General features: G+C 43.9%; 1 protein-coding gene across 1 annotated transcript; it reads left to right on the forward strand.

Moving 5' to 3' along the window:
• Positions 1–60,147: 60,147 nt before the first annotated feature.
• Positions 60,148–110,639, forward strand: LOC140186658 (E3 ubiquitin-protein ligase Hakai-like). Its single transcript, XM_072241076.1, has 6 exons — positions 60,148–60,185; positions 60,777–60,944; positions 71,804–71,904; positions 72,012–72,095; positions 89,271–89,344; positions 108,967–110,639. Exons 1-6 carry the CDS (start codon positions 60,173–60,175, stop codon positions 110,003–110,005), a joined length of 1,479 nt encoding a protein of 492 aa, XP_072097177.1. The 5' UTR covers positions 60,148–60,172; the 3' UTR covers positions 110,006–110,639.
• The last annotated feature ends 11,257 nt before the right edge of the window (positions 110,640–121,896 follow it).

The following is a 121,896-nucleotide window of genomic DNA, read 5'->3' on the forward strand; positions in this document are numbered from 1 at the left end:
GTGAGCTGCACTAGCAAAACTGTACACCGTGATGTGTTATCTTAAAGCAGTCATTCCAACAGGGGTGATTATGCGATAGGGAAATAGAAGTTGTCAGGGGGCAGTGAAGATTCTTCGGGGGGGGGCAGAAAGTGGCACCCTAACTTTAGGCACGAGACTTGACTGATGGTGAATAGAGCTGGCACTTCCAAAAAAAAGATGAGGTATTGGAACACAGGAAGAACTATAACTCTGCAGGCGGAGAGCACTCGTGTCCCGAAACTTGGCAATCTAATCTGACTTTACCAACCAAACAGACATTATTGGGGATGCATATGTTAGCAGCCAGGGCGCCCAACAGTTCCTCTTAACTTGCACCATGGAAAGTGTTCATGCAATTTAACAGTTGGTAAGTCAAGTACATCCTCTCAACTTCCCTACAGATCTGCGGAAAACAAGTCACACAATGATAGAGTGCAACCGAACAGTGAAATAGAGCCAATCAGTGAACCTGCCAAACATGAGGTGTTCAAAGCAATCTCGGCTTCATATGCACGGTCAGGTACCATCTTTGGGGATTATGACACATTACAGTGATTGGTCAATTGCGCAAACTACAATAGTATAAAGGCAGCTTGCTGAACACTACCTCGGTACTGACGAACATTCAGATTCCAATCTGAATGCTTGTCAACGTAATTTTCACTGTTGTGACAGTCTTCATCTTCGTCTTGCCGTTCCTTTGCGTGCCGCTACCGTTGTTCCATCTGTATCAACTCGCTGCCGTTATCAACATCCGATAGGCATTCCCAGTTTGTGTTAATTTTTTTATTTTATAGCCCCGTTACTGATGGATAAATGCATATCTGTATGACCCTGAAGGTGGTGCGGCCTTGAATTCTAATCCTGCTGTGTCTCGTCTGTAATACTGTACTGTCCAATGAAGCCATAAAACCATCAAGTGTACAGGAACACGTCTGTAAAAGACACTCTGAAAAGCTACTCAGTTCCAGAAGATGAAGGAACCATTTGAAAAGCATTGCATACTTGAGTCGTTTGCCAAGAAAGCTGAAAATGACCTTGATAGTGGTCTCATTGCCTCTTGTAACATTTCCAAAATGATAGCAAAGTGTGGAAAATCTCATACAATTGGTGAAAGTTTAATAATGCCTGCTTTATCAGAAGTGCTCACCCCAGTTCTCAAAGTGGATACTAGTATTTTAACTCAATGGAGGATCAATCTACGATGAAAATGTATATTGAGGATAAGAGTACAGTATTCTGATAAGACAGGTTGCCATGCTGGTTTAATGGCACTTATGAAAAAAAGACATTCCAAGTTTGTTTGCAATCCATCATGTAATTAATCATCAACATCTCGACTTAAATGAATCCGAAAAAACTGAACATAAATGAGGTATAAGCAGTGAGGAAAAGGTATTGTAAAATTCTCCAGAAAATCCATCTGAACCCGGAGCTTTCCTCAAACGTAATGACCACATAACCTCAGCAATTTCCTCAAAAGAAATAGATTGTTCCAACAACTTTCTGTTGTCGGCAGAAATTGTAGAAATGCTTTGTTGATTTTAAAAATTGTTCATTACAGTGTTATCCTTAGAAGATCTAGAACTATGGAGTTTAGGGTAAAATTCTCTAAAAACATCATTTATTTCTAAATAATCAGTTGTCCTATCATCATTAGCTTTGCATATTTCTTTAATCTGCTGTTTAGCTATGAAAGTTTTAATTTGATCAGCCAATAATTTATCTGTTTTATCTCCATGAATAGAAAATTGACTTTTATCTTTTAGGAGTTGGGTTTCAATTGGATAAGTTAAAAGGAGATCATACTTAGTCTAGTTTCAACAAGTCTTTTATATAAGGCAGGTTCTGGAGCCAAGGCATTCTCTTGGTCTAACTGTTTCAGCTGATTAGCTAAATCACTTTTCTCTTTATTAGCTTTTTCTTAATACTTGCAATATAAGAAATAATTTGTCCTCTATTATATGCCTTAAAGGCATCCCATCTGATAAGATAGAAGTTTCCTCTAATGTATTCTCTTCAAAAAAAAAAGTAATTTGTCTCTCCATAAACTTTAAAAAATCTTTATCATATAACAAAGTTAGATTAAATCGCCAAAATATATTTGTTTGAGGAAGACCAGGGAGATTTAAAGATAGTAACACAGGAGTGTGATCTGAAACAGCAATCTCTTTATATTCACAGGGTCGAACTGATGGAATCATTTGGCTATCAATAAAAAAAATCAATCCTGGAATATGTATGCAACACACATCAAAGTTGCTGGTGAACACAGCAGGCCAGACAGCATCTCTAGGAAGAGGTACAGTCGACGTTTCAGGCCGAGACCCTTCGTCAGAACTGAAGGAAGAGTTAGTAAGAGATTTGAAAGTGGGAGGGGTAGGGGGAGATCCAAATTGATAGGAGAAGACAGGAGGGAGAGGGGTGGAGCCAAAAGCTGGACAGTTGATTGGCAAAAGGGATATGAGAGGATCATGGGACAGGAGGCCCAGGGAGAAAGAAAAGGAGGAGGAGGAAAAACCCAGAGGATGGGCAAGGGGTATAGTGAGATGGACAGAGGAAGAAAAAGGAGAGAGGAAAAAGAATATGTACATATAAATAAATAATGGATGGGACACGAGGGGGAGGTGGGGCATTAGCGGAAGTTTGAGAAGTCAGTGTTCATGCCATCAGGTTGGAGTTTAAGATTAGAGTTTTCCTTCTCCTAAGTGTGCTGCTAAACACAGCTGATGAGCCCCATCTGCCTGAAGCAACTGGTTTTAAGGCACCAGTAGCCTGCCTTTGCCTCTTCCTTTTCCTGTCAGTAGAAACAATTCTGCCACACGTGAAGGCCAGAGGTTGGATTTGGTTGTCAGAGGGTATTTGAATCATGCACCATTGGGAGCATTTAATAGGTAGTGGGAGCTTGCCCCATTACCATAACTTAGCTAATGGTAATGTTGCAACTCTATAAACATCTGGTTCGATCACACTTGGAATATTGTGTTCAGTTCTGGTCTCCTCATTATAGAAAGAATGTGGAAGCATTAGGGAGAGTGCAGAGGAGATTTACCAGGATGTTGCCTGGATTAGAGAAGATGTCTTAAACAGCTTTTGAATGACTGTATATGGTTGCATTTATGTTACTTGAATATTGAACAAATCATTTATAAAAATTTCAAAGCGTATCAGCCTCAGAACAGATTGCTGTGGAACTTTTACATTAGTCCTTGACTTCCAGGCAGAGTATACTCCTACTATTATCATCTTCAAGCAAATTCTGAATCCCTGCAGCCAAGATTCCCTGGATCCCATACCTCCCAACATTCTCAATGACCCTACCATGGGGAATCTTGTCAAAGCCCTTTCTAAAATCCATATACATCACATCCACTGCTCCTTCTTCATCAATTTGTTTTGTTATTTCCTCAAAAAACTTAATTAGGCTTATTCGGCAAAATTTGCACCTAAAAATGCCATGCTGACTGTCCCTAATCAGACTATGCTTCTCCAAATGCTCATCAATCCTATCTCTAACAATATTTTCCATTAGATACAGACATCCACAGCATAATAAATTTTAAATTATCCCATTCAGACCTGAAGATTTGCTCTCTGTGCAGGATTTCTTACTATTCTCAATACATCAGCTGTGTGTGAGGCTGTAGTGGAGGCTATTGGGAACACCTCTGACCACTTTGTAGCTGCATCGACTGAGACCCAAAAAAATGGTGAATGATGCGGCAAGATCTCTGAATCCTCTGCCAGGGCAACGCAGGCCATTCCCAGGGATGGAGACATGCTGCTCTTGGCATCGTCTGGCTATGTTGGCATGGCACCTGCTCAATCTGCCAATCTATCGAAGCCCACCAGACAAAGCTTTGAGACAACACTCCCATTTTGACCACGCCTAGATGACCACAATATAGGTCCTCCAACGACTTAGCACTCAGTTTGGATGGTACAGCTTTAGATCCCTACATAAGGTAACACCCGTCAAGGGCAAGTTCGTCCCAGTGCTGGTACAATAGGAAAACTGGAAGTTCTGCTGCACATTCCAGCCACTTTAAATTGCCATTTGACCTGATACAGTGTGGGGTATGTTCTGGTTTCCTTTTGGATCATCTCTGCCATAATAGGGAGACTTTATATTTGCATTCAGAAGGATACATTAAAGGAGTGGTTCTTTTGTCAATTTTTCAGGTATTTTCTTTTCCAAATCCATCAGCATTTCCATGATATGTCAACATTGATCTTGTAGTTGTGTCCTCGAAGAAACAGAGCCTGTCTCTGCATTCATGCTGCTGCTGTTACTGGAACACCCTTCAGTGGATTGAAAATGAACATCGGTAGTTGATGATCAGTAATGAGGGTAAACTCTCTCTAACACAAGTACTGGTTGAAATGTTTTAAGCCTCAAAACAGATTCAAGGCCTCTCTGTCAATCAGAGCATATTTCTTTCTCAGTAGCAGCAAAAGAACATAATGCAAAGGCTATGGGGCATTCGCTTCCATCTCTCATAACATCAGACATGACTGCACCTATATCATAAGGCAAACTTCACTGGATGATGTGGATCAAAATGTGTGAGTACAGTGTCTGACATCACCATTCCCTTTGCCTTTTTGAAAGCCACCTCATACTGCTTTTGTCCATTGCCATTTCTTCCCAGTCTGTGGTAATGAGTTCAAAGGCTGGAGCACAGTAGCCAGTTTCAACAACAACCTGTTATAGTAATTGACAATCCTAAGAAGGACTGTATCCTTTAGCCTTGGGCCATCCACCACTGCTTGAATTTTCTCAGCATGAGTGTGTAAATCTTGTATGTCAATGGTGTGACACAGCAGGTGAGGCTCAGTTTGAAGAATTCACATTTGTGCCTTACTCTGATCCCATAATGTTCTAATCGTTTTAACACTGTCTTGAGATTTTGGAGATGCTCCTTGTCATCCTCATTGATAACAATGATGTCATCCAGGTAACAATGAGTGCCTGGACAGCCTTGCAGCACTTAGTCCATAGCTTTCTCTAAGAGTGCAAGTGCTACTTCAAAAATAAGCCTATTATAGAGATAATGCCATTTGTGAGTTTTTATGGTGAGAAACACTTTCTTCTTCCATCTCTATGTGTAGGTAGACATCAGCCAAGTCCACTTTACTGAAATGTTTTCCTCCAGAAATGTTTGCAAAGATATCCTCTATCCTGGGCAGAGGGTATTGATGTACGTTCATTACTGGGCTGATGCTGACCTCAAAATCACTATAGATCCTGACAGAGCCATGCTTCTTGCCCACTGGAACCACTGGCATTGCCCATGGGTTCCATTCAACCTTGAAAAGAATTCCTTCAGTCTCTCTATGATTTAGCTCACTGGCTAAGTTATCACAGGGGGTATAAAGAACTAAACGAACTCTGTAACACTCGGGTATGGCATTTTCATTTAACAACATTTTACCCTTGATATGTTTGAGTGTTTCAACACCATCCTTGAACGCTGCTGCAGCATCATTCACTACCTTTTTAAATTCACTTTTAGTTGACCCTATTACAGAGGATTTGCTTTGCTACCGCTGCTACTGTGTGGTAACCGTAATCTCCAGAGCTGAAGGCCCCAAAATCCTTGGCTTTGCGTTTTTCAGCGACCAGCGAGAGGTCGAAGTCGCTCAGCAGAGGATGGCACTTGGGAGGCTGAATCGGAGAGGCTGCTCAGAAGCTCGGAGTTTTCGAACGGATGGACTCAGGGTCAGCTGGGGTCGGCAATTTGATGGTGCCTGGAGGTTTATGGCAGGATGTTTCTCCCTTTTGCCGCCTGCTATCGGGGACTCGGGAGTCGTTCGACTCGGGACTTTGAGAGCTTTTTTTTACTGTGCCTATGGTCTGTTCTTTATCAAATTATGGTATTGCTTTGCATTGCTGTAACTATATGTTATAATTATGTGGTTTTATCAATGTTAGTCTTTGATCTGTCTTGTTTTCTGTGATATCACTCCAGAGAAACATTGTATCATTTCTTAATGCATGTATGCATTTCTAAATGACAATAAAAGAGGACTGAGTGTTCTCATAATCTAATCTGAGTGTTCTCATAATCTAAAATTGTGAACGGATCTCCAATCAAGTTGTAGTTGTCTCAGCCAATCATGGCAACACAATGCTGGCCCTCCTGTTTTTACCATATACAATACAATATAGCTTGTTGGTTGTTGTATTTCACTGTTATCAAAAGATCATAAGATATAGGAGCAGAATTAGGCCATTTGGCCCATTGAGACTGCTCCAAATTTACTCTCACCCCCAATCTTCTGCCTTCTCCCTTCATGCCCTGTCCAATCAAGAATCTATCAACCTCTGCCTTAAATATAGGAACATAGAAAATAGGTGCAGGGGTAGGCCATTTGGCCCTTCGAGCCTGCACCGCCATTCAGTATGATCATGGCTGATCATCCAACTCAGAACCCTGTACCAGCCTTCCCTCCATACCCTCTGATCCCTTTAGCCACAAGGGCCATATCTAACTCCCTCTTAAATATAGCCAATGAACTGGCCTCAACTGTTTCCTGTGGCAGAGAATTCCACAGATTCACCACTCTCTGCGTGAAGAAGTTTTTCCTAATCTCGGTCCTAAAAGACTTCCCCTTTATCCTCAAACTGTGACCCCTCGTTCTGGACTTCCCCAACATCGGGAACAATCTTCCTGCATCTAGCCTGTCCAATCCCTTTAGGATTTTATACGTTTCAATAAGATCCCCCCTCAATCTTCTAAATTCCAACGACTATGAGCCTAGTTCATCCAGTCTTTCATCCTATGAAAGTCCTGCCATCCCAGGAATCAATCTGGTGAACCTTCTTTGTACTCCCTCTATGGCAAGGATGTCTTTCCTCAGATTAGGGGACCAAAACTGCACACAATACTCTAGGTGTGGTCTCACCAAGGCCTTGTACAACTGCAGTAGTACCTCCCTGCTCCTGTACTCGAATTCTCTTGCTATAAATGCCAGCATACCATTCAACCTTTTCCACAGCCTGCTGTACCTGCATGTCCACTTTCAATGACTATGTGTATAATGACACCCAGGTCTCGTTGCGCCTCCCCTTTTCCTAATCGGCCACCATTCAGATAATAATCTGTCTTCCTGTTTTTGCCACCAAAGTGGATAACCTCACATTTATCCACATTAAATTGCATCTGCCATAAATTTGCCCACTCACCTGACCTATCCAAGTCACCCTGCATCCTCTTAGCATCCTCCTCACAGCTAACACTGCCGCCCAGCTTCGTGTTATCCGCAAACTTGGAGATGCTGCATTTAATTCCCTCATCCAAGTCATTAATATATATTGTAAACAACTGGGGTCCCAGCACTGAGCCTTGCGGTACCCCACTAGTCACTGCCTGCCATTCTGAAAAGGTCCCGTTTATTCCCACTCTTTGCTTCCTGTCTGCCAACCAATTCTCTGTCCACCTTACTGCCAATACCGTGTGTTTTAAGTTTGCACACTAATCTCCTGTGTGGGACCTTGTCAAAAGCCTTTTGAAAATTCAAATATACCACATCCACTGGTTCTCCCCTATCCACTCTACTAGTTACATCCTCAAAAAATTCTATGAGATTCGTCAGACATGATTTTCCTTTCACAAATCCATGCTGACTTTGTCCGATGATTTCACCGCTTTCCAAATGTGCTGTTATCACATCTTTGATAACTGACTCTAGCAGTTTCCCCACCACCGATGGCTAAGTCTTTATATACATAAAGACTTAGCCTCCACAGCTGCCTGTAGCAAAGAATTCCACAGATTCATCACTCTCTGGCTAAAGAAATTCTTCCTCATCTCTGTTCTAGAAAGACACCCCTCTATTCTAACATCAATTCCATTATCCAAATCATTGATATATAACGTAAAAAGAATTGGTCCCAACCCAGAACCCTGTGGAACACCACTAGTCACTGGCAGCCAACCAGAAAATGCTCCCTTTATTCCCACTCTTTATTTCCTGCCAATTAGCAACTGTTTTATTCACACTAGAATCTTTGCTGTAATACCATGTAGCTTGTTAAACAGCCTCGTGTGTGTCACCTTGTCAAAGGCCTTCTGAAAATCCAAATACATAACATCAACCAATTCTCCTTTCTCTATCCTGTGTGGTATTTCTTCAAAGAATTCCAACAGACAAGTCAGGCAAGACTTTCTCCTGATGAAACCATGCTGACTATGACCCATTTTATCATGTGCCTCCAAGTACCCCAAAACCACACCATTAATAATCATCTCCAACATCTTCCCAAACTGAGGTCAGACTAACTGGTCTAACATTTTTCTTCTTCTGCCTTTCTCCCTTCTTGAAAAATGGAGTGACGTTTTCAATTTTCCAGTCTTCCAGAACTATTCCAGAATCTAGTGATTCTTGAAAGATCATTACTGATGCCTGCACAATCTCTTCAGCCTCCTCTTTCGAAATCCTGGAGAGTACACCATCTGATCCAGGTTAGTTATCTACCTTCAGGCCTTCAGTTTACAAGGAACCTTCTCTCTAATAATGATAACTTTACACACTTCATGACCCCTGTCACCTGGAACTTCCACCATACTGCTTGTGTCTTCCACAATGAAGACTGATGACAAATATTTCTTCAGTTCATCCCTTATTTCCTTGTCTCCATTACTACCTCTCTAGCATCACTTTTGAGTCGTCTAGTATCCACTCTTGCCTCTCTTTTACACTTTATATCTCTGAAGAATCTTTTGTATCCTTTTCAGTATTATTGGCTAGCTTACTTTCGGCCACCTCTGCACCAGGTGCGTTGAGCTTGAGCTGCTTTCAGGATCCTGTTAGGGAACTGGAGATGCAGCTCGATGACCTTCGTCTGGTCAGGGAAAGTGAGGAGGTGATAGAGAGGAGCTATAGGTAAGTAGTCACACCAGGGCCTCAGGAGACAGATAAATGTGTAACAGTCAGGAGAGGGAAGGGCAAGAGTCAGATACTAGAGAGCACCCCTGTGGCTGTCCCTATTAAGTACTCCTGCTTGAGTACCATTGGGGCGGGGGGGACGGCCTACCTGCAGGAAGCAACAGTGGCCATGCTGCAGGCACAGAGTCTGGCCTGGCAGCTCAGAAGCATAGGGAAAGGAAGAGGATGGCAGCAGTGATAGGGGGCTCTATAGTTAGGGTCAGACCAGCAATTCTGTGGACGTAGGAGAGAAACATGGATGGTAGTTTGCCTCCCAGGACCTAGGGTCCAAGATTAGGGAACTGGAGCAGGAGCTGGATGACCTGTGGATCATTCAGGAGAATGGGGAGATTATAGATCGTAGCTGCAGGGAGGTAGTTAGGCTAAAGGAGCAGAGGACAGGAAGTTGGGTCACTGTCAGGCGAAGGAAGAGGAAAGGGCAGGCAGAGCAGGGTTCCCCTGTGGCCATTCCCCTCAACAACAAGTATACAGCATTGGATACTGTTGGGGGAGATGACTTACCTGGGACAAGCTGCAGTAGCCGGATCTCTGGAACTGAGTCTGGCTCTGCAGTGCAGAAGGGAGGATGGAAAAAGAGGAGAGCGGTAGTGATAGGGGACTCGATAGTTAGAGGTACAGATAGGAGGTTCTGTGGTCATGACAGAGAATCCAGGATGGTTTGTTGCCTCCCGGGTGCCAGGGTCAAGGATGTCTCTGATCGATTGCATGACATTCTGAAGTGGGAGGGTGATCAGCCAGATGTCGTGGTGCATATCGGTACCAATGACATAGCAAGGAAGAGTGAGGAGGTCCTGGAGAGTGAGTATAGAGAGCTTGGTAGGAAGTTGAAAAGCAGGACCTCGAGGGTGGTAATCTCAGGATTGCTACCTGTGCTGCATGCTAGTGAAGGTAAGAATAGGATGCTCTGGAGGATGAACAAATGGCTGAGGAACTGGTGTAGGGGTCAGGGTTTCAGATTTCAGGATAATTGGGACCTCTTCTGGGGCAGGTGGGACCTGTACAAGAGAGACAGGTTACACTTGAACTACAGGGGGACCAATATCCTTTCAGGGAGGTTTGTTAGTGCTATTGGGGAGGCTTTAAACTAGATTTACAGGGGGATGGGAACCAGAGTGCCAGAGCTGACAATGTGGCTGGGGTGAAAATAAATGATGTTAAAAGTTCAAGCAAATCCGCTAATAGAAAGGTTGTGAGCGGTGGTAAAAATCTTCTGAGGTGTATATATTCCAATACTAGGAGTATTGAGGGGAAGGCGGATGAATTGAGGGCGTGGATTGACACGTGGAATTATGACGTTATAGCAATTAGTGAAACTTGGCTACAGGAGGGGCAGGACTGGCAGCTTAATATTCCAGGGTTCCGATGTTTCAGATGTGATCGAGGCAGAGGAATGAAAGGTGGGGGAGTAGCATCGCTTGTTAGGGAAAATATTACAGCAGTGCTCAGGCAGGACAGATTAGAGGGCTTGTCTACTGAGTCCTTATGGGTGGAACTGAGAAACAGGAAAAGTATGGCCACATTAGTGGGATTGTATTACAGACCACCCAATAGTCAACGAGAACTGGAAGAGCAAATCTGCAGAGAGATAGCAGGCAACTGCAGGAAACATAAAGTTGTGGTGGTAGGGGATTTTAATTTTCCATATATTGATTGGGACTCCCATACTGTTAGGGGTCTAGATGGTTTAGAGTTTGTAAAATGTGTTCAGCAAAGTTTTCTAAATCAATATATAGAGGGACCAACTAGAGGGGATGCAATATTGGATCTCCTGTTAGGAAACGAGTTAGGACAAGTGACAGAAGTCTGTGTAGGGGAGCACTTCGGCTCCAGTGATCATAACACCATTAGTTTCAACTTCATCATGGACAAGGATAGATCTGGTCCTAGGGTTGAGGTTCTTAACTGGAAGAAGGCCAAATTTGAAGAAATGAGACAGGATCTAAAAAGCGTGGATTGGGACAGGTTGTTCTCTGGCAAGGATGTGATCGGTAGGTGGGAAGCCTTCAAAGGAGAAATTTTGAGAGTGCAGAATTTGTATGTTCCCGTCAGGATTAAAGGCAAAGTGAATAGGAATAAGGAACCTTGGTTCTCAAGGGATATTGCAACTCTGATAAAGAAGAAGAGGGAGTGTATGACATGTATAGGAAGCAGGGAGTAAATAAGGTGCTTGAGGAGTATAAGAAGTGCAAGAAAATACTTAAGAAAGAAATCAGGAGGGCTAAAAGAAGACATGAGGTTGCCTTGGCAGTCAAAGTGAAGGATAATCCAAAGAGCTTTTACAAGTATATTAAGAGCAAAAGGATTGTAAGGGATAAAATTGGTCCTCTTGAAGATCAGAGTGGTCGGCTATGTGCGGAACCAAAGGAAATGGGGGAGATAGGTTTTTTGCGTCTGTATTTACTAAGGAAACTGGCATGAAGTCTATGGAATTAAGGGAAACAAGTAGTGAGATCATAGAAACTGTACAGATCGAAAAGGAGGAGGTCCTTGCTGTCTTGAGGAAAATTAAAGTGGATAAATCCCCGGGACCTGACAGGGTGTTCTCTCAGACCTTGAAGGAGACTAGTGTTGAAATTGCAGGGGCCCTGGCAGAAATATTTTAAATGTCGCTGTCTATAGGTGAGGTGCCGAAGGATTGGAGAGTGGCTCATGTTGTTCCGTTGTTTAAAAAAGGATCGAAAAGTAATCCGGGAAATTATAGGCCAGTAAATTTAACGTCGGTAGTAGGTATGTTATTGGAGGGAGTACTAAGAGACAGAATCTACAAGCATTTGGATAGACAGGGACTTATTAGGGAGAGTCAACATGGCTTTGTGCGTGGTAGGTCATGTTTGATCAATCTATTGGAGTTTTTCGAGGAGGTTACCAGGAAAGTGGATGAAGGGAAGGCAGTGGATATTGTCTACATGGACTTCAGTAAGGTCTTTGACAAGGTCCCGCATGGGAGGTTAGTTAGGAAAATTCAGTTGCTAGGTATACATGGAGAGATGGTAAATTGGATTAGATATTGGCTCAATGGAAGAAGCCAAAGAGTGGTAGTAGAGAATTGCTTCTCTGAGTGGAGGCCTGTGACTAGTGGTGTGCCACAGGGATCAGTGCTGGGTCCATTGTTATTTGTCATCTATATCAATGATCTGGATGATAATCTGGTAAATTGGATCAGCAAATTTGCTGATGATACAAAGATTGGAGGTGTAGTAGACAGTGAGGAAGGTTTTCAGAGCCTGCAGAGGGACTTGGACCAGCTGGAAAAAGGGGAGATGGAGTTTAATACAGACAAGTGTGAGGTATTGCACGTTGGAAGGACAAACCAAGGTAGAACATACAGGGTTAATGGTAAGGCACTGAGGAATGCAGTGGAACGGAGGGATCTGGAAATACAGATACTGAATTCCCTAAAAGTAGCGTCACAGGTAGATAAGGTCGTAAAGAGAGCTTTTGGTACACTGGCCTTTATTAATCAAAGTATTGAGTATAAGAGCTGGAATGTTATGATGAGGTTGTATAAGGCATTGGTGAGGCCGAATCTGGAGTGTTGTGTTCAGTATTGGTCACCAAATTACAGGAAGGATATAAATAAGGTTGAAAGAGTGCAGAGAAGGTTTACAAGGATGTTGCTGGGACTTGAGAAACTCAGTTACAGAGAAAGGTTGAATAGGTTAAGACCTTTTTCCCTGGAGCGTAGAAGAATGAGGGGAGATTTAGTAGAGGTATATAAAATTATGATGGGTATAGATAGAGTGAATGCAAGCAGGCTTTTTCCACTGAGGCAAGGGGAGAAAAAAACCAGAGGGCATGGGTTAAGGGTGAGGGGGGAAAAGTTTAAAGGGAACATTGGGGGGGGCTTCTTCACACAGAGAGTGGTGGGAGTACGGAATGAGCTGCCAGATGAGGTGACAAATGCGGGTTCTTTTTTAACATTTAAGAATAAATTGGACAGATACATGGATGGCAGGTGTATGGAGGGATATGGTCCGTGTGCAGGTCAGTGGGACTAGGCAGAAAATGGTTTGGCACAGCCAAGAAGGGCCATAAGGCCTGTTTCTGTGCTATAGTCTCTATGGTTTCTACGGTTTCTATGTTTCTGATCACGTCCACAATATCCTGAAGTGGAAAGGTGAACAGCCAGAGGTTGTGGTACATATTGGTACCAACGACATAGGTAGGAAAAGGGAGGAGATCTTGAAAACAGACTACAGGGAGTTAGGATGGAAGTTGAGAAGGAGGACCTCAAAGGTAGTAATCTTGGGATTGCTGCCTGTGCCACGCAACAGTGAGTATAGGGATAGAATGAGGTGGAGGATAAATGTGTGGCTGAGGGATTGGAGCAGGGGGCAGGGATTCAGATTTCTCGATCATACACATAATACTGGTTGCAAACGACTACATCATACATGTATACATGGAGCACAGATCGTAGCCCATAGAGTACAGACCACAGAGCAAAGAGCATGGACCACAGAGCAGAGTCCTTAGAACCTAGACTACAAACATACAGCATGAACAACACACGATAATGCAGAGAGTAGAGAGCATAGACAGTAGACCACAGAGCATATAGCATGGAGCAGAGAACATAGACCACACAGTAACAGAAAATATAGCTAAGGACTGTTGCCGAGACAACAGAAAATACAGCATTGACTATAGAATAGAGAGCAGAGCAGAGGAAAGACCACAGAGCATTCACCATAGAGCATAGACAAAGAACGAAGAGCACAGAGCATATGCCAGACCGCACAGACAATTGACACAGGGCATAAACCATAGAACATAGAGCAGAAGGCATAGACAATAGAGCATGGAACATAGACCATAGAACAGTCTGTAGAGCATAGTCCATATATCTTAGGTCGGAGACCACAGATGACCATAGAGCACAGACCGTAGAGCTTAGGCCCGTGACCATAGACAACAGACCATAGAGCTTCTACGAGAGACCATAGACCACAGTTCGAAGAGATGTGCCAGACCTCAGAGACCACAAACCGTAAAAGACAGGTCGAAGAGCTTCGGCAAGAGACGATAGACCACAGGCTGTAGAGCTAAGGCCAGAGAACAGACTATAAAGCATAGGCGAGAGACTATGGACCAGATTCTGAATAGCACAGATAGGAAAGCAGAGGCCAGAGACCACAGACCACAGACTGTCGAGTATAGTCCATAGAACTTTGGTCAGAGACCATAGATCATAGAGCACAGACTGTAGAGCGTAGGCTAGGCACAATAGACCACAGAACAAAGACCTCAAAAAGTAGAACAGAGACCCAAGTGCATAGTCCAGAGATTCTGGACTACAGACCGTACAGCTTAGGCCAGAGGCCATAGACAATGGGCCTAAGAGCATGGAGCGTAGAGCTCATGCCAGCGATCGAAGACCACAGATGGTGAAGCATAGGTCAGAGCCAATAGACCATCGACCGTAGAGAAGAGTCCATAGAGCTTTTGTCAGAGAACAAAGACACCATACTTTAGAGCACAGACCCTGGAACTTGGGCCAGAGACCAAAGACCACAGACCATAAAGCACAGACTGCAGAGCTTCGACTACAGACCATAGACTGAGAGCACAGACCGTAGAGTTTAGGCTAGAGAATATAGACCATAGACTATCGAGTTCATACTGGAGATCAAATGTCAGTGACCATAGACCACAGAGAGTAGACTTAGTGCTAGAGACTGGAGACCACACATCGTAGAGCACAGACTGTGGAGCTTAGGCCAGGGAGCATAGACCACAACCTGTACTGCTTTGGCCAAAGACTATTATTCACAGACCATGGAGTTTCAGCTAGAGACCATACAGCTGAGACTGTAGATATTAAGCCAGAATCCATATTCCACAGACAGTAGAGCTTAGGACAAAGGTCATACACCACAGACTGCAGAACACAGTTCATAGAGTTTGGGCCAGAGACCATAGACCATAAACAGTAGAGCACAGACTGGAGATCTTAAGCCAGAGACTATAGAACAAAGATCATAGATATTAGGCAAGAGACCATAGACCACAGTCCGTAGAGCACAGGTCTTAGAGCTTAGGCCAGAGACCACAGACCACAGTCAGAAGAGCATAGTCCATAGAGCTGGGGTGTGACCATAGAGGAAAGATTGTATAGCATAGACCATAGAGTGACCATTGACCACAAACCAGAGAGCTTCTACGAGGGACCATAGAATACAGGCAGTAGAGCTAGGACGAGAGACTATAGACCACAGATTGCAGAACACAGTTCAAAGAGTTCGGGCCTGAGACCATAGACCACAATCAGTAGACTACAAAATGAAGAGCAGAGGCTGGAGACCATAGACCACAGAAAGTAGACAACAGACTGTAGAACACAGACTGAAGAACTTTGTCCAGAGACCATAGAATACAAACCATACAGCTTTGGCCAGAGGCCATAGACCACAAACCATAAAAATCAGAGCTTCAGCCAGAGAACGTAGACCACAGACTGTAGAACACTGTTCAAATAGTTTAGGCCAGCAACCATAGACTACAGACAGTAGAGCACAGACCGAAGAGCAAATGACAGAGACCATAGACCACAGTCTGTATAGCACAGATCGCAGAGCTTAGGCCGGCGGCCACAGACAACAGGCTATACAGCATAGTTCATACAGCTTATATCAGGGACTATAGATGACAGGTCATATAGCACAGAACATAGAGGTTAGACCAGTTTCCAGAGACCACAGACCACAGAGATTCGATTAGAGACCATAGACTACTGACCACAGAGAACAGGCAGTAGAGCTTAGGTAAGAAAGCATATACAACAGACTGCAGAACACAGTTCGAAGGATTTAGGCCAGAGGATATAGACCACAAAGCATAGAGCTTAGGCCAGCGACCATAGACCACAGACTGCAGAGCTTAGGTGAGCGATTATACACTACAGATAGTAGGTAATTCGGAGAAGGAAGTCTGAGAATTGGAGCGGGAGTGCGGAGGAAGCCATTTTTGAATTTTTCAGCTTTTTTTTCATCGGCATTCAGAGAGGCGGGACTGCACAAGCATGTGACGTCGGGCAGTAAAGTGCGGAAGATTTAAAAGTAACAGAGCCTTATACAGCGGGCAGCGTAGTTTGCAGGCTGCGAAGTGAGCTGGGAGCAGAGTGAAGGCTTAAGGGCTCAACAGGCTTAGGTGGAAACGGGCGAGGCGAAGAGGGTTTGGTATTCATTTTTTGTTATTTGAGGAGAGGGGAAGTGTGAGTGTGAGAGCAGCTTGTTGTTCCCGGTGCCGGATGTGGGAGGTCCTGGAGTCTTCAGGCCTCCCGGACGTCCACATCTGCGCTGGGTGCGCCGAGATGCAGCTCCTGAGAGACCGTGTTAGGGAACTGTAGCAGCAGCTCGATGACCTTCGTCTGGTCAGGGAGAGTGAGATAGAGGGCAGTTACAGGCAGGTGGTCACACCAGGGCCACGGGAGGCAGACAAGTGGGTCACAGCTAGGAGGGGGAAGAGGAAGAGTCAGGTAATAGAGAGTACCCCGGTGGCTGTGCCCCTTGACAATAGGTACTCCTGTTTGAGTACTGTTGGGGGGGACAGCTTACCTGGGGGAAGCAACAGTGGCCGTGCCTCCGGCCCAGAGTCTGACCCTGTAGCTCAGAAGGGTAGGGAAAGGAAGAAGAGGGCAGTAGTAATAGGGGGCTCAATAGTAAGGGAGTCAGATAGGTGATTCTGTGGACGCAGTCCAGAGACCCGTATGGTAGTTTGCCTCCCTGGTGCCAGGGTCCAGGATATTTCTGATTGTGTCCAAGATATCCTGAAGTGGGGGAGAAAGGAGCCAGAGGTTGTGATACATATAGGTACCAATGACATAGGTAGGAAAAGGGGAGAGGTCCTGAAATGAGAATATAGGGAGTTAGGAAGGGAGTTGAGAAAAAGGACCGCAAAGGTAGTAATCTTGGGATTACTGCCTGTGCTACGCGACAGTGAGAGTAGGAATGCAATGAGGTGGAGGATAAATGCGTGGCTGAGGGATTGGAGCAGGGGGCAGGGATTCAAGGTTTTGGACCATTGGGACTCTTTTGCCGCAGGTGTGATCTGTACAAAAGGATGGGTTACACGTGAATCCCAGGGGGACCAATATCCTGGCGGGGAGATTTGCGAGGGCTACTGAGGTGACTTTAAACTAGAATGGTTGGGGGTGGGAATCAAATTAAAGAGACAAGGAGAGAGGAGGTTAGTTCTCAAATAGAGAAAGCTAGTAGACAGTGTGTGAGGGAGGATAGGTAGGGGACAGAGATCAGGAGCACTCAGACCAAAGATGTAGGGGACAAGGAAGGAAAAGATACCAAAGTTGTTTGCTCCATTAAGGATAAAAAGAGAGTAAGAGGTGGAGAGTTTCTTAAATGCATCTATTTTAATGCTAGGAGCATTGTAAGAAAGGTGGATGAGCTTAGAGCATGGATTGATAACTAGAAATGTGATGTTGTAGCTATTAGTGAAACGTGGTTGCAGGAGGGGTGTGATTGGCAACTAAATATTCCAGGATTTCGTTGCTTCAGGTGTGATAGAATAGGAGGGGCAAGAGGGGGAGGTGTTGCATTGCTTGTCAGAGAAAATATAACAGCGGTGCTCTGGCGGGATAGATTAGTGGACTCGTCCAGGGAGACTATTAGAGTGGAAGTGAGGAATAGGAAAGGTGTAGTGACGTTTATAGGGGTATATTATAGTATAGTACATATAGTATAGTATAGTCATACTTTATTGATCCTGGGAGAAATTGTTTTTTGTTACAGTTGCACCATAAATAATAAATAGTAATAGAACTATAAATAGTTAAATAGTAATATGTAAATTATGCCAATAAATTATGAAATAAGCGCAGGACCAGCCTATTGGCTCAGGGTGTCTGACCCTCCAAGGGAGGAGTTGTAAAGTTTGATGGCCACAGGCAGGAATGACTTTCTATGACGCTCTGTGCTGCATCTCGGTGGAATGAGTCTCTGGCTGAATGTACTCCTGTGCCCACCCAGTACATTATGTAGTGGATGGGAGACATTGACCAAGATGGCATGCAACTTAGACAGCATCCTCTTTTCAGACACCACCGTCAGAGAGTCCAGTTCCATCCCCACAACATCACTGGCGTTACGGATGAGTTTGTTAATTCTGTTGGTGTCTGCTACCCTTAGCCTGCTGCCCCAGCACACAACAGCAAACATGATAGCACTAGCCACCACAGACTCGTAGAACATCCTCAGCATCATCCAGCAGATGTTAAAGGACCTCAGTCTCCTCAGGAAATCGAGACGGCTCTGACCCTTCTTGTAGACAGCCTCAGTGTTCTTTGACCAGTTCAGTTTATTGTCAATTCGTATCCCCGGGTATTTGTAATCCTCCACCATGTCCACACTGACTCCCTGGATGGAAACAGGGGTCACCGGTAACTTAGCTTTCCTCAGGTCTACCACCAGCTCCTTAGTCTTTTTCACATTAAGCTGCAGATAATTCTGCTCACACCATGTGACAAAGTTTCCTACCGTAACCATGTGACAAAGTTTCCTACTCAGCCCTGTACTCAGCCTTATCTCTTGCTGATGCATCCAACTATGGCAGAGTCATCGGAAAACTTCTGAAGATGACAAGACTCCGTGCAGTAGTTGAAGTCCGAGGTGTAAATGGTGTAGAGAAAGGGAGACAAGACAGCCCCCTGTGGAGCCCCAGTGCTGCTGATCACTCTATCGGACACACAGTGTTGCAAGCACACGTACTGTGGTCTGCCAGTCAGCTAATCAAGAATCCATGATACCAGGGAAGCATCCACCTGCATCGTTGTCAGCTTCTCCCCCAGCAGAGCAGGGCGGATGGTGTTGAACGCACTGGAGAAGTCAAAAAACATGATCCTCACAGTGCTCGCTGGCTTGTCCAGGTGGCCGTAGACACGGTTCAGCAGGTAGACAATGGCATCCTCAACTCCTAGTCAGGGCTGGTAGACAAACTGGAGGGGATCTAAGTGTGGCCTGACCATAGGCCGGAGCAGCTCCAGAACAGCTCCAGAACAAGTCTCTCCAGCGTCTTCATGATGTGGGAGGTCAATGCCACCGATCTGTAGTCATTGAGGCCGCTGGGGCACGGCGCCTTTGGCACAGGGACGAGGCAGGACGTTTTCCACAGTACAGGAACCCTCCGGAGCCTCAGGCTCAGGTCGAATACATGGTGAAGTACTCCACATAGCTGAGGGGCACAGGCTTTGAGCACCTTGGTACTGACACCATCCGGTCCTGCAGCCTTGCTTGGGTTGAGACGTTTCAGCTGTCTTCTCACCTGTTCAGTTGTGAAGGCCACCGTGGTGGTTTCATGTGAGGAAGGGGTATAGTCATGAGAGCAGAGTGGGGGACTGTGAGGAGGGGTAGGAGGGGAGAGTGGACTATGTGCTGGTTGGGGGCCGACAACAGATGGCTCATGTGTGGGATGGGCAGAGGCCACAATGTCAATCTGTTAAAGAACAGGTTAAGTTCATTGGCCCTGTCCACACTGCCTTCCACTCCTCTGTTGCAAGATTGCCGGAACCCAGTGATGGTCCTTATTCCCCTCCAGACCTTTCTCATGTTGTTCTGCTGGAGTTTCCACTCAAGCTTCCTCCTGTACCTGTCTTTAGCCTCCCTGATCCTGGCTTTCAGATCCTGGCTTATAGCCCACCTAATGGGGACCAAGAACTGGAGGAGCAAATTTGTAAGGAGATAGCAGATACTTGTAGTAAGCACAAGGTTGTGATTGTGGGAGATTTTAATTTTCCACACATGGACTGGGAAGCCCATTCTGTAAAAGGGCTGGATGGTTTGGAGTTTGTAAAATGTGTGCAAGATAGTTTTTTGCAGCAATACATAGAGGTACCAACTAGAAAAGGGGCAGTGTTGGATCTCCAGTTAGGGAATGAGATAGGGCAGGTGACGGATGTATGTGTTGGGGAGCACTACGGGTTCAGTGATCACAATACCATTAGTTTCAATATAATTATGGAGAAGGATAGGACTGGACCCAGGGATTTTTGATGGATATTTTTGATTGGAGAAAGGCTAACTTTGAGGAGATGCGAAAGGATTTAGAAGGAGTGGATTGGGACAATTTGTTTAATGGGAAGGATGTAATAGGAAAATGGAGGTCATTTACAGGTGAAATATTGAGGGTACAGGATCTTTATGTTCCTGTTAGGTTGAAAGGAAAGGTTAAAAGTTTGAGAGAGCCATGGTTTTCAAGGGATATAGGAAACTTGGTTCGGAAAAAGAGAGGGATTTACAATAAATATAGGCAGCTTAGAGTTAATGAAGTGCTGGAGGAATATAAAGAAAGTAAAAAGAATCTTAAGAAAGTAATTAGAAAAGCTAAAAGAAGATATGAGGCAGCTTTAGCAAGTAAGGTGAAAATAAATCCAAAGGGTTTCTACAGTTATATAAATAGCAAAAGGATAGTGAGGGATAAAATTGGTCCCTGAGAGAATCAGGGTGGACGGCTATGTGCGGAGCCAAAAGAGATGGGGGAGATTTTGAACAATTTCTTTTCTTCGGTGTTCACTAAGGAGAAGGATGTTGAATTGTGTAAGGTAAAGGAAACAAGGGTAGAAACAAGAAGAAGTATGACGATTGAGGAAGAGGAAGTACTGGTGCTTTTAAGGAATATAAAAGTGGATAAGTCTCCGGGTCTGGACAAGATATTCCCTAGGACCTTGAGGGAAGTTAGTGTGGAAATAGCAGGGGCTCTGACAGAAGTATTTCAAATGTCATTAGAAATGGGGATGGTGCTGGAGGATTGGCGTATTGCTCATGTGGTTCCATTGTTTAAAAAGGGTTCTAAGAGTAAACCTAGCAATTATCGGCCTGTGAGTTTGACGTCAGTGGTGGGTAAATTGATGGAAAGTATTCTTAGAGATGGTATATATAATTATCTGGATAGACAGGGTCTGATTAGGAACAGTCAACATGGATTTGTGCGTGGAAGGTCATGTTTGTCAAATCTTACTGAATTTTTTGATGAGGTTACTGGGAAAGTCGACGAGGGTAGAGTAAAGCGGTGGATGTTGTCTATGTGGACTTCAAGTAAGGCCTTTGACAAGGTTCCACACAGAAGGTTAGTTAGGAAGGTTCAATCGTTAGGCATTAATATCGAAGTACTAAAATGGATTCAGCAGTGGCTGGATGGGAGACGCCAGAGAGCAGTGGTGGATAACTGTGTGTCAGATTGGAGGATGGTGTGTAGCGGTGTGCCTCAGGGATTTGTACTGGGTCCAATGTGGTTTGTCATATATATTAATGATCTGGATGATGGGGTGGTAAATTGGTTTAGTAAGTATGCAGATGATTCTAACATAGGTGGCGTTGTGGATAATGAAGTTGGTTTTCAAAGCTTGCAGAGAGATTTAGGCCAGTTAGAAGAGTGGGCTGAAAGATGGCAGATGGAGTTTAATGCTGAAAAATGTGAGGTGCTACATTTTGGTAGGACTAATCAAAATAGGACATACATGGTAAATGGTAGGGCACTGAAGAATGCTGTAGGACAGAGGGATCTAGGGATAATGGTGCATAGTTCCTTGAAGGTGGAATCTCATGTGGATAGGGTGCTGAAGAAAGCTTTTGGTATGCTGGCCTTTATAAATCAGAGCATTGAGTATAGGAGTTGGGATGTAATGTTGAAATTGTATAAGGCATTGGTAAGGCCAAATTTGGAGTATTCTGTACAGTTCTGGTCACGAATTATAGGAAAGATGTCAATAAAATTGAGAGAGTTCAGAGGAGGTTTACTAAAATGTTTCATCTGAAAGGTTTCATCTCCTAAGTTACAGAGAAAGGTTGAACAAGTTATTCTTTGGAGCATGGAAGGTTGAGAGGAGACTTGATAGAGGTGTTTAAAATTATGAGGGGGATTGATAGAGTTGACGTGGATAGGATTTTTCCATTGAGAGTGGGGGAGATTCAAACAAGAGGACATGAGTTGAGAGTTAAAGGGCAAAAGTTTAGTGGTAACATGAAGGGGAACTTCTTCACTCAGAGAGTGGTGGCTGTGTGGAACGAGCTTCCAGCAAAAGTAGTTGAGGTAGGTTTGATGTTGTCGTTTAAAGTTAATTTGGATAGATATATGGACAGGAAGGGAATGGAGGGTTATGGGCTGAGTGCAGGTCGGTGGAACTAGGTGAGAGTAGGAGATTGGCACGGACTAGAAGGGCCAAGATGGCCTGTTTCTGTGCTGTAATTGTTATATGGTTATATAGTAGAGCTCAGGTTTGAGATCATAGACCACAGACTGCAGAACAAAGTTCAAAGAGTCTAGGCCAGAGACCATGGACCACAAACAGTAGAGTACAGAACAAAGAGCAGAGGCTGGAGACTACAGACCACAGAAAATAGACAACAGACAGTAGGCCACAGACCGAAGAACTTAGTCCAGAGACTACAGACTACAGACTGTACAGCTATGGCCAGAGGCCATAGACCACAGACCACAGAGATTAGGCCAGGGAGTGCAGAACACAGTCCATACAGCAGAGGTCGCAGAGCCTAGGCCAGAGACCACAGACCACAGGCTGTAGAGCATAGTCCATAGAGCTTATGTCAGGCACCATAGACAACAGATCATACAGTACAGACCGTAGAGCTTTCGCCAATTACCAGAGACCACAAGCCACAGAGCTTCTATTAGAGACCATAGACTACTGACCTCAGAGCACAGGCAGTAGAGGTTAGACTAGAGACTACAGACAACAGATTACAAAACACACTTTGAGGAGTTTAAGCCAGAGACAGTACAGCTTAGTTCAGAGACCATAGATGAGAGATCATAGACCACAGACCATAGAGCTTAGGCCAGAGACTGTAAACCATAGACCACAGAGCTTCTACAAGAGACCATAGACAATAGATTTTAGGGCACAGGTGGTAGTGTTTTGGCTAGAGACCACAGAGACCGTAGAATGTTGTCGAGAGACAATAGACTACAGGCAGTAGAGCTTACGCTAGGGACCATAGATCACACACTTGCAGAGACAGTTTGAAGAGCTAAGGCCAGAGACGATAGGACACAAACCGTAGAACACAGACTGACGAGCTTATGCCGGAGTCCATGGAATGCAGACTGTAGAGCTAGTGCCAGAGACCAGAGACCACAGTCCGTACAGCACAGATTGTAGAGTTTAGGCCAGGGACTATAGACGACTGAGTGTTGGGCATAGTCCATAGAGCTTGGATGGGAGAGAATGGAGGACAGATCATTGATCACTTATCATAGAGTACAGACCAGTGATCACAGACCAGAAACTGTCAGGCATAGAACGACGAGCTTCAGCAAGAACAAGTAGACCACAAACTCTAGAGTTCAGGCTAGAGACCATAGACCACAGACTGTATAGCACAGATCGTAGAGCATACCCCAGAGACCACAGACCACAGAGTGTAGGGCAGAGTCCATTGAGTTTAGATGAGAGACCATAGATGACAGATCATTGATCACCAACCGATGAACTTCGGCTAGAGAGCAAAGACCATGGACCGTAGAACTTAGGCCAGAGACCATAGGCCACAGACAATAGAGCTTTGACCAGAGACCATAGACCACAGACTATAGTACTTCGTCCAGTGTCCAAATAGCACAGATCGTAGACCTTGGGCCAGAGACCACAGACCACAGAGTGTAGGGCATAGTCCATAGAGCTTTGATTAGAGACCATTGACAACAGATCATAGTGCACAGACTGTAGAGAATAGGCCGGTGACCATAGACAAGAGACCACAGAGACTCTACGACAGGGGTCCCCAACCTTTTTTGCACTGCGGACCGGTTTCATATTGACAATATTCTTGCTGACCGGCCGACCCAGGGTGGGAGTTAGGGTTGCCAACGGACAAGAGTAGTAGTCAAATACGTTGTTTACCCCGAGAGACTACAATGACCATGAAGCCTTGCGCAGGCACCAGTGCGCATGCATGATTTGCGTATGCGTTTTTGGCGATTCTGTCGGGGGTAGGGGCGTGTTAATCACGACCGGAATATAGATGATAAGTGGCTAATACACTCAATTTTGTTTCTAAAAGGGTTTATCTAAAGAATTTAATATTAAACACACAGCGCATACTTTCCTCGCATCTATATAGCGATAAGTCAGTTATCAGGGGAGGACAGGGGAGCTTGAAGTAAGTGTTGAACGAACTTCCAGTAGAAGTGGTAGAGGCAGGTTCAATATTATCATTTAAAGAAAAATTAGATTGGTATATGGACAGGAAGGGAACAGAGGGTTATGGGCTGAGTGCAGGTAGCTGGGACTTGGTGAGAGTAGCATTTGGCACGGACTAGAAGGGCAGAGATGGCCTGTTTCCATGCTGTGATTGTTATATGCTTATATAAGTAAGTCAATAGCATCATAACATTTTAAGTAACGTTTGGATATTAAACACACAGCACATATTTTCCCCGTATGAACATATAAAATCATTCAAACACACCAATATCGCTGAATCAGTGGGAGCCCTGGACTTGTTTCCCTGCAACAACACGGTCCTATTGAGGGGTGATGGGAGACAGCGATACTCGAAGGGGGTTCCTTATGTCCAGTCTATTACGCAATTTGGTTTTCGTTGCATTCATTGCAGAGATATGTTGGAAATGGAAGCAACGTTTCAGTGCTTTCATGGCTATCTCAGGATATTTAGCCTTGACTTTGATCCAGAATGCCGGCAGAGAGGTTATGTCAAACATACTTTTCAGCCCGCCATCATTTGCAAGCTCGAGGAGTTGATCTTCTTCCCGCGCTGACATGGATGATGTGCGGGTAATGACTTTGCATGCGTAATTGCTCAACAGTGAGCATGACAAGGAATGAGGAAAGGTGCAGCTGACTCCTATCGCCAAATCATATAGTTTCCTTGCGGCCCGGTAGCGCATGCTTTGCGGCCAGGTACCGGTCCGCGGCCCGGTGGTTGGGGACCACTGCTCTATGAGACCGTAGACTACAGATGTAGAGCACAAGCAGTAGAGCTTCAGCTAGAGACCACAGTGTCATGGTCCAGTCCATGAGTCCGCATTCTGGTTCACGATCTGGTCTGTGGACTCTTCCTGCTGTCCCATCTTTGGGCTTGCAATATAAGTAGCCTTGGGATTGAGTGTGGGCTGCTGGTTTGTCTTGTCGATCCCCCTTGGAACAACCTGCTGATGGAAGACTAGTGAAACCATTTGTGATCTCCAGGCCTGCTTCATGGAGCCTTGTTGCCACTTGTTGGAGTAGTCTTTGTGGTTTGGATTCAGCTGTTTCCTGGGCCAGCTGAGGTTGCTGGCTGAACTGAGACTTGGAGCTACCCCGGAGCAGAGATGGAACTGTGTTGTTCTTTGGTGTTTGTCTCTTGTCCTTGCCCCCGTGGGGTAAGTCAGGCTGTTTTGCCGTCGCCCTGCGGGGGGTCCTGTCTTGTCTTGTCCTCGCCTCTGTGGGATAAGTCAGCTGTTTTGCCGTTGCCCTGTGTGGGGATCTGTCTTGTCTTGTCCTTGCCTCTGTTGGGTAAGTCTGGCCATTCTGCCGTTACCTGATGGAGAGACCTGTCCCACCTTGCTGTGGTGATGAAGTTGAGTCCTGCCTTGTCTTAGGGTAAGTCCCAGCTCTATGTTTATGTTCTGTCCTTTCTCGTGTTAGTGTTGTGTTAAAGATGAGTCCCAGCTTGTCAAAGGATAAGTCATGGCTCTATGTTGATGTTCGGTTCCCAGTCTGTCTCCGAGCTCCAAGAACCCTCGCCTCGATGATCCCGCAGCCAAGCTCCCAGAACCCAAGCCTCAAGGATCCTGCAGCCAAGCTCCCAGAACCCAAGCCTCGAGGATCCCGCAGGCAAGCTCCAAGAACCCAAGTCTTGAGGATCCCGCAGCCAAGCTCCTAGAACCCAAGCCTCGAGGATCCCGCAGGCAAGCTCCAAGAACCCAAGCCTCGAGGATCCCGCAGGCAAGCTCCCAGAACCCAAGCCTTGAGGATCCCGCAGGAAAACTCAAGACCCAAGAACCCAAGCCTCAAGGATCCCGCAGCCAAGCTCCCAGAACCCAAGCCTTGAGGATCCCGCAGCCAAGCTCCTAGAACCCAAGCCTCGAGGATCCCGCAGCCAAGCTCCCAGAACCCAAGCCTCGAGGATCCCGCAGGAAAACTCAAGACCCAAGAACCCAAGCCTCGAGGATCCCCCAGCCAAGCTCAAGACCGAAGAACCCAAGCCTCGAGGATCCCACAGCCAAGCTCAAGACCCAAGACCCCAGCCTCAAGCCTCAAGAGCTAAGACCCCAGTCTGTCTCCAAGCTCAGGCCTCTAGACCCCAGCCACGTCCTGTCCTGAAGCCATGTCATGTCCTTGCCTGGTTCTGGAGTCCAAGTCCGAGGCAAGACCCAGATTTTGGGTCCTTGTCCAGTCTCAGGCTCGGAGTACAAGCCTTGTCTCCTAGTCCATGGTTCCTAGTCCTGGTCCCGCTTTCCCTAGCCCAAGTCTGCGTTCTTGTCCCTACTCCTGGTCTGAATACTGTCACGTCCCTACTCCAGTCAAGTCCTATTCCTTGTACTTCAGTGTCTGTGTCTTGTATTTGGGTCTGTTCCCAGCACCCCATTGTGACGCACAGACCACAAACTGTGGAGCTTAGGCCAGAGACCATAGACCACAGGCCGTATAGCACAGATAGTTGACCTTAGACTGCACACTACCATAGACTACACACTGTAGGGCACAAGCGGTAGTGCTTTGGCTGATGAGACCATGGATCACAGATTGCAGAACACAGTTCGAAGGTGTTATGCCGGAGACCATAGACCACAAACTGTACAGCACAGACCAATGAGCTTTGGCTGGAGACCATAGACCACAGAACTTGGAGCTTAGGCTAGAGACCATAAATCAGAAATCATAGAGGTTAGGCCAGAGACCAGAGACCACAGACCGTATAGCACAGATCGTTGATCTTAGGCCAGAGATCACAGAATACAAACTGTACAGCACAGACCAACGAGCTTTGGCTGGAGACCATGGACCACGGAACTTGGAGCTTAGGCTAGAGACCATAAATCAGAAATTATAGAGGTTAGGCCAGAGACCAGAGACCACAGACTGCAGAGATTGGTTGACAGACAATATACTACAGGCAGTAGAGCAGAGGCTAGAGACCATAGACCACAGACTGCAAAAGACAGTTCGAAGAGATGGGCCAGAGTTCACAGACCACAAACCGCAGACAACAAATTGAAGAGCTTCAGCTGGAGACTGTAGACCACAGTCTGTAGAGCTGAGGCCAGAGACCATAGACGACAGACCATAGTGTTTAGGCTAGAGACCATAGACCACAGACTGTAAAGCTTAGGCTAGAGACCACAGAGTATAGAGTGTAGGGCATAGTCCATAGATCTTATATTTCAGACTATAGACAACAGATCATAGGTCACAGACCGAGGAGCATAGACCAGGGACCACAGAGCTTCCATGAGACCAGAGATCTATAGACTGTAGAGTACAGGTAGTAGAGCTTAGGCTGGAGAATATAAACCACAGACTGCAGAACACAGTTCCAAGAGATGGGCCAGAGACCATAGCTCACAGACTGTAGAGCACAGACCAACGATCTTCAGCTAGAGAAAATAGACCACAGACTATAGAGCTTTGGCCAGAGACCATAGACCACAGACTATAGGGCTTTGGCCAGAGACCATAGACCACATACCATAGAGCTCAGGTCAGAGACAATAGACCACAGTCCGTATAGCACAGATCGTAGAGCTTAGGCCAGAGACCACAGACCACAAACTGTAGAGCATACTCCATAGAGCATAGGTCAGAGACAAAAGATGACAGATCATAGAGCAGAGACCATAGAGCTTAGGCCAGTGACCATAGACCTCAGACCACAGAATGTCATCAACAGAGAATAGACGACAGGAAGGAGAGCCTATGCTAGAGACCATAGACCACAAACCGTAGAGCACAGACTGACGAGCTTCAGCGTGAGAACATAGACCACAGACCATAGTGTTTATGCCAGACACCATGGACCACAGGCTGTAGAGCATAGTCCATACAGCTTATGTCAGTGACCATGGCATACAGCCCAGATCGTAGAGCTTTCGCCAGTTACCAGAGACCACGAACAACAGAGCTTCGACTGGAGGCCATAGACTACAGACTGCAGAACACAGTTCGAAGAGTTTAGGCCAGAGACCATAGACAGCAAATCGTAGAGCACAGACCGACACCCTTCAGGTAGAGACCATAGACTACAGGCAGTAGAGTTTAGGCTAGAGAACAGCCTGCAGAACACATTTCAAAGAGTCTAGGCCACAAATGACATAAACGAATGCAGCAAGGAAATAAGGCAAAGGCTAGTAATGGCAGGCACAAGCACTACCAAACTCTGGAACATCTGGAAAGATAGATCTGTGAGCATTGACACCAAGATACAGCTCCTCAAGAGTCTTGCCTACAGTCTGTGGTCTATGGCCTCTAGCCTAAGCTCTACTGTCTGAGGTCTCTGTTCTCTGGCAATTGCTCTCTAGTCTGTGGTCTATGGTCTCTGGCCAAATCTCTATGGGCTGTGCTCTACGGTTTGTGGTCTATGGTGTTTAGCCTCAGATCTACAGTCTGTGGTCTATGGTCTATGACCTAAGCTCTAAGAACTGTCCTCTACAGTCTGTGGTATATAGTCTCAGGCCTAAGCTCCACACTCTGTGCTCTACGGCATGTGATCTATGGTATCTGGCCATAGCTCCACGGTCTGTACTCTTTGGTTTGTGGTATATGGTCTCCTGCCTAAGCTCTACAGTCAGTGCTCTATGGTCTCCGGCCTAAGCTCTATGGTCTGTATTCCTGAGATACTGGCTAGTCTCAGTTCAGTTCTCTTTAGAGAAGCAGTTAAGGAGGTTAAAAGTACCCTTGCAGTAAGCGAGTAATCGAGGACCAGGCGACCATTGAATCTTATTCAGTATCATTAAAAGTGTACTTAGGCATCTATCCGGGTAATGCTAGAATAGTTGTCTGTGCCTTTAAGTGGAGACGGTGATGACAGTACGCACGCGCAGGATAGTGGGGAGACAATTTTGTTTTCTGCTGAAGAAGCTGGTGGGGCTTTGGACTTAAGTTCCTCCCAGAGATACTGGGCATGGTGAGGAAAGATTTTCTCAAGTGAAGGAATTGACGCTGGATCGCATGGCTTGTGCAAAGTTCCTCACCAGCCAAGTAGAATTGCCACTACAGTATTAGTTCTGTATTAGTACCGCATTAGTTCTGTATTAGTTTTGTGTGGTTTGCTTTATGTATTTTTATACTGCATACGCAATTTGCTGCTACACAAGGGTGTGGATCGAAAGTTAAACTGAGATTGTAACGGCAGGAACTGGTTGTAAATTCGTTCGTTTTGTTTTGAGACCCTCTTCTGGTACTTAAACATCTAAAGCAGATAAAGGAATTAAAACCCGAAAAAGTATTTGTTGTCCTCAGTGTGTACTTTTCCCCAGGCTACAGCTACTCTGAAAATTGCACTTTTGAAGGCTCCCATTTAACAAATACATCTTTGCTAGAAAACTACCTGTCCTGTTAACACTTAGCAGATTCTTTCTGATACTATCAAAATTGACTGTTCTCCAATTTAGAATCTCAAACCAAGGACTACAGCTAATCTTTTTGATAATTACCTTAAACTAATGCTATAATGATCAGTAGATGCAAAGTGTTCCTTTAAACTAACCTCCGTCACCTGCCCTGTCTGATTCCCTAAAAGTAGATCTAGTATCACTCTCTCTCCAGTTGGGACCTCTATGTACTGATCCAGGAACTTTCCTGAGCATATCTGACAAACTTTATCCTATCCAGCCCTTTTAAAATATTGGAGTTAATATGTGGAATGTGAAAATCACCTGTTCTCCCAGCCATTTCTTGCTGCGATCTCTCTTCAAAATCTGTTCCTCTAAATCCTGCAGACTGTTGGGTGGTCAGTCATACAGTTCCATTAATGTGGTCATCTCTTTCTTATTCCTCTGATCCACCCATATAGCCTCAGCAGACAACCTCTCCAGTCTGTCCTATCTCAGCACTACCAGATATTTTTCCAGATGAGTGAGGCAACCCCTCTCCCTTTAATTCCTTTTTCTCTATCACATTTTAGAAAAAAAATTTAAAACAATGGAATCTTGGAAGAATGAACTTCTACTGCAGCCTCAATAATGGTCACAATGTGCTTCTCGATGACCATCCACCTTTCCTACAACACAAACACAAGAAAATATGCAGATGCTGGAAATCCAAAATAACACGCGCTAAATGCTGAAAAAACTCCCCAGGCCTGGCAGCATTTATGGAAAAGAGTAATCAGTCAATGTTTTAGGCTGAGACCCTTCATCAGGACTGGAAAGGAAGGGGAGAAGTCAGATAAGAAGGTGTGTGGAGGGGAGGAAGAAGTATAAATTGGCAGGTGACACATGAAACCTGGAGAGCTGGGAAGTTGATTTATGAAAGAGATAAAGGGCTGAAGAATGAGGAATCTAATCTGAGAGGACAGACCGTGCAAGAAAGAGAAGGGGGAAAGTGAGAGGCAAGGAGATAAGGTAAGAGAGGGAAACAGGAATGGGGAATGGCGAAGGGGGGAGTCAATTACTGGAAATTAGAAAAATTTATGGTTGTGCCATCAGGTTGGAGGCTACCCAGATGTAATATAAGATGTTCCTCTTACAACCTGAGTGTGACCTCATCGTGACAGTACAGAAAAATCTGCTCTCAGGTTGAGGCTTTCATTGCTGAACAACTAAACGGTCCTCCTTCTTTAAAGGAAAGGACTTCCCTTCTTCCACCATCAACTTTGTCCTCACCCGCATTCCTTCCATTTCACACACATCTGCTCTTACACCATCCTCCTGCTGCCACACCATGGCATCTCTTGACCTCAACTACCACCCCATTAGCCTTTGCATCCAGCGCATAATTCTCCGTAACTTCCGCCATCTCCAATGGGATCCCACCCCCAAGCATGTCTTTCCATTCCCTGCCCTCAACTTTTTATTTTCTACAGGGATTGCTCCCTATGCAACTCCCTTGTCCACTCGTCCCTCCTGATACTTATCCTTGCAAGTGGAACAAGTGCTACATCTGCCCCTACACCTCCTCCCTCACTACCATTCAGGGCCCCAAATGGTCCTTCCAGATGAGGCAACACTTCACCTGTGAGTCTGTTGGGGTCATCTACTGTATCCAGTGTTCCCAGCTTGGCCTCCTGTATATCAAAGAAACCTGACCTAGATTGGGAGACCACTTTACCAAGTACCTTTGCTCAGTCCACCACGAAATGTAGGATCTCCTGGCGGCCACCCATTTCATTTCTACTTCCCATTCCCATTCTGAATGTCAGTCTACTGTCATGACGACGACAGCCCTGACCTCCACAGATTCACCACCCTCTGGCTTAAGAAATTTCTTGTCCTCTCTGTTCTAAATGGAAATACCTCTATTCTGAGGCTGTGCTCTCTGGTCCTACAGTCATCCATTATAGGAAACATCCTCTCTACATCCACTCTGTTTTGGCCTTTCAATATTTGATAGGTTTCAATGAGATGCCCTCCCCCCCTCTTATTTTTCTGAGGTCCAGCAACTGAATCAGAATCAGGTTTATTATCACTGCCATTGGTTGTGGAATATGTTAGCTTATCAGCAACAGTTCAATGCAATACATGTATTATAGAAAGAATAAACAAACAAATAAATGCATTACAGTGGATATATATATATATAGAGAGAGAGAGAGAGAGAAATTGAATTGATTAAAATAGTGCAAAAGCAGAAATAATATTTTTAAAAAGTGAGGTAGTGTTCATGGGTTCAGTACATTTAAGAATCGGATGGCAGAGGGGAAGAAGCTGTTCCTGAACCACTGAGTGTGTGCCTTCAGGCTTCTGTACCTCCTACTGATGGTAACAGTGAGAAAAGGGTATGCCCTGGCTGATGGGGGTCTTTAATAATGAACATTGCCTTTCTGAGGCACTACTCTTTGAAGATGTCTTAGATAATATGGGGACTAATACCCAAGATAGAGCTGACTAATTTTACAACTTTCTGTAGCTTCTTTCAGTCCTGTGCAGTAACCTCTCATACCAGAGAGTGAAGCAGCCTGTCAGAATGCTCTCCACGGTACATCTATAGAAGTTTTTGAGTATTTTAGTTGACAAACCAAATTTCTTCAAACTCCAAATGAAATATAGTCACTGTCTTGCCTTCTTTATAGATGCATCGATACGTTGGGACTAGGTTAGAGCCTCAGAGATCTTGATATCCAGGAACTTGAAATTTCTCACTCACTCCACTTCTGATCCCTCCATGAGGGTTTGTTTGTGTTTCATTATCTTATTTCTGAAATCCGTCAGTTCTTTCATCTTACTGACATTGAGTGCAAGGTTGGTGCTGCAACTCCACTCAACTATATGTCTCACTCCTGTCATCTGAGATTCTACTAACACTAGTTGTATCATCAGCAAATTTATAGATGGTATTTGAGCTATGCTTTGCCACACAGTCATGTGTATAGAGGGAGTAGATTAGTGGAATAAGTACACAAAGGCCTTAGGGCTTTGGCTCAACGGGCTTAGGCAGAAACGAGCGAGGAGAAGAAGGTTTGGTTTTCAATTTTTCCTGTTATTTGACGATAGGGGGGAAGTATGAGTGTGAGGGCAGCTTGTTGTTCTTGGTGTCGGATGTGGGAGGCCCTGGAGTCTCCAAGCCTCCTGGACGTCCACATCTCTGCCAGGTGTACGGAGATGCAGCTCCTAAAGGACCGCGTTAGGGAACTGGAGCTGCAGCTCGATGACCTTCTTCTGGTTAGGGAGAGTGAGGAGTTGATGGAGAGGAGATACAGGCAGGTGGTCACACCGGGGCCACGGGAGGAAGACAAGTGGGTCACGGTTAGGAAGGGGAAGGGGAAGGGTCAGGTACTAGAGAGTACCCCAGTGGCTGTGCCCCTTGCCAATAAGTATTCCTGTTTGAGTACTGTTGGGGTGGGACAACTCACCTGGGGGAAGCAACAATGGCCGTGCCTCGAGCAGAGTCTGGCCCTGTAGCTCAGAAGGGTAGGGAAAGGAAGAGGAGGGCAGTAGTAATAGGGGACTCGATAGTTAGGGGGCCAGATAGGCGATTCTGTGGACGCAATCAGTAGACCCGGATGGTAGTTTGCCTCCCTGGTGCCAGGGTCCAGGATGTTTCTGAATGCCTCCAAGATATCCTGAAGTGGGAGGGTGAGGAGTCAGAGGTCGTGGTACATATAGGTACCAATAACATAGGTAGGAAAATGAAAGAGGTCCTGAAAGGAGAATATAGGGAGTTAGGAAAGGAGTTGAGAAGAAGGACCGCAAAGGTAGTAATCTCGGGATTACTGCCTGTGCCTCACAACAGTGAGAGTAGGAATCGAATGAGTTGGAGGATAAATGCGTGGCTGAGGGATTGGAGCAGGGGGCAGGGATTCAAGTTTTTGGATCACTGGGACGTCTTTTGGCACAGGTGTGACCTGTACAAAAAGGACGGGTTGCACTTGAATCCTAGGGGGACCAAAATCCTGGCGGGGAGATTTGCAAAGGCTACTGAGGAGATTTTAAACTAGAATGGTTGGCGGGTGGGAATCAAATTGAAGAGACTAGGAGAGAGGAGGTTAGTTCACAAATAGAGAAAGTTAGTAGACAGTGTGTGAGGGAGGATAGACAGGGGTCAGAGAACGGGAGCGCTCTGACCGAAGATGTAGGGGAGAAGGAAGAAAAAGATAACAAAGTTGTTTGCTCCATTAGGGATAAACAGAGAGTAAGAAGTGGAGAGTTTCTTAAATGCATCTATTTTAATGCTAGGAGCATTGTAAGAAAGGTGGATGAGCTTAGAGCATGGATTGATATCTGGAAATATGATGTTGTAGCTATTAGTGAAACGTGGTTGCAGGAGGGGTGTGATTGGCAAATAAATATTCCAGGAGTTTGTTGCTTCAGGTGTGATAGAATAGGAGGGGTAAGAGGGGGAGGTGTTGCATTGCTTGTCAGAGAAAATATAACAGTGGTACTTTGGCAGGATAGATTAGTGGACTCGTCCAGGCAGGCTATTTGCGTGGAATTGAGGAATAGGAAAGGTGTAGTGACGCTTATAGGGGTGTATTATAGACCACCTAATGGGGAGCGAGAATGGGAGGAGCAAATTTGCAAGGAGATAGCAGATATTTGTAGTAAGCACAAGTTTGTGATTGTGAAAGATTTTAATTTTCCACACATTGACTGGGAAGCCCATTCTGTAAAAGGGCTGGATGGTTTGGAGTTTGTAAAATGTGTGCAAGATAGTTTTTTGCAGTAATACATAGAGGTACCAACTAGAAAAGGGGCAGTGTTGGATCTCCTGTTAGGGAATGAGATAGGTCAGGTGACAGAGGTATGTGTTGGGGAGCACTTCGGGTCCAGTGATCACAATACCATTAGTTTCAATATAATTATGGAGAAGGATAGGACTGGACCCAGGGTCGAGATTTTTGATTGGAGAAAGGCTAACTTTGAGGAGATGCGAAAGGATTTAGAAGGAGTGGATTGGGACAATTTGTTTTATGGGAAGGATGTAATAGAGAAATGGAGGTCATTTAAAGGTGAAATATTGAGCGTACAGGATCTTTATGTTCCTGTTAGATTGAAAGGAAAGGTTAACAGTTTGAGAGAGCCACGGTTTTCAAGGGATATTAGAAACTTGGTTCGGAAAAAGAGAGGGATCTACAATAAATATAGGCAGCTTGGAGTAAATGAGGTGCTCGAGGAATATAAAGAATGTAAAACGAATCTTAAGAAAGAAATTTGAAAAGCTAAAAGAGGATATGAGGCTGCTTTGGCAAGTAAGGTTTCTACAGTTATATTAATAGCAAAAGGATAGTGAGGGATAAAATTGGTCCCTTAGAGAATCAAAGTGGACGCTATGTGCGGAGCCAAAAGAGAATCGGGGAGGTTTTGAACAATTTCTTTTCTTCGGTATTCACTAAGAAGAAGGATATTGAATTGTGTAAGGTAAGGGAAACAATAAAGGTAGTTATGGAAAGTATGACGATTAAAGAAGAGGAAGTACTGGGGCTTTTAAGGAATATAAAAGTGGATAAGTCTACGGGTCCGGACAGGATATTCCCTAGGGCCTTGAGGGAAGTTAGTGTGGAAATAGCAGGGGCTCTGACAGAAATATTTCAAATGTCATTAGAAACCAGGATGGTGCTGGAGGGTTGGCGTATTGCTCATGTGGTTCCATTGTTTAAAAAGGGTTCCAAGAATAAACCTAGCAATTATCGGCCTGTGAGTTTGATGTCAGTGGTGGGAAAGTTGATGGAAAGTATTTTTAGAGATAGTATATATAATTATCTGGATAGACAGGGTCTCATTAGGAACAGTCAAAATGGATTTGTCTGTGAAAGGTCATGTTTGACAAATCTTATTGAATTTTTCGATGAGGTTACTAGGAAAGTTGACGAGGGTAAAGCGGCAGATGGTGTCTATATGGACTTCAGTAAGGCCTTTGACAAGGTTCCACACAAAAAGTTAGTTAGGAAGGTTCAATTGTTAGGTATTAATATTGAAGTAGTCAAATGGATTCAGCAGTGGCTGGATGGGAGACGCCAGAGAGTGGTGGTGGATAACTGTGTGTCAGATTGGAGGACGGTGTCCAGTGGTGTGCCTCAGGGATCTGTACTGGGACAAATGTTGTTTGTCATATATATTAATGATCTGGATGATGGGGTGGTAAATTGGATTAGTAAGTATGCAGATGATACTAAGATAGGTGGAGTTGTGGGTAGAAACATAGAAACATAGAAAATAGGTGCAGGAGTAGGCCATTCGGCCCTTCGAGCCTGCACCGCCATTTATTATGATCATGGCTGATCATCCAACTCAGAACACCGCCCCAGCCTTCCCTCCATACCCCCTGACCCCCGTAGCCACAAGGGCCATGAAGTAGGTTTTCAAAGCTTGCAGGGAGATTTACACCACTTAGAAGGGTGGGCTGAAAGATGGCAGATGGAGTTTAATGCTGAAAAATGTGAGGTGCTACATTTTGGTAGGACTAATCAAAATAGGACTTACATGGTAAATGGTAGGGCATTGAAGAATGCAATAGAACAGAGGGATCTAGGAATAATGTTGCATAGTTCCCTGAAGGTATGATCTCATGTGGATAGGGTGGTGAAGAAAGCTTTCGGTATGCTGGCCTTTATAAATCAGAACATTGACTATACGAGTTGGGATGTAATGTTGAAATTGTATAAGGCATTGGTAAGGCCAAATTTGGAGTATTGTGTACAGTTCTGGTCACCGAATTATAGGAAAGATGTCAACAAAATTGAGAGAGTACAGAAAAGATTTACTAGAATGTTGCCTGGGTTTCATCTCCTAAGTTACGTTGAAAGGTTGAACAAGTTGGGTCTTTATTTTTTGGAGCGTAGAAGGTTGAGGGGGGACTTGATAGAGGTATTTAAAATTATGAGGCGGATAGATAGGGTTGATGTGGATAGGCTTTTTCCATTGAGGGTGAGGGAGATTCAAACAAGAGGACATGAGTTGAGAATTAAAGGGCAAAAGTTTAGTGTTAACATGAGGGAGAACTTCTTTACTCAGAGAGTGGTAGCCGTGTGGAACGAGCTTCCAGCAGAAGTGGTTGAGGCAGGTTCGATGTTGTCATTTAAAGTTAAATTGGGTAGATATATGGACAGGAAAGGAATGGAGGGTTATGGGCTGAGTGCAGGTCGGTGGGACTAGGTGAGAGTAAGAGTTTGTCATGGACTAGAAGGGCCGAGATAGCCTGTTTCCATACCGTAATTGTTATATGGTTATATGGTTAGATCCCTGAAGTATGCCAGTGTCGATCATCAATGAGGAGGAGTTATTACTACTGTAACGGCCTTTGCCCCAACTGACTCCCGTTGCCTAGGGTGAATAGCCATCGACCCCGCCAAGCAGCACAAATACTACGGTGCAGACACGGTGTGAGGCACCCAATGATCAGCCACGACTCGAATATCAAACAATATAACAAATGCGAGTAAAGAATTATACTTTATAGCAAGTTTTGGTGATGGGTTAGTAGTAACAACTAAAAGAAAAAGGCGCCACCTTAGTAACTTATCAGTCTTGTGCACATAATATTTTAATACGTTGGAGCTCACACCTCCGATTCCATCCACAACGTCCTTCCAAGACTCCGGCCACCATCCGAGCCCCCGAAGTCCGGTATCTGCTGCCCTGGAACTGCTGTCTGTTCCCCGCACGTCCGTCCTCTCTCCTCGCCTCCCAAAAAAGCCCACGCTCCTCTACTCAGCATACACGTACCAGATAACATAACACGACTTCCATTGGCTAGCAAAGGAATACAATTCCCATTATCACTAAGTATAACCGAAACATGCTGTTACAGAGAACCCCTTGGTCAGCAGTTGACAGTACGAGAAGCCATTTTACTATAACACTTCAGAGAAGCCATTTTGGTAATAAACAATTAACAGTTAACAGTCCATCTAGTATTACTGAGAACCCAACATTCTGCCCCCACCGAAATAAGTCATGCCCTCATGATGTTCAGATAATTCGTCATTCCTTCCTGCAACACACACAGCCCAATCCAGATGCAGAAAGCAGTGACTTGACTCCCCAAAACAGTAGAGATCACACCTTGTTCCTCGGGTGCTACATAGGCCAACCTCTCAGGGGGGTTCCGACTTCTCTGAGACCTACGTACGCCCTCTTCTAACCCTTCTGCTTCGGACACTACAGGGGACCCTTCGAAACTATGAGGCGAACCCTCACCTGAGCGGTCACCCAAGCCCCTCTGCACCTCGAAGCCCTCTATCTCTGATTCAGGCCCTACATCATCTCCTTCAGCGCCCTGCAGTACCACGGACTGCCCCTCATTAGCCCAGTCTAACCCAGTGGGGGAAAGGCCAGGAGTCTCTTCCTCCATCACGGGAGCATCAGCGAATGGCAGAATGTACCAACCATCCCAGTCATCATCCTCCGAATCAGTATCCCTCACAGGGGCTGGGCCCAGGCCTGTCTCTCCCAGGGTAGGCACGCCTTTCACCCTGCGGGGACGCAGAGTCCTGGTACTGGGTGCAGCCGCCTCATCAGGCTCCTGCTCTACCTGTACGTCTTGCCCCAGGGGCAACAGGTGATTCCAATGGAAAATCTTGACAGGTCCCTTTCCATACTTGGGCCGCACCCGGAAAACCAGTAGGTTTGGTATCTGACTCTCCACCACATAGGGTGTGGCTGCCCAGCGATCAGCCAACCCAGATTCCTGATGAGGACTCGGTCTCCCGTAGGAGCTGAAAGAACTTTACTTTCTGGTCATACCTCCTCTTATTTCCCCGATTCTGCCAGGCGGCTTGTAAGCTCTTTTCAGTTCTTTCCTCATATCAGACACATACTTCAAGTAAGGCTTTGGCGACACCTCACTTGCATCAGTCCCGAAACAAAGGTCAATGGGCAACCTTGCCTCGCGCCAAAACATAAGATAATAGGGCGAGTAACCAGTAGCTTCGTTGCATGTACAGTTGTAACAGTAAACCAGATGCCCAATATGTCAACTCCAACGATTCCTTTTGCCGATCTCCAGAGTCCCGAGCATGTCAAGTAGTGTCCGATTGAACTTTTCCGGCTAGGGATTGCCCAGCGGATGATAGAGTGTGGTCCTCAATTTCTCAACCCCCAGCATGCCCGGTAACTCATAGATGGGCTTACTCTCAAAGTTTCGTCCCTGGTCATTATGTATCTGCCAAGGAAGGCCATGATGCACAAAATACTTTTCCCATAGCACTTTCGCCACTGTAGTCGCCCTTTGATCCTTGGTAGGGAAAGCTTGAGCATGCCTGGTGTAGTGGTCCGTAACGACCAAGACATTCAACGTGCTGCTGGCATCGGGTTCCATGGCCAGGAAATCCATACACACCATGTCCAAAGACCCCGGACTCTGCAAGTGGGACAAAGGGGCAGCCTGCCTGGGCAGCGTCTTCCGCTGTATGCAACGAATGCAGGACTTGCAGTACTCCTCAACCTCCGTCCTCATTCGGGGCCAGTAAAACCGATCCTTGAGCAATCCATAGGTCTTTTCCACCCCCAAATGTCCAGAGTCATCATGGAGGGACTTCAACACAACCTTCCGATACAGCTGCCAACACTGAGGTCGGTCTCGGGGTGACGTTACCCAGTATAACATTTGGTTCTTCAACCTCAACCGACACTATTCTCTCAGTAACAGGGACAGTGAACTGTGCTTAGCCTTCTCCGCTCATGTCACATCCCCCTTCTTCATGGCATGCCAGACAGGGCCAATGTCCGGGTCACCTCGCTGAGTAGCGGCCACTTCCTCAGGGCTTAACTCTGGCAGCTGCGTGGTCTTCAGAGCAGTCATGTCACAGTACACTAGGGGCAGGGCGTCATTGGATGCCCCCAATGAATTCACTGCACGATCTGGCCTCTCCTTCTCCTCAGCCTGCACAGTGATAGCAAACTGGCACATTGCCTTCACCCTGGATGCAGGAACACTCTCCCACTCCTCATCCTTCCCCAGCTCCTCATGCCCCCGTCAGGACAGAGCATCCGCGTCGACATTCCAGCTCCCTGGCCGGTACTTCAGGCTGAAATCATATGCAGACAAAGCTGCCAGCCTGTGGCATCCAGTTTTGCCGAGGTCAGGATGTAGGTGAGCAGGTTGTTGTCTGTCCTCACATCAAACTTGGCCCCATAGAGATAGTCACTCAGCTTATCCACCACCGCCCATTTCAACGCCAGGAACTCCAACTTGTGAGTGGGATAGCTTCTCTCCGAAGGTGACAAACTCCGGCTGACAGATGCTACAGGCTTCAGGCCAGAGCTCTGTTCCTGATATAAGATTGTCTCTAACCCCTCATGACTGGCGTCAGTGTGTCATACATAGGGCAATTGGGGGTCCGCAAAAGCCAGCATCAGTGCCTGAGTCAGCATCTCCTTCAGTGACTGCAGAGCCGCTTCACATTTGTCATCCCATCTCTGTCCGAAGGGCTCTGACGGGGTCAAAAGTTCTCCCACCTCCCGTCCTTTCCTCCCTTTCCCCCTCTGTCCCTGGGGAGGGTAGCCACTCAGAAGCTGGTTCAAGGGATGACTCACCTTGGCATAGCCCTTCACGAATCTCCGATAGTATCCACAGAACCCTAGGAACGAGCGCAGAGCACTCACGGTCTGGGGCCTCCACCAGGTGGTTTCTGCCTCGAACTTAGCAAGGTCTGTAGCTACTCCATGTCCTGAGACAACGTTTCCAACATAGCTAACAGACGTCTGGCAGAACTGGCACTTGTCCAGGGAAAGTTTTAACCCTTTCTGCTTCAGCTGGGTGAGCACCTTCATTAGTCTTGCTTCATGTTCTCCCAAGGTGGATCCAAATACTATGAGGTCATCCAATACACCAACGCTTCGAGCAGGTTCATATCCCCCACTGTCTTCTCCATGACCCTCTGGAAGGTGGCAGGGGCCCTCGATATGCCCTGGGGCATCCTTTCAAACTGGTAAAAACCCAAAGAGCAAATAAAGGCCGTCTTCTCCTTATTCCGTGATGACCCCAGCCTCCTTCAACTTACACAAATGCTGCCACACGTCTTCCACATCTGCAGGGGCCAGTCGCTTTGATCGATTTCTAAACGGAGCATCCTCAGCCACCCGTATGGTATGGTGAGAGCTCCTGGAACTGTCACGTGATCGGCAACAATGAATATTTTGAGTCAGGATTTATAAACAAACAAACATTTATTAAACCCTGATAAACAATGAAAAAAAGCGAAAACCCTAACCGGAAGTAAACGGCTATGCGGCTATTCATTAAACCTCTACTCAGTACTAGTTCTTAAAGCGATAAATGCCAAACCAGTTCTTAAAGTGATAAATTCAAACACAGTTCTTCGAATGGTAAATTTCAAAGTCCAAGAGATTTATATTGTCAATTAGGAGAGACTTTCATGAAGTAATGAATTCCACGAAGACACGACGTCACTGCCGATCCCAGCTGGATCCTGCCTTGTCCACAGGATTCACGACGACAGAAATAAAACGGTTTTAAAGGCACTGACCTTCCTCCTCCGTAGAATAGATCCTGCACAGCCTTTTCGACCACTTTTAGCAGAGGCTATCTCATGCAGATCACTATTTCTTGAACGAATTCAATAATGGTCGATCCTTTCCAAACCAGTCAAACGTCTCCTTCAAGGTCCTGTCTTCACTCTTCAATGTTACTGAAAAGATACATTAACAAACCTGGCAGTGATTGGTCAAACTGCTGGCCCAGACTTCTGTACCTTACAAGAGAACATAAAACTCCGTTTAAAATCAAACCTGCGTCATAATGCCAATATGCAACGGAGCGGAGTATCTCATTGACGTTCTAACTAGAAGACTAACTGCGTCACCAGGGTGTCTTCCCTTTTATACCCGTGGTGAATACGTCATCACGTGACCTCACATCACCAGGAAAATTACATCAGGTGACCTCCAAAAGACCATTACATCATTCTCACAAGAAAGTCACAAGATCTCCATGAGATATGTAACAGAACAACCCACATTAAACTCGTCAAGGGGAAAAAACATCTGTCATCGTCAACATCTTCTCTACCAGCCTCCGCTTCCAACCCTCTGGCACAGCTGATGCCCCAAAGTTAAAAGCTTCAGCAGTCAACTTAAGCCTTTTTCCCCAACAGCTCTCCACCAACTGGCCTCACGGGGGCGCTATGCATCACCATCACTGGGAACAAATACGCCAAAGGCATTCCTCGCTTAAAGGTGACCTCCCATGCCGTAGTGTTCTTGACAATCACCACTAGCCTGTGTGCCTGTACCACCGTGGGCTTCTGCAAGTCCGACCCCAGCAGGGAATCTTGACTCCCCCAAGAGATCTTCCAGGGTGTCCACTAAAAGGGCTTCACCCTCAGGCACTCCCAGGAATCTAGGGATCCCCGTCACTCTCGCTACTTCAACCAGCCGTACCACCCTGGGCTTCGACTGGGCACACCACACAGTGCCTCGATCACACGCCGCATCCGGTCCAGGGCGACCCCATGCTTCCTCAAAAGCAGCTCGGAACGCTGGGTGCACTGACAGGGTCTCCAAAAAGTCTTCACCAGCCTTCTCCTCACAGGCTCCCAGGAGTCCCCGCACAATAGGGGTGTTGGTCCCCACCACAACTGACACACCCCCAGTCTCACCAGGGTCTGGGCAAACCAGTACCAGAGCCTTATGAGCCTCAGACACCCCCACCTCAGCTTCCAGGAACTCCAGTTTCACAGACAAATAGCCATCGTACGGGTAATCACCATCACTGATGCCCCAAATTTCCAGTGCACTGAAAGGTGTCGGGGTAATTGCACCAGAAACTGATCATAGAATGACCAGTACAGTAACGTGACCTGCGACCCAGTGTCGAGTATGGCTTTTGCATCTATCCTCTCTATCCGTATCGACACGCTGGATTGGGGCCCCACCAATCCTTCCGGGATAGGGTCTTTTCCTCTCGATGGTCCTGCGGCACATTTTTGGGAACGTATTTTCCCAGGGACTCCAGTCCATTCCCTCACTGAGTCTCTTCTAAGTTTCCTGACCCCCCCTTCCTGCTGGGACACCCGAGGGCTCTCCCTCTGAGGGGCTCCCTGCCGTTCACATTCCTGCCTGAAGTGCCCCTCTTCCTTGCAGTTATAGCACATGCTTCGCCTCGCGGGACCCCGGCCTCCACCTGGCCTCAGTGCCGTCCGTCCCTTAAGGGAACGGCCTTCTCACTAGTCCCCTCCCGCGGAGGGACCCCACCTGCCACAACCCCCTTATGTATCTCCCGCATGGAGCTGAACCCGGTCATTTCACCACAAGGAGCTACTACCGAGGACTGTACCTTGTTAACGGAGCCCCCTTCCACTTCCAATTCGTCCTCCTCCTCCCTTACCTCTCTGAGCAACTAAACAAAAGACGTGGGGACAACGCGCTCTACGGGACTGCTGGAGGTTCGTAGCGATCGCATCATGTCCCTGCGCGCCCCTGGCTACCTAGTTGATCCTTATCCGATCTACCTCATCCCCCGAAATGACCCCCCGGCGCCTCAAGCAATTTAGCCTGCGCTCTAGTCTAGTTGGAGAAGATACTCAGAAAGCTTTTCCCCTTTCTCCTGACGCAAATTCTGAATCTCCCTAAAAGCTCCACCGGACTTCCTGTCAGCCCAAAAGCCTCCTCTAGGGCAGCTGGACACTCCTTTCTAGAAGCCAAGGGCTGGTTAACTCTCACCCTTTTTACCACCTCAGCTGCCGCCCCTCTCAAACTGTCCCCCAAACTTTGCCGTTTCTCCTCCTCAGAACACTGCCACTCACTGAGCAACCAAGAGGTATGTTCTACCCAGGACTCATAATCCTCTTCCCTGTCGGGGATGGGGGTCCTCCCTGAGAAAATTCTTAACTTCTGTCATGGACCCACCACCCTGTTCACCAAAGAGTTAATGGCTGAGTCCAACTCAGAGCCCTCCCCCTTCTGTAGGGAATGAGAACTAATTACATTCTCCAAATCTAACCACTCCCTTCCTTCATCCTTCAAAAACAATTCGACCTGCTTTCTAAAATCTCCACTCCCAGCTTCGGGCAACTCCTCTGGTGTCCCTTCAGACCCTTCCTCCATGACAGTGTGCTCGCCCCATGGCCCCGCCTCACCTACGTCACCGACAGACGGTGGCAGTCCCAATTCCTTGACGTCAGCACCAGTCTGTATCAGCACAAAGGCTGAGTCCCCCATATTACCAATTTCTCTGCTTACAATTTCAACCTTACCGATACGTCCGAAGTACGTATATCCACCCCACTTAATACGCAGGCATGATTAACTGGGACATCCTCGATCTCACACCAAAGTTCAATCTTATCCACGTCCATCTCTTCTAACTTAACCCGGGTGACTTACCACGTATCAGATAGAATTCAAATCTGCGGGACGAGCCCTCACAATGTAACAGCCTTTGCCCCAACTGACTCCCGTTGCCTAGGGTGAATAGCCGTCGACCCCGCCAAACAGTGCAAATGCTTTGGTGCAGATACGGTGTGAGGCACCCAATGATCAGCCATGACACAAATATCAAACAATATACCAAGTGTGAGTAAATAATTATACTTTATAGAAAGTTTTGGTGATGGGTTAGTAGTAACAACTAGAAGAAAAGGCACCACCTTAGTAACTTATCAGTCTTGTGCACATAATATTTTAATACGTTGGAGCTCACACCTCCGATTCCATCCACAACGTCCTTCCGAGACTCCGGCCACCATCCGAACCCCCGAGGTCCAGTATCTGCTGCCCTGGAACCGCTGTCTGTTCCCTGCACATCCGTCCTCTCTCCTCGCCTCCCGAAAAAGCCCACGCTCCTTTACTCAGCATACACATACCAGATAACATAACATGACTTCCATTGGCTAGCAAAGGAATACAATTTCCATTATCACTAAGTATAACCGAAACATGCTGTTACAGAGAACCCCTTGGTCAGCAGTTAACAGTACGAGAAGTCATTTTAGTATAACACTTCAGAGAAGCCATTTTGGTAAGCAATTAACAGTTAACAGTCCATCTAGTACTACTGAGAACCCTACACTACAAATCCGCCTAAATTGTGGTTTTACAGTTAAGAATTCGAGGATCCGATTGCAGAGGAAGATGGAGAGGCCCAGGTCCTGTAACTTATTGATTAGGATTGTGGGAATGATGGTGTTAAATGCTGAGCTCTAGCCGATGAACAGCATCCTGACACTGTCAGCATGCTGTCCAAGTGGTCTAAAGCCATTAAGATTGTATCTGCCGTGGACCTATTGTGGCGATAGGCAAATTGCAGTGGATCCAAGTCCTTGCTGAGGCAGATGTTCATTCTAGCCATGACCTCTCAACCTCTGAGTGCAGGCCCAGAGCCATCAAATGCTCCTCATATGTCAATCCTTTCATTCCCAGAATCATTTTCACGAACCTCCTCTGGACCGTCTCTGATGCCGCATCTTTTCTAGATAAGGGGCACAAAACCATTCACAATATTCCAAGTGTGGTTTGATCAATGCTTATAAAGCTTCAGCATCACATCTTTGCTCTTATATTCTAGTCCTCTCAAAATTAATGTTAACATTGCAATTGCCTTCCTTCTACTGTGACGAGAATACACATAAATTAAGATGTTTGCTGGCCTGGGCTAGCACCAGTGGCATCAGCAGTTGGTCTGCCACCTGTCCTCAGGGGAGGGAGAGATAAGGCACACAATGAAGCAGCATTTGGAGGTGTTAATGAAGGAGCCATTAGTCTGGGTATTGTCAAGATCGGCTCCCCCTTTGAACCCTGAACTGTTTGAAGTGATGGACAGGCGATTTGGAGATGTGTAATGAAGGGACGGGAGAGAGAGCTGTCTAGAGCGGCTCCCCCTTTGAACCCTGAACTGCTTGAAGTGATGGACAGGCGATACCCCAGCAGGGGGATAAAAAGGGACAGGTTCGCTAAGGCAGGACACACACGACACCCCGAGGTAACGAGACCCTGGAAGCGGTGCGCCTCTCACAAGTCGGTGGGAAGCTCTTGAACGGCTGATCGCGGCATCAGCCTTAGACGCACAGGGTGGAAGGGTACGATCAGCCGGTGTGTGCCCGCCCTTGCTTGGGTGCCGGGCTCACTGCAGAGGATCGACCGCATCTGGAGGAGGGGTCACAGTCAGTGACCCCAGGTGACATCACAAAGGACTCGCCTGAAACTGCTTGCGAGCAATATCGCAGGTCTGTGAGTGGAAGCCGTTTCGAATGATCATTCGTTCTCGTTCTCTCTCTCCTTCCCCCCACATTGTCCATCGCCATGGCAATGATTACTGCGAACTGAACTAAATTGAACTGGACTTTGAAATTGGTCATTTACCCCTAGACAACGATAGAGCTTGATTGATCCTGTTATCTTAATTCTGTGCACATGTGTGTTTATTATTGCTGAACTGTTGCATTTATTATTCTTTCGATTACTGTGTTGCTTGTTTCTTTAATAAAACTTTCTTAGTTCTAGTAATCCAGACTCCAACTGAGTGATCAATTTCTGCTGGTTTGGCAACCCAGTTACGGGGTACGTAACACTATCAACTCAACTTCCAAGTTAACCTTTAGGGAATCCTGCACAAGGATTCCCAAATCCTTTTGCATCTCTGATTTTTTTCATTTTCTCTCTGTTTAGTAAACAGTCCACACATTTACTCCTTCTACCAAGGTGCATGAATATACACTTCAATCATTTCATCCACCACTTCTTTGACCATTCTCCCAACCTGTCCAAGTCTTTCTACGGACTCTCTGCTTCTTCAATATAACCTGCTCCACATTATTTTTGTTTGTAAACTTGGCCACAAAGCCAATTTTACATCATCCAAATCGTTGACATATAACATGAAAAGAAATGGTGCCAATATCAACTCTTGTGGAACACCACTTGTCACCAGCAGCCAACCACAAAAGGTCTCCTGAAAATCAGCCAATGTTTCATCCATGCTAGTATCTTTCCTATACTACCATGGGCTCTAATCTTGTGTTAAGCAGTCTCATGTGCAGCACCTTGTCAAAGCCTTCTGAAAATACAAGTAAAGAACATCGACTGACTCTCCCTTATCTATCCAAATTTCAAAGTTCAAATAATTTATTACCTAAGCACATATTTGTCATCATATACAACCCTGAGATTCATTTTCTTGTGGGCATACTCAATAAATCATATAACTGTATAACAATCAATGAAAGATTGCACCAACAGAGTGACAACCAGTGTGCAAAAGACAATATATTGTGCAAATACAAAAAGAAAGACAAAGAAAGTAAGAAAATAAAAAAGATAAATAAATGGATGGATAGATAAATAAATAAATAAATAAATAAGCAAGCAAGCAAGCAATAAATATTGAGAACATGAGATGAAGAGCCCTTGAAAGTAAATCCATAAGATGTGGGAACAGTTCAGTGATGCTGCAAGTGAATTTGAGGGATGTTATCCCTCTGGTTCAAGAGCTTGATGGCTGAAGGATAATAACTGGTCCTGAACTTGGTGGTGTGAGTCCTGAGGCTTTTCTACTTTCTTCTTGATGGCAGCAATGAGAAGAAAGCATGACCTGGGTGGTAGGGGTCCCTGATGATGCATGCTGCTTTCCGGTGGCAACTCTCCATGTGGATGTGCTCAATGGTGGGGAGGGCTTTACCCGTGATGGATTGGGCAATATACACTATATTTTGTGGGATGTTGCATTCAAGGGCATTTGTGTTTCCATACCAGGCTGTGATGCAGTTAGTCAATGTACTTTACACCACACATGTATGGATGTTTGACAGTTTTAGATGTCATACCAAATCTTTGCAAACCTGTAAGGAAGTAGGGGCACTGCCATGCTTTCTTTGTAATTGCACTTATGTGCTGGGCCCATGACAGGTCCTCTGAAGTTATAACACAGAGGAATTTCCTGGGCTATTTCCTCAGAAAATTCCAACAGACTTGTCAGGAAGATTTCCCCTTAAGGAAACCTTGCTGATTTTGGCTTACTTTATCCTTCATCCTTACCAATGGACTCCAATATTTTCCCAGCCACTGATGTCAGGTCAACTAGCCTATAATTTCAAACATGCTGGAGGAACTCAGAAGGCCAGGCAGCATCTATGGAAAAGAGTAAACAGTCAACATTTCAGGCGAAGAACCTTCATCAGGATGGAAAGGAAGGTGAGAAGTCAGAATAAGAAGGTGGTGGAGGGGAGAAAGAATAAGAGGAGAGGAATAAGGAGGCAGGGGAGGGGAGAAAGAATAAGAGGAGAGGAATAAGAAGGTACAGAGGAAGGTAGCAGGTGATAGGTGAAAGTGGGAGGGGGAGGGGTGAAGTAAAGAACTTGGGGGTTGATTGGTGAAAGATAAAGGGCTGAAGAAAGGTGAATCTGATAAGACAGGACAAAAGATCATGGAAGAAAGGGAAGGGGGGGGAGCACCAGAGGGAGGTGATGGACAGATATGAAGATAAGGTGTGAATGGGAAATGGTGAAAGAGAGGAGGGAGGAAATTACCAGAAGTTCAAAAAATCGATGCTCATGCCATCAGATTGGAGGCTACCCAGATGGAATATAAGACTTTGCTCCTCCAACCTGAGTGTGCCATCATCGTGAGAGTAGAGGAGGCCATGGACTGACTTGTCAAAATGGGAAGCAGAATTGAAATGGGTGGCCACCTGGAAATCTCGCTTTTTATGGTGGACGGAATGAAGATGCTCAGTGAAGCAGTCTCCCAATCTATGTTTAGATTCACTGATATACAGGAGGCCACACCAGGTGCACCGCAACAGACCTGCAAGTGATGTGTCACCTTACCTGGAAGGTCTGTTTGGGGCCTTGAACGGTAGTGTAGAGCAGGTGTGGCACTTGTTCCACTTGCAAGGATAAGTGGCAGGAGAGACATCAGTAGGGAGAGATGAGTGAACAAGGGAGTTGAATAAGGAGTGATCCTTGTGGAAAGCAAGAAAGTGGTGGAGGGGAAGGAAAGATATACATGGTGGTGGAATCCTGTTTTTAGATGGTGGAAGTTATGTCGAATTATGTGCTGAATGCGGAGGTTGGTGGGGTGGTAGGTGAGGACAAGAGGAACCCTATCCATGGTGTTGCAGTGGGAGGAGTGGGTGATGGCAGACGTATGCAAAATGGAAGAGATGTGAGTGAGAACAGCGTTTTTGGTGGAGGAAGGGAAGCCCTTTCTTTGAAGAAGGAAGACATCTCAGTTGTTCTGGAATGAAAAGCCTTATCCTGAGAGCAGATTGGCAGAGACTGAGGAACTGAGAAAAGGGAATGGCATTTTTACAAGTAACAGGATGGGAGAGGTGCAGTCCAGATAGATGTGAGAGTCAGTGGGTTTATAAAAGATATCAGTAGATAGACTGCCTCCAGAGCTCAAGAAAGGGGAGAGGTGTCTCAGAAATGGGGAAGTAAATGTCGGCAGCGTGAAGTTGGAGGCAAATTTGATGAAATTGACAAGCTCAGCATGGGTGCAGGAAGCAGCACCAATGCAGTTGCTGATGTAGAGTAGGAAGAGTGGGGGAGTACCACCAGTGTAGGCTTAGAACATGGACTGTTCCATGCAGCTGTCGGAAAGGCAGGCATAGCTGGGACCCTTGTGAGTGTCCATGACAACACCTTGGGTTTGAAGGAAGTGAGAGAAGCTGAAGGAGAAATTGTTGTAGATAAGGACCAGTTTTGCCAGATGCAAGAAAGTGGTGGTGGAGGGGAACTGGTTGGATCTGTTGACCAGAAAGAAGTGGAAACTTTAATGCCCTCCTGATGGGTGATGGAAGTGTATTGGGACTGGACATCCAGTGAAAGTGAGACGATCGGGGCCAGGGAATTTAAAGTCATTGAAAGATCACGAGCGTGTGAAGTGTCATGGATGTAGGTAGGAAGGGACAGATCCGGGGGAGAATAAAAGAGTCAGGGTATGCAGACACCTTCAGTGGGGCAAGGGCAGGCAGAAACAATAGGTCTACCTGGACACTCAGGTTTGTCGATCTTGTGTAGCAGGTAGAAATGGGAGATGCATGGTAAGGGAACTATGGCAGTGGATGGGAGATCCCCAGAGTCGAATAGGCCGGTGATGGTGTAGGAGCCTGATGCTCCTTACTGGGCTCCTGTTCAGTAGGTAAGTAAGAGGAGTTGTTTGAAAGTTGCTGCCTGGCCTTAGCAAGGCAGAGGACAGTCCACCAAACTACTACAGCGCCCACCTTATTTGCAGTTTTGATTGTAAGGTTGGGATTAGTGCAGAGAGAGTGGTTTGAGTTGGAGAGTGGAGTGTTAAGTCGAGATGGTTGATATTTCATCAGCAGTTAGCAATAAAAAGAGCAGAGCAGGCAGAAGACCAGAGTGGGGTTTCCAAAAAGAGGCAGACAATTCAAGATGGAAAAAGGAGTAATCAGTGCAGGCTGGAGACTCCTTGCCAAAGAAGTAGGCATAGCCTATAATTTATTTTCTTCTGCCTCCCTCTGTCCTCTGGAACCATTCCAGAATCTAGTGATTCTTGAAAGATCATTACTAATGCCTCCACAATCTCTTCAGCTATCTCTTTCAAAACCCTGGGGTGTACTTCATCTGATCCAGGTGACTTGTCTATCTTCAGCCCTCTCAGCTTCCCAAGCACCTTCTCCTTAGTAATAGCAACCGTACTCACTCCTGCCCCCTGACATTTTCAAATTTCTGGCATACTGCTAGTTACTTCCATGGCAAAGACTGATTTATTGTTCATCCACCATTTGTTTTGTCCCCTATTACTACCTCTCCAGCGATCCAATGTCCACTCTCACCTCTCCTTTACTCGAAAAAATACTTTTAGTATCTTCTTTGCTATTATTGGCTAGCTTACCTTCAAATTTCATCTTTTCTCTCAAGTTTTTTTTAAAATTGTCTTCTTTTAGTTTTTGAAAGCATCTCACACCTCTAACTTCCCACTAATTTGTGCTATGTTATATGCCCTCTCCTTTGCTTTTATGATGTCTCTAACTTCATTTACCAGGCATGGTTGCTTCATCCTCCCTTTAGAATAAATCTACACCTTTGGGATAAATCAGTCTTGCATGTTCCATATTGCACCCACATACTCGAGCCATTGTTGTTCTGGTGTCATCCCTGCTAACGTACCCTTCCAATCAACTTTGGCCACCACTTCTCTAATGCCCCTACAATTCCGTTTACTCCATTGTAGCACTGATACGTCTTACAACCGCCCCATTTTGCTCTAGGAAACATGCCCACAAGGATATTGGTCTCATTCAAGTTTTGGTGTAACCTGTTCTTTTTGTATGGCTTTGTGAGGGGCAAGACATGCCTCATGAGCCTGACTGATTTTTTTTTTGGCTATGACAAAGCAAATTGATGAAGATAGAGCAGTGGATTTGGTGTTGATAGATTTCAGTAAGGATTGTGATAAGGTTCCCTATGGTGGCTCATTCATAAAGTCAGAAGGTATGGATACGGGAAAACCTGGCTGTATGGATACAGAATTTGCTTGCCAATACAAGGCAGAGGGTGGTAGAAAATGCACAGTATTCTGCCTGGAGATTTGTGACCAGTGGAGTTGCACAGGTTTCTGTTCTGTGACCCCTGTTCTTTATGATCTCTGTAAATGACCTGGATAAGGAAATGGAGTAATGATTTACTACATTTGCAGATGACACAAAGGTTGCTGGAGTTGCAGACAGTGTGGAAGGGTGCTGTAGGTTGCAATGGAACATTGGCAGGATTCAGAGCTGGGCTGAGAAGTGGCAGATGAAGTTCAACTCTTCAGGAACTCTGATAAAAACAGTGAAATAACATAAAACTTTTAATGCTTTTCAATTACTTTCTGCAATATAAACTAAGCGGCTCATAATAATGGGAGTGATGAAATAACAAGGGGAAACAAACGAGCTGACTCCTTTGCCAAGGCAGTAACAGCAGATCTTTATGGCCACATAGCACCCACTGTGATCAGGCTGCCAATACTTCCCAAATTCTTCAGTGAACTAGTACAATTACAGTCTGATGTGTCAGTGGCTGAAACGACTTTGTGGACAAAGCACACTATGTGTGACAATAAGGATCATGGGAATAATTGAAAATGAAAGATTCTCAATCATAAAGGTTTCAACAAGCTATATGATTTGTCAGACATAATTCTGAAATACACAAGTATCTACTGCTATTGGGCCCTCCCTCTGGAGGTCATTTGTGCATCGCCAAATGGACTTTATAGTGTTACTTAAATATATAGGCTAATACAGTACTATGTACTTGTCCTTGTGTTTGTTATCTTGGCCTCCCCAGCTGACTGTGGCAAAGAATTCCACAGATTGAAGGGGGAGGGAGAGCAGCCAGATATTAATATATCGTGGTACATATTAGTAACAATGACATAGGAAGGAAAAGCAAAGAGGTCCTGAAGAGAGAATTTATAGAGCTAGGCAGAAAACTGAGAAGCCAGACATCCATGGTAGTAATTTCTGGATTACTGTGCCATGCACCAGTGAGGGTAGAAAAAGGATGATGTGGCAGATAAATGCGTGGCTGAGAAGCTGGTGCAGGGGGCAGGACTTCAGATTCTCAGATCATTGGGATTTCTTCTGGGGGGAGGTATGACCTGTACAAAAGTGACGGGTTGCACCTGAACCCAAGGGGGACCAATATTCTCGCGGGTGGGTTTGTTAGAGCTGTTGAGGAAGGTTTAAGCTAATTTGGCAAGGGGATGGGAACTGGAGTGAAGGAACTCAGAGTAGGATGGATAGTAAAAAAGCAAAGACAGCACGCAGTCACACTATCAGGAAGAGCAGCCAGCAGGATAAGTATCAATGCAGCAGGGATGCAGATTCAAAAAGGGTAGCAAATCCAGTATAAAAGTGTGAAATCTCTAAGAAATAAGGTAGATGATCTTGTTGCACTTTTACAGATTGTCTGGTATGATGTTGTGGCTATCATTGAATTGTGACTGAAGGATGGTTATATTTGGGAGCTGTATGTCCAAGTTTAGACATTGTGTTGGAGGGAAAGGCAGGTAGGTGGAGGAGGTGCCATACCCCTACCAGTAAAGAACGGCATCAAATTATTTGAAAATGTGATATAGGATCAGAAGATGTAAACTCCTTGTGAGTTGAGTTAAGAAACTAAAAGGTAAAAAGACCCCAATGGAAGTTATATATAGGCCTCCAAACAGTAGCTGTATTACAACAGGAAATAGAAAAGGTGTGTCAAAAGGGCAATGTTGTGATAGTCATGGGAGATTTTAACATGCAGGCCGACTGGGAAAATCAGGTTGGTAATGGATATCAAAAGAGTGAATTTGTTGAATGCCTACAGGACAGCTTTTTACAGCAGTTTGTCATTGAGCCTACTTGGGGATCAGTGACACTGGATTAGGTGTTATGTAATGAACCGGAGGCAATTAGGGAGCTTAATATAAAGGAACCCTTAGGGGTCAGTGATCACAATATGATTGAGTTCAACCTGAAACTTGATAGGGAGAAAGTAAAGTCTGACATAGCCATATTTCAGTGGAGTAAAGGCAATTACAGTGGTATGACAGAGGAGCTGACCAAAGTAAATTGGAAGAAGATGCTGGCAGGGATGTCAGCAGAGCAGCAATGGCTTGAGTTTCTGGGAGAAATGTGGAAGGTGCAGAACAGATGTATTCCAAAAACAAAGAAATACCCAAATGGCAAAATAGTACAATCATGGCTGACAAGGGAAATTAAAGCTAATAAAAAAGCAAAACAGAGGGCATGAAACAAAGCAAAAATTAGTAGGAAGATAGAGGATTGGGAAGCTTTGAAAATCCTACAGAAAGCAACTAAAAGAATCATGAGGAGGGAAAAGATGAAATAGGAAAACTAGCTAGCAAACAATATCAAGGTGCATAGAAAAAGTTTTTTCAAGTATAGAAAAAATAAAAGAGAAATGAAAGTGGATATAGCACCACTAGAAAATGAGGCTGGAGAAATAATAACGGGGAACAAAGAGATGGCAGAGGAACCAAATGAATATATTGCTTCAGTCTTCACTGTGGAAGACACCAGCAACGTACCAGGTGTTGAAGGGAAGAGAAGTGAGTACGGTTACTATTACAAGGGAGAAGGTGCTCAAGCTGAAAGACCTAATGGTACATAAGTCACCTGGACCAGATGAACTGCACCCTAGGGTTCTGAAAGAGGTAGTGGACCTCACTAGTTGGGAAGATGTTGGAGTCAATCGTTAAGGATGAGGTTATGGAGTACTTGGTGACACAGGACAAGGTAGGACAAAGTCAGCATAGTTTCCTGAATAGAAAATCTTGTCCAGCAAACCTGTCAGAATTCTTTGAGATTACAAGTAGGATAGGTAAAGGGGATGCAGTGGATGTTATGTATTTGGACTTTCAGAAAGCATTTGACAAGGTGTCACACATGAATCTGCTACCTAGTTAAGAGTCCATGGTATTACAGGAAAGTTACTAGCATGGTTGGAGGCACTGAGTGGAAATAAAAAGATCCTTTTCCAGTGGCTGCCAGTAAGTAGTGGTGTTCTGTAGGGGTCGGTGTTGGGACCACTTCTTTTTATACCGTAAATCAATGATTTAGATGATGGAATAGATGGCTTGGTTGCCAAGTTTGCAGATGATATGAAGATTGGTTGAGGGGCAAGTAGTGTTGACAAAACTGGAAGGCTGCAGAAGGGCTTAGGCGGATTAGGAGAATGCACAAGAAAGTGGCAAATACAATGTTGAAAAATACGTGGTCATGCACTTTGGTAGAAGAAATAAATATGCGGACTATTTTCTAAACGGGGAGAAAATGCAAAAATCTGAGATGCAAAGGAACTTGGGAGTCCTTGTACAGAAGACCCGAAAGATTAACTTGTATGTTGAGTCAGTGATGAGGAACACAAGTGCAATGTTAGCATCCATTTCAAGAGGTTCAGAATATAAGAGAAGGGATTTGATGTTGAGACTTTGTAAGGCACTGGTGAGGCCTGGCCTTGAGTATTGTAGACAATTTTGGGCTCTTTATCGAAGAAAATAAGTGCTGGCGTTGGAGAGGGTTCAGAGAAGGTACACAAAGATGATTCTGGGAATGAAAGCTTTATATGAGGAACATTTGATGGCTCTGGGTCTGTACTGACAGGAACTTAGACAGATGGGGGCTGGGTATCTGATTGAAACCTTTCAAATGTTGAAAGGCCTAGACAGTGTAGATGTAGAAGGGATGTTTCCCATCGTAGGGGAGTCTAGTACAAGATAGCAAAGCCTCAGGATAGAGGGGCATCCATTTAAAACAGAGATGCAGAGAAATTTCTTTAGCCAAAGTATGGTGGTGAATTTCTAGAATTTGTTAGCACAGGCAGCTGTGGAGGCCAGGTCATTGGGTGGACTTAAGGCAGAGATTGACAGATTCTTGATTGGCTAAGGCATAGAATGTTACAGAGAGAAGGCTGGGGTATGAAGCTGAGGAGGGGGGAGAAATGATCAGCCATGATTGAAATTCCTCCTCATTTCTGTTCTTATAGGTTACCGCTATATTCTGAGGCCGTGTCCTGTGGTCTTAGACTCTCCCACTCTGGGAAACACCCTCTCCACATCCACTCTATCAAGGACTTCCAACATTAGATAGGTTTCATGAGGTCACCCTTTATTCTTCTGAATTCCAGAAAATACAGGCACAGAGCCATCAAATGCTCTTCATATGACAAGCCATTCAATCCTGGAATCATTTTGAACCCTCTCCAGTTTCAGAATCAGAATCAGAATCAGGATTATTATCACCAGCATGTGACGTGAAATTTGTTAACTTAGCAATAGCAGTTCAATGCAATACATAATCTAGCAGAGAGAGAAAATAACAATAATAAATAAAATAAAACATAATAAATAAACAAGTAAATCAATTACATATATTGAATAAAAAATGTGCAAAAACAGAAATACTGTATATTAAAAAAAGTGAGGTGGTGTCTAAAGCTTCAATGTCTATTTAGGAATCGGATGGCAGAGAGGAAGAGGCTGTTCCTGAATCACTGAATGTGTGCCTTCAGGCCTTCTGTATTTCCTATCTGATGGTAACAGTGAGAAAACAGTATGCCATGGGTGCTGGAGGTCCTTAATAATGGAAGCTGCCTTCTGAGACACCGCCCCCTAAAGATGTCCTGAGTACTTTGTAGGCTAGTGCCCAAGATGGAGCTGACTAGATTTACAATCTTCTGCAGCTTCCTTCGGTCCTGTGCAGTAGCCCCTTCATACCAGACAGTGATGCAGCCTGTCAGAATGCTCTCCACGGTACAACTATAGAAGTTTTTGAATGTATTTGTTGAATGCCAGCACATCCTTTTGAAGATAAGGAGCCCAAAACTGCTCACAATATTCCAACTGAGGCCTCACAGTGCTTTATAAAGTCTCAATATGACATTACATCCTTGCTTTTATATTCTAGTCCTCTTGAAATGAACGTAACATTGTATTTGCCTTCCTCAATACAGACTCAACCTACAAATTAATCTTTAGTGAATCCTGCACAAGGACTCCCATATCCTTTTGCCCCTCAATTTTTTGTATTTTCTCTCCATTTAGATAATAGTCAAACCTTACATTTCTTCCGCCTAAGTGCATGACCATACACTGCCCAACACTGTATTCCATCTATCACTTCTTTGCCCATTCTCCTAATTTGTCTAAGTCCTTCTGTAGTCTCTCTACTTCCTCAAAACTACCTACCCCACCACCTATCTTCATATTGTCTGCAAACTTTGCAACAAAGCCATCAATTCCATCATCCAAATGATTGACATATGTATAACATAAGAATTGGTCCCAACACAGACCCCTGTGGAACACCACAAGTCACTGGCAGCCAGCCAGAAAAGGCTCCCTTTATTCCCACTTTTTGCTTCCTGCCAATCAGCAACTGCTTTATCCAAGCTAGGATCTTTCCTGCAATACCACGGGCTCGTAGCTTGTTAAACAGCCTCATGTATGGCACCTTCTTAAATTCTATCTGAAAACTGATTCTTGCTTGTTATTTCAAGCCTATCTCAGCACAAGATAGAATATAGGTGTCCTATACACTTGCCAGTCACTTTACGCCTTTTTGGTTAAGCAAAAAGAGAAAGGATGGTAGGGTACAAGAACCGTGGTACAAAGACTGTTGTAAATCTAGTCAAGAAGAAAGGAAAAGTTTACGAAAGGTTCAAAAATCTAGGTAATGATAGAGATTTAGAAGATTAGCAGGCAGGAGTTTAAGAATGAAATTAGGAGAGCCAGAAGGGGCCATGAGAAGGACTTGGCGAGCAGGATTAAGAAAAGCCCCAAGGCATTTTACAAGTATGTGAAAATCAAGAAGGTAAGATGTGAGAGAATAGGACCAATCAAGAGTGACAGTGGAAAACTGTGTATAGAACTGAAGGAGATAGCAGAGGTACTTGATGAAAACTTTGCATCAGTATTCATTACGGAGGCAATTGTAGGGATGACTTACAGCAGACTGAAAAGCTTGAGCATGTAGATATTAAGAAAGAGGGTGTGCTGGAGCTTTTGAAAAGCATCAAGTTGGATAAGTCACCGGGACTGGACGAGATGTACCCCAGGCTACTGTGAGAGGCGAAGGAGGAGATTGCTGAACCTCTGGCGATGATCTTTGCATTATCAATGGGGACGGGAGAGGTTCCGGAGGATTGGAAAGTTGGGGATATTGTTCCCTTATTCAAGAAAGGGAGTAGAGATAGCCCAGGAAATTATAGACCAGTGAGTCTTACTTCAGTGGTTGGTAGGTTGATGGAAAAGATCCTGAGAGGCAGGATTTATGAACATTTGGAGAGGCATAATATGATTAGGAACAGTCAGCATGGCTTTGTCAAAGGCAGGTCATGCCTTACAAGCCTTATTGAATTTTTTGAGGATGTGACTAAACACATTGATGAAGGAAGAGCAGTAGATGCAGTGTTTTTGGATTTCAGCAAGGCATTTGATAAGGTACCCTGTGCAAGGCTTATTGAGAAAGTAAGGAGGCATGGGATCCAAGGGGACATTGCTTTGTGGATCCAGAACTGGCTTGCCCACAGAAGGCAAAGAGTGGTTGTAAACAGGTCATATTCTGCATGGAGGCCGGTCACCAGTGGTGTGGCTCAGGGATTTGTTCTGGAACCCCTTCTCTTTGTGATTTTTATAAATGACCTGGATGAGGAAGTGGAGGGATGGGTTAGTAAATTTGCTGATGACACAAAGGTTGGCGGTGTTGTGGATAGTGTGGAGGGCTGTCAGAGGTTACAGCGGGACATTGATAGGATGCAAAACTGGGCTGAGAAGTGGCATATGGAATTCAACCCAGACATGTGTGAATGGTTCATTTTGGTAGGTCAAATATGATGGCAGAATATAATATTAATGGTAAGACCCTTGGCGGTGTGGAGGATCAAAGGGATCTTGGGGTTCGAGTCCATAGAACACTCAAAGCTGCTGAGCAGATTGACTGTGGTTAAGAAGTCATATGGTGCATTAGCCTTCATCAATCATGGGATTGAGTTTAGGAGCCGAGAGGTAATGTTGCAGCTATATAGGTCAGATCCCACTTGGAGTACTGTGCTTAGTTCTGGTCGCCTCACTACAGGAAGGATGTGGAAACATAGAAAGGGTGCAGAGGAGATTTACAAGGATGTTGCCTAGATTGGGGAGCATGCCTTATGAGAATAGGTTGAGTAAACTCTGCCTTTTCTCCTTGGAGCAACGGAGGATGAGAGGTGACCTGATAGAGGTGTATAAGATAATGAGAGGCATTGATCATGTGGATAGTCAAAGGCTTTTTCCCAGGGCTGAGATGGCTAGCATGAGAGGGCACAGTTTTAAGTTGCTTGGAAGTAGGTACAGAAATGTCAGGGGTAAGTTTTTTTACGCAGAGAATGGTGAGTGTGTGGAATGGGCTGCCAGCAAAGGTGGTGGAGGCAGATACCATAGGGTCTTTTAAAAGACTCCTGGATAGGTACATGGAGCTTAGAAAAATAGAGGGCTATGGGTAACCCTCGGTAATTTCTAAGGTAAGGACATGTTTCAGCATAGCTTTGTGGACCGAAGGGACTGTATTGTGCTGTAGGTTTGCTATGTCCTAGATGCACATGCACACCATGAGTGAAATCATGTTGCCATATTGTATAGCACTAACACAAGTTCTTAAAGGTTTCCATCAACATATACCTGAAGCCCAGAAGATGATGCTGACAGCAGAGTGCCTTACCTACCAGTCAGGATATCCTACCAATGAAAGAAGTGCCTATTTCAAGTACTGTTAACTTCATGTGAAGCTCCAAGGGAAGTCCTGCCAATGCAACTGCTCTGAAGGGTGGTATCAAACTTCCTACAGCAGACTGCTGTGGTGTTGCTTCACTGGGATAAGGGTGAAAGCTGTCATTTCAACCACCATGTGATAGGACCAGATTCTGAAAATATTATGTGCAATTTTTACACCACCTATGACCTTCCAAATATTCTTAGTGGTACTTATTGCATGTGTGGCTGCTGGAGATATCCCTTTGCTCCTATATCTTATGGTCTTATCAGAGATTGATAGATTCTCAATTGGTTAGGATAACGTACAGGCAAGCGCAGTAGTGTTGTCAGCAAACTTAAATATGGATTGGACTTTAGCCTCACAGTCACAAGTATAAAGTGAGTAGAGCAGGGAGCTAAGCCTTGTGGTGCACCAAGGCTGAGAAGGTTGTGGAGATGTTTTTGCCAATCCAACATGACTGGGGTTTGCAAATGAGGAAATCATGGATCCAATTGTATAAGGCAGTATTAAGGCCAAGTTCTTGAAGCTTATTGATTAGTTTTGAGGGGACGATATTGTTGCTGAGCTGTGGTCGATAAAGAGCATCCTGAATAATGCATCTTTACTGTCCAGATGTTCCAGAACTGAGTGAAGAGCCAATGAAACTGCATCTGTTGTGCCGGTAGGCAAATTGGAGCAGATCCAAGTTACTTCTCAGGCTGGATTGTCACTCAAAGCATTTCATCAAAGTGGATGTCAGTGTTACTGGACATGTTACCATAAGTATGTCAATAGCTGGGCTTGAGTAGTCAGCATGATGCAGAGACTTCAGAGAGATGCAGGTTAGAAATCAAATGGTATGATGGACTTTGTTGCAAAAGGCTTCGTGACTAGTTGAATAAGGATGTCTCACTGTAAACATACAGGATAATGCTTAGACCATAGCTATGGTATTTGTAGTCATGATGTCCATATACATTGCTGTCCCACAGAGGACATTGAAAACTTACCAGACTATGTGCTAGGAGATTAGGTTTTTGCCCCTATTGCCCCACTCCTCAAATCTCTCTCCCCTCAATCTCACTATCCCTTCCCTCAGCCCCTATTCCCACCCCTTACTCCCCCACTGCCCCTTTCCTTCATTCCCACACTTCCCCCACCCCCTATCACCCTCCCCTCATTCCTCCAGTCATACTGCACTCAACTCACTACCACACTCCCCCATCAACTATCATCCTCCTACTCATTCCCACTCTATTCACTACCATACTCCCTTCAAGCCTTATCCTATCATGTCTGCCCATTCACCACCACCACCCCACCGAGAACAGATCAGTTCACCCCGGAGCAGGAGGCGCCCGGACCGGCCAGGCTCCTCCCTCCGTTGCCAGGTTACGGGCTCCGCCTCCTCCTTCCCATAATGCTTTACTCAAGATGGAGGAGGGAGGTAAGTGATTGGGGCGCGTCGGCCTATGTTTCGGTTACCATCGCTTGCTGGTTTACGGCGTGAAGTAGCCGCTCCTGCACATCACCGCCCTCGGTTCCGCATCGCTCCGTCAGTGCCCGCCGGAACGGACCGAGGCCGGTGGTGGTAGGATATCTGACGGCCCAGGCCTGGGCCTTGGCCCTCGGCCCTCCCGTGCTCTCACTCACTGACACCCCGCTAAAAGGTATCTTGTCCTCGTGGTAGAAGTCGTTCGGTGCTGCGCATAGCCCGTGTGGTAGCGGCTGAACCGTGTAAAGCGCGGGCACATATGTACCCTCCCGTGACCCTTCCTCATTGAAACTCCGTGACCTTCGCCTCATTCCCCCGTGCCGTCTGCCTAATCGCCCCACTTTTCCCTGTGACATTCACCTAATACCCCCACCTAAACTTCTTTTCACCTAACCCACGTCCCGCCGAACGCCGTGTCTCACCCCTGGTGTCCAGCTGCCCTGTGCTGTTTCATTGTGATTTGATTCTATTGTTCGTTTCACGTCTGTATTTATATGCCTAATTGCTACTCAGTCCAATTACAGTGTCTTTCTATTTCCAAAGATAAAGATCTACAAGCCACTGATAGTTCTGGATGTCTAGGCGGTGTTGATGTTCGTAGGCGAATCCCAATCAAACTGATTTCCAAACAGTCTAACCGAAATCGAATCTCAACTCGAAGTCAGAGAAATATGAACAGGAATTCTTCAAAGTCAGTCCCCACAGATGAAGGTGATGCATATATGTAGACATATTGCTCAAATACGGTGAAATTAACTTTTTAGTTCAAATGAATATTACAACTCAAATGGTAATGAATGATCCAGACAGGATTTGTACCATTAGTTGGGGTCTAGTCAGCTATTCAAATGCAAATTGCAGTTAGTAATTGCTTATTTTTCTGTTGCACTGTTGTTAATTTTTCTGTTGTGAGATAATTGTTAATTCACCATCAGTGAGTAACAGAAGCAGAAGTAACAGATCTGGTCTTACTTCTCAAAAATGTTTCCATTATTTTCTGTTTTCATTCAATAATGTGGTAGATTCTGTAACTTGGTTCTCTGAACCCTATTTCCCTTGATTTATGTTCTGCAAACTTCACCTCTTGGGTTGGAACAATCCATAAATTCATAATCTTTTTTGCACTATTTATTTTCATAGTTCATACTGTCCTGCTGCTTGCATGCCATGAAAGTCAGTGTAATAAACCTGATTCTTTGATGGTAAGAACGGGAAGGCAGGTTATTATCTAAATGGAGTCAAGTTAGGAAAAGGGGAAGCACAACGAGATCTAGGTGTTCTTGTACATCAGTCACCGAAAGCAAGTATGCAAGTACAGCGGGCAGTGAAAAAAGCTATTGGCATGCTGGCCTTCATAACAAGGGGAATTGAGTATAAGAGCAAAGAGAGCTGTACAGGGCCCTGGTGAGACCACACCTGGAGTACTGTGTGCAGTTTTGGTCTCCAAATTTGAGGAAGGACATTCTTGCTATTGAGGGAGTACAGCATAGGTTCACAAGGTTAATTCCCGGGATGGCGGGACTGTCATATGTCGGAAGATTGGAGCAACTGGGCTTGTATACTCTGGAATTTAGAAGGCTGAGAGGGGATCTTATTGAAACATGTAAGACTGTTAAGGGATTGGACACGCTGCAGGCAGGAAGCATGATCCCGCTGATGGGTGAGTCCAGAACCAGAGGTCACAGTTTAAGAATAAGGGGTAGGCCATTTAGAACGGAGTTGAGGAAAAACTTTTTCACCCAGAGAGTGGTGGATATATGGAATGCTCTGCCCTAGAAGGCTGTGGAGGCCAAGTCTCTGGATACTTTCAAAAAAGAGATGGGTAGAGCTCTTAAAGATAGTGGAATCAAAGGTTATGGGGATAAGGCAAGAACTGGATACTGATAGTGGATGATCAGCCATGATCACAGTGAATGGCGGGGTGCTGGCTTGAAGGGCCGAATGGCCTACTCCTGCACCTATTGTCTATTGCCTATTCTGAATCCTCCAAAGACAGATTTGTGTTCTTCTTAGCCCTGGGCTAGTGCTTGGCTACTTCAAATTATGTCCCAGATATTCTTGTTTCGACTTTTCAAAGTAGTATCTTTCACAGTCGAATTTACTCAAAACGTCAACTGTTTATTCTTTTCCATAGATGTTGTCTGGCCTGTCCTCTACCATTTTGTGTGTATTACTTTGATTTCCAACATCTGCAGATATTCTCTTGCTTGTCACTTCTAAATCCTGCTGGATATTGGTAGTTCTCAAAAGTAAACTCCCTATCCTAGAAAATAATTTTAAGTGGTCCAGTGGTTGTGCTTGCAGAGAGTGCAGAGGAAAAACAGCAAGATGTTGCCTGGATTGGAGAACTTTAGTTAAGGGGAGACATTGGAAAAGCTGTGCTTGCTTTCACTGGAACAAAGTCAGCTGAGAGGTGCCGTGATAAACTTACCTGTCAGCCCTTGCCCCTCAGATAGTCAGAATGTTTTTTTTCCATGGTAGAGGTCTCAAAAACAATAGGGTACAGATTTAAGATGAGAGGAACAAGATTTAAAGACCATAAGACAGAAAAGCAGAATTAAGCCATTCGGCCCTTTGAGTCTCTTCCACAATTGCAGCATGACTGGTTTATTATCCCTCTCAGCCCTAATCTCCCGCTTATCCCCGTAACATTTGGTGCCCTGACTAGTCAAGAATCTATCAACCTCAGCTTTAAATATACCCAATGACTTTGCCGCCAATGCCTCTGTGGCAATGAATTCCACAGATTTACCACCCTCCAACTAAAGAGATTCTTCCTCATCTCTGTTCTATTCTGAGGTAGTGCCACTAGTCCTAGACTCCCCCACTGTAAGAAGCATCCTCTCTACATTCACTCTATCTAGGCCTTCCTTTTTTTTAACTTTTCTTATGCCCGCGCCCCCCCCCCCGGCCTTTCAATATTCAATAGGTTTCAATCATCCCTCCTCGTTCTTCTAAACTCCAGCGAGTACAGGCGCAGAGATATCAAATGCTTCTCATACATTAACTCTTTCATTCCTGGGATTATTCTCATGAACCTTCCCTTAGATAAGGTGCCCACTGCTCCCAGTACTCCGCGCAGTCTAAATCAATGCCTTATAAAGAAAGCCGCAGCATTACACCCATGGTTTTATATTCTAGTCCTTAAAATGAATGCTACCATTGAATTTGCATTCCTTGCCACTGACTCAACGTGTAAGTAAATCTTTAGGGAATTCAATCCAGGGACTCTCAAGTCCCTTTGTACTTCCTGAATTTTGAATTTTCTCCCAGTTTAGAAAACAGTCTACGCCTTTATTCCTTATATCAAAGTGCATGACCACACACTTCCCTACATTATATTCCATCTGCTACTTCTTTCCTCATTCGCCCCATCTGTTCTTCTGCTGACTCCTTGCTTCCTCAATACGACTTGCCCCTTCACCCATCTTCATATCATCGGCAAACTTGGTATCAAAGCCATCATCCAAATCATTAATATATAAAGTGAAAAGGGGTCCCAGCACTGGCCCCTGTGGGTTGTTTATTGGGGGTGAGTTCTTTTTTACAGTGTGATTGATACCTGGAACATGCTACCAGAGGAGGTAGTGAAATCAGATACATTAATTGTTTGAGGGATTTAGACAGCCACTTAAATGGGCACAATATAGAATAATAGAGATCTAATTTTGGCCAATGGTATTAAATGGAGGTGAGCAAAAAGTTTGATTAAAACATAGCAGGCTGAAGAGCCCATATTTAGTGTGGTGCAACTCTGATCACATCCAAAACAAGTTGTATCCTTTTAAGTACAGAGATCAAAATTGCAGTGATCCTCATGGTGTGAGATGCACTGAGTTCACTTGTGAGTAGCCCTGGAATAACCCATACTCATAAATGTTATAAATGCACATTCAGTTCTTGTGTCCAATTTTGTCTGAACAGTAGTTTTTAAGTATTTCTAGCTATTTTTAAAAGGAAATTAAGTTCTCTTGATTGTCTTCCAAATGTCACATGACCCATAAGTAGTAGTGCTCAAAACACTTCTGTGTCTGGTAGAAAGGGAAATAGAGTTAATGTTTCATACAAAATCTCAAGTGGGAAAGGCAATTGTTCTGGGAATGTGAGCAATTGGCAGGTGGTGAAGAACAATGATATGTTGTAAATATATGGAGAGAGTTTATAAACACTGAGCCTACATCAAATACAACTGAAATCAAACGTTGCCAGATTTGACTTGGACAAATAAGGCAAGTTAATGGAAACTGGACCAAAGTGTTTGGCTAAGCTGTCAAAATGGATCCAGAATTGACTTAGTAATCAGGTGGGTTGTTTTTCTAATTGACACGCAGCACACTGACCAGCGGTGTGAGCGAAGGTTGCTGCTGGGACCCTTGATCTCTGTGGCAAGTGAATGTAGGATATGTAAATTAGCTTTCTCATAGGTTACAAGGAAGGTTCTCCAAGATTACAACAGGACACGGATCAGATAGAAAGTTGGTTGAAACATTGGCGAATGGAATTTAATTCCAATAACTACAGGGAAAATAAAATAGGGATATGACATGTACACTCAGTGGTGAAATGCTAAGGATTGTTGACAGAGATAATTTTGGGTTCAAGTGCATAGTTCCCTGAAAATGATGACTCCGGTAGATGGAACGTATATGGCATGTTTGCCTTTATATATCAGGAATAGAAAATAAAATTTGGAACTTTATTGTGGGCTTCATTCCAAGATCTGTTGCAACTTTATTAATCACAGGTTAGACTGTACTTGGGGTATTTTGTATAGTTCTGTTTGCCACACTATAGGAAGGATTGTGCTGAAGTGAGCACAGTAGAGAATAATTGAATCATAACAGGCACAGCTCAAAAATAACCTTTTTGGCCTATGTTATAGCTGCCTATCTACATTGTATTATACAGATTTATTATTGTCACCTGTATACAATGAAAAGCTTCTCTTGCATACAGATCAGATCATTACACAATGAAAGTTAGAACAATGACAGTACAGAATAAAATGTACAAGCTACAGAGAACGTGCAGCACAGATAAAGTGTAAGATCACAACGCGGTAGATTGTGAGGTCAAGAGTCAATCTTATATAAGATGTCCATTCAAGAGTCTGATAATAGTCGGATAGAAACTGTCTTCAAATTTGATGATGCATGGTTTCAGGCTTTTATATCTTCTGGCCAATGGGGGAAGAGTGGGTGGGGTCTTTGATTATGCTGGGTGCTTTACTTAGGCAGTGAGAAGTATAGACAGAGTCATTAGAGGGGAAACTGGTTCCTTTGATGTGTGCATCAATAAAAATCGGTAAGAGCCAATGGGGACATGCCAAATTTCTGTAGTCTTCTAGATTTCCTACTAAGTACCTCTTCAAATGCCTTTTAAATAACGTAATTGTATCTAGTTTCCCTATCACCTCTGGCAGCTTGTTTCAGGTAACCACTATCTTCTGTGTAGAAAGAGTGACCTTTTGGATTTCCTCACTACCCAGTCCCCTCCACCCCAACCATAAATCTGCCTTATTGTTCTGGATTCTGCTGTCATGGGAAAATGACTATCTTATCGGTGCCTTTCATTATTTTAGAAAACCGTATAAGGTTACCCCTCAATCTTTTAGTGAGAATAAACCCATCCTAGCTAATCTGTCCATTTAATTACAGCTCTCCATTCCAAGCAATGTTCTGATTAATCTCTCCATTTCAAATGGGTGACCAAAGCTGTACACAATAGTGTGGTATAACCAATATTTTGTACAATCGCAACATAACGTGACAACTCTTGCACTCACTGTCTCGGGCTGTGAAGGTAAGAATACTTCATGCCTTTTTCATTATCATATCAACTCCAGGTTGACTCGGTGGTGAAGAAGGCGAATGCAATGTTGGCATTCTTTTCTAGAGGAATAGAGTATCGGAGCAGGGATGTGATGTTGAGGCGCTGGTGAGATCTCACTTGGAGTACAGGTGTCCCCCGCTTTTCGAACAGTTGCTTTAGGAAACCTCACTGTTACAAAAGACCTACATTAGGACCCTGTTTTCGCTTTCAGAAGGTGTTTTCACTGTTACAAAAAAAAGCAGCGCGTGATAAAAAATCAGCGCGCGCCCCGAGCAGCTGCTCTCCCCCGGATTCAGAATGGTATTCTCGCCAGCATTGTTTAAACACGTGCCTGTGAGCAATCGTTTGCAAGATGAGTTCTATGGTATCGGAAAAGCCTAAAAGAGCTCGTAAAGGTGTTACACTTAGCGTAAAGCTAGACATAATTAAGCGTTTTGATCGTGGTGAACCAAGTAAGGACAAAGCGAGTTTGGCTTGTGGAAGCTGACGAACATGATGTTGAAGAGGTTTTGGCATCCCATGACCAAGATCTGATGCAATTGGAAGAAAAAAGGATAACAATCGAAACCGAATGAGTAATGATAAAGTACGACTTTAATTTTGAAAGGGTACGTTGGTTTAGGGGATACTTGCAGGATGGTTTGAGTCCTTACAAAGAACTGTATGATAGAAAAATGCGCGAGGCTTAGCAGTCAAGCAAGCCTTCCACATCAGCTACAGCAGACAACGAACCTTGACCTTCGACATTGAGGCGGGCAGAGATAGAAGATGACCTACCTGACTTAATGGAAACAGACGATGACGAGGTGACACCCCAGTGTCCCACCACCCCAACCCCCAGGCTACGGACAGATACCGATTTGCGGAGAATGCAGCGGTAGCCGGGAGGCACATAGCACATCTTTAAGAAAAAAGTCGAAATAAACATGCTAATTAATTAGGTGCTGCCGACACGTTATTGTTAGCCCAGATCAGAGAGGATGCAATTGGAAATCGGCACTGATCTGGGCTGACAATTACGTGCCGGGCAGCACCTAATTAATTAGCATGTTTGTTTTGGCTTTTTTCTTAAAGATGTGCTGTGTTCCTCCCGGCTACCACTGTACCCCTGCATGCTTCGCGGCAATGTATCGCTCAGCGGCCTGGAGGGTGGGGGCCACTGCACCACCCAAACTCCGACTCAGCCTAACACACCATCATCAGTGTGTTCGGCGCTGTCTTCCCGATTCTGGTAAGTAATACTACACTGTACATACATTATTTCTACTTTATATAGGCTGTGTATTTTTATGTGTTATTTGGTATGATTTGGCAGCTTCATAGCTTAAAGGTTACTGGAGAGCACTTGCGCCGCGTTTTTGCCAACAGCACTTGCATGAGTTTTCCTGCCAATGGCGCTTGTGTGAGATTTTCACTACGGAGAACAGTGCAGTAATGATTGTGGAAAAGTATTTCTACTTTATATAGGCTGTGTATTTATCATATCATTCCTGCTTTTACTATATGTGACTGTTATCTTAGGTTTTATGTGCTATTTGGCATGATTTGGTAGGTTATTTTTGGGACTGTGAACGCTCACAAAATTTTCCCATATAAGTAAATGGTAATTGCTTCTTCGCTTTACAACATTTCGGCTTACAAGTTTCATAGGAACGCTCTACCTTTGGATAGCGGGGGAAACCTGTACTGTGGGCAGTTTTGGTCTCCTTATGATGTTGGAGAGGATACAGAGAAGATTCACTAGAATGATTCCGGGAATGAGAGGGTTCACATATGAGGAATGTTTGTCCGCTCTTGGACTGTATTCCTTGGAGTTTAGAAGAATGAGGGGAGACCTCATAGAAACATTTTGAATGTGAAAGGCATGGACAGAGCGGATGTGGCAAAGTTGTTTCCCATGATGGGGGAGTCTAGTACGAGAGGGCATGACTTAAGGATTGAAGGGTGCCCATTCAGAACAGATATGCGAAGAAATTTTTTTAGTCAGAGGGTGGTGAATCTATGGAATTTGTTGCCGTGGGCAGCAGTGGAGGCTAAGTCATTGGGTGTATTTAAGGCAGAGATTGATAGGTATCTGAGTAGCCAGGGCATCAAAGATTATGGTGAGAAGGCAGAGGAGTGGGACTAAATAGAATGGATCAGCTCATAAAATGGCGGAGCAGACTCGATGGGCCGAATGGCCGACTTCTGCTCCTTTGTCTTATGGTCTTATATCTGGTGTTGCCACTTTCAGGGAGCATTTGGCTTGCACACCAATGTTCCTCTGTAGGAACTTTTTAGGTCCCTGCTTTGTACTCTATATATATTCTACCAGAATGTGACCTCAGACATATCTGAATTAAATTTCATCTGCTGCTGCTTTGCCAACTTTTCAGCTGTTATATGTGCATGTGTCCTTAGACAATCATCTTTCATGTTCCAATCTTGTCTGGATTGGAGGATTATAGTGTTTTCCATCAATTTGAAGAGGCTCAGAGTGATGTGATAGAAGTATGTAAGGTCAGTTGGAAAATTAGAATCCTTTTCCTTTGGTAGGTCTGTAGAAAACAGGTTAAGGTGTGGAGAAGGTTTAAAGAGGATTTGGAGTGGAAGTTGTTTTGCACAGAGAATGGTTGATACCTGGTACTTGCTGCCAGAGGGGGTAAGAGAGGTACACAGACAGGCACTTCAGTATTATATCCATGTGGCCCATCAGGTCTACTTCACCATCCGATCATGGCTGATTATCCTTCTCGACCCTCTTCTGCCTTTGGCTCATAAACTTTGACACCTCTGCTTTAAATACAGTCGGCCCTCCTTATCCGCGAGTTCCGCATCCGTGAATTCAACCAACCGCGAATCGAGAAAACCCAGAAGTGCTCTTCCAGCACTTGTTGTTCGAGCACGTACAGACTTTTTTTCCTTGTCATTATTCCCTAAACAATGCAGTATAACAACTATTAGCACTTATGTTGTATTAGGTATTATAAGTCATCTGGAGATGACTTAAAGTACACAGGAGGATGTGTGTAGGTTATTGTGGATCGCGATCGAAAAAAAATGTAAGTTCTCTTACTAGTCGGAACAGGTACATCCGGTATTATTTAGCGTCAATTAGTGAAACGTTTGTCTTAGTATATAGTATATATTTTACCTTTCTATGCATATAAAACACTTAAGAAACGTATGTATTTCAATAATTAAACCACTGCATTGCGTAATAATAATTGTAGCTTTCATCGGGGCAGGGCCTTTCTCACTTTATCCTTTAAAATTGTTCCGATTGTTAACCGACTGTAGCCTAACGCTTTTCCAATGACGGATGGCATTTCACCTCTTCCCGATCGCTTTATTATTTCCACTTTATTTTCAATCGTGATCGTGATTATTTTCGTGAATAGAAACTCTGCAGATTCAGAGCTCCGCCACCGCACTGAGACAGGTTAAATAAGGTCCGGGGTTCTGCTGGGTCCTAAGGTCCACCGCATGAGACAGGTTGAATAAGGGAATTGAGCATTCACGTTTTTTGGTATCCGCAGGGAGTCCCGGAACCAATCCCTCACAGATGAGGAGCGCTGACTGTATACCCAATGACTTGATCTCCATAGTCATCTGTGGCAATGAATTCCACAGATTCACCACCCTCTGGCAAAAGTCATCCCTCCTTATCTCAGTTCTGAAGGGATGTCATTTTATTGTGATGAGCTAACTGCGAGCAGGCTTTTTACACTTAGCTTTGGTAAGACCAGAACTAGAGGTACACACACAATGCTGGTGGAACTCAGCAGGTCGGGCAGAATCTATAGAAATGAATAAACAGTTGACATTTCAGCCGGAGGCACTTCTTCAGGACTGGAGAAAGAAATTTAAATTTCTTCAGGGTAGGCATCCTTCCAAGAGATTCTTCAGATGCTAGAAATCCAGTGCAACACACACAAAATGCTGGAGAAACTCAGCAGATCAGGCAGAAATGAATAAACAGTTGATATTTCTGGCCAAGACCCTTCTCCGGGACTGCATCCTCCTTTAGAACTAGAGGTCATGAATTAAAAGTGAAAGATCAAATATTTAAGGGGAACATGAGGGAGAACCTCTTCACTGAGATGGTGGTGCGAGTGTTGATCAAGCAGCCGGCGGAAGTGGTAGTAGGATCAGAGGCAGATCTGGGCCGACATTTACGTGCTGGGTGGCACCTAATTAATTAGCTTGTTTATTTCGGCTTTTTTCTTAAAGATGTGCTGAGTGCATTCCGACGACCGCTGCACCACTGCATTCTTCGCGGCAATGTATCAGTCCGCGGCCGGAGGTTGGGAACCACTGGTCTAGATGGATTTCAGCAAAGTCTCTGATAAGGTTCTGCATGGTAAAATGGGTTGAAAAGTTGGATCATATGGGATCCAGGGGAAACTAACTGGTTGGTTTGATTGAGGATGTTGGTTGGAAGATTGTTTTTCAGACTAGAGCGTTTGCCCAACCACATGCAAATTGGTATACGGTTAATGAGACAACGCTAAAGGTGTGGCTCAGAGATTAGTGAGGGAAAAGTGGGTTTGAATTCTTAGGACATTGGAATCAGTATTGGGGAAGCAGCCTGAAATTAAATTCTTGTACCTTTCTAAACTTATCTTATTCTTTATTCTGGAGAGCAAGCCAAACTGTAGAATAAAGGATAAGACAAAAAAGGTTTATAAAAGTATAAGAATTTAATTTTAGGCAACATGGAGACAAAGTTGGAAGGTTGGTGAAAATGGGACTAAAAGTGCAATATTTGTATTCACATAGTATACAAAATAAGGTAGATGATCTTATAGTGGAGTTGGAAATTGGCTGATATGACATTGCAGGCATCACTGAGTTGTGGCTGAAAGATCATAGTTGGAAACTGAACATCAAGGATGCATATTGAGAAACTGCAAGGGTAAAATGATCCTCATAGGAGTTATATACATGCCTCAAACAGTAGCTCGGATGTGGGAGGTAGAAGAAGCATGTAAAAAAGGCAATGTTTGGATGGTCATAGGGGATTTCAATATGTAGGTAATTGGGACAATCAGGTTGGTGCTAGTTCCCAGGAGAAAGAGTTTGTAAAATGCTTACAAGGTGGCTTTTTAGAGCAGCTTGTAGTTGAATCCATTAGAGAAAAGGTTGATTCTCAGCATTCTAAAGAGAAGATGAGGTGACTGGGCAGATAAGGGAAGTCAAAGCAAAAAAGCAGAAGACGGGGCATACAACATAGCAAGCTAGAGGATCGAGAAACTTTTGAAAACCAGCAGACTTATTAACCATGCCATGTACATTCTTATCCAAATCATTGATATGGATAACAAACAGCAATGGGCTCAGTACCAGCCTCTGAGGCACACCATAGTTTAAAGCCCTCCAGTCCAATAGACAGCCTTGCAATATCACCCTCTGCTATCTACCATCATTTTGTATTCAGTTAGCCAGCTCTCCTGGACCCAATGCAATCTAACCTTCCTGAACAGCTTAGCATATGCAACTTTATCAAAGCTCCATGTAAGCCGCATTTGCTGTCATGTGCTAATTGACTTTTTGGGTAACATCAGCAAGAAACTCAGTTTTAATACATGATCTCCCACGGACAAGGCCATGTTGGGTACTGCCTCTCAATCCTGGTGTAAACCAGCTGTCCTCTTTTATCTCACTCTGTAACATTCTGTACTTCTCCAGAATTTCCTGCTTGTGAATGAATTGACAACAGATTCTCTTGTAAAACTTTTCACTCTGGTATCTTTCAGAAGGGTTTGACTATAATGAAGATGAGATCTATGAATGTAAAAGTGGAGAAGTGTTTGGGAACCAGCGCAGATTCTCTCTGCAGTTTTTCTGGGATTTTAAGGTAACTTTTTGATACAAATAAATATACTTTTGTATCTATAGGTTAGATGTAGATAAATATATTGTATTCTTGGGTATGGGAATAATCTGGTCAAATGTGTTTTACAGGTAAATTTGTTGGGTGAAAAAGATGACACTCCTGTTCATTTCTGTGATAAATGTGGATTGCCAATCAAGATATATGGACGAATGGTGAGTGAGGTGGTTTTAATTTTCTCAGCTGTAATTCTAGTGCTTTTTTTCTCCAGTGTTCAGGGATACTTTTCTATTTCCTGTTCTCCTGTTTTTTTACACAGTTCACTATTCATAGAAGACACAAGACTGCAGATAGTGTAAACTGAAGCCAAAAACAAGCTGCCAGAAAAATTCAGGTTGAGCAGCATCTATGGAGACAACAGGATGATTGACTTCTCAAATTAAGGCATTGCATCAGATCTTGATCCAAAATATCAAGTATTCCTTTGCCTCCATAGATGCTGTCTTATCCACTGTCTTCCTCCAGCAGTTAGTATTTATCTAGCTCTGGAAGGTGTTTTTTTTTGTTGTGAAACTGCAAACTTTTAATTGTTTTTGCTCACTTTCACAAACGCACTCAGACGTCTGAAGGTGGATAAGTCACCTGAACCAGATGGACTACACCCCAGGCTTCTGAAGGAGGTAGCGGGAGGTAGCTGACGGTATTGGTAATGATCTTTCAAGAAAAGCTCTAGGTTAAGTTTTGTTTTCCATCCTTTATATCTGCTCAGCTAGGACAGTAGACATACCTTAAGGCAAGATTTTTGCATAGTAGGGGAATTAAGGGTTCTGTGGAAAAAGCGGTAGGTGGAGATGAGTCCATGGCCAGATCAGCCAATATCTTATTGAATGGCAGAGCAGACTCGATGGGCCAGATGGCCTATTCCTGCTCCTATTTCTTATGTCCTTATGCCAGGCAGGATGGTGAAATGCTCCTCTTGCGGGATTGGGAAGGCAGGGAGATCTCCAGCGTCCCTGACGACTGCAGCTGTGAGAAGTGCATCCAGCTACAGCTTCTGACAATCCACATTAAGGAATTGGAGCTGGAACTGGATGAACTCTGGATCATTTGGGAGGCTGAGAGATAGGACATACAGATGGGTAATTACACCCAAGGTGCAGGGCACAGGAAACTGCGTGACAGGAAGGGGAAAAGGGGTTAAGGAGCCACTGCAGAGTACTGTAGCCATCCCCCTCAACAACAGGTGTATCACTTCAACCTAACAGATGAAAGTCACAATGGTTGGGTCTTTGGTGCTGAGTCTGGCTCTGTGACTCAAAAGGGGTGGTGGAGAAGAGGCAATAGGGGAGGGGAATGGATAGGAGGTTCTGTGGGCGAGACTGTGATTCCTGGGTGGTATGTTGCCTCTTGGGTCCTAGAGCCTGGGAAATCTTGGATCTAGGCCTCAGCATTCTGAAGTGGGAGGGTGAACAGCCAGAGGTTGTGGTCCGTGTATGACGTGTAGGACGAGTGACAAGGTTTTGCATGGGGAGTTCTGGGAGTTAGGTGCTAAGTTAAAGGGTGAGTTTCCAGGGTTGTGATCTTAGGATTGCTACCCATGCCACATGCTAGTGAGGCCAGAACTAGGAAGATTATACAGTTTAATATGTGGCTAAAGAGTTGGTGGAGGAGGGAGGGCATAAGATTTTTAGATCAATGGGCTCTCTTCCAGGGAAGGCAGGGCGTGTACAGGAGGGATGGTTTGCACCTGAACTGGAGGGGGACTAGTATCCTCGTGGGAAGGTTTGTTTAATACTGCACAGTGGGGTTAAACTAGAGTTGCAGGGGGATGGGGACCAGAGTGCCAGAACAGTTGGTAGAGAAGTTGTGGAGCCAGATGTTGGTAAAAGCTCAGATAAAGTCAGGAATCAAAAGGTTGAACATGGTGTGACCAGTGTCCTGAGCTGCGAATATTTCAATGAAAGAAGTAACATAGGAAAGGTGTATGAGCTGTTGGGCATGGATCAACACCTGGAATTATGACATTGTAGCCATTAGTGAGACTTGGTTGCAGGAGGAGCAGGACTGGCAGCTCAATATTTTGGGGTTCCATTGTTTTAGACATGAAGGGATTAAAGGAGGAGGGGTGGTGTCAGGGCTGACTGGAGAACTCAACTAGTGAGGTGTTATGGATGGACTTGAGAAATAAGAAAGGCATGACCACATTAGTAGATATATTACAGACCATCCAACAGTCCGAAAATTTAGAGGAACAAATTGTAAAGAGACTACAAACTGTTGGCAAGAAACATAAGGTTGTTACAGTAGGTGATTTTAACTTTCCACATATTAACTGGGAATCTTATACTGTGAAAGGACTAGATAGGTCAGAGTTTGTCAAATGTGTTCCGGAAATTTTCCTTCATCAGTACGTACAAGTCTCAGTGAGAGAGTGTGCGATACTGGATCTGATATTAGGGAATGAGACAGGGCAGGTGTCAGAGGTTTGTGTAGGGGAACACTTTGCATCCAGTGACTTCATCCACTTTCCTGGTAACTTCCTCAAAAAACTCGATGAAGATTGGCTTCATGCATGGTAGGTCATGTCTAACCAATCTTCATTGAGTTTTTTGAGGAAGTTACCAGGAAAGTGGATGAAGGCAAGGCAGTGGATGTTGTCTACGTGGACTTTATTTAGTAAGACATTTGACAAGGTCCCATCTGGTCGAGAAGGCTTAGTTGCTCACATTCAGGATGAGGTAGTAAATTGGATTAGACATTGGCTTTGTGGGAGAAGCCAGAGAGTGGTAGTAGAGGGTTGCCTCTGTGACTGGAGGCCTGTGACTACCAGTCTGCCACAGGGCTTGGTGCTGGGTCCTCTGATGTTTGTCGTCTATATCAATGATCTGGATGATAATGTGGTTAACTGGATCAGCAAATTTGCGGATGACACCCAGGATTGAGGGTGTAGTGGACAGCAAGGAAGGGTATCGTGGCTTGCATAGGGATTTGCATCAGGTGGAAAAACGGGCTGAAATGGCAGATTGAATTTAATGCAGACAAGTGCAAAGTTCTGCACTTCAGTAGGACCAACCAGTGCGGATTTTACACCGTGAACAGTAGGGCACTGAGGAGTGTGGTAGGAACAAGGACATCTGAGACTGGTCCATAATTCGTTGAAAGTGGTGTCACAGGTGGATATGGTCATAAAGAAAGCTTTTAGGCACATTGGCCTTCATAAATCAATGTATTGAGTACAGGAGATAGAAATATAGAAAACCTACAGCACAATACAGGCCCTTTGGCCCACAGAGTTGTGCCGAACATGTCCCTACCTTAGAAATTACTAGGCTTGCCTATAGCCCTCTATTTTACTAAGTTTCGTGTACCTACCTAAAGTCTCTTAAAAGACCCTATCATATCCGCCTCCAGCACCGTCGCCGGCAGCCCATTCCACGCACTCACCACTCTCTGCGTAAAAAACTTACCCCGACATCTCTGTACCTACTCCCCAGCACCTTAAACCTGTGTCCTCTTGTGGCAACCATTTCAGCCCTGGGAAAAAGACTCTGACTATCCACACGATCAATGCCTCTCATCATCTTATACACCTCTATCAGGTCACCTCTCATCCTCCGTCGCTCCAAGGAGAAAAGGCCGAGTTCACTCAACCTATTCTCATAAGGCATGCTCCTTGTAAATCCAGGCAACATCCTTGTAAATCTCCTTTGCACCCTTTCTATGGCTTCCACATCCTTCCTGTAGTGAGGCAACCAGAACTGAGCACTGTACTCCCAAGTGTGGTCTGACCAGGGTCCTATATGGCTGCAACATTACCTCTCGGCTCCTAAATTCAATTCCACGATTGATGAAGGCCAATACACCGTACACCTTCTCAACCACAGAGTCAACCTGCGCTGCTGCTTTGAGTGTCCTATGGACTCACACCGCAAGATCCCTGTGACCCTCCACACTGCCATGAGTCTTACCATTAATACTATATTCTGCCATCATATTTGACCTACCAAAATGAACCACGTCACACTTATCTGGGTTGAAATCCATCTGCCACTTCTCAGCCCAGTTTTGCATCCTAGGAACAATATAAGACTCAGGAGCTCCGAATATGCAGGGGCAATAACTCTCTAGTCCCTCTGTAACCTCTGACAGCCCTCCACACTATCCACAACACCTCCAACCTTTGTGTCATCAGCAAACTTACTAACCCATCTGTCCACTTCTTCATCCAGGTCATTTATAAAAATCACGAAGAGATGTTATGTTGAAGTTGCCTAAGATGTTGGTGAGGCCTAGTTTGGAGTATTGTGTGCAGCTTTGGTCACCTACCTACAAGAAAGATGTAAACAAGGTTGAAAGAGTGCAGAGAAAACTTACAAGGATATTGCTGGGTGGACAATGTTCCATCTAATTTGTAATGACCAGTGTGCACAAAAAGCCTTGTGCTGTGCAAATTTTTGTCCAGTGACAACTATATGTATGCACTGTGTAATTCGATAAAAACAACAAAGCCAGCCAGTTCTAAAATCTGCAGACAAATCATACAGACTCCGCATTATCAACACCATTTGCATCAGAAACCGGAAAAGGATATGTGATTATGTACTGTTACAAGCATCACCCCTTGTAATAATCAGTGAGGTCCAGAAAATCTGTACTTACCAACAAGTAACATTTATTGTTTCAACTAAAATGCACATGAATTCACACTCTTATCTACTTGTGTGCTCCCTACTAGAATTCCTGAACAGTCACATGAACAGTCAATGAAGAGAAAAGGTTATTACCCAGGAAGGGAGTCTGTGCTGACCAGGCATTCCTCATGGTCCCGATCTCCACGTGTCTGTGGGGTCTTCCTTATCCACGATGGTTGGTCTCTGGCTGCTAGAGAGTTATCGCCCCTGCATATTTGGAGCTCCTGAGACTTGTATTGTTCTTCATCAATTGAACCATTGGATCTCCATCCCATTGGCTCAAGGTCACCTGACCTACCTGGGTCACCCTTCTTACTAGTCAGTGTACAAGGCTGCAGCCAACATTGTTTCATGGCTCTGACTGGTCCAAACCCAGACAGAGTCTGACAGGATTACTGATTGCAGGTCCGGCATTTTACATAACAAGTAGCTATTCTCTGAGAATGGCCTCGGGTTTATTGCTCTGATTAGATTGTCCCAGAGCAAGAGTCAGTTCAGAGTCAATGGCTACTTGTTTGAGAATGCTCTTAGATTCAGCAGATCATTACCTGAAGCTTCCTGTATCCACATTCAGTTGCTTTGATTAGATTATCCAAGAGCACGAATCAGTTTTGAGTCCAGAAAAAGAGGGAAACAAAGGCAACTGGCTTGTCTGCTTCACCTGTCCTTGCAGTTTCTTCTGGCCGCCAGTACAGTCGGGAAATATACTTAACATGCCAACAAGGTCGAGGGTGACAAGCTTTTGTGCAGTTTAAATTCCTATGTGCGCTATTAGCAAAAGATGCATGCGCGCACACCTTAGAGGGAACATTGCGGGTTGACTGTCTTGTTTAGGATGTAGAAGAGATTTGATAGAACTATACAAAATTATGAAAGGTATAGATAGCGTAAATGCTATCAGGCTTGTACCACTGAGGTTGGGTGGGACATAGAAACATAGAAAACCTATAGCACAATACCCCACAAAGTTTTGCCGAACATGTCCCTACCTTTGAAATTACTCGGGTTACCCATAGCACTCTATTTTTCTAAGCTCTATGTACCTATCCAAAAAGTCTCTTAAAAGACCCTATCATATGCGCCAACACCACCGATGCTGGCAGCCCATTCCACGTACTCACCACTCTCTGCATAAAAACCTTACCCCTGACATCTCCTCTGTACCTACTTCCAAGCACCTTAAAACTATGCTGTCTCGTAGCAGCCATTTCAGCCCTGGGAAATAGCCTCTGACTATCCACACGATCAATGCCTCATGGGTTAAAGGTAAAAGGTGAGAAGTTTATGGGGAGGGGAGACTTCCTCATTCAGAGGGTCATGAGAGCGTGGAATGAGCTGCTAGCACAAGTGGTCCATGCAAGCTTGATTTCAATGTTTAAGAGAAGTTTGGATAGGTCCATGGATGGTAGGGATATGGAGGACTATGGTCCCAGTGCAGGTCGATGGAAGTAGACAGTTTAAATGGCTTCAGCATGGACTAGATGCACTGAAGTCCCTGCTTCTTTACTTCTCTATGACTCTAATAATCACTGGATTCTTACCTACTGCATCTCAGTGTGGTATGGCAATTGTACCGTATCAGACCGCAAAGCACTCCACCGTGTGGTGAAGCCCAGCGGATTGTCGGCACCCAGTTGCCCACCATTGAGAACACTATTGGCTGATTGGCAGGGTGCAAAGCATTATCAAGGATGCATCTCACCCTAACCATGGACTTTTTACTCTCCTCTCATCCGGTAGGCACTACAGGAACCTCTGCTCCCGCACCAGCAGGCACAGGAAGAGCTTCTTCCCTGAAGCTGTGACACTGCTGAACCTTACATCACAGCGCTAAGCAGTATTGCATCCATATTGTACTGTCTTAGTACTTGTATATTTGTGTGCTGTAGTACTTACTTTTTATTCGCAGTTATTTTGTAAATAACACTATTCTTTGCATTTCTGGTCAGATGCTAACTGTATTTCATTGGCTTTGTATCTGTACTAAGCACAATGACAATAAAGTTGAATCTAATCTAATCTAATCCTGGCATAGTTCCGGAGCACTGGAAAGTTGCAAATGTCTCTTTATTCTTCAAGAAGGGAGGAAGGCCGGACAAAGGAAATTATAGGCCAGTTAGCCCGACTTCAGTGGTTGGGAGGAAGTTGGAGTCGATTGTTACGAATGAGGTCAGAGGGTACTTAGAGGCACATGATAAAATAGGCCAAAATAAGCATGACAAAATCTGGTGGAATTCTTTGAAGAAATAACAAGCAGGATAGACAAAGGAGAATCGGTCAAAGTTATGTACTTAGATTTTTAAAAGGCCTTTGACAGATGGCGCACATGAGGCTATTTAGGTAGATAGTGACCCATAGTGTTGTAGGAAAGATACTAGCATGGTTAAGAGTATTGGCTGATTGGTAGGAGGCAAAGAGTGGGAATAAAGGGAGACTTAATTTTGAGAGGACTAGAAAAAAGCAAAGATGTTATGCTGACAACACACATCAAAGTTGCTGGTGAATGCAGCAGGCCAAGCAGCATCTCTAGGAAGAGGTACAGTCAACGTTTCAGGCCGAGACCCTTCGTCAGCATCATTTGATATCTCTGGACCTGTACTTGCTGGAATTTAGAAGAATGAGAGGGGATCTCAATGAAACCTGTCGAATGTTGAACAGCCTAGTTAGAGTGGATGTGGAGAGGATGTTTCCTGTAATGGAGGAGTCTGGGACCTGAGGGCATAGCCGCCAAATAGAGGATGACTATACTATCTCTAGGGTTGACAATGTTTAGACAAACGTTTCCTGTAGCTTCTGATGAGATTTGCACAATGGCGAGGAGGAATTTTAGACCATTCCTCCATTCAATCTGTTTCAGTTTATCAATATTTCTAGGGTACCTTGCATGAACAGCCCTCTTCAAGTCATGCCACAGCATCTCAATAGGGTTAAGATCTGGGCTCTGACTTGTCCATTCCAAAACACAAATTTCTTGTTAAACCATTCTGTTGTTGATTTACTCTTGTTTCTTGGTTCATTGTCTTGTTTGATCATCCAACTTCTATTCAGCTTCAGGTGACGGACTGCTACCCTGACATTCTCCTGTAAAATGTCTTGATCCAATTTTTGAATTCATTGTTCCTTCAACAAATTGCATGCCCTGAGGCAGCAAAGCACTCCCAAACTATGGTACTCCTTCCACCGTATTTCACCGTTGGGATGAAGTTTTGATGTTGCTGTTTCTGCCAAGCATAGCAATATACAATTTGGCTAAAAAGTTCAACTTTTGTCTCATTTATCCACAGAATATTGTCACAGCGGCATTGTGTAACATCCAGGTGGTCTTTTGCAAATTTGAGACGTACAGCAGCGTTTGTTTTGGAGAGCAATTATTTCCTCCGTGGTGTCCTTCCATGAACACCATTCTTGTTCAATTTTTTTCTTATGAACAGAGACTTTATCAAGTTTTAGAGATTTCTGCAGGTCTTTTGCTGTTTCCCTTGGGTTCTTTTTCACCTCCTTCAGCATTGCACGTTATGCTCTTGGTGTGATCTTTGCAGGATGCCCACTCCTATGGAGAGTAGCAACAGTATTGAATTTCTTCCATTTGTAGACAATTTATCTTACGGTGGAATGATGAACACTCAGGTCTTTAGAAATGCTTTCATAGTGTTTTCCACCTTCATGCATCTCTACAATTCTTCTAAGGCTCTCTGAAAGTTGTTTTGATTGAGGCATGGTGCACATAAAACAGATTTTTCTTGAGAGGAGCAGGCTCTGTCAGTATCCTGACCTTGCATGTCTTTTTTGAAGGGCAGGGCACCTCAACAACCCACACCTCTAATCTTATCTCATTGATTGGGACATCTGACTCCAAATTGCTTTTGCAGAAGGCATTATCCAGCGGTTTCCAATATTTTTTGAACCTAGACTGTGATTGTTTAAATGATGTACTCAGTATTGTCAAGAAGTAAAATTGTTTGTGTGTTACTGTATTAATTCAGGCAGATTGTGTTTGTCTATTACTGTGTCTTCAATGGAAGATCAGACCACATTTTATGAGTAATTAACACACAAAAAAAAGAGGTAGTTGTAAAGGGTTCATAAACTCTTTCTTACAACTGTGATGGGATAGATATTTTTAATGATGGATGTCTAAATGGTAAAGGTAATGACCATAGAATATGGAATATGTAATAGCCATTGTAGAGTCTTGGTTGAGAGGGGCGTAGGACCGGATGCTTAATGTTCCACCGTTTTAATGTTTAGATAAATATAGAGTATGGTAATGGTTGGGAGAGCTGCATTATTAATTAAGGACAATATCACAGCTGTACTCAGAGGGTTCATTCACTGAGTATACATGGACAGAACTCAAATAGAAGAAAGGTGCAATCATTTTGATGGGATTCCTTTTACAGAACCCAAGTGCCACCGGGATGTTGAGGAACAGAAATGCAGTCATCTTAGAGAAAGCTGCAAAAACCACACGGGGGTTATCATGGGGGATATCCAACTTCTCCAATTTAGACTTTGACCTCTTTAGAGTTAAAAGGGGTAGAACTTGGTAGATGCATCCAGGAGGGTTTCTTAAATCAGTATGTAGGAAGTCCAGCTAAATGAAAGGACATATTGGACTTGATACTGGAAAATAAACTTGGCCAGGTGACTAATCTGTCAGGAGAGGAACATGTAAGAAACGGTACTCACAAATCCTTAATCTTTAGGATAGTTATAAATAAGGATATAGAGTCACAGAAAAATAAAGCACAGAAACAGGTCCTGTGTCTAGTCTGAGCGGAACCATTTAAAGTGCCTACTCCCTGAGACCTGCAATGGGACCATTGCCCTTCATATCCCTATCATTCTTGTACCGATCCAAACTTCTCTTAAATGTTGAAATCGAGCTCGCATGCACCACTCGTTCCACACTCTCACAACCCTCAGAATGAAGAAGTTTCCCCTCATTTTCCCCTTATATTTTTCACCTTTTACTCTTAACCTATGACATCTAGTTGTAGTCCCACCCAGCTTCAGTGGAAAAAAGCCTGCTTGCATTTACCTTATCTATACCCCTCATAATTTTGTATGCCTCTTATCAAATCATCCCTCATTATTCTATATTCCAAGGAATGAAGTCCTAACCTATTCAACCTTTCCTTATAACTCAGGACCTCCAGTCCTGGCAACACCTGCACACAACACTCCAAATTAGGCCTCACCAGCATCTTAAACAATTTCACCCTAACATTCCATCTCCTGTAACATGTCAATGTGCCAAAAGCTTTCCTTATGACCCTAGCTACTTTCAATTACTTATGGACCTGTATTTGAAACCAGATCCATTTGTTCTATAGAATTCTTCAGTGTCTTTTTGTTCACTGTGGAAGACCTACTCTGGTTGGTCCTACAAAAGTGACACCTTACATTAGTCTGTGCTAAATTCTAGCTTCCACTTCTCGGCACATTTTTCCAGCTGATTAAGATCCCGCAGCAAACTCTAATAGTCTTTCTCACTGTCCACTACACCCCCCAATCTTAGTGTCATCCGCAAATTTGTTAATCCAGTTAACCGCATGATCATCCAGATCATTGATATAGATGACAAACAACAACATGTATATATCTTGTAGAAGAGTATTAAGTTATGGTAGGGTAAATTGCGAGAGTACTCAGCATAAACCAAGAGGAGTTAATTGAGAACAGCTGTTTGGGCAAATCTACATCTAATATTTGGAGGGTGTTTAAAGATCTACTGAACAGAGTACAGAGCAGGTATGTTCCAGGAAGAAGGAAGGACAAAGAAAGCAAGATTTTTATTTTTTATTATTTTTTGGAAGGAAACTAGAGCACTTAGGGAAAACCCGTTCCATGGGGAGGATATATAGCGACTCCTTACAGAACATTTCTGGAGTTGAACTCTGGACTGCCTGAGCTGTAGTAGTGCTGTGCTAACCTCTACATTACCGTAGCACCCAGATATAGAACCTTGGATGTAAAGCAGAGTTGGTGAATGTACTCAAGAAGAATATAGAAGCATATGTAAAGTATAGGAAGCTAAAATCAAGCAGAGCCCTTGAAGATTATAAATAGGAGGCACCATGAGTAGGATTAAAGATATATATACAAACCCCATGTCCAGAAAAGTTGGGATATTTTCCAAAATGCAATAAAAACAAAAATCTGGTGATATGTTAATTCACGTGAACCTTTATTTAACTGACAAAAGTACAAAGAAAAGATTTTCAATAGTTGTACTGACCAACTTAATTGTATTTTGTAAATATACACAAATTTAGAATTTGATGGCTGCAACACACTCAACAAAAGTTGTGACAGAGTTAAAATAAGATTGAAAAGTGCACAGAAAGTCATGCTATTGTGACAAGTATAGCCACCTGGGCTCGTGAGTACTTCAGAAAACCATTGTCACTCAACACAGTCCTTCGCTGCATCCAGAAATGCAACTTGAAACTGTATTACGCAAGGAGGAAGCCATACATCAACTCTATGCAGAAACTCCGGTGAGTTCTCTGGGTCCGAGCTCATCTCAGATGGACCGAAAGACTATGGAACCTTGTGCTGTGGTCAGATGAGTCCGTTTTCGGAAAAAAACGGGCGTCGAGTTCTCCGTGCCAAAGATGAAAACGGCCATCCAGATTGTTATCAGCGAGAGGAGCAAAAGCCAGCATCTGTGATGGTATGGGGGTGCATCAGTGCCCACGGCATGGGTGAGTTGCATGTCTGTGAAGGTACCATTGACTCTGAGGCGTATATTAAGATTTGAGAGAGAGATGTGTTGCCATCAAGGCGACGTCTCTTCCCGGGACGTCCAGCCTTATTTCAGCAGGACAATGCCAGACCACATTCTGCACGGGCTACAACAGCGTGGCTTTGTAGACACAGAGTGCGTGTGCTTGACTGGCCTGCTGCCAGTCCAGATCTATCTCCTATTGAAAATGTATGGCGCACCATGAAGAGGAGAATCAGACAATGGAGACCACGGACTGTTGAGCAGCTGAAGTCTTATATCAAGCAAGGATGGACAAAATTTCCAATTGCAAATCTACTATAATTAGTATCTTCAGTTCCAAAACGATTAAAAAGTGTTATTAAAAGGAAAGATGATGTAACACAATGGTAAACATACCTCTGTCTCAACTTTTGTTGAGTGTGTTGCAGCCATCAAATTCTAAATTTGTGTATGTTTACAAAATACAATTGTTGGTCAGTAAAACTATTGAAAATCTTTTCTTTGTACTTTTGTCAGTTAAATAAGGTTCACGTGAATTAACATATCACAGATTTTTGCTTTTATTGCATTTTGGAAAATATCCCAACTTTTCTGGAAATGGGGGGTTTGTGTGTGTATGTGTATATATGTATGTATGTAATGTGTGTGTATGTATATATGTGTGTGTATATATATATATAAAGAGCAAAGGGATAACTAGGGAGAGGATAAGACCAGACCACACAAGAATGAGGGAGGGAGCATGTGCTTAGAGGCAGAGTATCTGGTAAAGGTCCTAAATGAGTACTTTGCATTGGTATTTAGCAAGCAGAAGGTACTGGTGGATAGTGGGTGTGCTAATATACTAGGACATTTAAAGATAAAGAGGAAGAAGAGTATTAAGGTGGGGAAGTCCCCAGGTCTGATGGAATATACCCCATATTATTTAGAGAAGTAAGAGATGAGAATGCTGTGGAATTGATCAAGATCTTTGTGTCCTGTTGGCTGTAGGCAAGGTCCTGGAAGGATGGCAAATACTCAATGTTGCTCCTTTGTTAAAGTGAGATAATGGGAATAAAGCCTGAAAATTGTATTCTGATTATCCTCACGCGAGTAGGAGGGAAACCTTTGGAGAGGATTCTTGGGGACAGGACGAGGGCATTTGGAAAACTGGCCTAATTAGAGGCAGTCAGCATGGCTTTGTGTGGGTCAAGTCACATCTTACAGGCTTGATTGAGTTTTTGAAGGGTCGTGAAAGTCATTGATAAAAGTAGAGTAGTGGACACTGTGCACTTGGATTTCATCAAGGTGTTTGACAAAGTCTCTCATGATAGGCTCATCAAGAAGATTAAGATGCATGGAATTCTTGGTGAATGGTCATTGGATTCAAAATTGGCTTGCCCATAGAAGACTAAAAGGTAGTGTTTAATCGGACTGGCAGGAAGTCTAGTAGTGTTCCTGAAGTATCTATGTTGGGACTTATTGCTATTTGTGATAAATATAAATAACTGATGAAAATGTGGATACAGATGGTACAAGGATTAGTGGTGCTGTGGTTAGTGCAGAAGATTGCTAAGGGATGCACAGCAGGAAAGAGATCAGTTGCGGATATGGGCGGAGATATGGCAGATGGTATTTAATGTGGCCAGAGGTAAGGTGTTGCACATTGTGAGATGAAATTAAAGCAACTGTACACTGTTAATGGCAGGACCCCTAACAGTGTTGATGTACAGAGGGATCTTGGGGGTCCAAATCCATAGGTTATGAAAGTAGCTGTATAAGTTGATTGGCTCATAAAGAAGGCATATGGCGTGCTTGACTTTATTTGTCAAGGCATTAAATTCAAAAGTCTGGAGGTAATGTTCAAAGTAGATTTATTATCAAAGTACATATATGTCATCATATTCTACTCTTGAGATTCATTTTCTTGTGGGTATTCACAGTAGGTACAAAGAAACACTATAGAATCAATGAACAACTGCACACAAAGACAGGCAAACAACCAATATACATAAAAAGACAAAACTGCAATTACAATAAATAAATAATACCGACAACATGGGTTGCAGTGTCCTTGAAAGTAAGTACATACAGTGTGGGATAGTTCAGTGTTGAAATGAGTGAAGGTTCAGGAGCCTGGTGATTGGTAATAACTGTTCCTTGAACTTGGTGGTGTGGGACCAAAGAGAGCGTGGCCTGGATGAGATGGGTCCTTAATGATTGCCGGTTTCCCAGTGACCAGCCATTTTATCAGCTATCCTCATTCCTGATCCAACATGTTAGCACATGGCCTCCTCATCTGCTGCGATGAGGCCACTGTCTGAGTGAAGGAGCACCATCTGGTATATCATCCAGCCTACCTGATGACATAGACATCAATTTCTCCTTCCAGTATTTTGATTCTTCTCTCTCTCCCCCGCTCCCTTATATTCCCCACTCTGGCCTCTTAACTCTTCTTCTTGTGTGTCTATCATCTCCTCCTTCTGCCCATGGTCCACTCTCTTTTCCTTTCAGATTCCTTCTCTCGCCTATTACCTTTTCCATTCATCTGGCATCACCTATCTCCTTCTCACATTTGAGGTAATTTACACTTGCCTAATTAACTTGGCAACCAGCACATCTACGAGGAAAGCAAAGAGCCTTGGCCTGAAATGTCAACTACTCTTTTCCATAGATGCTACCTGGCCTGCTGCGTTCACCAGCAACTTTGATTTTGTGTGTTGGTTGGATTTCCAACATCTGCAGATATTCTCTATTTTTGTGATTGATGGGATTAATATGAAAGAGTGTTTATCAAGTCAATGTGGACATGGTGGTCAAGTGGCCTGTTTCCATGCTGCTTGACTCTAATTATACCTGTCTCTGCAACTTCTTCTAGGAATTCATTTCATTTCACCACCACCCTCTGTGCGGAAAAACTTGCCCCTCACCTGTTTAAATTCCAACTCCCACCACCACCACCACCACCATCACATTAAACCTACGCCCTCTAGTTTTAGACACACCTGCTTTGGGAGAAATAGACTAACATACCTATCTACCCCTCATAATTTTATAGATTAGATTAGATTCAACTTTATTGCCATTGTGCCGAGTACAGATACAAAGCCAATGAAATGCAGTTAGCATTTGACTGGAAATGCAAAGAATAGTGTTATTTACAAAATAACTGCAATAAAAAGTAAGTGCTATAGCACACAAATATAAAAGTGGGTGCAATACTGCTTAGCGCTGTGATGTGAGGTTCAGCAGGGTCACAGCCTCAGGGAAGATGCTCTTCCTGTGCCTGCTGGTGCGGGAGCTGAGGCTCCTGTAGCGCCTACCGGATGGGAGGAGAGTAAAAAATCCATGGTTAGAGTGAGATGCAGCCTTGATAATACTTTTCGCCATACCCAGGCAGCATTTATGGTAGATGTTCTCAATGGTGGACAATTGGGTGCCGATAATCCGCTAGACAGTTTTCACCACACGCTGGAGTGCTTTGCGGTCCGATACGGGACAATTGCCATACCACACTGAGATGCAGTTGCTGAATATGCTCTCAATGGTACAGCAGTAAAAGTCTGTCAGTACCCTGGGACAGAGGTGAGCTTTCTTGATGCTCTGCAAGAAATAAAGGCACTGTTGAGCCTTTTTAATCAGGATGGAGGAGTTCAGGACCAGGTGAGATCCTCAGAACTGTGGACACCAAGGAATTTGAAGCTTGATCCACACTCCACTACAGCTACGTTGATGTAGGTGGGGACGTGAGTGTGGCCCCTAGCATGCCTGAAGTCCGCAATAATCTCCTTGGTCTTCTGGGTGTTAAGGGACAGGTTGTTGCTGGCACTCCACGCGGCCAGGTGCTGGATCTCGTCCCTGTCGGCCGTCTCATCATCCCCTCTGATCAGGCCAACCACCGTGGTGTTGTCTGCGAACTTGATTATGGAGTTAGAACCAGGTACAGGAACACACTCATAGGTGAAGAGGGAGTACAGAAGAGGGCTCAGCACACAGCCTTGAGGCACGCTGGTGTTCAGGGTGAGAGTGGAGGAGGAGAGGTTGTCTAACTTAACTGAATATGGTTTGTTAGTCAGAAAGTCCAAGGTGCAATTGCAGAGGGATGAGCTGATACCAAGCTGATCTTGCAATCCAGTGAGAACGAACCCAGCCTATCCAATCTCTCCTCACAGCATCCATTCATCATCTCCTGATGAATCCTTTCTGCAATCTCTGCGCGACCATATTCTTCCTGTCATTTTGCAAATACGCAATACTTCACAAGTACAGCCTAAACAATGTTTTAACCAGTTGCAGCATTACATCCTAACACTTGTAATCCAAAGCACCTTTTCTATTTTCAGGGAACCATGAAGTTGCACCCCAGTATCTCTCTTTAATCAGCACTCCTGCCATTTACGGTACATGTCTTGCTCGTATTTGCCTTCATAAAGTTGACACTTCACAAAGCTCACACTTACCAGGGTGAACTTCCATCTGTCACCACTTTGTTCAAATGACAGTTGATCAACGTCCCACTGTTTCCTTGTTCAATCTTCTTCATTATCTATGATGCTTCCAAATTCTGTGGTAACTACAAACTTACATTCTCTTCCAGGTCATTAATGCAAATAACAAATATCAATGGGCATAGCACTGAATCACTGATTACAGACTTAAAACCAGAGAACCAGCTGCCCTCTGCCAAACCTGCTTTGAACCTAATTTGGCAGCATACTGAAGACAAGATAAGGAAGGGCTTTCATCGTAAATATTAGGGCCTGAGGGGAGAAACCTTGGGGTTCAGTTATGTAGTTCCCTGTAAGTGAAAAATGCTTTTGGCACACTGGCTTTCATCAGTCAAGGCATTGAGTATAGAAGTTACGATCTTGAGTTGCAGTTGTTCGAGGTTGGGGAGGCTTGTGTTCAGCTTTCATCACCGTGCTATTGGAAAAATGCGGAAAATGTTTAGAAAGATGTTGCCAGGACTCCAGACTGAGTTACAAAGAGGAGTTAGACTTTCTTCCTTGGAAAGTAGAAGACTAAGGAGCGATCTTGTCGAGATGTATAAAATCATGAGGGGGCTTAGATAGAGCAATTGCACTTTGTCTTTTTCATAAGGTTGGGGAATCAGGGCATAGGTCTAAGGTGAGAGGGGAAAGATTTAGTAGGAAATTGAGGAGTAAATTTTTACAAATATGGAAAGCCTGCTAGAAGAAATGGTGAAAGTAGGTAACAATAATAAATTTTAAGAGAGTTGGGCAGGTACATTCATAGGCATAGTTTAAGGGGGATTTGGCCAGATGCAGGCAAACTTACCGACTTGGATAGGCATCTACAAAATGGATCAGTAGGGCAGAAAGGCCTTTTTTCTGCTGAATTGGTCTAACACACCCTAGATCGCAAGCTTTAACATTGCACCAACCTGCTTTTCAGGGCGTTGTGAAAAGCCATGCCGCAGCCCCTATACACCACATTTGTTGAGCTGCCATCATCAGTTTTCCCAGTGGAACTTAGAAGAATGGTCACTTTAAAAAGTGCAACGTTCTGAAGGTGCTTGGCAGGGTGGCTACTGAGAGATTTTCATTTGTTTGTATAGAGTCGAGAATCAGGTGTGTTTTCCAGATGCACTGTTGGGTATCAGAGGTATTTCTTCATAATTTGGTAAAAATTTGGAACTCTACTTCAGATGTCTGTGATGCTCTGTTTTTATAGAATATTCACAGCTGAGATTTTTTTTAGGATCAGTAGGAGTCAAGGGAATTGCAGATTAAGCAGGAGTGTGGAATTATGGAAGATCATCAGGTTTGATCTTATTGAAACAGTGCATCTTGAGGGGGCATACAGCCTTGGGACATGTATTAGCTTCTGATCTTATCCTTAAGAGCAGAAAATAAGTCAAAATCTAATTTTCTCCTTCCAAGCTGTCTTTCCTATAAATTTAACATTTTGTCCCTAGTAAGCAGAAAGCCACAATCTCATGTTTTGATGTTTTAATTTCTTTACAGATTCCATGCAAACATGTTTTTTGTTTCAACTGTGCAAGTTTGCAAGAGAGAAAGGGGGACAGGATATGTCCTGGGTAAGATCACATCTAATAATAAGAATCTGTATTTCTCAGATGATATTCATGACATTATTTTCCAACTTCTTAGCATGGGTTTTATTCTCTAATTTTATTCAAATGTACAAAATTGTGCAGATTACATGAGAACTGTAACTGGTATATAGCACTATTTGCAGGTGTCGACATCTAGTATTCAACGCAACCTTGTAATCTATTCCTCATCTTGTCTAGTCATGCCGAAAGGTCTCGGCATGAAACATCAACTGTACTCTTTTCCATAGATGCTGCCTAGCCTGCTGAGTTCTTCCAGCATTTTGTATGTGTTGCTTGTATTCTGCTGATAGTTAACCATCAAAAGAAAGGTGCCTTTCTTTTGTAGGGCCACTGTATCATAACCGCAAGCTGATTTACCACCCATATTGTTATCCATAGAATTGCTTGGTTTTTCATTATTTTCTAAAGTTTTCTTTTAATCCATTTACTTGGGGAGCTTTATCATGGTAGGTAGGGAACAAGTAGACAGTCCTGATGAAGAGTCTCAGCCCAAAACAATGACTATTTATTCCTTTCCATTTTGTGTTACTCTAGATTTCCAGTAATTTGTAGACTCTCTTGTGTTTAGGTAGTGAACAAGAACAACTTGAGATTCCCACTACTGTCTAACGTTCTCTGAGCTTCAGAATTACCATAATATCATGTAACTTCCCTACAACCCTTAATACTGATCTGCAGAAACTAGAAATTTTAAAAATGCTGGAAAAACTCTGGTCAAGTAGCATCTGTGGATTTCAAAGGTTCATTTATCAGTGATTGAACCACTGAGAATGAAGAACGGTCATTGCCCTGAAAAGATGCTTTGGTTTCTCTCGGCAGTTGGTGCCTTACGCACAATACCGTGCTGTACTATATATATTTATGTACGAGGTGTGATTGATAAGTATGTGCCCTCAGGTAGAACGAGATGAGTTATTAACTTCAAACTTCCTGCATAATCACTCAGAGTTGACCTGCATATGCATGTAACGAGAGCTGTATAACTCATCTCCTTCTGCCTTAGGCCATGAACTTATCAATCACCCATCTGTGGACACTTTCTGGAGGTCCAAGATCCGTATGCTCCACGACCGCCGGACTAAGTGTGTAAATGTAGGAGGGGACTATGTTGCAAAGTAAATGTGCTAGGTTTTCTAAAATTGACTCCTTCTACCTTAGGCCACGAACATTTCAATCACCCCTGGTATATCCTAAGAGATTTGCAGTGTATTGTAGTAATTTTATGTTTTGCATTATACTGCTGCAAAAAAAAAAATTCATGGAATATGTGAATGATGATAACAGGTCTGTATTATGGACTGAGTGGGAAGGGGCAAGAAGAGGAGGATCATGGTTGGGAGAAGGGAGGAAGTGGGAAGCATCATTCTGAAATGATCAATAAACCAATTGTTTGCAGTCAAATGATTTTGCCAGCTGTCTCATGGCCGGGTGTGTCTGTACCTGTGCAACCCCTCCTGCTCTGCCCTGTCCCACATCCCACCTGTGCTGCTCCATCCTTTCCATTCCCAACATCCTTTGCTGCCACCGTATTTACAAGCTTGCTCTCTGCTCCACATTGACAAATTGAGTACTGAGCAAAGGCCTTGGATACCATATATCTGTGCCTACAACTTTTGTACAATACTGTATGTATTTCCTGCACTTCCTGTTGAATTATCAATACTCTTTCCTTAATGCACACAGTCTGTGGTTCACCCATTGCTTTATGCAAAGTTTCATATAAGCAGCTTGTACAAACGCTTTCTTTGCTTCTGTTTTCTGTATTTGGTTTTCAGTGGTGCTTATGTAGTCTGAGCTTCACAGAATCTGAATCAGGTTTATTATCAGTGACCGAAGTGAAGTGAAATTTGGTGTTTTGCAGCAGCAATACAGTGCAAATACATAACATTGCTATAAATTGCAAAAATAGAAAAAAAGGAAAAATAAAGTCTTGTTCATGGACCATTCAGAAATCTGATGGACAGATGGAAGAAGCTGTTTCTGAATCTTTGAGTGTGGGTTTTCAGGCTAGTGTACCTGCTCCCTGATTGTAATAATTAGAAGAGGGCATGTCCTGGGTGGTGAGTATGCTTGGTGATGCTTTCTTCAGGTTCCACCTCTTGGGGGAAGGTTGTGCCTGTGACGGAGCTGGCTGGGTCTACAACCTTCTGTGCATTGGAGCCTCCCTTGAGAGAAAACAACAAGTTGACACTAATGACAGTATAGAGAATTTGAGGGCAACCTGCCTACTGAAATTGCTGATCAAAATGTGGCAGCAGACCTTGGTTATTTGCAGATACACCGTCAAATACCCAGTGAGCTATATATTAAGTTTCCTTACTTTAAAAGAGCACACTGCACAGTCAATCAAGTCTACCATCCATGTGCCCATCCAAAAGATTCTTAAATGCCCCTCAGTATAAAGAACTTGCCTCTGAATGCCCCTTATACTTTCCTCCAGTCATCTTAAAATTACTCTCCTTGGTATTGGCCATTTCCAGCAAGGGAAGAAGTTTCTGGCTATGCACTTGATTTATGCTTTGTATCATCTTGTACCCTTCTATAAAGTAGCCTCTCATCCTCCTTCACTCCAAAGACAAAAGCCCCAGCTTTTCAATTTATCCCCATAAAACACGCTCTCTAATCCAGGCAGCATCCTGGTAAATCTCCTCTACAACTTCTCCAAAGCTTCTACATCCTTCCTTTAATAAAATGACCAGAACTGAGCACAATATTCCAAGTGTGATCTAACCAGGGTTTTATAAGACCATATGATAGAGGAGCAGAATAAGGCTATTTGGCCCATCAAGTCTGCTCCGTCATTTCATCATGACTGATCCAATTTTCCTCTCAACCCCAATCTCCTGCCTTCTCCCTGTATACCTTCAAGCCCTGACCAATCAAGAGTATCAACCTCTGCCTTAAATATAGATAAAAAAATGAATTCCACAGACTCACTACTCCTCATCTTGGTTCGAAAAGGATGCCTCTCTATTCTGAGGCTCTGTCATTTGGTCTGATACTCTTCCACCATAGGAAACATCCTCTTCACATGCACTCTACTAAGGCCTTTCATAGTTCACGGAAGGAACATCATGGTTTGAGGCTACTTTGCTACCTCAGGGCCTGGACAGTAGTTGTTGAAGGAACAATGAATTCAAAATTATATCGGCATTTTACAGGAGAACATCAGGGTAGTGTCCGTCACCTGAAGCTTAATAGAAGTTGGTTAATGCCGCAAGATAATGAACTGAAACACAAGAGTAAATTATAAATCAACAACAGAATGGTTTAAAAAGAAAATAATTGTGTTTTGGAATGGCCAAGTCAGATTCCAGACCTTAACCCAATTGAGGTGCTATGGCATGACCTGAAGAGGACTGTTCAAGCAAGGTACCCCAAAAATATTGATGAACTGAAATAGTTTTCTATGGAGGAATGTTCTAAAATTCTTTTTCACCAATTTGAAAGTCTGATCAGCAGCTACAGGAAGCATTTGGTGCAGGTTATTGCTGCTGAAGGAGGCTCCAGTTGTTATTAAATACAGAGGTTCACATCCTTTTTCCAGCCTGGACTGTGAATGATTAAAGAACAGGTTCAATAAAGACAGGAAAAGTACAGTTGTTCTTGTGGTATTAGTTTAGGCAACAAGAGCATTTATTTGTTGAATTAAATAATTTTAAGAAATGGGCTGGTAAAGTAGCTTGATGAATTCCTGGATTGGTCAACAGAAAAGCGGGGCAATGGATGTTCAGAAATTTTAGATCATGAATTAGTTTGATTGCACAGACGTGGGTTTAAATCATACTCGGAAATTAGAAGAAACGTTTTAATCTAAGTTCTGACAAGGATTTGAATGCTATCCATAAAAAAGGTATCCTTTCATGGCAATCTGGAAAGTAGAAAGTAGCTGCAAGTAGACAATTCTTCCCTTAGATAAGGCTATTGAACAAAGCTAAGATCTTGACCACACAATCTACCACATCATAGCTTTGCACATTATTGTCAGCCTACACCACATGTTCACTGTAACTGTTAACACTTCTGCATTCTGTTATTACTTCTGCCGTGTATTATCTCAATGTACTAATGCTGAAATGATCAATATTTTGCATACCATCCATAAAGTTCTTCACTGTCGCCCAATACATGTGACAATAGTAAATAAATTCACCAAACATCATTCATCAGTTGGACCAAGTGGTCTTCCATTTTGTACTTCCCATTTGGGATAATAACTTATTTATAGAGCACTTTTCATACCGATGTTTCATAAAGTTCAAAGTGCTTTACAATGGGATAAAATGCAAGCATGAAAATAAAAGACAAAAAGATGTTAGTTAAAAGTTAAATAGGATTCAAGTTGGCTTTTAAAAGTGTCAACTGAGTCTGTATCACTTGTAGTTTTAGGTAATAAATTCCATAATTTAGGAATTACATTTCAAATAAATTACTTTATAATATTTGTAATATTGTAAGGTATCAGGGATTATTTGATAAGACTTAGGAACCCAACTCAAAATCAATAGTGCACAGCACAAAGGATATATTTAGCAAATTCCTCAAGTTATTTTGGGAGACCAATATAAAAATCAACCACTTTTGATTTTTAAAAAAAACCTGACTGGTCTGCAAGCAAAATTATCAGACAGATCACTACAATTACATTGGTCTATTATCTACATATTAGGCTGATTTGCAGACAAAACTGCCTTCAGAAGCCAAACTAATAATTCCTTCAAAAATTGTTCATTTTAACAAAGTAGAAATAAATGAGCACATGCCAATGGTCTGTTCAAAATATACTTGGAATTGTCTTGTGTCACTGCAGAGTGCAGAAGGGCATGCCAAAAATAGTGCCAAGCACACCTGAAGATAAGATGCTAAACAACTGCCAACAGGCAAAGTTTATGATCTCTTCGCCAAGTTTCAGACCAAGTATCCGGAGTTCTGCAGTGTTTATTTCAATGTAAGAAGCATAAAGGGTAAGGGTGATAAGCTTAGAGACTGGATCATTATGTGGAACTATGATGTTGTGTCCATTTTGGAGATAATACAAAAGAGACAGGACTGGCAACTCAACGTTCCCACATTCAAATATCTTGGTTGTGACAAAGGATATGAAAGAGGTGATGGGCATTGTAAGGGTTATATTTCCGCATCAGAGAAAATGTCAGAGAGGACATACTGGAGGGTTTTCCCACTGAGGCAGTAGAGTAAAGCTCAGGGACAAGAAGATCAGAAAGGGCTATGAAATGTTTTTGGCAAGTATGATTAAAGAGAATCCCAAGGCAATTTATATTTAAATAAAAACAAGAAGGTAACTATGGAGAGGGTAGGACCACAAGAGTAAAGGAGGTTGCTTATGGTTGGAGTCAGAGGATGCGGACAAGGTATTCACTGAGGAGAGGACAGGAGGGTAGCAAGAGCAATCTAGGGGTTGTTATTGTGATCAGCAACATGCATTGAAGATCAGGAAAGTAGCAGTGCTGGGTCTTTTGAAGTGCATTAAGCTGGATCAATCCTCAGAGTCTGATGAAAAGGGGAAATTGGTTGAATTGATCACAAAGGTTTTCTTTCCCTTCATAGCAACAAGTGAGGTCCTAGATCAATTAACTAATGTTGTGCCTTTGTTCAAGAAAGGTAGTGGGAAGAATCCAATAAATTACAGGCTAATGAGTTTCATGTCAGTGGTAGGGAATATACTAGAGAGGATTCTTAGGGATCAGGATTTTCACACATTTGGAAATAACATGGTCTGATTAGGGACAGTCAGCATAGCTTTGTGGGAGGCAGGTTACAAATTTATTGGAGTCTTGAGGTGATGAAGCTGATTACTAAGGATATGGCAGTGGATGTTGTCTGTGTGGATTTTAGTAAGGTATTAAACAAGGTCCCTATTCATGGACTAATCCAGGAGGACACTTGGGATCCACAGTGACTTGGCTGTTTGTATTCACAATTGTCTTCGCCATACAAGGCAGAGTGGTGGGAGAGGGTTATTCCATCTGGGGGTCTGTGACTTCCGGTTCTACAGTGATCAGTGCTGGGACCTCTGCTGTTTGTTTTATAAACTGTAAGAAGAGGGTGGGCGGTCAGATGGATTTTTTAAAAATACCTATATTTACTCGGGAGTCGGACACCGACAAAAAACATCAGTCAGGTTATGGACCTTATATGGATTACAGAGGAGGAGATGCTTGCTGTCTTGCGTCGAACTGTCAGATTCCTGACAGATTGTCCCCTTGGAACTTTGGGAGACTACTGCAGAAATTAGAGGGCCTCAGCAGAGGTATTTAAAACGTCCGGAGATTTGGAGGACAGCTGATGTCTTTCTGTTGTTTAAGAAAGGCTGTGAGAATAAGCCAGTAATTTATAGACCAGTGAGCCTGACTTCAGTAGTGGGTAAGTTATTGGAAAGTATTCTAAGGGACCGAATGTATAAGGACAGTGGATTCTGGTTAATTGGGACCAGTGCATTTTGGCCCAATTAAGCAGCTGCCCCAATGAACCTACTTTTCATGGAAATATAGTAGTCAAAAAGGTATATTAAAAAAGGCAAATGTCATTTGAGTAACAAATTATGTGTTTAAATGAAGTACAGAACAAATTGGAATATTTCTACAGTACCATAGGTGAGTATAGGTTCCTAATAGTTATCAATGAAGGAATTCGTCCAGTGTACACTGCTATGTTCTTTTTGATCGTAAGTGAAGGTGTAGCCATGGGCACTCACATGGGTGCCTGCCATTTTGTCGGCTACATGGAACAGTTTATATTCCAAGCCTACACCAGTATTACTCCCTGATGTTTCCTACACTACGTCGATGACTGCATTGGTGCTGTTTCCTGCACCCATGCTGAGCTTATCAACTTAATCAAATTTGCCTCCAACTTCCAACCTGCCCTCAACTTTACCTGGTCCATTTCCAACACCCCCCTCCCTTTCTCAATCTCTCTACCTCTGACAGTTTACCTACTGATTCTCACAGCTACCTGGACTGTACGTACCCTGTCACTTGCAAAACTACCATCCCCTTCTCTCTGTTCCTCCATTCCTGCCGCATCTGCTCTCAGGATGAGGCTTTTCATTCCAGAGCAAATGGGATGTCCTCCTCCTTCAGAGAAAGGGGCAGTAAAATGCTGCTCTCACCCACATCTCTTCCATTTCACCCACATCTGCTCTCACCTCATCCTCCCGGCACCCTCACCTACCACCCCACCAGCCTCTGTGTCCAGCATATAATTCTCCATAACTTCTGCCATCTCCAAGGAGATACCACCACCAAGCAAGCACATCTTTCCCTCCCTCCACCTTCCACAGATTTCCCTCCCTCATGATACCTATCCTTGCAAGCGGAACAAGTTGTATACCTGCCCCTACACCTCCTCCCTCACTACCATTCAGGGCCTCAAACAGTCCTTCAAGGTGAGGTGACACTTCACCTGTGAGTCTTTTGGAGTTATCTACTGTATTCGGTGCTCACAGTGTGGCCTCTTGTATATCAACGAGACCTGACGTAGATTGGGAGACCGTTTTGTGGAGCACTTATACCCTGTCCGCCAGAAAAGGTGAGATCTTCCAGTGGCCATTTCAATTCCACTTCCCATTCCTACTGCCGTGATGAGGCCACACTCAGGTTGGAGGAGCAACACCTTGTATTGTATCTGGCTAACCTGATGGCATAAACATCAATTTTTATCATCTCCCTCTGGTACTCCTCTCCCTTCTCTTTCTTCCATGGTCTTCCACTCTCCTATCAGATTTCTCCTTCTCCAGCCCTTTATCTCTTACCAATCAACTTCCCAGCTCTTTACTTTAACTCTCCCCCTATCCTGGTTTCATCTATCACCTACCACCTTGTACTTCTACCCTTTCCCCTCCTTCTTACTCTGACTTCTCATCTTTAATTTTCAGTCCTGATGAAGGGTCTCTGCCCAAAACATTGACTGTTTACTCTTTTCCATAGATGTTGCCTGACTTGCTGAGTTCCTGCAGCGTTTTCTGTATGTTGCCTGGATTTCTAGCATCTGCAGATTTTTATGATTGCTGAAAGCATGGTGTAGTGTCTAATGGCCACACAAGTGCACGCAACTGACCATAGTTAGAAACTGGTCAGCAACAGTCTCCTCTCCCATTTAAGCGATATAGTGTCCCAAATAAATGAAAGGAACCCTGGCTATTTTCTCAAGTAATTTTTGTTCTTTGAGAGTTGTTCCAAATAAACGGCTGCCCTGATTTACTAATGGCCCAATTAAGTGGAATCCACTGTATTTGGAGAGACGTGGCCCAATTTGGGACAGTGAACTTGGCTTTGTGCATGGCAGGTCATGTCTAACCAACCTTATAGAGTTTTTCGAGAAGGTTACCAGGAAGGTTGATGAAGGAAAGACAGTGAATGTTGACTTGAGTAAGGCCTTTAATAAGCTTGTCATTCTATCTGAGGTAATAAATTGTATTCGACATTGGCTTCAGTGGTAAATGCAAGCAGGCTTTTTCCACTGAGGTTGAATAAGACTAATTCAAGAAGTGAAATATTTAAGGGGAACCTGAGGGGGGCTAACTTCTTCACTCGGGGGGTGCGAGTGTGGAACAAGCTGCCAGTAGAATTGGTGAATGTGGGTTTGATTTCAACATTTAAGAGAAGTTTGGATAAGTACATGGATGGGAGGGGTATGGAGGGCTCTGGGCCAGGTTTGAGTCATTGGGACTAGGCAGAATAACAATTCAGCATGGCCTAGATTGTTCAAAGGACCTGTTTCTGTGCTGAAGTGCTCTATGAATCCAAGTGACTTGGATGAATATGTGGATGACTGAGTTAGTATGTTTTTAAATGTATATCCTGCTGTATCATCAGTTACATAAATGGAGAGAGAAATGGCAGATGCACAAATGTTTGTAGTTTAATCTGAGCAAGTGTGAGGTGTTGCATTGTGGGAGGTCAAACGTAAGGGGTAACTACAGTTACTGGCAGGATACTTCACAGCAATGAAGCAGTGATGTACAAAGGGATTTTGGGGCCCAGGTCCATAGCTCCCTTAAAGTGGAACACAAGCAGACAGGGTTGTAAAGGAGAAATAGGCATGCTTGTCTTCATTAGTCACAGTGCAGAGCAAGTATATCAGTCTTTTATGAGGCCACATTTGGAGCATTAGTATATAATTCTGGCTGTCTCATTAGATTAAGGATGTGGAGGTTTTGGAGAAGCTGCAGAAGTGGTGTGAAGTGGTTTCAGGATGCTACCTGGATAAGGAGAGCATGAGCTGTGGGCGGGGTGGGGGGGGGTGTGGTTAATGAACTTGGGTTATTTACTCTAGAGCTTCAAAGGCTGAGGGAGCACTTGATAGAAAATTGTAAAATTATGAGAAGCCTAGGTAGGGTAGACAGTAGAATCGTTTTCTCAGAGTCTAAATTTCAAATACTAGAGATCATGCATTTAAGGCAAGGGGGGAAGTTTAAAGGTGGATGAGACATGTTATTTAGACAGAGAATAGTGGATACCTGAAGCAGGCATATAACCATATAACAATTACAGCAGGGAAACAGGCCATCTTGGCCCTTCTAGTCCGTGCCGAACTCTTACTCTCACCTAGTCCCACCGACCTGCACTCAGCCCATAATCCTCCATTCCTTTCCTGTCAATATAGCTGTCCAATTTAACTTTAAACGACAACATCAAACCTGCCTCAACCACTTCTGCTGGAAGCTCGTTCCACACAGCTACCACTCTCTGAGTAAAGAAGTTCCCTCTCATGTTACCCCTAAACTTTTGCCCTTTAACTCTCAACTCATGTCTTGTTTGAATCTCCCCAACTCTCAATGGAAAAAGCCTATCCACGTCAACTCTATCTATTCCCCTCATAATTTTAAATACCTCTATCAAGTCCCCCCTCAACCTTGTACATTCCAAAGAATAAAGACCCAACGTGTTCAACCTTTCTCTGTAACTTAGGTGATGAAACCCAGGTAATATTCCAGTAAATCTTCTCTGTACTCTCTCTATTTTGTTGACATCATTCCTGTAATTCGGTGACCAAAACTGTACACAATACTCCAAATTTGGCCTCACCGGTGCCTTGTACAATTTCAACATTACATCCCAACTCCTATACTCAATGTTCTGATTTATAAAGGCCAGCATACCAAAAGCTTTCTTCACCACCCTATCCACATGAGATTCTACCTTCAGGGAACTATGCACCATTATTCCTAGATCCCTCTGTTCTACTGCATTCATCGATGCCCTACCATTTACCATGTATGTCCTATTTTGATTAGTCCTACCAAAATGTAGCACCTCACATTTATCAGCATTAAACTCCATCTACCGTCTTTCAGTGCACTCTTCTAACTCGCCTAAATCTCTCTGCAAGCTTTGAAAACCTACTTCATTATCCACAACTCCACCTATCTTAGTGTCATCTGCATACTTACTCATCCAATTTACCACCCCGTCATACACTCTTTAGCGAGGTGGGAGGTAGAGGAACAGCACTTAAAATATATTCTTTTTTTCCTTGAGAAGGGCCTTTCTTTCATCAAAGGGTTTGTTTCGAAACATTCTGCATTTTTTGAGCTGGTGGGGTTTGTTGCGCAATGGACAATTCTTGCTAGGGTCATCGTTGATTGTGGAGACTTCAGTTTTATGCACTGAGACGGGTTTATTGTTGACAAAATTGTTTGAAATGGGTTTGACTGGGTCGGTGTGAGTTGTGGTGCTGCCTTGATTCATGAAGCTAGGGTCGTTTTGCCTCTTCGCCTCCTTGCACACAAACCTACTAAAATACTCAAAGGGAGGGAATGGACCACGGTTCTCTTCCTTGTTCTCTGAGCCAATAGACACCCATTTTTCCTGCAGCCCAAATGGAATTTTGTCCACAATTGGTCTAACTCCGCTTGAGGTATCCAGATATGTCAGGCCAGTTAAATAGCCATCTTCTTTAGCACCTTGAATCTCCATGAGTAAATCTCCGAGTTCTCATAATTTAGTGTGGTCCTTGGCTGACACCCTAGGAAAATTGTCCAGCCGTTGAAATAGCACCTTCTCAATAATTTCAGGGGCCGCATAGCAGTCCCGAAGTCTCTCCCATGCTTTGTGTAAGGCTAGCTTGGGGTTGTTGACGTACACTGAGTGTATGCGTTTCACCTGTTCACTTGATTCCTTTCCTAGCCATTTAGTCATAAGGTCCAACTCTTGGGTTGCTGTGAGCTGGACTCCACCGGTGGCACTGGTGAATGAGGAGTACTACTCACGGTAATTTTCAGGCTTATTGTCAAACTGGTACAGTCCTGAATTGACGAGGTCTCGTCGCGCTAAATACTGTGCCAAGGGTTCTGCTGCAGGTGGTGTGCTAGCTGAGGGAATATGTTGGGGAACGTATGACTGAGCGTGTATGTTCATGATGTGATTAAAAGTTCTGACTTCAGCCTTTGTCTCTGATCTCGCCGGATCTGGTAAGTTTGGTGTCGGGAAGTACTCGTAGTCAGCCTTTCCATGCTTGAGTTTGTGGCAAGGTTGCAATTGTGAGCTGTTTTCCCCAGGTGGACGCGATGCAACGAAGCTTCCCTGTGATTTCACGTGAGATGGGATGCCAACAGGCAAGTATAGAGAGGGAGAATGAATCTGCAGGTCAATTTGAGATTGGACATATTCGCTGGTGCGTTCCAATTTGGCCTTTTCTGACAGAGATTTTCCTGCTTCGTGTAGAACGTTCATTTCTTCAGCGTTTTCCAACACGTGCGCTTCTACTGCAGCCGCATCAGCTTCTCGTTATAGTGTCAGCACTTCTAACTCTGTATCTATCCTTGCCTTTTCCAACTGGTCTTCCATTTCTGTGGTGGCCTTTTCCATTTTCAGTTTTGCTTCTTGGTTAGCGTATGACGCTTGCATCTTGGCGGCTTCTGCTTTAGCTCTTGCAAGGGCAGCCACACTTGTCGACGGCCTACTGCTGTTGGCGCTGAGTGCAAGTGACTTGATGCTTGATCGCGAAGCCATTGTACCACTTGTCAAAACATCTAATGATTACTGTGTTGAAACTCTGACTAAACACCAAGTTAAACCAGAGCCAATGAAGACAGAGTCGTAGTAAGGTTAACCGTTTACTGTTCACTCTTCCACATTAGCATCGTGTGGTGAAAACTGTTGATAAACAAATACAAACATATATGGCGTCTTTCTGGAGACCACACATGCTCTCTTCTTTTAGCGAGTGTCTCCAGCCGCCCCGAGTAGCGGGCGAGAGGGTCACATCAAACCGCCATCGGGCTTGAGCCGACCCCGTGTTTGAAATTGAAAAGTGCCCCAACCACCGCTTCCTTAACAGAAACCGCGTTAATATTTTTACTTCAAATACATTCTTATGAATTTACGGCGTTGCTCCTATAATGTTTCTTTGTGGGTAGAAACGGAGCTCTTCACGATCAAGCTGCACGCATGGCACCCACCTTCACACCTTCCCGAACCGGAGGTTACACATAAGACGCGGCGAAATTGGAGGTGACGTCATCGCATGCCGCGATATACCATAGACAATGAATTTACCTTTGTTATCATCAAATCAAGTTATGGTATTGTTGCACTGTTGTAACTACGTTATAATTATGTGGTTTTGTCAGTTTTTTCAGTCTTGGTCTGTCCTGTGTTTTGTGATATCACACCAGAGGAAATATTGTATCATTTCTTATTGCATGCATTACTAAATGACAATAAAAGAGGACTACGTGTCTTCATAATCATACTGTAACATAATTATCAACCTTTAACTTTAACTAGAAAATAGTTACAAAAAAATCATTTAAAGTGTAGACCCAACAAAGTCAAATAAATGCCTTAAGGGCAACACATTAATTAGTATTTTTGAAAATTCAGCTGGGTCAAATATACTATTAATTTTTGTCTGTTTTATTATAACATTTTATAATTGAATTAAGTTTTTTAGGGGGTTAATGTTAAACTTAAAGATGGCGCTGGTTTTTCTCTAAGAGATAATATTTTGGTTCTTTATTAGATGATGGAATGTAGATGCTTTTCTTTGCTGAGACTTTATCGTCTTTTTTACAAAGTCACTCTCCTCTTTTTACTAACTTGGGAGAGGGAAAGAAAATACAGACGGAGCGGTCAGTGGCTTTGAACTATCATAGATTGCTTGCCTTTTTCTTGGGCTTTTGGGAAGGGGGTGGGATTAGAGCTTGGAGCTTTTTCCCATTGGGTGCTTCCGGAGCATGCATATTTTCTATCTGGTTGTATTCTTCATCGCCACCATTTTTGAACATCCTGTATGTGCTCTGCGCATATATAAAGTAGAATAAAATTATAGTATTGTATTTAAACAGATTAATATAATAAGTTGGAATGTACGTGGTTGGAATCATCCTATTAAATGAAAAAAGACTTTTAAAATATTTTTTAAAAAAACAATGGAACAACATGAGCAATATGCCAATCCTCCGGCACCATCCCCGTTTCTAATGACATTTGAAATATTTCTGTCAGAGTCCCTCCTATTTCCACACTAACTTCCCTCAAGGTCCTAGGGAATATCCTGTCAGGACCCGGAGACTTATTCACTTTTATATTCCTTAAAAGCTCCAGTACTTCCTCTTCTTTAATCATCATATTTTCCATAACTTCCTTACCTGTTTCCCTTATCTTACACAATTTAATGTCCTTTTCCTTAGTGAATAGCGAAGAAAGGAAATTGTTCAGAATCTTCCCCCATCTCTTTTGGCTCCACACATAGCCGTCCACTCTGATTCCCTAAGGGACCAATTTTATCCCTCACTATCCTTTTGCTATTATTATAATGGTAGAAACCCTTGGGATTTATTTTCACCTCATATCTTCTTTTAGCTTTTCTAATTTCTTTCTTAAGATTCTTTTTACATTCTTTATATTCCTCGAGCACCTCATTTACTCCAGGCATCTAGAGTTGGTGGCAGAAACAGATACAATAGCGGTGGTTAAGATGGATTTAATAGATCCATGAATATGCAAAAGATGGAGGGATATGGTTCTGGTACAGGCAGAAGAGATTTAGTTTAATTTTGCGTCTAGACAGACATTGTGGGCTGAGGGGCTGTACTTGTGCTGTATTGTTCTGCGTTCTATAATGCCTAGTCCTGAATGGTGGTGGACAAATAAACAGCTAAAAGAAGGAGGAGTCTCTAAGAACATTCCTATCCTCAGCAATATTAGACCTGAAGACAAGATGGAAGTGTATTCAGCCACAAGTCTAAATGGATAATTCATCCCAGCTTTCTACTCCAGTAAAGTTACAACACTGACAACCACTCAACAACACAAAAGATTGCCCAGGTATGCCCTGTTCAAGAAGTAGGACAAATCTGGCCTATCTACTTATCATCCAATAGGTACACTCTCAATCATCAGTAAAGTGATGGAAGACACACATCATACATACCGTCCTATTTCTCATAACATAACAAGAGGACTTTTGACCCAAGGAGTCGATGCCATCCCATTCTCCACCCCTCCCCCTCCACTCTTCAGTTGTTCTCATTCAAGTTACATCAGGTCCTCATCAAATCATTGGTCCAAACAGAGACTAAAGCAAAAATCCCAAAGATGGGAGTGAGTGCCTTGACCTGAAGTAGCGTTCGACCAAACATACCAGTGAGATCTAGTGAAGCTGAAAATAATGGGATGACGGGGGGGGGGTGGAGCTCTTTAAATGCGCTAAGGAAGATTTTTGTGGTTGTAGGAAATCATCTTAGGCCCAGGGTATTACCACAGAAGTACCTCAGCTAAAGAGATTCTGCGGGTGCTGGAAATCATGGGCAACACGGAAAATATTGGGTGTTAATGTTCTCCATTGCCAGTCTGTCTCTGGAAATGTGATGCACTATCAATTACTCCAAAACACTGGAAGTAGAGTAAGTACCGAAAGGCTTTTATTAGCAGTAAAATGTGACCTCGACCATGCTGAGTATCTGCCCTGGACTGAGGGGAGGAGCAGTGGGAGGAGCCACAGGAGCAGTCAGCAGAGGGGCGTGTCCAGACAGGTAACCCAGTTACAACATATATGGTTTACCACAAGATGGATACAGAGAGAAGAGCGATATCAGAGCAGGACCAAGTAAATTTGAGAGCAGTGTGGAAGTTGGAGCCAAAGTTGGTGAAATTGATGTGATCTTAGTCATAATGTCAGAATCATTTGGAGCGCATTACCAGTGTGAGCTTGGAACTTGAACTGATCCACATAGCCATTGAAAAGGCAGGCCTAGCTGAGGCCTATGGCTATGCCTATGATTCTACAAGATGTCCACAGGTAATCTGTTTCAGGAGCTGGTAACAGATCAATAAAAGGGAGAGGAGTATCAAACATGGACCAAGTGACAAAATCATGGATTGTTCGTTACTATGGGGCTGTATCCTAGACCCAATTTGATCTTTTTCTTCCTTGACGGGTCAAAATGGGAATCTTTGCTGATGCTTGAACAATGTTCAGTCCCACTGGCAACACCTTGGCAAAGGAGGCAGGCTATGCCTGCATGCTGTAAGACCTGGACAACATTCAGGCATGAATCAATCTGGCTGCTACCAGAGACACAGTACAAGTCTCAGTCCTAAATCCTTAGACAGTTAATGATATTATTTGAATGAAAAGACTTGTGTGAAAATGATGTAAGGAGTAAGCAGAGATCCTGTCAAAAACAGAAGGCTGAATAAGATGGCAGCAAAGAACACTAAGAAATTGGGAGAATAATAAAAAAATGGAATATAGAATGCAGGAAAGAAATAAAGGTTGATAATTGCAGACTGAGACAGGAAATAACAGAGAAATGAAATTAATAATGTTGTCACACAGGTCATGGAAAATTTCCTGGCATTAGTGGAAAGCATCAGGTTTGGAGTGAAAGAAATTTATTTTAATTTATCCCAATATGTTTTTCTTAAAAGGAGAGTCCAGAACTCATTGGCCTAAATTCCATTGTTTCGAAGGAGCTTGTGGAGACAACAGTTGCATTGGATGTCTCTTAATGGTCCCCAAAGTTAGACAATAGCAAAAGTAACCCCTCTATTTAAGAAAGGAGGGAGTGAAAACCCAAGAAATTATAAATTAATAGGGAGGGCAGTACTCCAATCTGCTCTAAAGAAGTGGTGATACAAAGCCAGTTACAGAATAACGATACAATAGAGCAGGGTCAGAATGGGTTCAAAAAAGGATGTTTGACAAATGATTAATTTTTTTGAGATTATAACTAGCAGGTTAGATGAGGAACCAGTTATGTATTTGGATTTGATCTTTAGAAGAGGATCTTGGGCAATATTGGAGCCTGTGGGTTTGTGGTGTTGGTATATCTTGTGAATTAAGGACTTGTTAAGGAACAGAATATGATGGGAATAAATGTGCCAGTTCTGGTCTGGTCTGGTCTCTTCACCCAAACCACAATGAACTCATGCTGGAGAGTCTGCAGCAATTTGTTTTCACTTAGTTGCTAGATTGAAGGGTCTGAATTGGGAAGAGAGATTAAAGCAGTCTAGGCAAGAGGCCTGAAGGCTGAGGGTTGATCTCATTGAAATATCAAATTCTATTTGGTATTTACAGCAGAGATGCCGTCATTAGGCCTCAGTCACCCAGTCTGCTGTTCTAAACTGAGATAAAATAAAATTCCTTTGATTAAAAGGTTGTGAATCCTTGGAACATTCTTGAGTAACTTTGGAGTGGTTGAGATTCATATCCAAAACTCTGAGAAGCAGATTGTGGTTGTTGCAGGAAGGTGGGGCTGATGTAAAAGAAAGGTGTAGCAGGTCTGATGTTGCTCCTACTTCCATTCAGGAGGTGGAGAGTTGATGCAGAGGGGGTGAGGTTGTGGAAGATCTTCATTTGGCTGTAAGAACGGATAAATATTTTTTAGATTTTTAGCAGAGAAATGTGCAGAGCAATTTTGGTATGCTGCATCATAAAATATGCCAGCAACAAGGAGCAGGAACCAGATCACAGTTCATAAGCAAGTGCAGGGAATACTTTGCAAGGAAAGTGGTGCATTAAAGTAAGAAGAGTAAGCATACTGTACTTTGCTGTGAGGGCACACCTGATCTATCCTCTAAGGGAGAAAAATATTAATAATGAATAGGTAAGGTGGACAGAGAAATGGCAGGTGGAATTTAATCCAGATGTAGTTTGGGGGGATTATATGATAGGGGCTTTGGAAGTATTGAGTAACAGTCCAAGGATCCCTGGAGTTGGGAGCACAAGAAGAGAAAGTCTCCATTCATTGAGTTTGACTTATATTGTGGAGTGAATATAAAACTGAATAATTTCTGTGGGCATCAGAAAGTGAGGGGAGTGTTCTATACTTCTCCTTGATTGATGGAGTTAGAGATTTTAGTCTGGTCAGAAAATATTGCACATAGTGGTTGAAGCTCCATTCTGCATCTCCTTTTAAGTGAAAATTATATCCTTTGAATGGGCAGTATCAGCACTTTGAAGCCTTTCTTAAGTCACTGGGAGGCTATCAAGAAGGATCCCGGAGACAACTTTCTCTGTGCTGTACTGTTCTGTTTTCTAGGTGTGGATAGCCTGCTTATTCAGGAATGTACGAGACTCGTCTTTGACTGATTTTCATCAGTTTTTTGAGTTTGCCATGTAACCTACATTTCAACAGCCTTTTTCAGATTGGAGGCGTCACAAGTGCACAAACATTCAGTTGTGAATACGCAAACAACAGGAATTCTGCAGATGCTGGAAATTCAAGCAACACACATCAAAGTTGGTGAAGCCTGCGGCGTTCACCAGCAACTCAGTTATGAATACGATGGTTTTGATACAGCTTGCTGGCCACTTCACGATCATGCACTTTGGTTACCTTTATTGTAGTCTTGTCAGCTTAGTGAAGCAATGGCCACTCTATCATTAGAGATGAGCTGTGAACTCTCTGCTAAGCTCATGGTCTGTGACACTGAATCTTGATTTCTTTATACAGGTGTCCCCCACTTTTCGAATGTTCGCTTTACAAAACCTCACTGTTACGAAAGACCTACATTAGTACCCTGTTTTCGCTTTCAGAAAGTGTTTTCACTGTTACGAAAAAAATCAGCGCGTGATAAAAGGCAGCGCGCGCGCCCCGGATTTGGAACGGCATTGCTTAAGCATGTTGCATTGAGCAGCCATTAGCAAGATGAGTTCTAAGGTGTCGGAAAAGCCTGAAAGCGTTTCGATTGTGGTGGACAAAGCAAGGACAAAGTGAGTTTGGCTTGTGGAAGCTGACGAAGATGATGTTGAAGAGATTTTGGCATCCCATGACCAAGAACTGATAGATGAAGAGCTGATGCAATTGGAAGAGGAAAGGATAACAATCGAAACTGAATGCAGTAGCGAAAGTGAAGCAACTGTGTGAGATTTTTGCTGCAATGATAAAGTACAATTTTAATTTTGAAAGGATACGTAGGTTTAGGGGATATTTGCAGGTTGGTTTGAGTGCCCACAAAGAACTGTATGATAGAAAAATGCGCGAGGCTCAGCAGTCAAGCAAACCTTCCACATCAGCCACAGCAGACGACGAACTTTGACCTTCGACATCGAGGCGGGCAGTCATAGGAGAAGATGAGCTGCCTGCCCTGATCGACAATGAGATGAAGCCCCAGTGTCCCACCACCCCAACCCCCGGGCCTGGACAGATACTGTACAGACAGCACATCTTTAAGAAAAAAGCCAAAATAAACATGCTAATTAATTAGGTGCCGCCTAGCACGTAATTGTCGGCCCAGATCAGAGGCGATGCAATCAGCAATCGCCTCTGATCTGCGCTGACATTTACGTGCCGGGCAGCACCTAACTAATTAGCATGTTTACTTGGGCTTTTTTCTTAAAGATGTGCTGTGTGCCTCTGGCTACTGCGTTCTTCGCGGTAATGTATCGGGTCGGCGGCCCGGAGGGTGGGGGCCACTGCACCACCCCAGCCTGTGACGACTCAGTCTAACACACCATCATCAGTGTGCTTGGCGCTGTTTTCCCAATTCCGGTAAGTGATACTACATTGTACATACATTATTTCTACTTTATATAGGCTGTGTATTTTTACGTGTTATTTGGTAGATTTGGCAGCTTCATAGTTTAAAGGTTACTGGAGAGCGCATTTACGCCAACAGCGCTGGCGTGAGATTTTCTGCCGAGAGCATTTGCGTGAGATTTTCGCTACGGCGATCTGTGCAGGCAGTCGTTGTAGAGAAGTATTTCTACCTTATATAGGCTGTGTATTTATCATATCATTCCTGCTTTTACTATATGTTACTGTTATTTTAGGTTTTATGTGTTATTTGGCGAGATTTGGTAGGTTATTTTTGGGTCTGCGAACACTCACAAAATTTTCCCATATAAATAAATGGTAATTGCTTCTTCGCTTTACGACATTCCGGCTTACAAACCGTTTCATAGGGACACTCTACCTTCGGATGGCGGGGGAAACCTGTATAACATTTTAGAAGGTGATGTTCACTGGTTCTTGTGAACTTAATATTCATAATGAACAAACAAACAGTTTGATTGTGGGGTGAAACTTCCAAAGCACAAATATCAGTGTTCTTGAACCAAAGCATAATGTTATTGAGGTTGATAAAATCCATTTATTTTGTATCTTTTAGGTGTAATGACCCAGTCCAGCGCATCGAGCAGTGCTTAAGGGGGTCACTGTTCATGTGTAGTATTGTCCAAGGCTGCAAACGGACATATCTTTCTCAAAGAGACTTGCAAGCTCACATTAACCATAGACACATGAGAACTAACAAAGCCATCATTAGGCCCCAGCCAGAGCAGCTGCATACCGCCATGACTCCTGCAGCAGAGATGACAGAACGTTTCCTGATGCCACAAGATAAGCATCACCTACCTCACCTTCCACCCAAGCAGCACACCATCATGATGCCACCACCTCCTCTGCAGCATGTGTCACATGATCATTACAGCCAGACGCATGAGGACATCCGCCCACCGCCCTCTGAGATGGCTCTTGCTCCACCGCCACGGTCCGTGAACCAGGAGACCTTCCGAATCTCAACAGTGACCACAAGGAAGCACAGCAACCTGATCACCGTTCCTATACAGGACGATTCTTCCAGTTCAGGCAGTCGGGAGCCCCCGCCTGCCACCCCTCATCACCATCCTGAGTACCAGAACAGTCCTGTGGTGCCTCACCCACACCACATGTTGCCTCCACAGCAGCACTATGCTCCGCCGCCTCCCCCTCCTCCACCCATCAGCCACCCCATGCAGCACCCGGCACAGACAGCCGGCAACCCACACATGGTCTACAATCAGGCACCACCCCCACCACTGTCAGCAGCTCCCCCCCCAATCAACCCCCCGCCAGGGCACATCTTGGCTCAAATGCCACCGTATATGAACCATCCTCCCCATGGGCCACCTCCTCCACAGCATACGGGACCCCCTGTGAATACTCCTCCTCCCCATCATTACTCTGCTTCCTCAATGCCTCAATACACAGAAGACCAGGGAACTCTCAGTCCTCCATTCTCCCAACCTGGAGGGCACAGCCCTGGTATTGGTGTTTGGCCTGCTCCCCGAGGTCCACCTCCCCCAAGGATTCAAGTTCCACCGCCACAGGCTCCGTTACCTGCACCACATCACCCTGACCAGGCACGGTATAGACCATACTATCAGTAAGCTCTTCACCCTCCAATGGTCTAACGTTGGTTCCATATCTCTATATCAGAAGGGAACATGCAGAAAAGAGATCACAGTGTAAAAGGTTAAGAAGAAAGGCTCTGCAGCTCAACTTGCGTGAAGCCCCATGGAGTTTATTTTTCAGACTATATACAACTACATTTTCAATAGTGCATAAAGTTGTCCTGTAACAATCAGTACTTGGGTGAAGAAACGAGGAATGAGTAGCTGAAATTCCACTTTATTTCATTTTGGAGTGTTGTTTACTTTTCTTAACATCCATTCTTTGACTCCACTGTAAAATATTCTGTATATACATATATACTTGTAAGCATTTTATGTTGTTTTAAGATGAACATACACAAAAAGCCTTAAGCTGACAATGTGTAGGGGTCAATGCCAGATCATAAAATGCAGATATTTTAATTAATTTCTGTGTATAAATTCACATGCATTTGAATATTAAATCCAAACTAAGTGATTGCCAGCAACTTAATGAGTTTGCATTCTCTGTAATATGTTGTTGATTCCTTTGCCTCAGGTCTTCTCACCCCAGCTGAATATTGTTTTATTATTGAAAGCATCTTTTACTGACAAGAAAAGAAAGAAAAATAAACTTCAAAGCGAGTTTTAATTGAAGGTCTTTTGTATTGCAGTGATTTCTAATAAAATGTGCAGAGTATAGAGGTGCAAAGGGTCTTAGGAGTCCTTGTGCAGGATTCCCTAAAGGTTAATTTGCAAAGGGACTTGGGTGTCCTTGTGCAGGATTCCCTGAAGGCTAATTTGCAGGTTGAGTCTTTGTTTAGGAAGGTAAATGCGATGTTAGCGTTCATTTCAAGAGAACTAGAATATAAAAGCAAGGATGTAATGTTGAGACTTCATAACACACTGGTGAGGCTTCACTTAGAGTATTCTGAGCAGTTTTGGATCCTTATCTTAGAAAGTATCTACTGAAACTGGAGATGGTTCAAAGGAGGTTCACACAAATGATTCTAGGATTGAATGGCTTGTCATATGAAGAGCGTTTGATAGCTCTGGGCCTGTATTCACTGGAATTCAGAAGAATGAGGGGTAACCTCATTGAAACCTATCTAATGGTGAAAGGCTTTGATATGAAGAGGATGCTTCCTCTGGTGTGAGAATCTGACCACAGGACACAGCCTCAGAATAGAGAGGTGTCTTTTTAGAATGGAGATGAGGAATTTCTTTTGCTAGAGTGATGAATCTGGAATTCTTTGCCGCAGGCAGTTGAGGAGGCCAAATCTTTATGTATATCTAGGGCAGAGGTTGATAGATTCTTGATTGATCTTGGCGTGAAGATATATGGAGAGAAGGCAGGAGATTGATGCTGAGAGGAAATTTGGATCAGCCATGATAAAGTAGTGGAGCAGACTTGAAGGGTCAGATGGTCTAATTCTGCTCTTATATTTTGTAAGACCATAAGACATAGGAGCAGAATTGGGCCATTTGGCCCATCGAGTCTGCTCCACCATTCAATCATGGTTGAATCCTTTTTACCCTCCTCAGCCCCACTCCCCTGCCTTTTCCCCATAACTTTGATGCTGTGTCCAGTCAAGAACCTATCAATCCCTGCCTTAAATACACCCAACAACCAGGCCTCCACAGCTGCCTGGCTCCACAAATTTTCCACACTCTTGGCTAAAGAAATTTCTCTTCATCTCTGTTTTAAATGGATGCCCCTCTGTCCTGAGGCTGTGCCTCCTTGTCCTACATACCCTCACCATGGGAAACATCCTTTCTACATCTACTCTGTCTCGGCCTTTCAACATTCGAAAGGTTTCATTGAGGTGCCCCTTGCTCCTTCTAAATTCCAGCGAGTACAGACCCAGAGCCATCAAACGTTCCACGTACGATAACCCTTTCATTCCCGGAATCATTCTTGTGAACCTCCTCTGGACCCTCTCCCTTTTTTAGATGAGGAGCCCAAAACTGTTCACAATACTCAGGGTGAGGCCTCACCAGTGCCTTATAAAGCCTCGGCAACACATCCCTAATCTTGTATTCTGGACCTCCTGAAATGAATGCATTTACCTTCCTTACTATTGACTCTACCTGCAAGTTAACCTTTAGGGTGTTCTGCTCAAGGACTCTCAAGTCGCTTTGCATCTCACATTTTTGGATTTTCTCCCTGTTTAGAAAATAGTCTGCACATTTATTTCTACTACCAAAGTGCATGATCATGCATTTTCCAGCATTGTATTTCATTTGCCACTTTCTTGCGCATTCTCCTAAACTGTCTTAAGTCGTTCTGCAGCCTACCTGTTTCCTCAACAATACCTGCCCCTCCATCAATCTTCGTATCATCTGCAAACTTGGCATCAAAGCCATCTATTCCATCATCCATGTCATTGATGTACAGCATAAAAAGAAATAGTCAAATGAGCCGTACAAATGCCTGGCAATGATCATCTCCAACAAGAGAGGCTCTGACTATTATCCCTTGATATTCAGTGGCATCACCATCACTGAATCCCCTACTATCAACATCCTGGAGTTAGCATTGACAGGAAACTGAACTGGTCTAGCCATATAAACACCATGGCTACCAGAGCAGGTCAAGGGCTAGGAATCCTGAGGCGTGTAACTCACTTCCTGACTCCCCAAAGCCTGTCCACCATCTACAAGGCTCAGGTCAGGAGTGTCATGGGATACTTGCCACTCGTCTGGATGAGCGTTGCTCCATCAACACTCAAGAAGCTTGACACTATCCAGTACAAGGCAGCCCACTTGATTGGTACCCCTTCCACAAGCATCCAATCCCTCCACCATCGACAAACAGTTGCAGCAGTGTGTACTATCTACAAGATGCACTGCAACAGCACACCAAAGTTCCTAAGGCAGCACCGTCCAGACCCACGACCACCACAATCTAGAAGGATGAGAACAGCAGATTCCTGGGAACAACACCACTTGGAAATACCCCTCCAAGTTACTCACCATCCTGACTCGGAAACACATCGCCATTCCTTCATTGTGGCTGGGTACAAATCATGGAATTCTGCCCCTAACAGCACTGTGGGTGTACCTACACCTCAGGGTCTGCAGCGGTTCAAGAAGGCAGCTCATCACCTTCTCAAGAAAAACAAGGGATGGGCAATAAATGCTGGCTTAACAGGTGACGTCCACATCCCATAAATAAAGTTTTAAAAAGTCACTGGCAGACAATCTGAAAAGGATCCTTTTATTCCCACTTGCTGCCTCCTACCTATCATCCAATGCTCCAACAATGCCAATAACTTATCTGTAATACCTTGGGGTCCTAACTTGATAAGAAGCCTCATGTGTGGCACCTTGTCAAAGGCTTTCTGAAAGACCAAATATACAACATCCACTGCATCCCCTTTATATATCCTACTTATAATCTCAAAGAATTCCAACAAGTTTGTCACGCAAGATTTTCCCTTCAGGAAACCATGCTGACTTTCTCCTATCTTGTCCTGTGTCACCAAGTACTCCATAACCTCATCCTCAACAATGGACTCCAACATCTTCCCAACCACTGAAGTCAGGCTAACTGGTCTATAATTTCCCTTCTGTTGTCTCCTTCCTTCCTTTAAAGAGTGGAGTGTCATATGCAATTTTCAGTCCTCTGGCACCATGCCAGAGTTCAATGATTCTTGAAAGATCATTACTTCCACAGTGAAGACTGATGCAAAATACTCATTTAGTTCATTTGCCATCTCCTGGTCCCTCTTTATTAGTTCTCTGGCCTCCTTTTCAAATGGTCCTATATCCACCCTCATCTCTCTTTTATTTTTGCACACTTAAAGAAGCTTTCACTTTGATATTGTTTGCTAGCTTCCTTTCATACTTCATCTTTTCCCTGCTAATGATTCTTTTAGTTGCTCTCTGTAAGTTTTTAAAAGCTTCCCAACCGTTTATCTTCCCACTAATTTTGTTATATGCCCTCTCTTTTGTGTTTATATTAACTTTGACTTCCCTTGTCAGCCATGGTTGGACTATTTTGCCATTTGAGTATTTCTTTGTTTTTGGAATACATCTATCCTGCACCTTCCTCATTTTTCCCAGTAACTCACGCCATTGCTCCTCTGCTGTCATCCCTGCCAGCACCTTCCACTTTGGCCAAATCCTCTCTCATACCTCTGTAATTTCTTTTACTCCACTGAAATACTGCTACATCAGACTTTACTTTCTCCCTTTCAAATTTCAAGTTGAACTCAATCATATTGTGATCACTGCCTCCGAAGGGTTCTTTTACCTTAAGCTCCCGAATCACATCCGGTACATTACATAACACCCAATCCAGTATAGCTGATCCCCTAGCAGGCTCAATGACAAACTGCTCTAAAAAGCCATCTACAACTCACTCTCTTGAGATCCATCACTAACTGTGATTTTCCCAGTCAACCGTATGGTCTTATATATGTTGCAATGCTGAGGAATTAAAGTGGAAATAGAATCTATTTTTGGAACTGTTTTGGTAATACTATCTGGTGCTTTAACAAATCCTGTAACTAATACTTGGATGAACAAGTGAACAGTTAAATGAGGAATTTTTCACTGCTTCTCCACTTTATTGGATAATTTTGCAAGACACTTTGTTAAGTTTTGGTGAATGGTTTTTCATACCAGGTCCATGAGGATTTTATTTAAAATGTAAGTTAGAATGATACCACATAGGAGTATGTGCTTGATTTATGCTTTCTCTGCTCAAGCTTTGCAAATGTTGTTAAGTATATACTTTATCACATTCCATTTGTCAAATAGAGTTGAGTTTGCTGAACTGAACTTGTTTTATTCACATCCAGCCACTGCCAGCACATGGTTGCTTATCTCTAAGTGTATGTAAAGTGGTGGGTAAGCTACCAGGCTGAACTGCTCATCCTTCTGAAGGAGGTGCTCCAGCTGGGCAGAGAGAGACTGGGGAGGCAGGTTTCCTTGGAATGGAGGTGGTTGGCAGGTGGCTGAACCTGTGGTAGGGCTAAGAAGGGCAGAACTTTGTAGATGGAAATTCATTCCATGACGGTGGTGACAAAACTTAGCAGACATAGGAAGGGGTAGGAGGTTTAGAGAGGACCTGAGGAAGAGTATTTTTTCCCCCAGAAGATGGTTGGTCTCTGGAGCACTCACAGCATTTAACAGTATCTGGATGAGCACTTGTTGCTGAGGGAGAGAAGTGCTGGTAAATTGGATTGGTGGAGATGGGTACTGATGGTTGGCATGGATAAGGTGAGATAAAGGGCCTGAGGACACAGAGACGTTCCATAACTTTATAGAGTTCATGAAGTCAGGGTTGTTATTGATGTGGACTAACACATATTTACTGGCCAGAAAGCAGAGAGTGGGAATAAGGGGATTCCTTCTCGTGTTGGTGGCTGTGACCAGAGGCCCACTTACTCACAGTATAGGCCAACAGCATGTCTGATAGCACCATTACTGCTGACAATACTAAACCAAGAGGGGGTTTTTACAGAAATGTGGGCAAGACTATGGTAGATGAAGCATAAAGTGGGAAGTGTACAATAAGGGTGAATAGGATGGCATTAGGGGAGTATCGATGAACTTTGATATACAATCCATGCATCCCTAAAGGTTAGAGTAAAGTAGTAAAGAAGGCATAATTGGGTGGTAACAGAATATAAGAACATGGAACTTGTAGCACAACTTCATAAAACTTGAGTTAGACGGCATCTGAAAGACAGTGTGCAGTTCTGGTTACTGCACTACTGGAGGGAGTCACCTGGGATGGCATGTTCATGTTTTGATGAGCAACTGGATTGTTTGGATTTGTTTTCATTGGACTGAGGAGGCTAAGTGGGAGCCTGGTGCAGGCATACAAAATTATGAGGGACATAGAACAGCACATGAGAAAGCCCTCATGTTGAGTTAAACTAGTAAGTACCTGCCTAACTAAATTAATTCCTGCCTGCAGAGTCATATCCCTCCATCTCTATCTAAGAGCTTCTTAAATGTCGCTATCATGTTTGCCTCCATCACCACTCTTGGCAACACATTCCAGGCACCCACCACTCTGTGTGTGTGTAAAAAAATTAATCTGCCATACACATCTCCTTTGAACTTACCCCCCTCACCTTAATCACAAGGCCTCTAGTATTAGACATTTTGACCCTGGAAGATGGATACTGGCTATCTACTAACGTATAATTTAAATTTCTATTAGATCTCCCCTCAACCAAGACCTCTCCAGAGAGAGAAAAAAAAATACTGGTCCAGTCTCTCCTTGTACCTATGTTCTCTAATCTAGGCAGCGTCCTGGTAACACACTCTGCACCCTCTCTGAAGTCTCCATGTCCTTCCTACAACAGGGAATTGAAAGCAATAACTATAGATGTGGATAACCGGAGTTTTTTAAACCTGCAAATTAACTGCCTGACCCTTGACCTCAATGCCTTGACTAATAAAGGCAAGACTAACAAAGAGCTTCTTTGCCACACTCTCGGTCTGTGCAACCAGTTTTAGAGAGCTCTGAATAGATGAGTGGTTTTGCCCGTAATGGGGGGGGGGGTGTCCAAACTCCGACGGCACAGATAGAAACATAGAAAATAGGTGAAGGAGTAGGCCATTTGGCCCTTTGAGCCTGCACCACCATTCAGTATGATCATGGCTGATCATCCAGCTCAGTACCCTGTACCTGCCTTCTCTCCATACCCCCGATCCCTTTAGCCACAAGGGCCATATCTAACTCCCTCTTAATTATAGCCAGTGAACTGGGCTCAACTGTTTCCTGTGGCAGAGAATTCCACAGATTCACCACTCTCTGTGTGAAGAAGTCTTTCCTCATCTCGGTCCTAAAAGGCTTCCCCTTTATCCTCAAACTGTGACCCCTCGTTCTGGACTTCCCCAACATCAGGAACAATCTTCCTGCATCTAGACTGTCCAATCCCTTTAGAATTTTATATGTTTCAATAAGATCCCCCCTCAATCTTCTAAATGCCAGAGAGTATAAGTCTAGTCGATCCAGTCTTTCATCATATGAAAGTCCTGCCATCCCAGGAATCAATCTGGTGAACCTTCGTTGTACTCCCTCTATGGCAAGAATGTCTTTCCTCAGATTAGGGGACCAAAACTGCACACAATACTCCAGATGTGGTCTCACCAAGGCCTTGTACAACTGCAGTAGTACCTCCCTGCTCCTGTACTCGAATCCTCTTGCTATGAATGCCAGCATACCATTCGCCTTTTTCACCGCCTGCTGTACCTGCATACCCACTTTCAATGACTGGTGTACAATGACACCCAGGTCTCGTTGCACCTCCCCTTTTCCTAATCGGCCACCATTCAGATAATAATTTGTTTTCCTGTTCTTGCCACCAAAGTGGATAACCTCACATTTATCCACATTTAATTGCATCTGCCATGAATTTGTCCATTCACCTAACCTATCCAAGTCACCCTGCATCATCTTAGCATCCTCCTCACAGCTAACACTGCCACCCAGCTTCGTGTCATCCGCAAACTTGGAGATGCTGCATTTTATTCCCTCGTCTGAATCATTTATATATATTGTAAACAACTGGGGTCCCAGCACTGAGCCTTGCTAGTCACTGCCTGCCATTCTGAAAAGGTCCCATTTATTCCCACTCTTTGCTTCCTGTCTGCCAACTAGTTCTCTATCCTCTTCAATACCATACCCCCAATACTGTGTGCTTTAAGTTTGCACACTAATCTCCTGTGTGGGACCTCGTCAAAAGCCTTTTGAAAATCTAAGTATACTACATCCACCGGTTCTCCCCTATCCACCCTGCTAGTTACATCCTCAAAAAAATTCTATGAGATTTGTCAGACATGATTTTCCTTTCACAAATCCATGCTGACTTTGTCTGATGATTTCACCACTTTCCAAATGTGCTGTTATCACATCTTTGATAACTGACTGTAGCATTTTCCCCACCATCGATGTCAGGCTTAACGGTATATAATTCCCCGGTTTCTCTCTTTCTCCTTTTTTAAAAAAGCGGGGTTACATTAGCCACCCTCCAATCCTCAGGAACTAATCCAGAATCTAAAGAATTCTGAAAAATTATCACTAATGCATCCACTATTTCTTGGGTTACTTCTTTAAGTACTCTGGGATGCAGACCATCTGGCCCTGGGGATTTATCTGTCTTTAATCCCTTCAATTTACCTAACACCACTTCCCTACTAACATGTATTTCCCTCAGTTCCTCCATCTCACTGGACCCTCTGTCCCCTACTGTTTCCGGAAGATTATTTATGCCCTCCTTAGTGAAGACAGAACCAAAGTAATTATTCAATTGGTCTGCCATGTCCTTGTTCCCCATGATCAATTCACCTGTTTCTGACTGTAAGGGACCTACATTTGTCTTAACCAATCTTTTTCTTTTCACATATCTATAAAAGCTTTTACAGTCAGTTTTTATGTTCCCTGCCAGCTTTCTCTCATAATCTTTTTTCCCTTCCCTAATTAAGCCCTTTGTCCTTCTCTGCTGGACTCTGAATTTCTCCCAGTCCTCAGGTGTGCTGCTTTTTCTGGCTAATTTGTATGTTTCTTCTTTGGAATTGATACTATCCCTAATTTCCCTTGTCAGCCACGGGTGCACTACCTCCCCTGGTTTATTCTTTTGCCAAACTGGGATGAATAATTGTTGAACAATTGTTGTAGTTCATCCATGCGATCTTTAAATGCTTGCCGTCAACCCTTTAAGTATCATTTGCCAGTCTATCTTAGCTAATTCATGTCTCATACCTTCAAAGTTACCCTTCTTTAAGTTCAGAACCTTTGTTTCTGAATTAACTATATCACTCTCCGTCTTAATGAAGAATTTCACCATATTATTATTATTATGGTCACCCTTACCCAAGGGGCCTCGCACGACAAGATTGCTAATTAACCCTTCCTCATTGCTCAATACCCAGTCTAGAATAGCCTGCTCTCTAGTTGGTTCCTCGACATGTTGGTTCAAAAAACCATCCCGCATACATTCCAAGAAATCCTCTTCCTCAGCACCCTTACCAATTTGGTCACCCAATCTATATGTAGATTGAAGTCACCCATTATAACTGCTGTTCCTTTATTGCACGCATTTCTAATTTCCTGTTTAATGCCATCCCCAACCTCACTACTACTGTTAGCTGGCCTGTACACAACTCCCACCAGCGTTTTCTGCCCCCTAGTGTTATGCAGCTTGACCCATATCAATTCCACATCCTCCCGGCTAATGTCCTTCCTTTCTATTGCGTTAATCTCCTCTCTAACCAGCAATGCTGCCCCACCTCCTTTTCTTTCATGTCTATCCCTCCTGAATATTGAATATCCCTGAATGTTGAGCTCCCATCCTTGGTCACCCTGGAGCCATGTCTCTGTGATCCCAACTATATCATATTCATTAATAACTATCTGCACATTCATTTCATCTACCTTGTTACGAATGCTCCTTGCATTGACACACAAAGCCTTCAGGCTTGCTTTTACAACACTCTTAGCCCCTATACTATTATGTTGAAAAGTGACCCTTTTTGATTTTTGCCCTGGATTTGCCGGCCTGCCACTTTTACTTTTCACCTTACTACTTTTTGCTTCTACCCTCATTCTACACCCCTCTGTCTCTCTGCACTTGTTCCCATCCCCCTGCCACATTAGTTTAGATCCTCCTGAGCAACAGTAGCAAACGCTCCCCCTAGGACATTGGTTCCAGTCCAGCCCAGGTGCAGACCGTCCTGTTTGTACCGGTCCCACCTCCTCCAGAACTGGTTCCAATGCCCCAGAAATTTGAATCCCTCCCCCTTGCACCATTTTTCAAGCCACGTATTCATCTGAAATATCCTCCTATTTCTACTCTGACTAGCACGTGGCACTGGTAGTAATCCAGAGATTATTACCTTTGTGGTCCTTTTTAGTTTATCTCCTAAACTCCCTAAATTCACCTTGTAGGACCTCATCCCATTTTTCACCTATATCGTTGGTACCTATGTGCACCACGACCACTGGCTGTTCACCCTCCCACTCCAGAATGTCCTGCAGCCGCTCAGAGACATCCTTGACCCTTGCACCGGGGACCCTTGTACCCTCCTGGAATCTCGTTTGCGGCCGCAGAAACGCCTATCTATTCCCCTTACAATCGAATCGAATCAAATATGAGGAGTAAAGGCTGATTTATATTTGTGTGTCAAATGTCAAATAGCCACGTTCCCTACGCTGTACTCTATGCCGAACCCTATGCCTATTGCGCACCTCTCCCATTGAGCGATTGAAGGGCAGGGAAGGAACTCTGGCTGCAATGCTTTACATAAAGCTTTACAGACCTCTGAAATTATGGAGAACCCTGTGCTTGACGCCAGTTTGTAGCTAGCTGCTACAGCCACTTCCACCAGAAGCTAAAACTCAAATGGTGATTGCCAGTCTCTGAGTATACTGTGCATACACTGATGCGAAATAAATGGTTGGAGACAATGAACCAAATCGTCAAATTCTACCTGCCGACATCCGAAAATATTTGAAATGCATCTCCTCGTCCATGTACTCTCAGTGGCTGGGCAAGCACAGAAAATTCACCCTCCTTCAGTTTCAGTCGCCATTGTTTAAACACAAAGAAATTCAACACAGTGGCATAGAAACCCCATCGCCAACCAGTGTTTTGGCGGTGAACTGCAGAGTGACGCAGACACACCAACACGCAAGTATAAATGCTCACAACGGCATAGCCCACTTGCGTAGGCACTTGCTTAAGCTAGTATGCACAAGTATAGATCAGCCTTAAGGTTTAGAGGAGATCTGAGAAAAGTATTTTCACCTGGGGGGTGGGGTTGGACACTGGGACACACTCCCTGAGAATGCATGGGAACAGTTTCAAACGCATCTGAACAAGTGCTTGCATCACCAAGGTACAGTTTGACCACAGACCAAGAACATGTGGGATTGATGTAGATGGTCAGTACAGTCATAATGGACTGAAGGGCTTATTTCTGTACCGTGCTAATCTGGTGAGGCCATTGCTTTAATGCTCAAATCAGAAAAGCATGGTGAAAGATCAGGTAATCTTAATGCTTAAAGATACCTCGTTTGCTAGGGCCCTGGTGAAGATTTTTGTACATCTTTGTGAGCCAAAGATGAAGTATTCGAAGGCTAGAGAATAGCTAGAATATGGTGGCAGGGGTAAGTCAGGTAACTGCAGGTCAATTTAAATTATGTTAGAAGTAGGCAAATTACAGGAAAAAATTCAAAGGGACAACATTTATGTTCATTTGCAAAGAGGGACTGATTAGAAAGAATGGTATGAAATTTAACAAGGTTCCACATTGGAGATTGATCCGCAAGGTTAAGAAACATAGGATACAAGGTGAGCTGGCTAATTAGATCCAAATCCAGCTTGGTGCTAGTGGTAGGAGAATGATTTACAGATTGGAGGTCTGTGATCAGTGGTGTACCATGCTAGGACTTTGTTTATTTGTTACTTAGCTAATGACGTAGGAGGAATTTGCAGATCACATACAAATTGGTAACACTCACAACACGCTGGAGGAACTCAGCAGGTCGGACAGCATCCGTGGAAAAGATCGGTCGACGTTTCGGGCTGGAACCCTTTGTCAGGACTGTAGAGGGAAGGGGCAGAGGCCCTATAAAGAAGTTAGGGGGAGGGTGGAAGGAGAAGGCTGATAGGTTCCAGGTGAAAAACCAGTAAGGGGAAAGATAGAGGGGTGGGGAAGGGAGGCAGGGAGGTGATAGGCAGAAATGGCGAAGAAAGAATAGGGGAAAACACAATGGGTAGTAGAAGGAGGCAGAATATTAAAGTGCAGGATCTTAAGGGCAATAATTCTCAGTGCTGGGAGCCAAGAGCACAAGAGGGTAACATACACAAAGGTATGGTTGGAAAGAGCTGGTGGAAGGGTTGGGAGGTGGGTTGAAGATCAGATTCTCTGAGGTTGCAACT

The sequence above is a fragment of the Mobula birostris genome, chromosome 23 (assembly GCF_030028105.1).
Source record: "Mobula birostris isolate sMobBir1 chromosome 23, sMobBir1.hap1, whole genome shotgun sequence".
NCBI lineage: Eukaryota > Metazoa > Chordata > Chondrichthyes > Myliobatiformes > Myliobatidae > Mobula > Mobula birostris.

Coding starts and splice junctions, on each gene's coding strand:
- LOC140186658 (XM_072241076.1), top strand. Junction 60,945..71,803: donor GTCAGTCCCCACAGATGAAG/GTGATGCATATA, acceptor GGTATCTTTCAG/AAGGGTTTGACTATAATGAA. Junction 89,345..108,966: donor GGGGACAGGATATGTCCTGG/GTAAGATCACAT, acceptor TGTATCTTTTAG/GTGTAATGACCCAGTCCAGC.